Source organism: Nyctibius grandis, chromosome 31, assembly GCF_013368605.1.
Source record: "Nyctibius grandis isolate bNycGra1 chromosome 31, bNycGra1.pri, whole genome shotgun sequence".
Classification (NCBI taxonomy): Eukaryota; Metazoa; Chordata; class Aves; order Nyctibiiformes; family Nyctibiidae; genus Nyctibius; species Nyctibius grandis.
The window spans coordinates 2,771,100-2,872,044 of NC_090688.1; the positions used below are offsets into that span (position 1 = coordinate 2,771,100).

General features: G+C 59.6%; 8 protein-coding genes across 20 annotated transcripts; 2 read left to right on the top strand and 6 right to left on the bottom strand.

Moving 5' to 3' along the window:
- Positions 1 to 1,041: 1,041 nt before the first annotated feature.
- SH3GL1 (SH3 domain containing GRB2 like 1, endophilin A2) lies at positions 1,042 to 29,835 on the bottom strand. Of its 3 annotated transcripts, none has more exons than XM_068420536.1 (10): positions 29,697 to 29,835; positions 10,081 to 10,149; positions 9,896 to 9,968; positions 9,021 to 9,164; positions 7,153 to 7,286; positions 5,782 to 5,940; positions 5,164 to 5,267; positions 3,504 to 3,628; positions 2,982 to 3,035; positions 1,042 to 1,412 (listed from the first exon to the last, which is right to left on the bottom strand). In XM_068420536.1, exons 1-10 carry the CDS (start codon positions 29,739 to 29,741, stop codon positions 1,216 to 1,218), a joined length of 1,104 nt encoding a protein of 367 aa, XP_068276637.1. In that variant the 5' UTR covers positions 29,742 to 29,835; the 3' UTR covers positions 1,042 to 1,215. The 3 variants fall into 3 exon arrangements, with proteins under 3 accessions (XP_068276637.1, XP_068276636.1, XP_068276638.1); XM_068420535.1 differs by having other exon boundaries at positions 2,982 to 3,038; XM_068420537.1 differs by lacking the exon at positions 2,982 to 3,035.
- Positions 29,836 to 30,639: 804 nt separating this feature from the next.
- On the top strand, positions 30,640 to 46,281 carry CHAF1A (chromatin assembly factor 1 subunit A). The gene is made up of 15 exons (XM_068420610.1): positions 30,640 to 30,872; positions 31,297 to 31,347; positions 31,582 to 32,405; positions 34,983 to 35,039; positions 37,150 to 37,391; positions 37,994 to 38,054; positions 38,583 to 38,651; positions 39,071 to 39,291; positions 39,760 to 39,928; positions 40,136 to 40,216; positions 40,302 to 40,391; positions 40,619 to 40,880; positions 41,460 to 41,947; positions 44,214 to 44,307; positions 45,778 to 46,281. Exons 2-15 carry the CDS (start codon positions 31,299 to 31,301, stop codon positions 45,873 to 45,875), a joined length of 2,805 nt encoding a protein of 934 aa, XP_068276711.1. The 5' UTR covers positions 30,640 to 30,872; positions 31,297 to 31,298; the 3' UTR covers positions 45,876 to 46,281.
- Positions 46,282 to 47,317: 1,036 nt separating this feature from the next.
- UBXN6 (UBX domain protein 6) lies at positions 47,318 to 52,054 on the bottom strand. Of its 2 annotated transcripts, none has more exons than XM_068420612.1 (11): positions 51,878 to 52,054; positions 51,255 to 51,409; positions 51,034 to 51,095; positions 50,766 to 50,897; positions 50,089 to 50,186; positions 49,619 to 49,694; positions 49,448 to 49,532; positions 48,967 to 49,186; positions 48,741 to 48,871; positions 47,969 to 48,114; positions 47,318 to 47,467 (listed from the first exon to the last, which is right to left on the bottom strand). In XM_068420612.1, exons 1-11 carry the CDS (start codon positions 51,958 to 51,960, stop codon positions 47,339 to 47,341), a joined length of 1,317 nt encoding a protein of 438 aa, XP_068276713.1. In that variant the 5' UTR covers positions 51,961 to 52,054; the 3' UTR covers positions 47,318 to 47,338. The 2 variants fall into 2 exon arrangements, with proteins under 2 accessions (XP_068276713.1, XP_068276712.1); XM_068420611.1 differs by having other exon boundaries at positions 51,860 to 52,054.
- Positions 52,055 to 54,912: 2,858 nt separating this feature from the next.
- On the top strand, positions 54,913 to 65,789 carry HDGFL2 (HDGF like 2). Of its 3 annotated transcripts, none has more exons than XM_068420484.1 (16): positions 54,913 to 55,041; positions 57,779 to 57,855; positions 57,938 to 58,076; positions 59,792 to 59,971; positions 60,386 to 60,502; positions 60,672 to 60,743; positions 60,972 to 61,119; positions 61,392 to 61,467; positions 61,564 to 61,849; positions 62,431 to 62,525; positions 63,029 to 63,099; positions 63,473 to 63,543; positions 63,970 to 64,071; positions 64,170 to 64,383; positions 65,055 to 65,178; positions 65,368 to 65,789. In XM_068420484.1, exons 1-16 carry the CDS (start codon positions 54,970 to 54,972, stop codon positions 65,471 to 65,473), a joined length of 1,950 nt encoding a protein of 649 aa, XP_068276585.1. In that variant the 5' UTR covers positions 54,913 to 54,969; the 3' UTR covers positions 65,474 to 65,789. The 3 variants fall into 3 exon arrangements, with proteins under 3 accessions (XP_068276585.1, XP_068276586.1, XP_068276588.1); XM_068420485.1 differs by having other exon boundaries at positions 65,371 to 65,789; XM_068420487.1 differs by having other exon boundaries at positions 62,437 to 62,525.
- Positions 65,790 to 67,219: 1,430 nt separating this feature from the next.
- Positions 67,220 to 70,083, bottom strand: LOC137674773 (perilipin-3-like). 2 transcript variants are annotated; one of them, XM_068420489.1, is made up of 8 exons: positions 70,039 to 70,083; positions 69,785 to 69,848; positions 69,452 to 69,647; positions 68,929 to 69,011; positions 68,549 to 68,846; positions 68,211 to 68,401; positions 68,005 to 68,127; positions 67,220 to 67,845 (listed from the first exon to the last, which is right to left on the bottom strand). In XM_068420489.1, the coding sequence occupies exons 2-8, from the start codon at positions 69,839 to 69,841 to the stop codon at positions 67,504 to 67,506; spliced, it is 1,290 nt and encodes a 429-aa protein (XP_068276590.1). In that variant the 5' UTR covers positions 69,842 to 69,848; positions 70,039 to 70,083; the 3' UTR covers positions 67,220 to 67,503. The 2 variants fall into 2 exon arrangements, with proteins under 2 accessions (XP_068276590.1, XP_068276589.1); XM_068420488.1 differs by having other exon boundaries at positions 67,220 to 67,848.
- Positions 70,084 to 70,735: 652 nt separating this feature from the next.
- Positions 70,736 to 93,935, bottom strand: LOC137674774 (perilipin-3-like). 3 transcript variants are annotated; one of them, XM_068420492.1, is made up of 8 exons: positions 93,931 to 93,935; positions 73,755 to 73,813; positions 73,479 to 73,674; positions 73,092 to 73,174; positions 72,771 to 73,002; positions 72,124 to 72,311; positions 71,921 to 72,034; positions 70,736 to 71,433 (listed from the first exon to the last, which is right to left on the bottom strand). In XM_068420492.1, exons 2-8 carry the CDS (start codon positions 73,800 to 73,802, stop codon positions 71,011 to 71,013), a joined length of 1,284 nt encoding a protein of 427 aa, XP_068276593.1. In that variant the 5' UTR covers positions 73,803 to 73,813; positions 93,931 to 93,935; the 3' UTR covers positions 70,736 to 71,010. The 3 variants fall into 3 exon arrangements, with proteins under 3 accessions (XP_068276593.1, XP_068276591.1, XP_068276592.1); XM_068420490.1 differs by having other exon boundaries at positions 73,479 to 73,677; XM_068420491.1 differs by lacking the exon at positions 93,931 to 93,935.
- Positions 76,073 to 77,481, bottom strand: LRG1 (leucine rich alpha-2-glycoprotein 1). Its single transcript, XM_068420493.1, has one exon. It carries the CDS (start codon positions 77,357 to 77,359, stop codon positions 76,343 to 76,345), a length of 1,017 nt encoding a protein of 338 aa, XP_068276594.1. The 5' UTR covers positions 77,360 to 77,481; the 3' UTR covers positions 76,073 to 76,342.
- SEMA6B (semaphorin 6B) lies at positions 78,201 to 97,166 on the bottom strand. 5 transcript variants are annotated; one of them, XM_068420477.1, is made up of 18 exons: positions 90,608 to 90,688; positions 86,543 to 86,691; positions 85,767 to 85,896; positions 85,385 to 85,445; positions 85,233 to 85,295; positions 84,824 to 84,925; positions 84,638 to 84,728; positions 84,441 to 84,560; positions 84,249 to 84,337; positions 83,927 to 84,144; positions 83,670 to 83,801; positions 82,618 to 82,767; positions 81,628 to 81,822; positions 80,705 to 80,845; positions 80,378 to 80,455; positions 80,161 to 80,219; positions 79,866 to 80,065; positions 78,201 to 79,775 (listed from the first exon to the last, which is right to left on the bottom strand). In XM_068420477.1, exons 2-18 carry the CDS (start codon positions 86,655 to 86,657, stop codon positions 79,086 to 79,088), a joined length of 2,634 nt encoding a protein of 877 aa, XP_068276578.1. In that variant the 5' UTR covers positions 86,658 to 86,691; positions 90,608 to 90,688; the 3' UTR covers positions 78,201 to 79,085. The 5 variants fall into 5 exon arrangements, with proteins under 5 accessions (XP_068276578.1, XP_068276575.1, XP_068276574.1 ...); XM_068420474.1 differs by lacking the exon at positions 90,608 to 90,688 and adding an exon at positions 97,082 to 97,166 and having other exon boundaries at positions 78,201 to 80,065; XM_068420473.1 differs by having other exon boundaries at positions 78,201 to 80,065.
- Positions 97,167 to 100,945: the final 3,779 nt, after the last annotated feature.

Here is a 100,945-nt window from a genome sequence, read left to right on the forward strand (position 1 = left end):
GGTGAGGGTGACCGAACACTGGCACAGGCTGCCCAGAGAGGTTGTGGAGTCTCCTTCTCTGGAGACATTCAAAACCCGCCTGGACGCGTTCCTGTGTGATATGGTCTAGGCAATCCTGCTCCGGCAGGGGGTTGGACTAGATGATCTTTCGAGGTCCCCTCCAATCCCAAACATTCTGTGATTCTGTGATTCTGTGAGGGTTACCATGGGGCAGAGGTGGGGGGGTGAAGGGAAGGCACAAGAGGAGCAGCCGAGCTCCAGCCCCGCAGCCACGAGCCCCGGTGCTGCAGCACGGGGTGCCCAGGGGTCCCCGGGGAAGGCAAGCGCAGAGCCCTGGAGGGAGAGGGGCCACGACCTGCTCTGCCCCACAGTGGGTCCGGATCCAACCCCCCCAAATTATCCCCCGGCTCTGACACACTCGGTGGAGTTTGCAGCAGGGAAAGCCCAAGGTCCAAAGCGACGTGGCTTAAAATACTTAAAATCAAGGGCAGAAGGGAGCAGCCACCCCCTTTGGGGTCAAGCTCTGCGGGGAGGGGGCAGAGGGCTGACAGCAGGCAGGGGACATCCCTGCTCTGTCCCTCCGGGGTGGGGAGGGCTGGCACAGAGCCCCAGGCAGGGCTCAGCACCCCAGGCAGGGCTCAGCGCCCACGCCGCGGGGCTGGCTTAGTGTTTGTGGGTGTCGTAGTGTTGCTGTGCCACAGTGTCCCTCCCCTGAGGCCCCCGGGAGCGGGGAGAACCGGGGTCCTGCACTGGAGGAGAAGGGGGGCACCCGTGGGGAGAGGGGTAGTGTTCAATGGGGCGGGGGGGGGAAGGTCGTGCCCCTCAGTGAGGCTGGGGGCTGCTTTGCCCCCCGCCGCTGGGCTGTGCGTGTCCCCGTGCTGATGCTGAGCAGGAAGGATGTATCCCAGCATCTCCCACCTGGCTCATCCGGATGCTTGACCCAAAGGAAAGACAAGAAGTGGAGAGGGAGAATCGTGCAGCCGGGGGGGGCTGGCAGGGCGCGCGAAGTACCGACGTTCAAGCACCAGAAGGACACCCAAAAAAAAGAAAAAAATTAAAATAACCCAATTGAGAGGGGTGGGGGGGCCGTTCGACCCTTCTGGCTTGTTCCCTGGTGGCAATCTCAGCCCGAGGTGACGCAGAGATGACACAGCGTCAGGATGGAGTGGAATGGAGGTCCCGGGCGAGCGGGGCGGGGACGGGAGTGATGCTGTTTCACTGAGGTAGCGGGACCAGCACTTCCACGTAGTTGAGGGGGAAGAAGCCCGACTGGCCGTTGATCATGCCCTCGTACCAGTTTTCGTCGATCTGGTTGGTCAGGGTGATGATGTCGCCTTCCTTGAAGCCCAGCTCGCCGTCGTTCTCAGGTTCGAAGTCGTAGAGAGCCTTGCAGCAGGGCTGGTCCAGGGGGGCTGCGGGGGGAAGGGGAGGGGGGGAGAGGTGAGTGGACCCCCTGCACAGCCCCTTCCCCACGCCCCCGGGGGTTCCTGCCGCTGGACGGCGCAGCTCGTTCCCTCGTGGCTCTGCCCTGCCCGGGACAAGCTGGCCCCTCGCTTTGCCCCACGACAGTAAAGCATTAACTGGGTTTAAACCCCTCACTGGCTTTTAGGTGATGAGTTCCTCTGCCCTCTTGCTCCAACCATTTCCTTCGTGACCTTCACCCAAAGCAGACCCTGCCTCCAGCACCCCGTGCTGCCTGCTCCTGCCTGGATGACCCCGCTCTCACCTAAACCACACTGGAAACGAGGTGGTCAAAAGTCATGTTACTCCTCCAGAGACGAGAGGAGCTGCCGTGCAGTTCGTCAGCGATGGGGTTAGACATCAGCATGTGGTGGGGGAGGACCCCAGGGGTCCTGGCCAGCGCTGAGAGGGGTCACCCCAATTCTGAGGGCGATGGGAGGAAGAGGAGTGCAGCTCCCTGGGCAGAGGGCTTCAAATCAATTAGCAGCTCAGTGATGAATGCGAGGCCGCCCCAAAAAATGGGGAGGAAACCAAAGTCTCTTTCCCACATCCCAGCTCCACGATTTGAGCTTTTGACTGCAAAGGGGATGTTTTCAAGCAGGGAGAGCTGCTGCTCACTCTGCCCGGGCACTGACGTGTTGGGATGGGCAGGCACTCAGCTTCGCAGCTGGAGGGATCCCACCGAGAAGGGACCGAGCAAATCCAGACCACCAGGGTCTGCAGGGCCCCGTTCCCCTCCCTCTGTGCAGGAACTCTTCCGACCAGGGCAGGGGGAATGGCCCGAAGGGCAGCCAGCACATCTGCTCTGCTCACCACCCACAGCAAGAGAGAACTTGGAAAACACCAGAAGCGGCAGCCAAGCAGGGTCATGGGTTTGAAACAACGTCCCACAACACCACGCTGGTCCCACCACCACAGCACTTCCCCTGCACCGGGCTCCTCAAGTCCTCCTGCCCCCTTGGCTGCACCACCACGAGCCTTCCCCACCTCGATGGCCCCGAGCCACACACCCAGCCTGGCCTCGGGACCCCAACAGGACCCCGACGGGTCCCTTCAGCAGGAACGTTGACCCCGCAGTCACAACCCCTTCAAGGCTCCTTGCCACCCAGCTGGGACCACAGGCCACAAACCCTGCTCAGCGTGCCGAGGCTCTACCCGCTCCCCCCAGCCTTCAGCAGTGGGTACAGGGGGAGCAGCACGAGCAGGAGCTGGGGTGCTCGTAACCACAACGGGGTCATCCTTGAGATGTCTGAGACCTTGTGGAAGAGCATCTGATCCCTGCGGTCTCACGCAGGACGTGCCTGTGTGGTGACCGCTGCTACAGCTCCTCCGAGGGAGCAAAGGCCCCAGCTTTGGGGTGGGAAATACCAATATTGGCTGGTTTAATTGGGGCTGTTCTGCTGGCCAGGCTCAGCACGGAGGTATTAGCGGCTTCAAGCAGCAGCGTGATGGAAGCAGGAGCGAGGAGGGGTGGGGAAGAGATGGTCACACATCATGCAGTGCGGAGGGAGGAAACTCACGGATACTCCTGACGGAGGTCCGGGACGGCTTGTCGGATCGGAAAGAGGAGGAAGCTGCTTCCAAACAAAAAGAGACATGCTTAAACCAACGGGAACTGGAGAGAGGGAAAGGGAGGATCTGCTCGGAGAAACAGGACGGTCCACATGCCGTGTTAGAAACCCGCCTGCCTCGCTGGGACCAGGGAGGGACGAATGCAGCGTGATGGAAGGCGGGGAGGGAGCGAGAGATGCTTCATTTTGCCTGTCTGCCACTGCTGGCACTGCCTGGGCACTGCAGGTGAGTGGCCTGGGCTGGAGGCCCCGCTGGGATGTCCCCAAAGCCACTATAATGAAGGCTACTGGGTCCCAAGAGAAAACAGCCCGAGTCTAGAGGCATTTCTGACATTTTTTCACAGCTACCAGCTTGTGCCAGCACATTCAGCCCACCAAAACCACCATTTCCAGGCAGAGGGGTTCCCCTCCATCCCCAGGAGGCTGCTCCAGAGGCACCTGTGCGTGCACACACACACGGGAGGATTTTACCTGGGACTCTGGGGGTAGGATTGAAAGAGAAGCCCCCGTTAGATTGGTCAGTCTCTCCAAAGTCGTACGTCTCCCTGGGTTTGGGCTTGTATTCCCGCTTGGGACGTGAGGAGGCCTCCCTCATTCTGGAAGAAGGAAAAGAAATGTGGATAAATTGAAATATGAAACAGAATATGATGAGATCAACATATTTCATCTCTTGGTGGCTACACAGGGGAGCAGATTGGTTTGTAGACAAGAATCTGCAGAACCCTCTGTGCTGGGGCTGTTTGGAAGCTGGATCTTGCCCAGGGTTTGGGAGCTGGCCCTTGGAGAGGGCCACATGCCCCAGGCTTTGCTAGGGAGCTGTCTCGGGCAACTGAGGCCAGCAGAGGACACTCGTGCTGCAGTTCCAAAGCTCACACTTGGCAGGATCCTCCCAGCTCTTCTTAATTCAAACCAGACACAGGTTCCACTCAGCAGTTTCTTCTACGAGGAAAGAACATCAGGGCAGCATCGCCAAATCGCCCTGAGAGGCTGCCCTGGCTCTGCCCAAGCCACCCTGTGCCAGGTGGAGGAAGGCATGTCCCCAGCTCTGCAGGGAAGCCCCAGATCCAAGGAAGCCGCCTCTCCTTCCTCGGCCAGGCTTTGGGGAGATGCTTGCTCAGGCGAGACAGAGCAGCAGGAAGAGCGACTGTGCAAGTCGCAGCAGTCGTGTGAACCACCTCGCTCGGTGTTTCACCAGCTCCTCTGTGTTTCTTGGCACCTCAGCAGCAACCGCACGTTCCCCGGGGCTGCTGTGGAGGTCAGGCTCTCGAGGAGGGGCTGGAGAGCAGCAAGACCAGGCAGCTCCGCGGCTCTCCCTGCTCCTGCACGCCAGGCACCCGGCTGCCTTTCAGCAGCTCACGTGGCTCAGAGCTCCAGAGCACACGCGGCAGTGCCACATCTGCGGCGGGGTCTGCCCGAACTGCCTCGGACACGGAAGGGAGAGCTGGAAAATGCGGGGTCTGGCGGAGGGCTCCCAGCTGCCTGCCTTCAAGGAGGGGATCTAAGTGCTCTTCCACCCACCACGTTATCCCCACCACGCTGCATTCGCTTCTGGTCTTCAGAGCAACCAGGAGCTCTTGACACGGACCACAACCATAGCCGATGTCCAGGTGCCCTCCTTCCTTAACCACAACTGAAGCTAATGGCACGAAGACTCTATGCTAGGCAGTTCCAGGTGACACAGGGTGACAGGCATGTCCAGCTCGTGACATATGACCCATCTGCTCCATCAGATCCTGGGTCTGGCCTTGGGGGATGCTCCCACAAAGCAAGGAGCTGTGAGCACCGGCACGAAGGGGATTTCACCCTCCTTCTCCACCCCTGCCAAATTCAACTCCAGCCTCGCTGGGAGCTGCACCCCCCGATCCAGGCAGGGCTCAGCCCAGCAGAGACCAGCTGCCCGTGGCACAAGCGCAGAGGTTTTGTTTCAGATGTCAGAATGTGCCCCATCGTTGAAAGCAAGTTGTGCAGCTGGTGCTGCTCCCTCCAACCTGAAGGTCTGGAGTGAAGCTCTAGTGACTGCAAGAAGCAGCTTTAATGCCAGGAGATCAATTTAGAGGGATGACCAGGTATTTATACAGGGAGAGCTTGTGGCTGTGACAACTGAGAGTGCCTACAGCACGCCGAGACTCACCTGCGCTTGAATTTCTCTGCAAGCTCGACCAGGATCTGCACTGCCTGCCTGTGGTAGTCCAGCTGGGCGTCCACCAAGGCCGAGAGCTGGCTCACCTGCTCGATCTGCGAGAATCACACCAAGGTGGGATGAATGGCTCTCCCCAGCTGACAGGAGATGCTCGCATTGCGCATGGGGGCTGAGACCATACTGGGGAACGCATACGAAGGGCAACTTCCCCAGGGGGATGAGAGGAGAAGGTTTGGGACTTCAGACACCAGAGTTCAGGCACTGGCCGAGACTCAGGAGGACAGAGGACATCCCCTACCACTCTCTGGGCTTCGCTAGCTGTTCAATTCCTTCCCAGGTAAGCTGTGTTACCTGCCCAAACTCACTCCCACCAGCACACTGAGAAGAGACTTGTATTGGTACAAGCCACAGCCTCTCCTCTGGCCAAGAGCTGGATCAGGAAGAGGGGCTACAGACAGGATAAGAGGCCCACCAAGCCACTCTGATTTGGGTTTTGAGACAGCAAAACCACGCTTGCAAACACGAGAGTGGAAATTAGCATCTAACTTCTGCGTCCTTTGAGAGCTGCCACCCCCGCGTGCACAGAAACACGCAACCCCACGCACTCACATCGGTTTCTAGGAGGTTGTGCATACTGGTCTCCGCGACTTCCTTGGACTCCTCAAACTTCTCCATGGCCTGTCGAAGTTCCTCATCAGAGATTTTGCCCTGTCGTTTCTTCTTGTAGTCAAAGTCCAAGCGTCTGCCTTCCAGCTTCTTGAGATGGTGCTGGGAACAGGATGGTTATGAACAGTAAAGGAAAAGAAGGAAAAACCAGAGCCTGGGAGCAGCCAAGCTCTCCTGCTGGGAAGGCAGCTCCAGTTACAGGCCAAGTTCACTCAGCTCAGAAACCTGATCTCGGAGCACACGCTTCTGTGGCTCCCACCTTTGTTCAGACTCTAGAGAGGCCTCAGGACATTATGGAGAGCTGCAAAACAGAGCTGCTGCGAGGCGTGGACTGTCCGAACTCAGTTTGGCAGGGATTTTGGTTGTGGGGGCTTTTCACTGAGAAACAACCCTCAACAAACTGGCATGACGATGTGATTTCACCCCCTTCCAGCTGAGAACTGGAGAAAAAGACTGCAGGGAGCAGCCCGGGTCCGTTCCCCATGCAAGGCTTTCAGGAAGATGAAGAGTTGGCCCGCTACTTTCAGGTCCCCAGGAGCAACGGGGATCTCTGGAGATCAGGAATTGGGATGCAGGTGCTGGGCATTGCATCCCCTGACTGCTCAGGGCTGTTTAAATTAGCTCTACGGCAGGGAGTACAGAGCAGAGTTGGAGGACAGATAAGTACTGAAACAGTAGTTGGTGGTTATTTTATCTGGGACACCACCGTAGTGAAAATTCACTCGAGAGAGCTGCCCTGTGGATTACAGGTTAGGATAGCTCCTGTTACAAAGCCTGGCCCTGCTTTGCATGGACTTGTCTCCGTGGTAGCACACGGGAGCTAGCAAGCTCCACGTCTCCCCAGTGAGACACCAAAGGGTCTTCTTGAGATGCTGCGTAAGAGACCTAGAGGGAAGCTTGCTCACGGCTTGAAAGTTGCGTTCTAGGATCCAGGCTACTAACAGAACAGAGCAAACAGCTGTACAGAACATGGTGAAGTTCAATGCCAGGGCTGGGAGCTGACAGCACAAAGAACCAGATTCAGCAAGCCCAGAACACACGTTGGGACGCGCTCCCACAGCATCCTCCCTAAAACATGGTACATGAACCATCCAAATGAGCTGCTCAGGAGCAGTAGCAACAGCGGCGCTGAGCAGGGAGGAAATACTAGGGAGTGTGGGGAGAGAAAGCACACAGAGTGCAGGGGAACAGCCCCGCTACCTGTGCGAGTCCTTGGTTCCCACCACGACAGAGCAAGCGGTTACATGCACTAATAGCCAGGAGAGGCCAGAAACGAGAGAGATGAGGAGAAGAGAAAAACATCGAGGCGTTTACCTGGATCTCTTTCAGGTCTTTGTCACACAGGTTCTGGAGGGGATCAATAAAATTTTGTTTGACTTCAATATCCAGCGAGTCCTTCACTTCAGCCAACCGCTTCATAGATTCGCCAGCGTCAAGCAGCGCATCGCCTTCGAGTGAGAAAGGGAAGGGGAGAGGAAGGGAGAAGGGGCCAGCCAGTTAAACAGAGCCCAGGTCTGTGGCGCCTGCATGCAGAGCCATTCTGCCAAGACACCCAGCGTGTGCAAGCTCCGTCCCCCGTCCAACGCCCCACATTTGTATCTGGAGCAAATCCCCGAGCCCGGCACGGCATCACGGCAGGCAACTGCCTGTTGGTACCGACCCCACACAAGACACTTCACTAACACTCTTCATTTTTTTCCTCTGAAAAACAGGAACAATCTCTACCAACTACACAGAGGAAGGAAAAGGTAAAAATATTTTCCACAGCAGTATTTTTAACCCCGCTGTTAGCTCAGGGAGTTGCTGAGCTGCTAATTGGCCACGCAGCGCTTTAACCTCGCTCTGCTCTTGGCCAGTGCTGGTAAGAGGAGCCCGGGGCAGAGGTGTGTTCGGTCTGATCCAGCCTGGCCACACTTTTCTTCAGACAATTTTAAGCCCAGAGTGCTCTGACCGACTTTTCAAGCTTCCCCAGACGCTGGCAGCAAACCTGCAGCCTTTCATTCCTTTTAGACACTAACCTCTACCGAGCCAACCTTACCCCTTCTCCTCCCCGCTGAATCAGAGAGCTCAAAGTTGCTTACTGAAAACTATTTCATTTCATGCTTTTCAGAGGCTCCTGCCACAACGACAGCTGAGCCAGAGGGACTTGCAGCAAAGCATTTTTACTCTTGGCTTTTTATTCCAGTGGAAACCATTTATAGATTAAATTATTCCTGTGCAGCTTTGGCAAACGAACCGTTTCAGCACCGCGTTAGCACAGGAGAATACACAAGTGAAATAGAGGGTCAAGTGAAAACACCACTCTAGTGTCCAGCTGGAAAAATAAATATACAACAAGAGTTATTTCAATTGTGATAACTCGAGATAACCTGTCCTACGGGGGATGCAGTACTAACACGGACATTTATCAAGTGAAGTGCTCCTTTAAAGAGAGGCTATTAAAGGAAATCAGGTTTGGTGTGTTCTTCTAAAAACTTCCTTCCCCCTTGCTCTCTGTAACAACATGCCAAGAGAGATGCAGGGCTCTGAGCTGGCCACAGACACTCTGGAGAATCCTTCGTCACTCCCAGAAATTAGCCAGAGCTTTTTAATTTTCCTGAGGCCAGGCGGCTCCTCCCTGCGCTGGAAGCCATCGGACAGCTGTGCGCTGCACCAGAGCTGTCACGTGCGTGGGCTGATGTTCCAGCGGATTAAAATCGATGTCACCGAAAGGCTTCGCCCCCCTCCTCCCTGCACGTCCCACGTGGTTATGAGAAACGGCCACGCAAAACGATTTCTTGGCTACAGCCTCCCTACAGCAGAGCTCTGGCTGGAAACTGCACCATAAAACTCCACATCTCGCTCCATCCAGTTTCCACGTCACCATTGTTCAGTTTAGAAGCGAGGAAGCATTTTTTCCTACGTGCAAATTTATCTTCAGTGTTTAATAAGAAAGTATTAAGAGGCGGTTTTGCACATAATGCCATGGATTGGGATCCAGGACACTTGGGCTCTGCTCATCTCTTCCCTGCCACCCTGGGTGGAAGCCTTTGAACCTCTTAAAAGCCCCCAATACTATTAGGGGACGCAGAGGGTCACACAGCCCTTCCAGAATTTACTATAACAGCCTGGAAATCTGGCAGCAGCCTTCGCCATCTCATCCACACTCTCCTAGGGGAGGAGCTGGCCCCAGGGACACTCACCAAAGTTGGAGTCCTCGCCCAGCTCCTTGCCGTAGCGGATCATGCTCTCCCCCAGCAGCCCCTCCGACTGCGGGTAGCCGGGGCTCTTCACCTGCCCGCGGATCTTGGACATCGTGTTGAGCATGGTTAGCTTGGCTCTGGAAGCTGGCACAGAAACAGCCACAGCCGTGTTTGCAATTACTTGGACTTGCCAGCAGCTGCTCGCCGCTGCCAACATATTTTTTTTTTTCCAAGCTACACCCAAAGCCAAGCAGCCCCATTGTCTTCATCTACCAGAAATATCATTTGCTATGAAAAGAGAGATTTCTTTTCCAGGACAGCAAGCAAAAATAGTTCCCCACAGCTCACCAGTGAAGGCCAAAGGAGTTTCCCCAGCCCTCCTGTAGTCCCTGGAGTGCTCTCGGAACGAGCTGGCTGGAAGCACACAGGCTCCAGAGGCAATGCCTACAAAGCCAGCCACCCCTTCCCAGCTGAGACAGCACTTCTTCTGGACAGCCCAAGTAAAAAGGGGTTCCCTTCAGGGCCTCTCTAGGTCCAAGGCTAAAGAGTGTCTGTTCTCTCACTGTTCAACACCAACTGCAGCGTCTTACAGCCCAGGAACACAGCACAGGGCAAGAGGGCTATCGGGATTTTCACCTGAGTCACAAAGCACCAGCAAGCCAAGAGCCAGACCTCGCTAGCCCAGCCAGCAAGGCCACAGGATGACCTCACGTACAAGATGACCCAGCACGCCTCTGATCGAGGCAGGCAGCATGCCTGATCTCAAACCACTATCTCAGGGCCAAAGAAGTTCTCTCTGATGTCTCTCTGCTCCCTTTGCCTCTTTCCCTGGAAAACTGGGGGGCAGAGGGGACAGGGGACATCCAGGGACTCACCCGGGTTCGGCTGGAGGTACTCTATTGTTCTGGTCAATACTTCTGTAACCGCCTTGCTGGTCAGGTCCACTTTCTGTAGGAAAGACAAGATGACCCAGCAGCAGTGAAGTTCAGCTCAGGGCTTTGGCAGGGTCACAGAGGAGTTAGTTGGGCTATTTTAGAGTTTTCTCTTGTTCCCTACTCACCTTTTCCATTTCCTTGAAGTCATCGTCAAGCTTGGTCCCTTCAGCTCCTCCAACCTTCTCGCTGACCAGCTGCAGAAAAAGAACAAGGGAGGAGGAATCAGGCACCAGTAGAAGCTGACAGCTTAAAGCTCCTTATACCTCATGCAGTAAGTCCCTGGCCCAGAAAGGGAAGACAGGTGGTCCAGAGAGCACCTGCAAGACAACGGGAGGTGGTAGGAACAGCCCAATGCACATCAAAAAGACGTGGCGCTTTGCTAACACTGCCCCACTAAAAATCCAAGCATCTCCTACCCGCCCAAAGCACAGCTCAGGATATTCCTCACCCAACAGAAGCTACACAGCTCCTTAAATCACACCACATGGCTCCAACACCAACGCTTGCTGGAAAAAGCAAGCAGCAGAATCGTCTCTCGACTCCATTTGGAGCCAAAGCTTCAGTAAATGCAAGTAAACAGGGAATGAACACAGCAGCCAGCACAAGAACAGAGTCTGGAGAGAGCAGAGAGCTCTTGAAGCCCTAAACCATCGCTCCTAGGGGAAGGAGGAGCTGGAGGAGCTCAGGATGTGGAGCATGAGGGTTTTGAATTCTTTGTACATGGGGGATAAAGAGATGGGCAGAAGCTACAGTGAAGTTTTCAAATCCATTTATCAAAGTGTCTCTGACGCCTGTTCTAAAACTAGTGAAAAGGTGAGATGTTTGACGAGCTGTAAGGACAGGCCTGCTTTTGGCTGGTTGTGTGAAGGGCTTATCAGCTTTCTGATAAAGAAAAGACCCCTCCTCCCTAAACCTCACCACTCAACTGCCCGAGCCGAAAGATAAGTGGTACCTTATTAAATCCACCTAAAAACATCCTTCCCTGCAGCCCAAATGGAGAGGAACATTTCCTTCCCAGCCCCATGCCGCTGTGGCAAGGCAAGGGGGGTGCAGCACATATAAATCGGCCAAAATTAAGTGATTATCTCGCCCCAAACTGATCCAAATGGGCAGCAAATTGCCTACACAGACATCAAAAGCGGTCTAGGAAGCAGGCGCTGACTCCCAAGTGCTCGACGCCCGCCACAGGCCATTGCCAGGGCTTCTCATGTTTGTAGTCAAAACTCCAGCTCTGGAGGAACAATACAGGTTTGTTTACTTCAACATCAAATACTCGATTTTATCGAGTCTTTCTTCCTTTGGAACTCTCCTGCTCCCATGGGGATTCAAAATGCTTCCTTGCTTTTTGAAGGAAGAGGCAGGGAATAAAACCCTTTAGGTAATCATCCAGCTTCAAAAGCACTCGGAGACCCCACACCAGCCACCCTGCCCTGCGTGCCTGTGCCTACCGGGCAGCGCTCAGCCCCCCAAAACCCAGTTACCAAGCAGGACGTGCAGAAGAAATGCTCCTTATTACAAAGAACAAGTCTTCAGTGTTGCAGCAAAATCCCATTTCCAGACCCCAAAACAGGAAGAAGAAGAAAGTAACGCTTGACATTTAGACACCGAGGGAAAGGAAAGGGTTGATACTCTCCTGGAGAAGAGGAGGCTCAGAGGTGACCTTAGTGCAGTCTACAACTACCTGAAGGGAGGTTGTAGCGCAGTGGGAGTCGGCCTCTTCTCCCAGGCAACCAGCGAGAGGACAAGAGGACACAGCCTCAAGCTTCGCCAGGGGAGGTTCAGGTTGGACATTAGGAAGCATTTCTTCTCAGCAAGGGTCATTAGCCATTGGAAGGGGCTGCCCAGGGAGGTGGTGGAGTCACCATCTCTGGAGGGGTTTAAGAAAAGACTGGACGTGGCACTTAGTGCCATGGTCTAGTTGACATGGTGGTGTCAGGGCAATGGTTGGACTCGATGATCCCAGAGGGCTCTTCCAACCTGGTTGATTCTGTGATCCTCTCCTGGCTCGCTCAGCTCAGCTGTGGATTTCATTCTCCTGCTTAACCCTCAGATAAGGTCTTCACAGGTCCACAGGACCCAGCAAGAATGTGCCAGGATGGCCCAGCCCCACACACGAAACAGGCTGGAAAGGGTGGTACCACCCGATAGCTGCTGGCAGATGGGCAACCAATCTCAGCCTGATTTATTGCCTTTTTTTTGGATGCCTGCTCCGTGCTTGGGGTGCCAGCACACACCCCGGCAAGCTGGCTGCCTGCTGGGGAGGTGCACGATCCTCTCTAGACACACTGAGTCGAGAAAAAACCCCACCAAACCACGAAGCAGTTGCTTGCCAGGGCAAGCTCAGCAGAGCGAAGCTCGCTCCCAGCTGCCATCAGCTGACCCCTGCCAAAAGTCCCACAGCCTCCGTGGCCGGGAAGGGGCACAGAGCCTCCGAAAACCTCCTTTACTCATTAATACACCTGGGAAAGGTATAATTATCCCAAGCAATTCCATTCCCACTTTTCTCCACCCACCCATGGATTTAGAGCCCAGAAAGCTGCAAATAAGCCCTTTGGCAGGGAGCTCTGCTGTGACCGGGGACTGCGTGCCATGCCAAAGGTGTCCATCACCACAGGGATTCCGGAGGCTTAACACCCTCCGAGAGAGGGGAAGAGATGGGAAGGAGGGAAAAAACCCCTCACTTCCAGACTAATTTAATCCTCCTTTTGACATCCAAGAAATGCTCCTGGTGCCCTGCCGTGAAGGAATAATAAGGTTGAAGTTCTCTCCCTGCTGGCTCTAATTAAACAGGAGGCTTCATCACGGGAGGAAAGAAGGAGGGACTGTGTATCACCCGCAGTGGCTCCATCCCTGTCCCCATGCTCCCAAATCTGTCAGGCAGGGAGACAAACTAATGCAGATTCCCCCACGGCACCAGCCAAGCCACGAGCCAGGAGAAGCCCTCGCCGGCTCCTCGTTTAACCTAGAGCTTCACGACGCAACTGGGAGCCAAGTTTCCAAGCACCACATCGTGCATCTCGCGGCGTTGCCTGCAAAGAGCCCGCGAAGGCTGGTGAGCAGGCGGCTGACTTTAGCAGGGAAGCATGAAGTTTATCAGGGAAGCATAAAGTTCACCAGGAAGCTCGGCCTTTGCTTGCAGGAGAGGAAGGAAACATCCACGTGCTGCCTGTAGCGTCCAGCTTGGCTTAAGTGAACTGTAAGGTGGTTGGTGAAACGCTGCCGGTGCACGTCCCAGCAGAGCCCCCTCCGGGGAGGGCCTCGGGGGCTTTTTTGAGGATGTGGTGACAATTCTTCTGCACTTCTATTTCTTCAGCAGCCAGGAGAAGACTTGGGATACGTCCATCTTCCCCTGGTTGGGGACCAAACCTCTTGCAAACGCTGTAACCAAGACAGATGCGAACGCAGGGAAGGGACTGGCACGGCAAGACACGCAAATCCAAATCCAGTGGCCCAAATACTCTCTTGCAGACTCATGCTGAAGCGCATCGGCTGGCTTGGTGTGAAAGATGAGAACAAGCCTCTACTCTCTGGTTTCTTTAATCTCCCAGCCCTGCCAGGATGGGCCACACACTAAAAGGTTAAACCTGAAGCAAGGCCAGAGGAGGGAGCAGGGCGCAGTGACAGAGCAGAAGCCCTCAGCTGCATGGCCACAGCAGCCAAAGCCCAATGCTTCCTAGAGCAAATATTAGCACAGGGCGATACAGTTGGGCGTCACGGCCCAGCGAGACAAAAACTGCTTCAAACCAGGACGGCTGTTTACCTGGCACCCCAACCGAACCACGCCGCAGGGCAGGGGAAGGGAGCCGAAGCACCCGGTGCACACAAACTCTGACACAGAAGCCAGGAATCCATCCCTCGCTTCCCATCCATGGTTAATTAAAAGGATAGTGGCAGTTCAAATATGCCCTAAATAGCTCTGACCTGAGATCAGAGAGTGGGGAGGCGCATTTAAACCCAAGGCTGGTGCAAGGCTCCTGGGCCGTGTTGGGGTGCAGTGGCATCAGCAGGAGGACAGCATCCAGCCTATCTAGCGACAGGACAAGAGGACACAGCCTCAAGCTTCGCCAGGGGAGGTTCAGGTTGGACATTAGGAAGCATTTCTTCTCAGAAAGGGTCATTAGACATTGGCAGGGGCTGCCCAGGGAGGTGGTGGAGTCACCATCTCTGGAGGGGTTTAAGAAAAGCCTGGACATGGCACTTAGTGCCATGGTCTAGTTGACATGGTGGTGTCAGGGCAGTGGTTGGACTCGATGATCGCAGAGGGCTCTTCCAACCTCATTGATTCTGTGATTCTGCTTCATCTGCAGGAGAGCTGGTCCAGAGGCACGATACGCGCAATTCTTGCCTGCTCCCGACCAGGCTTTGCGGTTTCTACAGCCTCATTCTAAAGAGCGTCGACTCACGGGGGTTTTCATCGTTTCCTTCGCAGGAGTGTGGGAACTTGAACAATCCCGATTTCCCCTCGCTGTTCAAAACCCACTGGAGGGCTGCACGTGGTGGAAGGTCTTTGGAAATGAAAGACCTATTGTTTAGGCTAACTGCTGCGGCGGGAGGTTGGCTAGGGGAGAGGCAGGAATGGCATGTGTACAGAGGGGGAAGACAGGCGCGAGGAGAGGGCTTCTCTTACAGCTGGGAGGGGGAGAGGAACGTAATGGTAGAACGGCTGCGCAGCCGCTCCCCACTTAGGACACAAAATCCACACACCCCTCCTCAAAACTCACCGTTCCTTCACCTCACCCGCTTCGCGACAATTCGCAGCAAATAACGACATCTGCTTGTCCATCCCTGGCTGTATCACACCGGGCATCCTTATACGAACCAGATGGGTCAGACAGACAGGTACCAGTCTGCCCACGCCGCCACTGAAACCCAACCAGATCCCAAAGGCCTGGAGAAGGACCCGACACACCCGCTCCCACCCCAAAGCCGCATTTCCCTCCTTGCTGGCTGCAGCATCATCCCCATTAACATTCCTGCCAGGAGCATGAGGCTGGGCCTGGCATGTTTCGCCAGGATGCGCCTGGATATATTTAGGAGCACAGAAGATCAGGAGAGGTTTTGTGAGCAGCAGACGAGCCTGCTCCCCAAAAGGAGATGGGCAGTGCCAGAATGGAGCAATGGTGTGGGGTCTCCTGCACGGTGGCCTGGCTGTATCGCTTCCAGGGGCTGCTGTTGGCGGAGGTGTGAGAGATGTGTAGAAAATAAGAAAAAGGAGATTTTTTTTCAACAGCATCATCAGCAAAATTCATTACAGACTGAAAGGGAAGATGCCATCAGCCAAGCTTCCCCCAGCCGAGGAGTGCCTGCAAGGCACCTCGGAACGTGGAGGAGGGCAGGCTCGCAGCACAGCCCACCCCGCAGGCCCTCGACTGCCCAACCCGGGGCTGCAGGAGGCAAAAGTTGGTGCCATTTTCTGCTGATAAGCAGCTTTCCCATGGGCCTTTACAGACCTGATTTTGATATTCCACTTTTTAGCCTTTAGATATTTTAAAACAAATTATCCCTAACTCCCTCCTGCCTCAAACGAGCAAAACACACCACGAGAAACACAAAAACTAATTATTTTTTTAAACTTGCTTTCTTTTTCCACAGCAGTCAGCCCTATTTATAGCACATCAAACATACGCCAGCCTTGCACTCTAAACAGTCACCCACAGTAGAATGAAAACCTTATCCCTCCAGATGCTGGCGTATCAAAGCCTTCCTCTTCCTCCTCGCCACCCTCCACCTCTCAACAGAAAGTTCCCTTCAAGAAATTAAAACAACCCACAGACGAGCAAACAGACAAGCAGCTCTACCCTGGCTCCCCTCACCAGGAAAGGGCAAGTCCAGTGGAAAAAGCCAGCCCATAAAATAATTTTAAAAGGTGCTGTAAATGTTTTGAAACCCAGATAAAGAGGGCTTGAGTATTGATAGAGCCTGACAGAGACAGGTAGAAGCAGTTAAGGAAAACCAGGGCTAACTGGGATCGCCAGTGCCCAGTTTCAATCGTGCCCAGTGGCATGGATATGTGGGATGCTCCGTAAAACCTAAACAAAGCCATGGCCACTGCTCCAGCTCAGCAAGGCGTGACCCCCTGGCATTAAGTGTAATTTTCAGTCATCTTCACCGGCAGCTTTACCATCACAGCGTAACAGGCAGCTGGGCGGTCGCAGCCCCACAGAGCCAACGTGACAATTTACTCTGTTGCTGTGAGTGTATATAAGGTTTAAAATAGATGGGGAGTAAATGGGTTTAGTCACTCGGCTGCAGCCAGCGGGGCTTGGCAATGGCAGGGCTGCAGAGCCCAAAAAAGCCTCCTCGAAACACTCTCCATTTCTAACGGCGTGCCCGGGAGAGGCAGGAGCTCAGCAGTGCCGGAGTTCAGCTGGGAAGCACCCGGGGGTCCTCCCCGAGCACCCCGCACGCCTCTGCCACCGCAGAGGCTCCTTGCAGAACCAGCTTGTACTGGGAGGTGTCTCAAGGCCGATGGCAATCCCCCGCAGATGTCTGAGCTCCGACCTCCTGCCTGTCCTGGGCCCCGACCTCCTGCCTGTCCTGGGCCCCGACCTCCTGCCTGTCCTGGGCCCCGACCTCCTGCCTGTCCTGGGCCCCGACCTCCTGCCTGTCCTGGGCCCCGACCTCCTGCCTGTCCACGCCAACACAAAGCATCTCATTAAAAGTTAATTGTCACCTTCCTGGCGTATTCCTTGGAAATGAGGCAAGACTGGAAGGCGTTGGTCTGACAGCAGACACCAGTCGGGATCCAGAGCACGCACACATCGTGTCGAGGCCTCGTCATTTCGGGTCCATCTCCAGCTCCAGGCCACAAAGGCAGCAAGCGCACGGGGCTGGGAACGGGGAGGACCGGCCAGTTCCCATGGAGCAGCGGCAGCTGATGCCAACCCACCGAGAGCTGTAACGCTGTGCACACCCCTTTTCTCCCCAGCCAGCCTGCAGTTCTGTCTGTTCACGTTAGCTTGGTAGATCTGACTGTTTTCTGCCTCCTTACAAGCTTTTAAGCTTTTTTTTTTTAATTAAAAAAGGAAGGCATCCTTTCTTCAGGAAGGACTCTGCCGAGACGCAGCAGACACCCCAGTTTCAGGAGATGGGCATGCCCACAGCAGAGCGCACGCTAATCCAAGCAACTTCTGACCTACTTTAAGTAGAAGAAAACAGATCTAAGTGTTTACTGTGTGGCACAGGGGATGAACAATCACCGCTGGCCTCATAACGAAGAGGGAGGCACCTTCCCTAGCTAACCCCCATGCTCGAATCGCTGGGGGGTTGGAGGCACCCAGCAGCTCCGTGGTCCTTGCAAGGCTGTTGCACCCGCTGGACTTTCTCACCCTAAAAGCTGCCACTCTACGCAGGGAATCCTGCCAAGTGCTAGAAGAGGAAAGAGCACGAGAGGAAGCGATTTGCCTACTGTCAAGAGCAGGTTAGCAGCAGAGCTAAAAACAGAAGGTGGATGTGACTCCACAGACACCATCTCACATCCCCGTTGGGCTGCGGGGACACCAGAGAAAGAGGAACGGCAGCCAAAGCTCTCGCCCTCCTGCCCCTCCGAGCAAGCCCCTGCTGCTGGCTCCCAACGTCAGCCCCACCACTGATCTAACCTGTCTTGGAGCACCTGACCACTCCACCGGCCACCTAAGTTGTCTGGTCCCCTGTTAAATAGCTCCCAGGAGCATTTTTACACTGTTATCCAGCCCTTGATCTTCTCCTGCACTTTCTTGCCTTTATTTTTCCTGTTCCCACCTTGCACAAAGAGGGCCAGTCCCTTCCGAGACTCGCCACCCAAGCACGAGCGATGTCCTCCTGCAAAGGCACGTAGAGGTGCTGCTGCCTCCAGACATGTGCACCAGGAAAACGTGTCTAGAAACAAACCCAGCTTTCCTCCCCCTCACCATCTGAGACGGGGATCCAGCCACTCTCCACCCAACACCGCAGGAGTTGCCTTGATTTTTGAGCAGGGCAGTCAGCCCAGAACAATGAGGAGCTCCTTCCCTCCCGACAAGGCAGAAAGCCTTCAAAGTGACCTCAGGTTGTAACCTTATCGTACAGGAACCGCAAAGAAAGAGCTGCCGCATGCACAGACAGCGTTTGACGGAGCCAACTGTCAAATCACCTACTCAAAGCGCTATCAAGTGACTCATCTCCATCCCACAGATGGGCTCAGAGGAACGAGGACAGCATGAATTAAAAAAAAAAATGTAACTTAAGCAGCAGCCAGCAGGTCACACTCGCAGAGCTGGGGCCAGAGAAGGGCACGTACACGCACCACAATGCAGCCACTGCCCATTTGCTCAGGGGACTTGTCCTTTCCTTGTCTGTAGCACGACAGTATTTATAATCCTGGTTGTGATCCCTGTTTACGAGGCTCTGTGCTCATCTCCAAGCTAACTCCTCCAGCAGGAGCAAGGCAGCGCATCCCTTCCTCCCTGAGCAGAAGCCGACAGCTCAGCTTGCCCTGGCTAACGCTGGCCAGCCTGCAAAAGGGCACACGCTGCCTTGAAAGCAGACTCACCTCGGAGGAGAAAGGTTTCAATACACAGCTCTCGTGGCAGGGAGACACTGGAAATATTCTTACTGCAGGGAAAGGGGACATCTCCCAACAGTCATTTGCATCATAAATATTTTCTCCTATTATTAGTTACTTCTCGCACGCTCTGTACCAAATGAGACATAATTTCTATTCAGCTGGAAAAAAAAAAATATATATATATAATTGGGTCGAGTTAACAGGGAAAACAAAAACATGTAAGGAAAAAAGTAGCAGCTCTCCTCTCTCCCCCAGCACCTTCTCCTCACCCACTCGCAGTCACTACAGCAACCCAGAGGAAGTCCACTAAACCGAGGGGAAACGTGGAATATTTGCTTTGCATCCAGATTTCCTGCCCAACCTCCCTATTTCCCATCTCGGAAGAGCCTGAGTGAATCACGGCCTGACTTCTGCAAAGCTGCTGAGCCATCATTCCTCAGCAACTCCACCTGACCTTTGTAGACCCAGGGGAAAACAACGAGCAGCTCCTCGCATTTGAGGCTCAGAGCCACTCATTAGATGAGATATAGAAGTACAAAGCACTAGAAGTGCCTCTTAGTAATTGCAGTCGTGGGTTTCCTCTTCTGCAAAGCTTCAATGACAAACTGAGGCAGAGCAGAATCACAGAATCAATCAGGTTGGAAGAGCCCTCTGCGATCATCGAGTCCAACTGTTGCCCTGACACCACCATGGCAACTAGACCAGGGCACTAAGTGCCACGTCCAGTCTTTTCTTAAACCCCTCCAGAGATGGTGACTCCACCACCTCCCTGGGCAGCCCATTCCAATGTCTAATGACCCTTGCTGAGAAGAAATGCTTCCTAATGTCCAACCTGAACCTCCCCTGGCCAAGCTTGAGGCTGTGTCCTCTTGTCCTGTCGCTGGTTGCCCGGGAGAAGAGGCCGACTCCCACTGCACTACAACCTCCCTTCAGGTAGTTGTAGACTGCACTAAGGTCACCTCTGAGCCTCCTCTTCTCCAGGCTAAACACCCCCAGCTCCCTCAGCCGTTCCTCGGAGGTCAGACCCTCCAGACCCTTCACCAGCTTGGTCCTGGTGAACTCACTCAGCACTCAGCAGTGCTGTCCTGCGGTCAGCGCACCGAGGATCAGCCCTGACCGTCCGCCTGCGTGTTGCTCCCTGGGGTTTCACAAAAAGCAAAGAGGGGAGAAAAAGGAACAGGAGGGCTTATGACAGCTGTACGTCCCTGGGGAAACCACCACGGCCACAGGTCAGCTTGCAAAAAAGCAGCAGAGGGGACTTCTGCCTCCCATGCAAACCAAGACAGGTGAAAAAACACCTCCCCGGGGTGCATGACACTAACTGGCATCACCCAGTGAAAAAAAAAACAGCAGTAGAGCTCAGAGACCATCAAGGAACTGGGCAGGAGGCAGAAGAACCTCGGGATGTGCAGCATGACGAGACCAAACCGGGCTGACGGGACACAAAGAGCAGTTACCTAAAAAGTTTGGTCACGGCTGCGTTGAGTTTTGGGTGGCAGAGAGCATTAATGAGCTCAGGGAAGAGCCGAGGTGAGTTCCCAGGCAGGTTTACAGACAGAAAGGAGATCAAAAAAGATGCTGAGCTCAGGCAGGAGCTCAACCCCATCAAAGGGAAGACAAAAAACCCTCTTCCTGGCTCGGAGGGGGCAGAGGGAGCCCCATGCAGAGCACGTTTAACACGGACAGCGTCGGCCAAGTGAAAACCCCAGCACGGACCCAGCGATATCTCAGTGTACACAAACATCAAAGAGGGAGAGAAATACTTGAGAGCACTATAAACACACGTTTTCCTTGTTCATTTGAATACTAGGAAAAGCTTAGTGGCTATCAGGCCAGAGCACAGCGTCCGAAGGAAAAGGAGAGTGGGAAGGAGCAAACTGATGTCCATAGGACGCCGGGAGCAATCCGGCAACGGGTGCTGGACCGGCTCAAACTGCTGCACCAGCCCCTCCAAGAGCTCTGCGTGGGGCCCGTCCCCACATCCAGCCACTCTCTCCTGCTTCCAGCCCGTGCAAGATCACAGAATCACAGAATCGCAGAATCAACCAGGTTGGATGAGACCTCAGGGATCATCGAGTCCAACCGTTGCCCTTACACCACCCTGTCAACTAGACCATGGCACTAAGTGCCATGTCCAGTCACTGAACCCATATTTTCCTTTCTGTGCATCATTAACACTTGCCAATACTCATTTCAGAATGGTTTAAATGTGGAAAAAAATCCCTTCCAGCACTTTGCAGTTTGCTTTTACCCTGCAGATGACACCCTCGATGCATCACCACCCTTTCTGCCCCGCAGCCAGAGCAAGAGGTGCACCAGAAATTCTGGTCGATAACATTTAGATGATGTTATCCCTGTCCAGCACAAAAGCGCAGACTCCCTCGGTCTTTAAAATTCACTCAATACAATCAGGAGGATCTTTCCTACGAGAACAGCTACACCAACATCTGGCGCTCCAGATTTGTGCCTGCCCAACGTCCCCCTAAATCCCCCCAAAAGCACGTGCACAGACACGTGTCAGCAACAAACAAGATGTTTTCTAAATGCTCCACCACGGAGCTTGCAGGGGGGGAAAAACCCAAACCTTGTTGGCAAGAACAGCACCTTTTTATGCAGTGGATTTGCTTCGTACGTCATAATTGTTCACCATTTTCCTGCCTTTTTCATCATGAAGGTGGCAAGATTCAGTGTTAATACAGCTAGTCCTGTAAAGCCAAAATAGATCAGGTCATGAAAGTGGTTAATAAATTATCATTGATGAATGAAGCCTGGGCCAACAAGAAGATACAGCCTGGTTTTCAAGCTCTAGGATGAATTATGAAGCATTTTCTCAATTAGAAAAAGCCCTTCAAAGCTTTAATCATGCAAATTTTATCTTCTGTCTGAAAGACAGAATTTCATTATGGAGATGTGTTGAACCTTTTTTTTTTTTTTTGAGCAGAAAAGCAATCCAATTAGTGACAGTATCATGAACTTTATTAATAGCCAGTTAATATGAGATGGGAAGATTCTAAAATTCCCAGTGGCTTCAAAAGAAAGAAAAAAAGGATGAGTTCTATTAATAAGGTATCGCCAACAGAGCTAATTACACATGCCATGGGCTAGAAGGCTTTTCTTGGAAGCAAGAGCAGCCCAGATGCTGTCTTGATGGACTCTCCACCTGCAAGAGGAGCAGCAGGGCAGGTCCAGGAGCTCAGGGGAATGTGTTCCCCCACCCAGGACATCCCACAGGTCGAAGAGCTCACCAGCAGCCCTGGGTGCTATCGGCAAACCCCCATCCCACAACGAAACCGTGCTGCTGCTGGGGAGGATCCCGAGAGCAGCTTGTTTATCCCTCTGGCCTGGGCCGAACACGGCCCCTTCCTGTCAACAGGAACCCGCTCCTGGAAGCCACGGGATTGTCGAAGGGATGGGGGGGCCGAGGGGAAGAGGAAACCTTTTAAAAAACAACAAAAAAAGTAATTACGGCTTTTATAATGACAGGGAGAGGCCAAGAGGGGTTGAATCTTGCACTAAGTCACGTCACACAGCAGCTTATGGAAAGGGAAGCTAAGCGATGCTCTGGGGTTTTCGCAGCCTGATGAGGCCGGATCCTTCCTCATCCTCTTCGGCTCTGCACAGACTCACCTGCTCCCCGGGGGAAGGCTGGGACACAGCCATGGCAGTGGAGGGGGCACACAGCTCAGGGGGGAGCAGAGCTGCAGGAAAAGTTACCCTCGTTGCCAGGAGCTCCAGCTCCGGGCCCCTGACTCCACAGCTCAGGCTGATGATTTAACCAACGCAATTAAAAAGACGGGAGGGACCACGAGCGCAGCCCTCTGCAACGCGGGAGCCTTATGAAACAGCATCAGCGTCGAGATGCATCACTGCGTTTCCATGTGAATGAGTTCAGCTGGCATTACAAACCCAAGACCTTCTGGATTACAGATTTATTTTATTTCTGGTCTTTTCGGTCGTTTGGCATCCTGCTTGGGAGCAGCGAAAGCCAGCAGCCTTCTCCAGGAGGGACAGCACCATCGATGCAGGCTGCAGCGGGCTCATAACCCCTCACACCCCGCTGCACACAAATTCCCTCCCCGAGGGGCATCGAGCCCGTAGTTTTGACTTTGACATGGGTATTTCTGCAGGCTGGGGCAGGAGGAGCTGCCCTGCTCCCAGCACGGGCTGCCGCCCCTCCGGCTTTACCACCCAGGGCTTGGATGGGGCTGCGAGCCCTGGCAAAAGGCACTGGCATATGTAGGGATGAAGGAGAGAAGGAACAAAAAATGTGCTAAAGAAATGAATCAGCTTTTACAAGCCAGACTGCCTGATCTCATCCCTATTTTGCTCTTTCCCAGGAGGAAAGTATTGGCAGGGAGAAGGGGGAGGAAGGATTTCCTTCCACCGCATCCAGAAACCATCCCCCTCGGCACCGTCCACTTTCAATAGTTCACCCATAACCTGTGAAAACACAGTTAGAGAAATAGATAATTTTAAACAGAAAGCCCCGAGGCAGACGGGCAGGCAGCACCACGCAGAGCGAGATGACGACAAGGAATCAGCACTCCCCACGCCGCACAATCGCCCCTGGCCTCGAGTCACGTATCCTTCCTGCGTCCCAGATTCCCCCAGCTGCAAACGCAGGAGAACACTTTCCCTGTTTGACGTGAGAAACAAGGAGAGGAGCAAACAGAGCAGGGTATGGAGAGCTGGAGTTTTCCACCTCTGTTTTCTGTCTTTGCCTTCCAAGAACCTGAGTTCTCACTACTATTAGAGCCCAATGGCTGTGAAAGCAATCTTAAAAGGAAACTAAAAAGCCAAGTTAAAGTAACCGACGTAGAGACACGAGCTATCCCCTGCCTGCGACTCCAGACAGGCTGAACAACACTGAGAAAAGCCCAAACCTGCTCCATTACAGGGCTGCTCAGCTCAGCTCTGACAATGATTAACCAGCCCAACGTCACCGTGCCAGGCGCTTCCTCGACAAATCACGCAAGAAAAGGAGAGGGAGTTAATATGAAAACACCCTGCACGCCGTCACTTCGGCTAGACGTGAGAGCAGGCATCTCTGCAAGCATTCAGACATCACCACCACCTCGGCTAGGAGCTGAGATCTAGTCCCCGTCACTCAGAGGTTCGCCCGACGCACAGCACGTGTGTCCTCCTCCACTTTCACCTGCCATATGTGGATGTGCAAACACACGTGTCACCAAAACACCCAGCCCCAGCGACAGCAAACTGCTCGGGGTGTCAGGTGAGGATGAGGGCTACTGCTGAATACGACTCCCTCCCAGACAGACCCGGCTGCCAAGCCAAGCAGGAGGGATGTCACACTGTGCTCCAGCAAACCCGGCTTTCCTCCAGCCTCGGGAGCAGATTAATACTGAAAGATAAACTAGGGAGGCTGCAGGGGACTCCAGCCCAGGTTAATATTAATAGAGCAAACACCAGGCGCTGTGGGAGGGAAGGTCAGGCTGGCAGGAATCAGCAAAACCCCTTGACTCCCCAGTCCAAATTCCCATTTATAGATAAGGAACTTAAGAGCCCGACACGGCCAACGAGCTCCCGCAGGAATCACCCGCTCGCCGTGCCGTTGCAGCACCCAGCCTTTGTCACCAAAGCACAGCCACCACCACGGCAAAGCCAAGGAGGGACCCGCTCCCAGCATATCTCCTCCTGCTCCTCAGACCCTGCCGCTGAGGGGTGGCCTGACTCGCTTGCCAGTGACAGGGCACGGGTGTGCAAAATTCAGCAGAACAGCTCAAAAAGAACACACGAGCCCAAAATAGCACCTCAACCCCCCCCTCAGGTGCCTGGGCAACTCTGGGTGCTCTCCTGGGTGAAATCTCAGCCCCAACACACGAGCAAGGGCTCCCCCAGGATTTTACCCATGGATGGGGCAGGCAGCCTGCGCACGCTCGGCACCGCACAGAGCGCCTCGGGTCCACTCTTGGCTTTATTAATTGCTGGAGGATTCAAGACAAGTCAGCACGAAATTCTGATGCCACCACAGAGCAGAGACTGGCCTGCCTCGGCGGGCTGTGCCCCCCTTTAATGTCTCTGGGCTCTGGCACTGTCCTAGGAGCTTCAGCTCACATGCCCTCGCCAAAAAGCTGCAGCAGGAGAACATCTAACAGAGCTAGAAGGTCCTAGATAGAAGGAAGAACTTTTTTATGGTGAGGGTGGTGAGACACTGGCCCAGGTTGCCCAGAGAGGTGGGAGATGCCCCAACCCTAGAAATATTCCAGGCCAGGCTGGACGGGGCTCTGAGCAACCTGATCCAGAGGAAGATGCCCCTGCTCCCTGCAGACGGGTTGGACTAAGTGATCTTTAAAGGTCCCTTCCAACCCAAACCAGTGTGTAATCTCTCTGCCCTGCAGCACGGTCAGCAGCGGGAGCACGACCCTGTGCTCTCCTGGCTCCACAGCTCCTCTCCAGCCCGACACCATCCACGGTTTAAACTCCGACAGCAGCGAGTTGGAGCAGAAAAACGTGCAGATGAACTTGGGGTGTGTCAGGCTTCACCAGAGCGGGAGCGAGCCAGAGCTGGAGGGCAGGCACAATCCAAACCATCTGCAGCAAGACAGGGCACCAACTGACAAGCTCTGGCCAGGGAAAGGGGCCTTGTGGGTTTGGTTGTCCATGTGGAAGGTTATCCTGCATGCTACGCTTCCCTTTTCTCTTCTACCAGGAGATCCTGCTGCTGCACAGCGCATCTGTGATGTCTGGAGAAACCCACTGCCCGTCTGTGCACACAGCAAAGGCGGCGAGCGGAAAGGCAATGAGAGGAAAGGAGAGAAAGCCCCAGAGAGCCAGATGCGAGAAGGCCTGACTTAACCTCAAAAAAAAAGAAAATAAAAGGTAGCTGTTAAAAGGTATCATCTGGGAAAGGGAGGGAGAAAACCACATTGGAAAGCAAAGCGTAGAAGGAACCTCATCCAAACAGAAATAAAGGAAATCCCAATCCGGCACGGTGAGAGCAAACGACCATGAAGGCCAAAAAAAAAAAGGAGAAATGCCATCCCTGCCAGCTGCGCCCTGTCCCCCGTCCCCAAACGGTCCCTGTGCAGCGCAACTAGGAGCGGATTCCTCTGCCTCAGCCTTCCGAGCAGATGCCCCGGCATGGCAGCACCCGGGCGCCAGGCTGCGGGGAAGGGAGCTCTTAGGGCTCGCTAACAGCCGGCTGGAAAGCTCGGGAATCGGTGCTCCGTCCGGGCTGGAACGGCTGTTAGAGGCTACAAGAGCACATCCCGGGCTCTCGGGACAGGCAGAAAGCAAGCAGGAGCTATTCACGTCCAAAAATATCTTCAGGAGCCTTAAGAGCAGTCATCAAACTCAGGAAAAAGTGTGCTCGTCAAGGGCTGGCTAGTTTTAATTAGCGCTCGCCTCTCCCCCTCTCGGAAAATGGCTTTTGTACTTGGCATGCGGAGGAGGAGGCTGCTGGGCTGTGTCTCGGGCCAGGGCTCGCCAGGCACAGCAGGACACGAGCCGCAGCTTGCAACCCCAGTTCCTAAGCCCAGGCAGGCCTAGCAGGGTTTAGGCTCGGACCACACAGGCTTTGGGAGCACGTTAATCCTGTTCGGGGTGACAGCGGCGCCCAGGGCTAATACCAGCCCGGTTTAAAGAAGCGATGCCAGCAGAGCTGCGTCTGCTCCCCAAGTTGAACCAATGGCACACAAAAACATGTCTTCTGTCCCCAAAAAGGCTCTGTTATACCCGAAATGACAGTATTTGGCAAGCTGTGCCTTGGTCACTGGCCGAGCCACAACTGGACCCAAAGGAGCCACGGCGATACCGCACCAATGTGGGCTACGGAGATGGGCACCGCACATGCTCCCCGGCTCAGACCCGTCCCCAGCACACAGGCTGTGCTGCTCCTCCTGCCTCCGTGCTGCTGGGCAGGGTACAACCCCAGGTAGGACAGTCCTGCTGTCATGGAGGGAGGGGACGCGTTTACCACCGCCATATCACAACAGCACCGTCTCCACCCTAGGGCTTGTCACTTCAAACCGGTGGCTGATAAACCTGCCAGTGCCGGGCTGGGCTGGCAGCTCAACACGGAGTGACAAACCCACTTCAAGTAGTGACAAACCCACTTACACCTAATAAAGCATCAGATTCGCCGCGGGACGGCACAGGCAGGCGCCTGCTCATGCCACCTGCCCTATCCAGAGGTTCACGGACACTTCTGCAGGATTTTAGGACTCAACACCAGTCTGTATAAAAAGCAAATGGTGCAAATGGAGCCATTGCTACACCACGAAGATCCTGCGAGTTCCTGAGTGGACGTTGATGGATCAAGGCTGGCCGGTACCCAGGACCGGCTGGTCTTGTACCTGCACGCAGGGACCTCCCACCCTGCTCCCAGCTCGTGATGCTGGAGCTCAAAGCTGCTGCTGTTGTTTCTCCTCCTTCCTTTTGCGAGAAGGTTTTCTACAGGTTGTTTTTTTTTTAATTTTTTAATACAGAACATTTTGCTGTGAACCAGCAAAACCTGTTCTGGACGCACACACAGAGCTGCTCACCATCTGCAGCATTTGCCAGCGTGACATTTTTTTTGTTGCAGGATACTATCTCAGCTCTCTCCTGCGTGTGGGCGCCCGGCTGCCTCACCCAAGGAAGACGTGGGCCCGCAGGAATCAGACAGAAGCCCACAAACCAAGCCCAGCTCCCTTCGGCTACCGAGGAGGCTGAACTGGCCCCCTCGTCGTGCAGGGAGGCAGGGGGGGATCCCAAACCCGCCGCTCCAGCAGTGCTGAGGTCCTTGCAGACCTTGGTGCTGGCTCCGTTTTCTTTCAATTAACAACAGACGTGGAAGGAAACATAACATTTTAGGAAAGATCTTCCACATGTTTAGTTTTGGCAGCGTCCGACAGCTTTAAGGGAGCCAAAAAATAACTAATCCTCCTCTCCCTCAGCCAAGGGGCGGCTGAGGAGTGGGACTGGTGGAGGGAAAGGGAAGGAGGGTGGAAAGGGAAGGGAGAGGAGGAGAAGACAGAAAACCAGCTGAACTGGAACCAGTGACTCCCAGTTAAAGCATCTCTAAAGCGTAGATACCGGTGTCCCCATCACCGGGGCACTACAAAGGGGGTGGCAGCATCTCTGAGAGAGGACTGTGTCCCTTGCGTCCCTGATATTGGTGGAAAACCTCACACCAAACCCAGCTTCTTCGGGTTAAATCAGCTCCTAAAACCCCGCGGCAACAAGAGCCGTGAAGGAACTCACGATGCAGGTGCAAACACACGCGGCGCAATCGCAAATACACCTTAACTCCCACTTTAATACGCCACCGAACGCAGCCTGTAACACAAAAAAAATACCCCAAAGACCACATATGACTTCACTTTACAATAAATCCCCCCCAGAAAGGCTTCATCAGGTGTTTTTAAAATTATGTTTTTAGACTTTAGAAACACGCTGCTCCTGACTCATCGATGAGCTTTCGCCTCTGATTGCCCCGCGACACATCCACGCCAGCAAAACCCTCCTACACCCAGTTCTCAGCACAACCTTCCCCCATGGAAGTCATAAAAAAGAAACCAAACCCATCACGACGCAGGGGTTTGCGAGAAAGGGGGTGGGGGAATGACTTCAGGAATCTGTTATTTTGCTTTGCTGCTTTAAGCAAAATGCTTTTTCGTCAACACGGCCAAGAAAAGAGGCAACGCACGGAGCAAACACGCTTGGGCTGAGCTTAAACTTTGTGCCTGGAAAACCCGGTCGGGTGGTAGATGTGTGCGAAACTCATCTTAAATTTAAAACAGGTGCAGAAAAGCGGCGACCAGGGGAAGCAGAGGAGTATTTTCCAGAATAGTTCTGAAAATACACTAAAAATAAATCCCAACTGTTAATTTCAGCGGCATTTGGGAGCAGCGGGAAGGAGAACTCTGCTCCAGGGGATCGGGAACAGCCACCCCTCACGCAGAGGGTGAGGGACAAGGTGGTTACAAACCCCATTAGAAGCAGATTCCCACGTCCAGGGGCAGAGCTGCAGCCCCCTGAGCTGCGAGGAGCCGCCTTCACCATCTTCGCTTTCGGATGACATAAAACTCACTGTTTCCCACCAAAACAAACGACTACGGGATCGATTTTCGCTCGGCTAAAAGTCGCACATCTGACAAGTTTTTTCCGATGTCCCCCAGCCGTTTCCCGTGCGGGCTCCGGGCTCCCTCGCCCACCCCAAAATCCTGCCGCCAGCGGCTCCCCAGGAAGCGGGGGCTTCCCGAGGTCGGGCTGCAGCTGCCGTCGAGGTTAGCGGGGCCGGTGACTCCCAGCTAACGACCTCGAACCCTGCTTGGCCACCACCTTCCAGGGGCTTTTCTCTTAAAATCCTGCCCTGATTCGAACACCCAAGGGCATCTCGGCCGTTGAGGTGCTTCACCACGATCGCCGTCCCCACCACCATCGCCCGCTGTGGACACGGACCTACTTTGGGTCCCCAGGACACCCACCTAGATCTCGGGCACGGCCGGCACCCAAACCCTGGGACCCTCCAGTCCACAGTGGGTGTGTTTCCCTGCTGGGGTCCCACCAACAGCCCTGGCCCGGAGGGTATGGGACAGTCCCCAAGAACCCCCCAGGCTGCATCCCCAGGACCCCCCATGGTTAGGGAGCACCCAAAGGGGCCACAGGACCCCCCAGGAGCCCCCATGGTTAGGGGAGCACCCAAAGGGGCCACAGCAGGTGCGTTTCTCTGCTGGGGTCCCACAAACAGCTCCGGCCCGGGGGGTACGGGACCATCCCGGGAGGCACGGGATGATCCCCGGGAACCCCCAGGCTGCATCCCCAGGACCCCCCAGTGTTTGGGGAGCACCCAAAGGGGCCACAGCGGGGGCGTCGCGGCACCCCGCTCCCCTCACAGCCCGCACAGGGCTGGCCCTGCCCCGCCACGGCGGGGGGGGAACGGGACACCGAGCGCCAGGATGGGCAATAGCCACCGGGAGGGGAAAGCGGGGGGTGTTGAGGGGCACCTGGAGAACCGGGCGCTGGCAGGGAGGTGCGGGGGGTGCCGAGGTGGAACAGCGGGCATTGGCGAGGGGCCAGCGGGCAGGGGTACCGGGGGGGACAGCCGGCGGACACGGCCGGGCGCCGGGAGGGGATAACGGCGGGTATCAGGGCACCACCGAGCCGGCCCGGGAGGGAGATCACTGAGGCGGAGCGGCGGGCGCTGGCAGGGGAAGGCCGGCCACCCCCAGGCGGCGGTGGCGGGAGGGGGGTCGCGTGTGCCCGGTGCCTCACCTGGCTCGCCTTGTAGAACTGCTTCTTCAGCCCCGCCACCGACATGCTGGTGCCGCCTCTGCCGAGGACGCGTGGGGGCGGCGGGAGCCTCGGCACCAGGAGCCCGGCCCGCCCCGGCCGCTGCCGCCGCTTCCGCCGACCGCCGTCGCCAGGAAGCGCCCGCCCCGCCCCCTGCCGACCCGGCGGAGCCACCGGCAACCACCGAGAAGCGCATGCGCAGGCCGGAGCACCGCCTGGTCCGCCACGTGGTACCCCCGCGCCCCCTGCCGGCGGGGCGACGCCGCCTCACGTGGCGGTAGAGCCGTGAGGGGAGGAGGGACACTGTATCGCGACAGCAGGGACGGGCAGTGCTGCCGCCTCGTGTCTCTGTATCACAGCCACAGCTCTCTCCTGCCGGCCGGCGCCCGGCCAGGCTCGTCCGGCAGCGGGAGGCCCGCCCGCGCCCCCACCAGCACCCGCCATGGCACCGGGAGGGACACGAGGGAGACAACGGCCCCAGCGGGCGCAGCGCCGCCGCCGAACTGCAACTCCCAGGATCCCTCGCGGCTGCCGTCTGCCCCCTCTGCGCCTGCGCGCCGCAGCGGCGGTCGCTCATTGGCCGGCGCCGCCGGCGCCGCCATTTCGTGCCCTGGCTCGGCCCCCTCAGCGGCGCAGTGCGGAGGGCGGCTCCGCCCCTCTGCCCGGTCCCGGGGAAAGGCCGCTCCGACCTCTACCGGAGCTGGCCCCGGGGCCGCGCCGGCGCTGCCCCGGCTCCCGCCCGGCGAGCAGGCAGGCCTAGAGCCCCGGCGTATGGACCCAGCGGCACCCCGCCGGCCCTCACCCCGCTATCCAATCAGCGCCTTCAGCGGTCAGGCTGACAGCTGCCACCGCCAATCAGCGGTGGCCGTCGCACTAGCCAATCGAAAAGCAGCGGCAAGGCCGGGCGCCGAGGTTCCCGCCCACCCTCCTCGCGAGACGCGGGCGGGAAGGGGGCGGAGCGGGCGGAAGGGCGGGTCACGTGGGGCGCGCTCCGCCTATCAGCGCGGCGAGGCGCGGGGTCGCCCCGGCTCCCGCCAAATACGAGCGGGAGCCCCCGGGGCGGGACCGGACCGGGTGGGCCGGGACTAGGCCGGGCTGGACCGGGTCGGCCGCGGCCGCCGGAGTGAGCGGCGGGAGCCGCGGCACCCGCCGTGGCAGGTAGAGCCGATCCGGGGGTGCGGTGGGGCCCGGGCGCAGTGTGTTTCCGGCGGCGGTTGGGCCGCGGGGTGCGCGGGGCCTTCCCGGGGTAACAAAGGAGGCCTGGCAGCCGCCGCCGCGCCCCGGAACCAGGCCCGGGCCTGACCCGGCGGCGCGCCCGCTGCCTCCTTCCTGCCCAGCCTCCTTTCCGTCGGTATGGCCCCAGCGGGGGAACCGGTGTCCTGGGGCCCGGCGAGTGCAAAGATCCCCTCAGCCTGCGGGCTGCCGGCGAGGCTCGCCCCGGCCCCTTTGTCCGGCCTCGCCGTGCCCGCGCTCCGCCCCGGGGAGAGCTGTCCAGCGCTGCCGCGGGTCGGCTGTCTCTAGGAAGCGGGTAGCTCACCAGGAGTGTGTCACTTTATTTATTTATTACGTTTTTCCCTCACAGCCATGGAGTGCAGGGACAAAGCGGCTGTTCCTCCGCGGAAGCTCGTACAAGGTGAGACCGCTGAGGGAGCGTCTGTCACCCGCTGCGGCTTTAGTGCACTAAGGAGGCGTCAGACCTGATTTTGTGAAATATGTTGGCTTTGCAGTAATAAACCAGCCCTAACTGGCTCATCTGTTTAAATTCTTGTGCTTAAGAACTAATAAAATAACTTGCTATTTCATTCCGCCTTCCCCACCCCAGTGACTTGTATGATGTGACTAAAATAATAAAATGTTGCTGTTTCAGCTCGGCTGCCGTTCAAACGCTTGAATCCTGTACCAAAGGAAAAGTATGACGCTGATTCAGAAGTCAAAAAAGTAAAGAGCTCACAAAGTGGTTTTGGTCCAAGTAAGGATTCTTCCCTAGATGCATCTCGTGCGTCCCTGGACAATGTGGAGAATGAAAGCCAGCTGGATTCAGATGTGAATTTTTCTCCGGAACTTGTTAATGGAAAGGGTCCATTAGACCATTTTATACAGAAAAACACAAAAGATGACACAAAAGAAACTGTAATTGTTACTGACCTGACAAAGGACTCTAGCCATAGACTAAGTGATGACGTAGACCATATTGATTTTGATTCAAAAGCGTCTTCATCTGTAACTGTAACTAACAGCATGTTAGGAAAAGAGATAAACCAGTTGAGTTGCCTGAATTCCTCTCAGAGCAGCCAAATGGATGATTTGATGGAGACTGATGCACCATGCGCAGCTGTAGCGGATAAAGGTGAAGATTTGGTAGGTGGAATCCAGTCGCGTTCCGGGTTAACGGAGTGTAACAATGTGGAAAACACGAAGGGAAACCAGAGTGAACTGCAGGATGTCATCTTTGAGGGGAAGATGCCTGTAGTGCTCTTGGAGGATATTATGAGTGTAAAATCTCCCCCAGTCGCTTCTCTGGATGGAAGCATCACGTCGGAAAATGAGACCATGGAATCGTCTCATGAAGGAGACTCTGGACTTACCCACTCCTCGCTAAGCTCTCGCTCTGTGAGCTCACCCGAGGCACAGCCTGCTGCAGAAACAAAGAGAAATATTAGTCCTTTAGCTGCCTCAACGCCTGTTAGGAAGGTTGGTCTCTTTTCTTGGGTGTTTTTAAAAGCTGTTGGGTTGTAGATAGGTTGTATGATTTCCTGCGCCTGTAGTGAACAGGCTGCTCACAAAGCTCGTGAGACGTGTATGGAAGGTGGTGTTAATTTATTAATAACATAAACAAATTATTGTCCTTTTGAATCTTCCTTTAAATCCTCTAGCTGAAAGATTTAAGTATTGCCTAGTTTTGAGCTGCTGGTATATTTGCATTGTGTTAATGTAACTTTGAACTCTGTTACAGGTTCATGTTATATTTTTTTTATGAACTGCTCAGGAAGTGCATGCCCTGGGACTCCGCATTTTGGTAACTGGGATAAGGACAGTGTCCAAAAGCAGTTTTGTCCCTTAGGTGATGTTTTACAACCTCTATTCTATCCTTGACGAAGCTGCTGTAATTACCATGAGGGGACGTTACGCTAGTACCAGTCAGTGCATGTATTTTTCCCTGCTCTGAATTTCTGCAACCGTGGCATAGAAGATGCTGTAAGTTGAAACTACAGCGCATCAGTGGAGCTGCAGATCCGTACGTACGTGAGGATGGAGGATGAGCCAGATGAGCCTCTGCCTCCCCAAACTGGGTGTACAGAGCTTGTGCTTTCAGCCATCTTGTTACAGGCTCTGTCGAGCACAGGGAGCTGCTTCGGGGAAAAGCCACCGCACGTGCAGCAGTCCTGGGGACACGCAATGCTGTTGGGTCAGTGAAGGCTGGAGCACAGGAGGGAACACCTCAAAATTCGCTCTGTATGAGCTGCTTTGTTTGATCTTAGTTCCAGTTTAGTCTCCAGCAAGAGACCCCAAAATGTTGTGTTTTTTGGTGCTGTATTGAAGGGGAAGCTTCCAAGGACAACAGCGTCTGTGCAGGTGGCTGAAACATTCACGGGGCTCAAATGCTTGTTCACTGCTTGACCGTTTTGGGGAAGAGATGAGTGGAGGTGTAAAGTGGGGGTTTCTCTTGGGGGGGCACAGTCGCCCATGGTAAAACCTGTGAAGCAGAACAGTCCTGGTGAACGTGCTTGGGTGTTGTAGCTACGCCTGGCCTACGGTTAGGCTGGACTGTCTGACTGGAGTTTTGCTCAACTACATTATTAGAGGGGGAAAATGAGGAAGGCATTGAGGGGTGGGTTGATGGTGGGCTGCCAGAGGTGGAGGATTGAGTATGTGGCTCAGGGAAATAAGGGTGAAGCAGCTGGTAGCCTTCCTGCTTATGCCATCTTGAGCCTTTTAAGAAAGATTTTCACCAACTATCGCCCCCAGGGTTTAAGGAGAGACTGTCCCACAGGTGAGGAAAAACCTTGCTGGCCTGGAGGAGGTATGGACGAGTTAGCTGGGGCTTGGAGCTCACGGTGTACTGGGTCTTCCATTTCTTCCACTGTGTGCTTATGAAGGAAAATGATCCATTTTTATACTCTAAAATTCATCTCTAAAATAAATACATAAACTCAAGCAGGCATGAAGTATTTCCAGTGTAGCAGAACAAACAAAAAAAGTACTTGACTCCTGATGTAATATGATAACACGAACAAGTTATTGGTTTCCCATGGTGTGAATTAAGGCTGGAACAGCTCACGTACTGCTTGCCAAAATGGGGAGTCGGTGCCTCCAGCTGTACGGTTGTCTGTCCTGGCATGTTTGTTTTCCCAGGTGGAAATGGCTCTGATAAACTAAAGCTCCCAGTTGAAAGAACTCTTATTTTGTGTCAGATAAATATAGAATCCCCTGATGCAACGCTGCAAACTTAAATGTCTGTGAGGACAGAAAATAAAGCAGTCGGTCTGTGTTAGTCTGTTCATCAGTTTAAACATGGTACCTTGTATTGTGGATGGCAGGAGGAGGGGGATACAGGAAACCAAGCCACAGTGTGCTGAAATATGGACAAATTAAGCCTTTGACCAGCCTATGAACAATGCTTTTAAATGTAAAATACCTTTTTTTCCCCTATAAATAACAGCTTTAAGAGACACGAGAAGTGTGACCTGTTGGGAACTTAGGGCTGATGCGCTGGTACTAGTGGAACAGCAAGAGGGCTGTGACTAGGAGAAGAAACAATGTTAAAATATGGATGATAGTCCTTGTATTCAGGAAGTTGTATCTAAATATCGTAGCAAAAGTGGTAGGATACAAAAAAAAAACGCCAACAAACCAAGTTTAACTGGAAGGAAGTGACTTTGCTATAATTAAATGTCCTCTGTAGTGCTCTCATGATTTGGAGCAGCTCTAGCTTCTGTTTGTTTTTCTGCACATGATGTTCCTTTGCAAATGATACTTTAGAACTGAGGAGACTGGAGGGATTTGTTTATGCAAAACGTAGTAACGTGAGGACTTAATGGAAACTGAAGCATTTAGATGGATTCAGTGTTTAAATGTAAATCAGTGAGATTAGATATGCTTGAACTGTGTGCTTGTGTCCTATACTGAAGGAATTCTTAAGTTGCTGAATATACTAATCTGCAAGAACGATGTTAATATAATTCAGACAAAGCTGAAGGTCTTTTAGTTCTAGTGCCTCATGGAAAGGGAACGATGTGGATGTCTAAAACTTGCATTTTGTAATTGCAGGTATCACAGAAATGCCCCAAAAGTTCGGCAGAGAAGGAGAAGCTGAGATTGCAAAGAGTAAGGCATTTTCACTGACCTAGAAAGTTAACCTGCTGTGCTTTTGCATTGAATAGTAAGCAAAGCCCTTTGCCTTTCATCTTAGTCCACTTAGAACATCTGCCTTCCTGGTTTTCCTCACTGATGAATATGGAAGAATCTTAATGCACGCAGTTAAAGTACTTGGCTCGTTCCAAAGCTGCTTAATGCATACATAATGAAGTGTGGGTGGCCTGCACTGCATTGCTGTGCACTTTGGTAAGAGATTAAAAAAACTGTAAAATGTAGCTGACTCCTTGTCAAAATGCTTTCGAGAAGTTTTTTTTCCAAACCCTTCCTCAGAGGGCAGGTGCAGACACAAGTGAAATCTTCAAGAGCCTTCTATTTAGGGCTGGTTCCTGCTTCGTCCTTCTCACCCTTCCCCCTTTGAAGCCACAAAACGTGGGGTCTGTTGTTCATTAATAAGTGAGGCGAATGGGCCACTGCGTTTATGGCTCACTAAAGAAACTGTTGGATGTCACTGCTGGAAACGGTCAAGCTCAGGTCTCTCCTTGCTTGACTGCAGCTGGTAGACAAACTCCATTCCATACCAAAACAGCAGTGTGATAATTTTGCTGTCCGTTCTGCTTTCAGTCCTAAAATGCTAAATATAAAGGAGGCTGATGGATCACGTGGAGTTCTTGAACAGTCAGTGCTGTCTGAGTGGGCTTTGCCTGCTGGAAAACAGGGTGTTATTTTCACTGCAGTCGGGAAGGCCTGTGCTTATGAATTCTTATTGTGTTTCTTAGTAATATAAAGTTGGTAGGGGACTGTTGTGTGTTTTATAGAAGCTAGATGTGGTTGAGCCTGCTCTGGAGATGCTTGCTTTTTGCAGTGCCACATATAGAAGTCCAGTCTGTTGTTTCCTTCCATTCTATACTATGTTAAAATAGCAGTAATGCGAGGGAGAGATGAGAATGGAAGCTTTATTATGCTAAAAATTAAATAGACCTGCTAATCTTGCTGTTAGCTTCACAACATTTTCTAAATTACCCAGTAGATTTTCACTGATTACTATGACTTGGTGCTGACAATATTGGGGTTTTTTTTCGCCATTGGCACCATTTTGTATGTTGGCTGCCTTCTGCAGTTACTTGTGCATTGTGACACCACACAGTAAGTCTTGACGTTGCCAAGAAGAGACGTGAAATAAATAAAACAAAACTGAAAATACACAGGGAGGATATTTGTGTGTCTGAGCACACACTTTACCTGGTTTCCTGGTAAAGTCACCAATGCCTACAACATAGGGAAGCTTGAATTTGTCTTTTTTTTTTTAGTGAGCGTTCCACATTCTCCTTTATGTGTCAGTAGACCCATAATGAGAATTTCAGTTTCCTTGGGAGGAAATACTGTGAACAGCAGCGCTTTCAACATCATCTTCCCCCCATTGTTCCCCTTCAATAAGCTTAGGGCACCTGTTGGTGTCTGATTATCTAAAATGAACTAACACAAGGGACAATTTTTTTGGTGAGCTCCAGGTCTTATAAAGGAGCTGCAAAATCCAGAGTTTGGAGAGTCGTGTTTTACTGCCTGAGATGGCGAAAAACATCGTCAGAAAATCCTTGTGGGTTTATAATCAGATCAAATTCACATTTCAGACTTATACTGTGGTAGCCCTACATTGACATAAAAAAATGAAAGCTTGGCTTCTGAGGTGTGTATTTCCAAAGAAAGCATTTTGGAAACAATCTGAAATCTTAAAATAAATGAAATTTAAAAAGAATGTAAAAAAATTCCCATAGAATTTTTCATAATGCTACATTGGTAATGAAGGTGACTCAAATATAAAGCAAGTAGAATTCAAAGCTTTCTGTGACGTTTAGAAAGTGGAAACGCCTCCATTTGTTGGGAGAAAGGAACAGTTAATACCTTGAGAGCCAGTCTGAGGTAGCTCAGCTGGCTGGTTAATAACCTCGTGTCCTGTGATAACTAGAGACGATGCTGCCACTCAAGCACTGGGTGGGTGCAAGAATTTATTCTGGGATCTCAGCTGAAGAAATAATGTCCTTATTTTACTTGAGGTTTTTGTGCCAGCAGCTATTGCTGTGCACAAAAAGACAACTTGCTTAATGGCTTTTTTCCAAACCAGGACCAGGAGCGCGCAGACAAGCTGCAGAAGTTGCAAGCAGAAAGGGAGGAAAAGGGAAGGCTGAAAGAAGAAGCGAAAGCTGCCAAAGAGCGAGCCAAGGAGGAGGCGAAGAAGAAGAAAGAAGAGGAGAAAGAGTTGAAAGAGAAAGAAAGGAGGGAAAAGAAAGAAAAAGAAGAAAAGGAAAAAGCTGAGAAACTGAGAGTGAAGGAGGAGAAACGCAAGGAGAGGCAGGAAGCTTTGGAGTAAGTGGCTCGGTTTCTGCAGGTCCTGGGGGATAACGTGTGATGATGAGAGCACCTTTCCATACCTGCCTTAACCGTCCCTTCTAGAGGCTGTGCTGGTCAAACAGCACGTGCCTCTTTGTCACAGGGTATATTTTAAATGCCTGAAGGCCTGTGTACACCAGACCCTAGTCTCAGCAGTACTTTTCGCTTGCAACCTGACCTGGGCTTCTGATTTGAAATGGCTGGAAAGAGCTGTCATGCTCCACTGAGTTTTCCCTTCATGACCAGTCTTGCTTGTACTTTTGCAATTTGCTGGCACTGGTGCCCTGTCTGTTGAGGAAGTTGCTTGTAACTTGATAATACCATAAATGCCCTTCCCTGGTATTGAGGGAAACTTGAAGTAGCCTAGCTAGTTTGTGGCTGAAACAGGTCAATGTTTGCTCTAGAAGGAATGAAGAGAGTTTTCTGTAGGCTTAACCAAGTATGGTCCTTGACTGAATTAATAGATTAACTTCTTGCCTAGCACGATGGGGTCTTAGCCAAGGTCTGGGGCTTCTCACCTCTTCCTCAGCACAAACACTTGATGATTTGTGACAATTAAAATGAACTTTGTATTGAAGGGCAAAACTTGAGGAGAAGAGAAAGAAAGAAGAGGAGAAACGGTTAAGAGAGGAGGAAAAGGTAAATGCTTTCTCTAACTTGTCTCTAAATTATTCTACGGTAAAATGATGTTAATGGGCTCTCTGGCACCCTGCTGGCAGCTGCTGAGCCTTTCACAATCCCACAGCTCCTGCGGTTCTCCAGGCAGCACCCTGCCTTGGTGCCATTGGGAGGGGGCACGGCCATTTGGGGTGCAGCCTGCGCAGTCTGATCTGGTGGTGCTGGTCCACCAGTTACAACGTGCAGGTTTCTTGTCTGTTACTTTCGTTGTTGGTGTCTTTGTTGTTACCTGTTAAAGTCTTTTCTGCGTTTGTTTTTTTCAATGCCCATGAGTGAACTTTATCCTGTCTTAGCAATGACACTGGAATCCACATAGCTGTGTTAGAGAAGACAATTAGGTTTTTGTTGACTTACAGGAGCCAGTAAACTACTGAGCTTTGCTTTGTACCTCGCTAGATTTGAAGTTGGGTCATGCATGAGCTCACCTTGAATTCTAAGGCCTTGTCCTACCTTTGTGTTCATAACTTGCATTTTTCATTCTGATTTCAGCGTATTAATGCACAGAAAGCAGAAATTACGAGGTTCTTCCAGAAACCAAAGACTCCACAAGCCCCGAAGGTGAGGTATTGCTTTTCCTGTGTTTTGTTGGTCTTTCATTGGTTGTCTTCTAAAAAATACACTGATTTCCTTCTGATCTGTCCCTTAGAGCTTCTTAAGTAGACGAAGCATTGGTATTTCTTAATTCTGAATTTCAGAAGTGTAAAGGATTTTTAAAAAAGTCTGTGACCAGAGCAGAGACTACAAAATAAATTTGTAGTTGCTTTAGTAGAAATCTCAGTTCTGTCTTTGGCAGCATTGGCTGTAAAGGCCTAGATTCCCTTGAGAAGATCTGTTGGTGTGGCAGATAGGAAGGGCTTAACCTAAATCTTCACTCAAACCTCAGCATCTGGTACTGAGGTTTGTTGTATATCTTGAACATCTCGGTACTGCAGTTTCTCAGGTGTTCAGACCCTAATGATCCTCACTTAATATTTCAGATTCTCGCTGGCTCTTGTGGAAAGTTTGCTCCTTTTGAAATTAAGGAGAACATGGTCTTAGCTCCCCTCTGTCGTATTGCCCTGGATCCAGACTTCTTAGAGCAGCTGGATAAGCTCCTGCATGCACAGAATAGTGATGTCTCTTTCTTGAGGGATCTAAAGTGTCGTAAACCACGTAAAACTGGACCGACTCTTGTCAGTAACAGCACCGACATAAACAGGTTAGTCTGTGTTTTGGGGTTTTCTTCACTTCTTTTATATAATGAACTGCAGAATGGTTTTGAGTCTTATTCTAATATTTGAGATGATGGAAAGATGGAGCTTTTCTTTCAGTGCTCATTTTGGATGAGAATTGTTTCCACGTGGAGCACTACGTTGTGATGTAGACTCCTTTCATTCCATACAATGCTTCTCAAATCCTTCTCTGCAGGAAATCTTGCACTTCAGGCAGCTGCCTTCAGCACTGGACAGTACTGACCCTTACTGGTGTTTGCTTTGGTAGTTTTAAAAAGTAACCATAGTGATAGCTAAACCAGAGCTGCTGTAGGGTTCTAGTTAAGGAGAGAGGTGGCTTGTCCAGAACCTGTGTTCTTGCAAGCCCATTGGGACTGCCTGTTGTATTGTGGCGGAACTGAAGCTTTCTAGATGTTGTCTCCAAGTACTGAAGATGGTGTCTCTTCTTTTAACAGCGACGTGGTGGTAGTGGATAACTGCAAAACAGATGCTGTTCCTGAAAGGGGGAAATATGGTAGAATGAAACTTCTGCAGTTCTGTGAGAATCACCGTCCTGCATACTGGGGCACATGGAACAAGAAAACCACTATGATCCGACCCAGGAATCCTTGGTCAAAGGACAGTGTAAGCACCTCCCAGGCGGTGTCACTGGATTCTTGTCTGTCTTTATGTTCTTGAAGTGAATCCGCGGTTGGCCACGTTCACTTGTTCTCTGGAATTTCTGATCCACTTGCATGTTCCCTCTTGCTACTGAGTTTTGAAACCCTGACTGGGGTCTGGCATCGTGCTCTCCAGTTACTTACAGAAATGGCATGTTGGCATTTCTTCCAGAAACTACTGGACTACGAAGTAGATAGTGATGAAGAATGGGAAGAGGAGGAACCTGGAGAAAGTCTCTCCCATAGTGAAGGGGTAAGGACTCCACGTGCTGAAAAAGAGCTTTCTGAACCAATTGCACTTGTCAGTGTAATTTCTAATAAGCAGAGTTTATTTTTAGGATGATGAAGAGGAGGGAGAGGATGAAGATGATGACGATGGGTTTTTTGTACCCCATGGGTACCTATCTGAAGATGAAGGAGTGACAGAAGTAAGTGAACTGGGTGTCACTGGGTTTCCATTTCTGTTTCAAATGAATCGTGTAATAAATATTGGCAGAGGAAGAAAGCGTGTAGTCTTGGCAGTGTTGTCACTCAGATCTGCAGGGTTCAGGAGCAGACTGCTGTAGCTCAGGGAACATGATAAAAAGCTGGGTTTAAAAAGCTTTTGTTTTTCCTGGAATGGATGTACCGAGTTCTCTCTCTCCTGTGGCTTTAGGAGTGCGATCCCGAGAATCAGAAGGTTCGTCAAAAGCTGAAAGCAAAGGAGTGGGACGAACTGATGGCCAAGGGGAAGAGGTTCCACGTCCTCCAGCCTGTGAAAATCGGCTGCGTCTGGGAAAGTGCAGAAAAGGACAGCAGCACGAGTGCGGACCTAAAGGTTCTCCAGCAGTTCACAGCATGTATCCTGGATTCATCTGTGGCAGAGGAAGAACAGCAGATACAGAAATGTAGTAAAAAAAGAGCAAAAGATCAGCAAAGTAAGACCTAGAGGGCTGAATAGTTGTACTTTGCTTTGGAGAGAATGGATTTTTGTATTGAGTGTCAAATCCAGAATGACCTGTTTGTGACAAGTCTGAAATCCAAGGAGTCTCTGAGAGTCCTTGGAAAGGAGTTTTCCGGCGTTGCGTTCCGGTATGGCCTTAGTTACACTCTCCAAAAACTCTTGCTCTAGATAATCTAGGAAATAAAACCAACAAGATTTCAGTAGACTCAGGTTTAGGGCTGCTTACTGGAAGTGCTGGAGCCCATTGACCTGTTTATTGTTCAGGGGGAGAGGATTTCATTTGTGTGACAAGTTTCAGCACCAAGTATCTCCTGTGCGTGATGATCACAAGGGTATGAATAATGCACATAAAGGCTAGAGCAGGGGTTGAAGCTGTCACTTCAGGGGGTTGATATTATTAGGGGTGACTTTTCTACATCAAATTTAGCTCCTGTTACAATCCTATATCTAAAATTAATCTCAACCTATTTGTCCTCTTTCTGAAGTGTGTGTACTGATAGGTGATGTCAGCCTGGCTTTTCTCGACCTTTAAACAGTTCTTACTTCTCCGCAGTCCTTGGCCAGCTGCTGCCGCTGCTGCATGGCAACGTGAACGGCAGCAAAGTGATCATCCAGGAATTCCAGGAGTGCTGCCGGCAAGGACTGTTCAGTGACGTGACTGCAGCCGCCGACTGCAGCGACACGAGCCCCGCGAGCCCCCACACCTCCCGGCCGCAGACGCCTGTTGGCGAGGACAGCGGTGTCCCTTCCAAAGCCAGGCTAAAGCGAATCATTTCTGAGAACTCTGTCTACGAGAAGAGACCTGAATATAGGATGTGCTGGTACGTGCACTCGGAGGTGCTGAAGAGTTTTGATCAAGAGCATCTCCCTGTCCCTTGTCAATGGAACTACGTCACACAAGTCCCTTCTTCAGGGAAGGAGGAGGGTGGCAGCGTGCCAGGCGTGGCTGTCCTGCAGGCCACCCCCATGTCAGTGAAGAGGAAGTCCACTGGGAGCATGTCCATCACTAAATTCATGAAGAGGCCTCGGGATGCTGAACAGGTGAGTTCCTGTCACAGTGCTCTTCCCCAGGAAGGAACGAGGGGAACGTAGCTGTGTGTCTTCCCTAGGCGAGCGTCCTGGCGTGCTCCCAGATTGGCCTAGATAACCAGAGTGAAAATATTAAACTACAGACACTGCCCTTCACGCTGAAAGACCCTTTTTGTGGGGAAAGGAGTGAAATTATGTGACTCTAAAGAGATGGGTTTCTTTTGTGCCTCTCCAGCTTGGACTGCCTGTTCCATTTGAAATGTTGCTCTCCTGCTGTTCTTCCATTTTCTGCTTTTTGGCAGTGATTGCATCCAAGCTGTGAGCGGTTTCGGAGTGCCTGCTTGGCCTTGGTTTTACAGCTGTGTGTAATTTGTGTGCAGGTTTTTATGTGTGTGTATGGCTGCCAGATGTATAGCCTGAGCTGGTGACTTACAGCAGTTGCATGTGTTCTGCTTAAATGTGGTTCATAAGTGCTGCAACTCGATCTGTAATAGACTGTAAAGTCTCCGGCTTATACATAAAGCTGAATTTCAAGAGCTGCTTTAAAAATATAATAATTCATAGGAACAAAATGAGATGGATTTGGAGGAGCTGCTACTCCAGCTCTAAGCTTTGTTGTGGTCTTCCTGTTGTTTGCTTCTGCTTTTCAGGTTGACCACAGGTAGTGTGGTTAATCATCCAAAAGGATGACTGCAAAGTGTGTGATCGATGCTTCAGCTGTGTGAAGCTCTGTCGTGCATTTAAGACAGTGAGGCTTGAGGTCCTGAAGCTTGGTCTTATCAACTGTTCTCTTCCAAACCTACAGGCTGGACAGGGTTTGCACTGTCAGTGGGTTTATTCCTTATCCCCTGTGGACAAGGGGCTGAGGAAAGAAGCCACAGACGAGGCTTTTTATGCTTTTGCTTCCCACTTTCTTCTTGGCTGCTTTGGCTTTTCTACTGAAAAAGCTCTGCGTTCAGGTATTGATAGGGATCAGAGACTTGTGAGAAGCTGTTCAGCCCCCAAACTCCATCTGCTTGGGTTTTTTTCTTATATACTAAATAAAGGCAGAGATAAAAATCTCTGCTTGGCAGCCGCTGGAAATTCTGCTTGTAACCGACTACTTGAGCAGAAATAGCAAAACAAAGGCTTTGAGTAGAATTACATCACCAGCCTGAATTCTTCCGAGCTCTCAAAAGCACCTTAAAGCTGCCCGTGTCAGGTGTGGTGCCGTGCAGCTCAGAGCAAAGGTGTCAGAGTCCTGAAAGCCTTCCATGCCTCACGTCTAGATCAGCCCTGCTCAGGTATTGAGATCCCATCCTTCCTGGTGAGCAAGGCTGGAGCTTGGGCAGAGCCCAGGAATGATTGGTAGGTCAAGGCTGCCCGGTTCTCTACCCCTGGCACGTGTTACTCTGCCATGAAGCTCCTGCCAGGACTCGTGTAAGCAAAAGGTGCTCTTACATAAGCTGTGGAGAGAGAACTTGGTGTCGCAGTGGGCAGTACCTGCACGCCTGTAGGAGGGGAATACTTAATCTGAGAGCTGTGACTTTAATGAAAGATGTAAATTTAAAATTTCTCTTGGAACAGCTTGTTAGGGGGTGGGGACCAGGTTCTAGGTCTGAGGTTTTCATTCCACAGTTCCAGTTGAGGGGAAAAGAAACCAAAAAACCCTCGCAGCTGTTCAGTGCTGGGCATCTTCGGTTTGTATCACTCCTTGTTTTCATTTTCTCGTTTCAAAATTAGTAGTTTGTGCTGCTCCCATGGCATAAGAAAGGGTCACCACGGGAGAACTGTTGCCCCTCCCTGAATAAGAGCTAATTGGCAAATATGAGGAGGAGTTGAGGGGAAAACGTGCTTAAAACTTGACGAGCAAAAGTCATTTTCCATCTTCAGAAGGAAGAAAGCATCCAAAATAATTAGCAGAGCGGGGAGATATCTCCCCTCCAAAAACCCAACAGAACTCAGTCAGATTTCAATTAAGGTTTGAACTGACTTTTCGGCGTGTGGGCTGTTCAGCGCCTTGTGTAATAGCGGAACATCTTGGAGTAGAAGCTTGGCGGCCTTCCTGCTGTACGTGCCACTGCAGATGAGGCCTTTTATCAAAAGTCAGTGTTTGTTGGAGCCAGGAGTTGCTTATTTTTTCTTCCCTACAAATATGCCCAACAGATCAGGCTGTGCTGTGAGCCCTCCTCGTGCGGAGCGCCCGCTGCGGTCCTTCGCAGCGCTGGCTGTGCTTGGGCTCACACCTTAGCACCAATCACCAGCACACAGCTGGTACCTTTTTTTTTTTCCCCTTCAGGCTGAAGCTGTGGAGATGGATGGATTTCAGGCAGACACCGAGGAAGATGAGGAAGATGATGACTGCATGATTGTGGATATACAGCCAGGCAGAGGTGGGAAAATAAATCGATAGCAGTCTCTTGCAGCCGCTAGCTCCCACAGAGTGGGGACGGTGCGTGGCTAAACCTGCTGCAGTTTTTCTGCCACTTTTTTCACTGAGCCTTGTGCTCTTCTCTCTAGATGTTTTATTCCAGGTACTTCACTGCTTTTTATGCTTTATTCTTGATGCTTTTTTTTGCTATTTATGCTCTTCTCTAACCTGCTCTTGCCCTTTCTTCCCTCCTCCCTCCCATCAACTACGTAGCACAAAGCGCTTGTGACGAGCGCTTGGCTGCCAGTGTCACCTTTTTTTGTTTTCTGGTAAGAAAAGTGAACATTGGGGTCAGTGTCAGCAGATCCACTAACTACTGGTAAATGTTGCTGAGCAGGGCTGGTCTCAGGGGCGTGCATACTTAGGTTCAGAGCCCTTCCAGGACTGACAAGGTCTGGAGCATAACTTGCCTGCTGCTGCCTTCTTGAAGTCTTAGGCGCACACTGAATTGTCTGAGGGGAATTACATCAGGTAATAAGCAAGCTCTCAGGTGTTTGACAGGTGAGGGCTCTGATCAACACTTTGCTCTAGAATCTAAGCAGTTGCTTATATTTGTGTCCCAGTTAGCCCTTGGAGAAGAGCTTTCAAAGCTCCACTGCTGTCGTGTATCCTTTCAGGTTATGGATTCAGAAACAGTGGGATGAGGATGTGGAGCAGCTCCTTTCATCTCAGTGAGCTTTTAACTCTACGTACTTGATCATACGGATCAATGACTCAACACCAACCACATGATGTGCATTCAGCTCCTCTAAACCACTTTCAAAAACCTCCGAGCCCTTTCTTACTGCTCTCACAATAGAGCTCTTTCACAATGCTCCTGGCACAACCTGAATTCAGGAGAGTGGGTTTTTGTGTGGGGCAGCTCCTCTAACGGATAGATAAGGGCTCGTGCATATTCCTGAAGCCTGAAATTCTATAGAGTGACCCGCTCTAGATATATCTGCGTTCTCCTTTCTCTCTCAGCTAGTGCTACATTCCTCTCGCCTTCCCTAACAGACAATATAACTGTTTGACAAGAAGCTTTGCATTTAATCTTAAGCTGCTTTTGCTTCTTACAAGACTGCAGTGAGATGAAAGCCTTGCTTCAGGTTTGTAAACCTCTTCTTCCGAGGACGGGGATGCTGTTCAGGAGCCTGCCTTCCTCAGGCTTTGTTGACACACATGCAGCTGTATTTGGTTAACTCTGCCCAAGACCAAAGCACTGAAGAGATTATGAAGATCCTTTTTGTGGTTGATGTGACTTTATTCTGGATTGATGTTAACCCAATATTAAAATAATTTTTTAAATAGTATTGAAAAGGAGACTTGCAACAGATATGGGTAGACAAGCTGAGAGATAAAGCACATAGTAGTCAAATTCTACTAGATTAATGAGGATATTTAAAAAACAAACAAAAAAAAACCCCAAACCAACAAATTTTCTACTTTGCAGATTCTACGTTGGCAGTTACTGGAACAGCTTCAGAATCCAGTGGCACAGGAGCCGCTCACCAGGACACCAGCACGGTCAGCCCATCTAATACCATGTGAGACTTAAACGCCTACTAACTTCTCTGTATGTATGTAGAATGAGTTAGAGAATTTTAAACCTTGTGTATCTTTGAAGGAAGATACTTGAAAGTATTCCATATTTCTTGTAAAGAGAAGACAGCACTTTGTTCTGCTTCAGACCAGATGGAAGCTTAAATTTTTAGATCTAGTTTTTAGCTTAAAAAAAAAATACTGCATATTAATCTGTCCTTAATAAAGCATTATTGAAATTTTGATACTTCTTTGTAATGGAAGGTATCTAAGTTATCTCTAAAACTAGTGGAGGGATTTTGAAATAAGCTTATTGTGATGCCACTGGGGGAATTACTCTGTTCATAATGTTGTATAGCATGAACTTGGGTTTACATGATGTACAATTATATTTGAATTTATGTTCTCTCTATCATCCTGTTTGTGGTCTTACTTGCTACAGAGAACAGCAGCAGGGCTTTATGTTTGGAAAAGAAAAAAAAAAACCCTGCAACTTGTTTCCCCTATTTTGGGATAGATTGGTATTAATTACACATCAGGCTGCTGATAGATTATTGGTATTAATTACACATTGCTGCAATAGAAGCTGTATACACAAAAGCTGGTCTCTACCCCACAGAACAACTTTAAAATTGAAGTATAAAGCACTGAACTAGGAAGACTGAAGTATAAAGGACTGAACTAGTATCAAACTTGTTTATGTAACACACTTGCTGAGGCTTTTAGCTTTATCTGGCTTGTGAGCTGGTGAGTTAGTTCCCTAAAGTACAGGCTGTAGTTTAAGGTTTAATCTCTGGCCCGTGGGCAGCATGAATAGCTGTTGCCTGTTGTCAGTCTCCTGTTCTGTCTCTAGGGGCCATGAAGTGAAAAGGTGGGTAATGCCACAGCTGTACCAGTAACACCAGTGCCAGCCCCAGCACTGACTGGAGCTTGGCTGCATTACAAACCTGTAAGACAGCAATGCAATTCAAAAAACTTTGAACAGAACTGAGTCTTTAAATATCCCATTTAATCAGACCTAGCATCATTTTATCTAAATATACTCTCTCCAATAGGAGTTACAGTGCACACAGAAGCAAAAGGAAAAGCTGAGTTCTAAGCCCAGCCCAATATCCAGGCTCAATCAACTGGTAATCCAGCCTAGTACTGGCACCTACTCCCTCCTCCAAGGGAGGAGCACGGTGCTTCATCATGGTCTCAGAAATACCCCAGTCACTGCTAGAGCTTGGTGTTTAAAGCCATTCAGAGCAGTCCTGTAAGTGTCTTAGTGGACAAGACTGCCTTGGTGTGTGGCTACTGGAGTTGTGGAGGTGCCCGCAAGGTCGGTGTGCCATGCCACAATCTACACTCCCACTGTGCAGAGCTAAAACAAAGTCATTTCTGAGGTCACGTAGCTGGAAGCCCCAACAGTCTGTCTGGGAAAATAAGGGAACAGTCTAAAACCACCAGCACTGAATCCACTCCCCTTTATTTCATGACAGTGTCTGGACTCTGGAGAGAAGTTCTGGTTTCAGGGGGCTTGCTGGCTGCTCCTCTCCTGACGCCTCAATGTCTGCCATGACTGCTGCGTCCCAGGCGAGAGTCAGGAGGGCCGAGGGCACCTGGGACAGAGAAAGCTGAGTTATTAAGCTGTAGCAGTGTTCTGCTTTGCCCTCGTAACATACTGGGTATGTTCTCAGACCCGGAAAAACTTAGAGCACTTCAACTAAAGAGGACACGGGTGGATTTCTGCAAGAAGCTCCTTAGGGGACGCTGCTTTGGGCTTTCTGGTGGCAGAGCTGCGCTTGCCTCGCAGGTGCTGCCTTCCCTCTTTTCCCAGGGGGGATGCTAAGCCTCTGACAGAGCTGCTGGCAACTACCGCAGCCTGCATTTGCTGCAGGAGGCAGGTCCTGGCAGTTCTTTCCACACAGACCTCCTCGCCTTGAGCTGGAAGCCTTCAAGCAGTTACTTTTTTACTTGTGCTTAAGAAGGAGGGGCCAGAGCACAACTCGTGGCACTGAGAGCAGAGACACAAACTCCTCCCTAAGTTCTGAGCAGCAGCTGACTCTGACAACCTGAAGACTCCTGCAGAAGGTACCAGCTATCTTTTTTTTTTTACTCACCAGCCCACATTCATTGAAGGCCAAGTTCTCATCAGTCAGTTTGAGACCTCCAGGTCCCAACAGCTCAAAGGGCAGCCAGTCATCTCTGAGTGCTTCTCTCACAAAGTTGTAGAGCGCAGATACCGGTTCTCGTGCATAAAAAGTCCCTGCCATGAGAAAACAAGGTGAGAGATTGAGAGAGTCTCTGGCATTTACCAAACCTAACCTTTTGTGGTAGGTTTCGTGGGGCTCACGTACTGATGCTGACTTTATGAACTACTTCAGTGACACAGAAACAGCCTGATTCAGCTGAGAAACACAAAAGCAGAATCCCCAAAGGAAAATATGACTTCCATTCCTGCGAGCCCCTGCCAGCCTGTAACAAAGAGTTGGGAAAGCCTGAAATGATTTCCAGAGTTCTACTGCAAGATTTGAAAAGGGATTTATCCTGTTGTACAGCCTCACACCACACAGGCAACCTCATGCTGGTTACTCTAACAAATGGATCTAATGAGTCCAGCATGCTGGCAGCAGCCTGGGAAGAGCAGGCTTTAATTAACAGCGCCTTGAGATTCCTCCCTCTCCACTCAACCCTGGCTTCCAGTCCCAGCCCGGGGCAGGTGGTGGGCTCGGAGATGGGAAGAGTTCTTAGAGAAATGTTACCCCACTCTGTTTTTTTTTTTGTTGCTTTATTCTACTAGCTGTGTTCAGCACACCTCAAGCCTACTTATTATTCATGCTCTTACGCTCTCAGAAGTTTTGGGGCTGTACAAAGGGTTAAGAAGTCTTTCACCTTGGAGGATGTATCCATCGGGAAAGCGGACTCGCACCAGGGTGTAGTTGTACTTCCTCATTTCCCTTTGCTCTTCTTTCTCTCGCATGGCTCTTGTCCTCAGCATCGAAGCCTTCTCCACGGCTTCTGTCCTTTAGAGAGAGAGCCATTTTTAGCATGAAGGAGAGGTAGAAGACTCTTAGCTGGCACCGTGTGCCACACGTCAGGGCCCTCCAAGCCTACTCACCGGAGCCGTTGCTCTCGTTTGAGCTCTTCTACAGTGAGGTTGTAGAAGTCATTTGGCAGCTCGAACCGAGCAGCTTCGGGTGATGGTTTGAACACACAGAGCTGGCGATCCAGCTGCGCTCGCACAGGCTCCGAGCTTAACAGCTGCTCTTTGTAGTCCTTGAGGGCTTCCAACTTGGTCAGCATTTCTTCCTTCAGTACATAGTACTCCTCTGTGGTCTCTGCAACCCAAAGGACAGGATTTGAGTCTCTTGTTCTTTACACATGTATGAAATATAAGGACAAGGATCTCCAGAAAATGTAATGTCTGAACAGGGAAACTGCAGGGTAAGCGGCTGTTTGTGTCACAGCCTTGGAGGAGCAGCCTTTGGTACAGCCCATGGAGCTCCCTCAGCCACCAAAGCTGCCTTGACAGCCTCCCCTGGGATGTCCCACCACCACTCAAACTCCTGACTCCAGTTTAAGACACTTAGATTTCTTGCCTTGTCCTGGAACAGGCAGTGTTTTTGTCTCAAACCCGATAGCCTGGAAAAATCTGTGTATCCCTTCCAGGCAGCTTATCCTTTCCTGGAAGAAAAGGAAAGAAGTCCAATGTAGTCTGCTCCAGGCAAGGACTCTCCTAGGCAGAGCACCTGCAGCACTCTTGATCTCACCTGAAACACTTTGTTCTGTAGTTTGATTTTCTGGTACTTCTCCTCCTCTGGATGGAGACAGATGTTATCCAGGTACCTGCAGAAAGAGGAATGCACTCCATGGATCAAAGCAGGCACTTCAGGCCATGCTACCCCAAGGTGTAAGGAGAGACTGAGAGACCTCACAGTGTTTCTCACAGATAAAAAGACCTGAAAAACTGAGGAAAGTAAAATAGTGCTTCATGGCCAAGCCAGAGAGAAGAGGGGGGGTGGCTGATCTCAACCAGCAGCTCCCAAACCTCTTGGACTAGTGGATCAACTCTTAAAACATCTCCGATGTGCTGACTTTATTTCTTAACTAACAGTTAAGACTGTTGAAGTGTTTGGCTTTGGTTTTCTTCAGATTTTGCTGAAAATGCACCTGCCTGCTAGCCTGGCAGGGAAAGGACATGCTACCTGCATGCTCCCTCCTTCTACTGCAGCCCACTTACTTGGCCATGGTCTCCACGCCCGCCCGTACTTTCTCCCGGTCCTTATTGAAGGTGTGAATCTCCATGATGGAGGCAGCCACGGGGTCTACGGAGAAATACTGGAGGAGAAGGAGAGGAACTGGTCATGGTGGGGAGCTGATGCTACTGTGCACAAAGGGGGTCTGTTGTGGTTTAACCCTGACCAGCAGGTTGGCACCACGTGGCCACTCACTCGCTCCTCCACAGTGGGATAGGGGAGAGTATTGGAAGGGTAAAAAAAAAAGGCAAAAATTCATTGGTTGAGTTAAAGTCAAGTTTAAGAGGTAAAGCAAAAGCTGTGTGTACGTGCAAAGCAAAGGGATTTATTCACTGCTTCCCAGTTTAGCTGTTCCCAGTGTGTAATCAACCCTGTTTTCATCACAAATCTAAAATTCAGCACTACCCGAGCTGCTATGAAGGAAATGAGCTCCGTCCCAGCCAAAACCAGTACAGGGCCAGAGTTCCCAGTCCCAGCGTTCCAGCAAGCCAAAGGGAGGGTGCTCAGACAGGGCGTTTGTACGGCTCCAGTGGCACAGAGTCGTGCTTTGGGAGATGGTGATTTTACAGGGAGAAGGTGGAGAGGTCCCTGCTGCAGCTCGAGGGGACCCACGCCACAAACCCAGGGGAAGCAGGAGGAGGGGAAGCCGGCGGGCGCTTACCGACTCGATGGCTTCTCGGAGGTGCTTTTCCTTCTCGTTTTTCCTTACAACTGCCCCGGTCAACGGGCAAATGAAGTAGACCCCTGAAACAGAGGGAGCAGCTGCCCCTTCCTTGTCGGGGGAGGCGAGGTCCTAAAGGAGACAAAAGGCGGCGCCGAGCTGAACCCAGGAAGGTTCGGGGGTTGTTTTAAACATCCTGGTGCGTCCGCACGGGACAGGAACCGCCGCGCAGAAGGTGCTGATCAGGGAACAGCGGCGTCTCTCCTACCTTTTCCTCCACGGAGAGCTCCTTCTCGCTCGCGGCCGCCTCGGCCATCAGCTCTTTTCTCACTACGAGAGACAACGGCAGGTCACGGCGGCGGCGAGGGCCGAGGTTCAGCGGATTTCGGCTCGTGGGCTCAGCTACAACCCTCCCAGCCAGCCCCCCCCGTCCCACTGCCCCGTCCCTACGCCGGCGCGGCAGCTCCGCGTCCTCCCGCGAGCCCCTACCCTGGTTCTTGACGGCCTCCTGCGAGGAGGGCGCCTTGCCCTTGGGCTTCAGCTCCAGCCGGGCCAGCGCTGCCGCCGCCGCCATCTGCGCTTCGTCCGTCGGTGCCTGACGAGGCTTCGGCGCCGCTTCGGCTTTCGGCTTCTCCTTGGGCACCCTGGGCAGGACAGAGCGGCACAGCTCAGGAGGAGACGGGCTCTGTCACCGTGCTCGTGCCACCGCGCCGAGGCGACAACTCTGCAACCGCGCTGGCCGTGGCCGCGCAACGGCAATTACCGCCCCGGTGCCCCCGGGGAAGGCTGATGGGGAACCGGCCGCCCCGGTGTGGCAGCATCGTTGCCCGGTGAGTCTCGGCCCTCGCAGGATGGGCGGCTTGGGCACCGCCGTGAGTGTTGGCCACCATGGCCGGCGACATCGGTCCCAGCCCCGTGTCCCCGGGCAGCCTCTGGCCCGGCACCCTGTGCCCCGGTACCGGGGGGCAGCCGCGGGGCCCGTGGACACCAGCAGCTGGGCAGAGCGGGGCCGTCTCCCGCTCCCTCAGCCCCGCTCGCTGCCCGAAGTGCCCGGGAACAACAGCGTCCTCCCCCCGCGCCGGGCCCGCCGTTACCGGAGGGTTCCCCCGTACCGGGACGGCTCCGAGAGCTTCTGACCGGGCCCCGCGGTCTTGAACTTCAGGTCGGCCTTGATCTCCTGGAAGAACTTGCGCATGGCGGCGGGGCCGAGGCGGCGGCGGCACCGGGACCGCGATCGGCACCGCGACGGGGACCGAGGCCGGGAGCGCGAGCGGCACCGGACCCGCCGCGCCCCGCCCGCGTCACTGCCACCGGAAGGGGCGGGGCCATCGCGCTGGCTCCAGCGCCGCTCTAGGCTCCGGCCACTCTATGACCGCCGCGGTCCTCCAGGGCCTGAGGGGATTTGGGGGGGGGCTGCGTGTGAGGGCGGGCGCGGCCCCCCCCGGCCCCCGGGCCTGCACCCATGGACCCCCACAGCACCCAGGCCTGCACCCACGGACCCCCACGGCCCCCGGGCCTGCACCCACGGACCCCCACAGACCCCTACGGCCCCCAGGCCTGCGCCCACAGACCTCCCTGGCTCCCAGGTCTGTGGCCACAGACCCCCACAGCCCCCAGGCCTGCACCCAGGGACCCCATGGACCCCAGGCCTGCACCCACTAACCCCCACAGCACCCAGGCCTGCACCCACGGACACCCGTGGACCCCAGGCCTGCACCCACTAACCCCCACAGAACCCAGGCCTGCACCCACAGACCCCCCCCACGGCCCCTAGGCCTGCATCCACCGATTCCCCCCGCCATGGACCCCAAGCCTGCACCCACGGACCCCCCAGACCCCCAGACCTGCACCCACAGCCCCCCACAGCCCCCAGCTCTGCGCCCACAGCCCCTGCTCCTCAGCCCCCACCCCGGGAGGAACGAGCAGCCCCAGCCTAACCAAACCAGCCCTCCGTGGCACCAGAGCAAACCTCGCCCAGCCCCGGGGCACAGCCTGGGCTCGGGGAGCCTGAAGCACCAGAAGATTTTCTGTTACCTCTGCCCAGGCCCCCTGCCTGCCCCCCGGCATGGGCAGGGCCTCGCTTTCCGCCCTCAAAGCAGGTCTGAGGTCGGCCAACAGGCTCAAAATGTGGGGGCAAACGTGCAGCCCGGCAAGGCAGGCGGCTTCGTGAGGTTTATTTCCACGGCACAACTCCCTCCTCCTCCTCCTCCTCATGGTGACACGGGACAGTCCCTGCCGAGGAAGGGGCTGCCTCGGGGGGAGCACCCGTTAGCCGGATCAGGCAGACGCCCATCCCGAACGGGGGGTCACCCGTGCAGGCGGCAGCTGTGGAAACGGCACCCAGCACCGCACCTTCGGTGGCAGCGACTCAGCCGGCAGCCCAGCATCGGCACCGGGCCCAACGCCTGCGGCACTGAGAGCCAGAAACACGCAGATGTTGGCCAGACCCGTGCGTGCTTCGCCAGCGGGCACTCACACACCGAGCCACGGCCCCACCGGACACCGGGACCCCCGTGCCGTGGCACAGGAGATGCCGCGGAGAGCACACGCTTCCCCGAGACCTGCACAGGGATGTTTTGGCACCAACAAGCAGCCAACGTGCAGCCTGGTGTGCGGCACAGCCCGGGATGTGGCACAGCCTGAGGTACGGCACAGCCCGGGGTATGGCACAGCCCGGGATACGGCACAGCCCGGCAAGAGCGAGCGCTCACTTGCAGGGTGACCTGGAGAAACGCGTCCCCCCCAGGACCCGCCTGCTCCCCGACACCCCCGATTCATGAATTCCCTCCCTCAAGCCCGCAGGAATTCAGCCCCACCGTGCTGCCACCCACACACTGGACACTGCCCGTGGTTCACGGAATCGTCCAGATCGGAAAAGCCTTTTCAGATCATCAAGTTGGTCCCTGCTCGCCTTCCCCCGGGGCCACCATCGCCCTGTAAATCATTTCCCCCCACCCCGAGCGTGGTTTGTGTTTTGTACCCGCCGGGCTCCTGCCGTTTCCACCCCGGCACAGGCAGCCAGCCGTGTCCATTCCCATGACCTCGAGGTGAAGCCAGACTGGGTTAAAACCAGGTTTAACAACTGAGCAAGCTCCAGGCAGGCTCCTACCACCCTTTTACTCCGGCTTAGCTGGACCAAGGTCAAGGTTTAAGAGCACAGGTAGGCAAAGTGGGTCTAACACCGACCCCCACTGCTGCGCCCAGGCGGCTCTCACTGGTGGCCCTGTCCTTGTCCCAGGGACACCCCCCACCCCCCCAAACCAGGCAGGGCCCAGTCCCACCAGGACGACCCCCAGCCCCAGGGGAAGGAGCCCCCGGCTGCGGCACCGGCCGATTCTGGTGGGTTTTCAGCCGAGCCCGTGCAGCGACGGAGCCGCGTCCCCAGGCTGGGCTGGGGTGAGGTGGTGGCAGTGGACGTGGCAGGGTCAGAGCTCACCCTCGGGTGCAAACCCCCCCGAAGGTCCCCCGTGTCCCTACAGCCACTGACCCGGCAGCTCAACCCACCCCACAGCCCTCTCCCTATAGCCCTGTTGCCCTCCCTGTAGCCGTGACCCCCACCCTATAGCCCTGTCCCTCACCCCACAGCCCCTGCCCCCCACCCTATAGCCCTGTCCCCCTCCCCACAGCCCTGTCCCCCTCCCCACAGCCCTGTCCCCCTCCCTATAGCCCTGTCCCCCTCCCTATAGCCTTGACCCCCACCCTATAGCCCTGTTGCCCTCGCTGTAGCTGTGACCCTCACCCTATAGCCCTGACCCCTCCCCATAGCCTTGTCCCCCTCCCTATAGCAGTGTCCCTCTCCCTATAGCCTTGACCCACACCATATAGCCCTGTCCCCCTCCCTATAGCCCTATTGCCCCCCCTGTAGCCCTGTCCCCCTCCCTATACCCCTGTCCCCCTCCCCACAGCCCTGACCCCCCCCGGCCCCAGCCCGTCCCTCGCAGCCCCCCCAGCCCGGGCCCCGCCCCCTCTGGCCCCGCCCCTCAGCGCCCCCTTTTCGGCGCCTCTGGCGGCGCGGTCCAATCCCGTTATCCCGCCGTGCCCTCGTCTCGCTCCTATTGGACGAGGCAGCAGAGCGACGCGGCGCCGAGCCAACGAGAGCTGTCGCCGCGGGCCGGGGCGGGACATCCTGCGGGCCGGGCCGCCGCCGCCCGCCGCCCGGTGCTGCCGCGGCCTGGGCCTCCGCCGCCGCCCGCCCGCGGCCGCCATGCCGCACAGCTTCAAGCCCGGGGACCTGGTCTTCGCCAAGATGAAGGGCTACCCGCACTGGCCGGCCCGGGTGAGCCCGCGGGGCCGCGCCGCGCCGGCGGGGGGGCGCACCGGGGCGGGGGGGCGCATGGCCGAGCCGGGCCGGGCCGGGGTGGGATGGGATGGGATGGGATGGGGATCCTGCACCGGGATGAGGGGCCGGTACCGGGATGGGGGCACATACCGGCTCCTGTCCCGGTGCTGGGGGCCCGTACCGGGATGGAGATGCCATAACGGTACCCATCCCGGGATGGGGACCCGGTACCGGCGTGGGGTGTCCCGTACCGGGATGGGGGACCTGGTACCAGGACCTGTCCCGGGATGGAGGCCCGGTAGCGGCATGAGGGACCTTTACCAGTACCCGTACTGGGATGGGGAGCCCGTAACGGCACCCGTACTGGGATGGGGAGCCCGTAACGGCACCCGTACTGGGATGGGGACCCGGTACTGGCATGGGGTGTCCCATACCGGGATGGGGGACCCATACCAGTATCTGTCCTGGGAAGGGGATGCAGTACCGGCATGAAGGACCTGTCCCAGCACCCATACTGAGATGGGGAGCCCGTAACAGCACCCATAGTGGGATGGGGACCTGGTACTGGTGTGGAGCATCCCATAACGGGATGGGAGGTGCCATACTGGGATGGGGACTCGGTACAGGCATGGGGTGTCCCGTACCAGGATGGGGGACCCATACCGGTATCTGTCCCAGGATGTGGACCTGGTGCTGGCATGAGGGACCTATCCCAGCACCGATACTGGGATGGGACATCCCATACCAGGGTGGGAGCTCTTGCACCGGTACCTGTACCAGGATGGGGACCTGGTACCAGTACAGGCTGCCCTGTCCGGTCCCATTCCAGCACCCATACTGGGATGCGGACCTGGTATGGGAATGGGGTGTCTTGTACTGGAATAGAGGACCCCATGTCAGCAGCCGTACGGGGGTGGAGATCCCCTACGGGCACCCATTCGGGATGGGAGCCCAGTACCGTGATGGGGTCCTGTACTGGGATGGGGGGTCCCACCCCAGCACCCGTACCGGCACTGGGGTTTGATCCGGGAGGGGGGTGCCATGTTGGCACCTCTACCAGGATGGAGAAACCCAGACTGGGACAGGGGTCTGGGACTGGAATTGGAGTCCCATGCTGGCACCTGGACTGGGAGGGGATCCCACACCAGGCTGGGGGTCCCGTACTGGCACCCACACCGAGGGAGAAATGGGGGATCCCACACTGGTGCCTATGCCTGGCCAGGGATGGGGGGGACCTGGGGGACCCCTGGGTTTGACAACCCTGTGCAGGAGGACCCAGGTCCCCAGTGGCACCCTGAGCCCTCCCTTTCCCTGCCCCCAGGGGGGACCCTGACCCCCCTGGGGTAATCGCACGGGGCCTTGGCCCTGCTTCACCCACTGGGACCCCTGCCCTGGGGTCCCTCTCTCCCTCCCCCAGGAGGAGGGGGACCCATGGGGGTGTCCCTTACAGCCCACCCCCTGCCCCAGCACCCCAGAGGAGTCCTGCCCTCCATCCTCATCTTCATCCTCCCACTGCCCAGCAGGACCCTGCCCCTCCGGAGACCTCCATTCCCCTTCCCAACTCCCCACCTGGACGTCATCCACCCTCTGTCCCCCGTTGTGAGGGGACAGAGCAGGGGTCCAGGGCTGTGTCCCTTGGCGGGGAGGGGGACACAGTCGCTGGGGACAGTGCCTGGGTGTGACGCGTGCCGGGGGCTGTGGCTGAGCGCTGGTGAGGTGCAGGGTCAGAAGGTGCTGGTGCAGTTCTGGGGGTGTGGATGGGGTGATGGAGCGTGCGTGGCAGGGGACGGCTGGTCCCGCTGGCCGGGTGACAGCGTTGTGCCGTGGTGGTGCCCGGAGGAGCGGGCAGAGCTGGGGCTGGCGTAGGACTTGCTGGTGAGGGGAGCGTGAGGCGGCTGGGGGGCTCGGACGGGGTCTGCGGTGGTCCCTGGCGGCAGCCGAGGGCGAGGCGGGTTCGTCCGCTCGAAAATGTCCGACGGGAAGAGACTGGCAGGTGGAAACCGTGTGGGATCGGGGCCGGCAGGTACCGGGGAGGCTGAGGGGGCCGGAGACGACGATGCTTGGCTGCACCACGCCGGGAGATCTAGGATGCCATCCCCGCCGTCCCCGCTGCCGGTGGCTGCAGCCCCTCCTGCTTTAGCTCGCTTGCTCTTTTGGGGAAGGCTCCCCCCTGCCCCGAAGACCTCCCCAGCACCCCGAGGCTCCCGCCTGCAGCTCTGCTCGCAGCCCAGACCACGTGGAGCAGACAGACGGGCGCCCGAGCCGGCGCGTGGGAAGAAGACGGGGTGGCTGCCGCGTCCCGCTGGCAGCGGGGCTTGTCCTGCGGCCGGTCTCCAGCCAGGAAGGACCCTCAGGCTGCCCCGTTGGAGCAATCACCCCCCACCCCGGGCTGGAGGGGGCTTCCCTCGGGCGTCCCCCACCCGTGCGATGGGTCTCTGGGGAGTAGCACAAGGCCCGCGTTGCCCCGGGCGTGGAGAGATGACCTCGCGCCGAGCTCTAGCCGTAGAGCGTCCGTGCCGGATCCCTTCTGTTACTCTTCTAGAGATCCCGCCGGGCCCCCGACGCCGCAGTGGGACTCTCGTGCGTAGCGAGGTCCCCGTCTGGGTGCTTCCTTGCCGTGCTTGCCTCCAAGCGGGTGCGGGTGCCGACGCTGCTAGCCGGGGCTGACGTGCCTCGCAGAGGACGTGCTCAAGCCGCTCTCTCTGACCACCTCCTGCTTTGGGTTTCCTTTCAGATCGATGACATCGCGGACGGCGCCGTGAAACCCCCACCGAACAAGTACCCCATCTTCTTCTTCGGCACCCATGAGACGTAAGCGCTGCCTCGCTCCCCTCGCCGCGCTTCGCCCCGCTGCCTTTGCTCCGGGGCTCACCTCTGCTTTGTTTCTCTCCAGCGCCTTCTTGGGCCCTAAAGATCTTTTCCTTTACGAAAAATATAAAGACAAATACGGGAAACCAAACAAGAGGAAAGGCTTCAACGAGGGATTGTGGGAAATCCAGAACAACCCTCACGCCAGTTACAGTGCCCCTGCGGTGAGTGCGGGCCTCGCGTTGGCGGGGGGGCAGCGAGGACGCGGGGCTCCGGCGCCTCCAGCTCTCCTCTCCTCCGAGTCGCTCTCCTCCTTTATTTCTGCTTCTCATTGCTACGGTGCCTACACGCTTCCAGCTCGCACAGCGGCTTTCTCGGGGTTGAAGTGCTTTCCCTTCCCTGCCCTCTCCCTTCCTGAGGGAGTCAGCCCTCCTCCTCCTCTGGAGGAAGATGCCTTTGCCCCATCTTCAAGGGGGAACCAGGATTTCGTTGTCAGAGTGAGAACTTGAGGTTTGCTCGTCCCTGGCTCTTGGAGCTGCGTGTGGGGCGTTGGGCAGTCCCCCTCTTCATCCCATTGCTTGCGTGGGCGTTTCGTAACCGTAGTTGTGTGATACAATTTATTGTATCATGATCTTCAAAGGCGGCGTCCAAAGCAGCTTCATAGGCCATTGGGCTGGAGAGCCAGAGGAAGGTTTTTAAGGTGAGCTACAAGGTGCTCTAGAGGTAGGGAATGAGTCCCCCTGGCTGTGCTGCTGCCAGCGGAGGAGGGAGGATGTGGTTTGAGTAGCTGTGGGAGATGGTCGGACCCAAGACCGCAGATGTAGGGTGAGGTGAGACCACGGAGATGTTTGAAAACCTGGAGAACAACTTCAGCTTGTTGGGCGGGAGGTTGGTGATGGTTTGTCCAGGGACTCCACCGTGAACTCCCAGCGGGGGTAAGAAACCTGTTGGTGAAGGGCCGGCTCTGACTGAGGGACCGAGGTGACGCCAATGGCCCCAGCAGGGCTGAGGGTTCACCAACGCCAGCTGTGTCTTGGGGTCAAAATGCCTGGAGGAGAAGAAGAGACTGAAGGAGAGGTCTTTTTTGGTTTTGTGACCGAAATGAAGGAGGTGCCAGGAGCAGTCAAGGATGATGAGAGGCTTTCCGGCAGGAAGGCTCCAGCAGTGGAAGAATCTCGTCTCTAGGAAACCCCTTGAGTGCAACATCCTTGTGTGAAGAACCTCATGATGGGCTGGTGAGAAGCCAGGAGACCTTCCCTCCGTGGGAGTGAGGGAACAGGACACAGGAGATCCCAGCTGGGAAGAGCGGTGACCACCACACTGGACTCCTCCTGTGGACCTTTCCCATGTGGAAGGTGAAGCCATCTGAGAAGGAAGAGGCCTGACCTGAGTCGAGGGCTGGTGGCCTGTGCACCGAAGGAGAATGGCTGCTCCGTGATGCAGGAGGAGGGGCTGAACCGAACCACCCAGCCCCGCTTGTCTGGCGCCGTTAGAGCAGAGGAGGGCTGGGGTCTGCTCACCCCGGAGGGGCTGTCAGGTCTAGGCTTCTCCGGGGATCTTGGGTAGGGCCTAGGGATGGGGGGAGAGGGGAGTGAGGCGGCAGCAGCGGGTGGAAGCCGAGCTGGGGGACCAGAGGGAAGGTGTTGCTGGTGGTCTCGGGGTGGTGAGTGAGGGGCCTTGGGAAGGGGGTGCAGGGGGATTTAGAAGGGGGTCGACTGAGCGTCCTCGTTGAAGGGCTGGTCGCGTTGTCCTTGTGCCCCAGAGCCGTGCTGAAGGGTTCTGTGCCGGGCTGGGGGCTGCCCACGCTGCTCTGCACGCACGCCTCTGCTCAGCGCTGCTCTCCATCGCTCATCACCCTGTCGTGCCCCTTCTCCCCTCCCCCCAGCGTGCTGCAGGCCCCGCGGGGCAATAACACAACTCTCGTCCCCGCTGTCTTTAGCCCGCGAGCTCCTCGGACAGCGACGTTCCCGAGAACGACCCGATGGGGGGCAGCGACGCAGGTGACGATGAGGAAGATGCTGCCATGGCTGCGGTCGCCACAGAGAAGATGGAGAGCGACGAAGACTCGGATCGAGGCAGTGACCACAGCGGGCTCAAGCGAAAACCGCTGGCTATGAAAGTGAGTGTGGGCTGAGGGGGTCCCACGCAGCGGGGACGGGAGGGTGGCCTGGTCAGGGGGACACTGACACGGTCCTTGGGTCCACCGCTGAGCTGCAGCCTTCATCCACCGTGCAGCGTGACAAACCCAGCGTGGCAGGAGGTGGGGAAGAAACCAACTCCCTCTGGATCCTCCGGTGGGACATGGGGTTCAAGCGCATGTTTGGGGGTCTCGCAGCTGTCTCACGTTGTCTGTGAGATGGTGAGATGGCCAAGCCCTGCTGTGGTTTGCAGCCCGGAGGAGAAGCAGGAGCTGCAGATCGTTTCTGAGGGCATGTGGGAAGAGTTGGGCGAAGCCTCTTCCCAGCAAGCGTTGGGTTTGTTGTGGGCAGAGGGGGAGCGGGCTGCTCTCACCTTGTCACTCCTCGTGTGTCAGATGCCGGTGGCAAAACGGCCTCGGAAATCCTCCAGTGACCTGGATCAGGGCAGCCCCTCCCTGACGGAAGAGGAGAACTCGGAAACGTCTTCTGAGTCGGAAAAAAACAGTGACCAGGTGAGAAGGTTTTGGGATACGTTTGTGTGGAAGCTGGTGGGGGAGGGGGGTAAAGGGCTGCAGGAAGAGCATCGCTATCTGGGGGGGCAGTGGCTTGAGGGGACTTGACAGGCTTCTGAAACCATTGTGAGACTGTTCCTCATTTCTTCCTATCTGTGTTTTCCTCCAGGACTTCACTCCCGAGAAGAAGCCGGTGGCCAGAGCTCCCCGGAGGATGCCGGCAGCGGGGAGGAAGAAGAAGGTAAAAGACCCCTTAGTCTGCAGTGCAGCGGGAGGGAATCCAGAGAGGAGCCTGGGGTCCGTGCTGTGGCAGGGGGAGCAGGGGGTGGCAGGGCTCTGCCAGGGGCTGGGGGTAGGTTCAGTGCTAGGAGGGACTTTGGTGACCTCGTTGTGCCCCGTGCTGCTGCGTTGTGGGGCACGCTGCTGAGCCACTGCCACCCCTCAGTCCAACCCCGCTCTGTGCCCGCAGAAAGTGGAGTCTGGCTCTGACTCGGACTCCAAAGTGGACTCGGATTCGGAGATGGGAAACGCGACTGTGGACATGACCAAGTCGGACTCCAACTCCGATTCGGACTCGGATGTGTCTGTGAAGAAGCCTCCGCGCGGCAGGAAGCCAGGTAACCCCGAGGGAGCTGCTTCTGCTGCTGCTGGGCCACTGCTGGGCCACTGCTGGGCCACTGCTGGGCCACTGCTGGGCCACTGCTGGGCCACTGCTGGGCCACTGCTGGCTTCCTCGGGTTGGAGAGCGCGTGAGGCTGGGGGCTCCTGAGGCTCCGGGGTCTGCTGCGGTGGACACCTTCCAGCCGTATCTGAACAGCCCCGATTTGGGGCTGGTTTAATGAGGGGGACAACCAGGGCTCCTGCTAAACATCTCCCCCTTGTCTTGCAGCTGAAAAACCCCCTCCCAAGCCCCGTGGCAGGAAACCGAAGCCTGAGCGTGTCCCAACCAGCTCCAGCAGTGACAGGTGACATCAGCTGGGACACTGTGACCCTCGGGGCTGGGCTGGAGGGTCGCCCCCCTCCCCTGGACACGGGGTCCGAGCGTGCTCTGTTCCTTGCAGCGATAGTGACAGCGACGTGGACCGCATCAGCGAGTGGAAGAGGCGAGATGAGGAACGACGGCGGGAGCTGGAGGAGAAGAGGAAGAGGGAGCAGGAGGAAGAGATCCGTCGACTCCGAGAGCAGGAGAAGGAGGAGAAAGAGAAGAGGAAGGAGAAAGCGGAGAAGAGCGAGGAGATGCACTCGGACTCAGACAGCAGCGCCGAGGATGAAGTGGCCAAAAAGGGTCGGAAAGGGCGGGCCAAGGCCGCGTCCTCCTCGGACTCCGAGCTGGAGCTGGAGAAAGAGGTGAGTACGGAGCCGTGGGGAGCTGGGGACAAGCAGACAGCCCACCCTCCGGGTCAGGTCAGCAGGGACCTCCGGGAGCGGCAGGGACCCGCTGTCTCTTGTCTTGTGTCACCCTGGGGCAGCCCACGGAGCACGGGGACACGTTGTGTCCATAGGCATGTCCGTGCCTCGTGAACAGGAGCTCGTCCCTGGCCCAGGACACCCCATCCCACTGTGGGTCTCGCATCCCCGTGATGCTCTCCCTCCCCCTGGAGCCTGGGAGGGTGGCAGAGGGCTGTTAGGAGCCACGCTGCCCCAGATCGCCCTGGTAGCCTGGCGAGTCCCAGACCTTGAGGTCTGGAGGGACGTGTGGGTCTGCTGGTTGGGTGCTGCGGGCTGGGTGGGCCGCTTCGGGTACCAGGATATTTCCTTTCGGAGCTGCTGCGCCCCGAGTCCCTTCTTTACCCCGTGCAGGGGATGCCCCTGCACCCACAGCACCCTGCAGCAGCAGTGTGCTGGGTGCTGGCTGTGCCCTGGCACTATCTCCCTCCCGCAGCGGGGAGGGCTCTGCCGCTCTCGCCTGCATTGTTCTCTCCTCCAAGGTAAAGAAGCCGGCGAAGAAGCAGCCCTCGGAGTTGTCAAGGAAACCGAATCAGAAGGAGAAGAGGGGCCGAGCAGAGGAGAAACCACGGAACAAGTCAGCATCTCCCCTCCCCACCTTGGTGCTTTCTTCCTCTGGGGACAGGGCTGTTCCTCTGCTGCTGCCCGGGGTGGGGATGGGGCTCCCGTGGAGGTGCCCCGGGGCCAGCAGTGCCTGTGGAGGGGCTGGGCTCTTTCCTCCCCTCATCTCCTAGAGCTGGAGGGGCTGGAGGAGGTGTTGGGGGGCACCAGCCTGAGCTTCCCTGGTGTTTTCCATCTCGCAGGGGAAGATCTTGGGGTATCGCTGTGGGGCTCTGCCCTCCTGCAGTCCTGGGGAGCGGGGGCATGGGGGAGCTGCTGTCTCAGGGCTCCCGTCTGCCTGCGGGCTGGGAGATGTGTGTGAAGGCGTGGGTGGAGCGTGGCAGGGCTCTGCTGCCTGGCTCCTGCCCTCGGGCAGGCCGGGGAGATGCGCCGACGTGTGCCATCACCCTTCTTGCTAGCCCGGTGACAAGCGTGTGGTTTCACCTGAGCGATCTTACCTCTTCCCTTTTCCTCCCACAGACCTTTGAAAGTGGAACGAGGCCGGAAGAAATCTGACCTGATCCCTGAGAGGAGGATGGAGAAGAAAAAGGGTGAGCGAGCTGTTGCTTGCTGTCAGGGAGGGGAGAAGGGATCCAGGGTTGGTTCCCCCATCCCAGGGAAGGGATGTTTCCCACAGGGATCGCTGTGGTTGTGCTGGGGCCCTTCCCAGCACCTCTGTGGTCCCGGTGTCGTGTCAGTATTTCCAGGGTGTGCAGAGCCAGTGGAGCTTCCCTACGTACATCCCCTCCCCATCTTGGCACACCCCCAACCCATCCTCTTCAGAGAGGCCCCCGGGGCTGTGTGTGACCTTGGAGATGTAGGAGGAAACCAAACCCTCGCTGTGGGGAGAGGCCCCAGGCTCTGGGCAGTGCCGTGCTCTCCGGTGGCCTCATACCTCGCCCTGTCTCTCTTTTGCTGCTCCAGAGCCCACAGTGGAAGAGAAACTTCAGAAACTTCACAGCGAGATCAAGTTTGCCCTGAAGGTGGATAACCCGGTGAGTGCCCGGGAGCGTTGGCCTGGCCTGGGACGTCCCCGCTCGCCGTGGCCTTGGCCAGCTGCGATGGCTGGGGGTGCTCAGCCTGGCTGAGCCTCCTCTTGCCTTTTGGGGTGGCATTAGGGGACCGTGCTCCACGCAGCGCTGCCCTGGCTGCCCGCAGGGAGCTGGCAGAGGGGGTTTCCCCTGTCCCCGTGGCCGGGGGGTGCCTGCCCTCTCACTGGGGCAAGCGTAGCTGAACTGGGCTAGTGGATTTGGGGGTGGAGGGCTGCAGGGCTGGGCTTCTTCCTTGAGACAAGATCCAGAGCTTGACCATAAATCCCACAAAGCTTTGGCAGATGGAGGCACCCCCCCAGACCCCCAGTTTGTCCGCCTTCCCGCAGAGGGACTTGCAGGCAGCTTCTGATCTTGGTGCCATCCTTGCAGGACATCAAGCGGTGTCTGAATGCGCTCGAGGAGCTGGGCACGCTCCAGGTCACCTCTCACATCCTCCAGAAACACACCGATGTGGTGGCTACGCTGAAAAAGGTAGGGCAGAGGGCTGGGTCCCTGCCTGGGGGCGAGCGAGGAGCCGGTGTGGGCCACCCCAGCCCTAAGGGCGTCCCTCCTCCCTCTTCCCGGTGCAGATCCGTCGCTATAAAGCGAACAAGGACGTGATGGAGAAAGCTGCCGAGGTCTACACCCGCTTGAAGTCGCGCGTCCTGGGACCAAAGATGGAGGCGCTCCAGAAAGCCAACAAAGCCGGGCCTGAGAAGGACAAGGGGGAGGCGGAGAAGGGCCAGGAGAAGCTGTCGGGAGGGGACGCGCGGAGTGAGAAGGGGGAAGAGGAGACGAATGCTGGTAACGCTCCTGCGCCTCCCGGGGCGGTTCCCTGCGAGCCCGGGACCCTTCTCGGGGCACGGCGTGTCCTGCTGGGGACACGAATGGGGACACAGCATGTCCCACCAGGGACCAGGGACACGAACAGGGGTGTGGAGGGGCTCGGCAGCCACATGTGGCACCTCCAGTCCCTTGTTTAAGGAGCGCGAAGGGGCTGGGTATCACATGCTGGCGGCAGCGAGGGCAGAGGGCAAACCTCGCCGCCCACGCCCTGGCTTTGGGTGTATCTGGGCTGATTTTGGGGCCAGGACGGCTCCTCGCTGCCAGCCTCTGCGCTGGTCCAAGGCACCGGGGAGACAGAGGAATGCGGAGATGTCCTTGGCCGCTGGCTCCGGCTCTTGCGCAGGCGGCTGGTGACTGGGATCTTCCACCCTCGTAGCCAGGTCCCTGCCTGGGTGATGCTGCAAGAGCCTTCCCCGAGGAGCTGGTGGGGAAAATCCGCTCTGACGCCTGCCCCGGGGCTTGGGGGATGGAGGTTTTGGGGGCAGACCAGACCTGGGCTCCCCTCGGTCTTGGCTGGATGTCCCTTGGCTGGATGGGGACAACCTGTGGCCACAGGTCCTCGGTTTCCCAGCCCCTCATGGGTCAGGGTAGGGGGGACGGGGGTGTCTGAGCCTCTCTCTTCCCTTCAGACTTGTCGGGGCCTGTGAATGGTGAATCCCTGTCCCAAAAAGCGGAGGGCACAGAGGAGAAGGACAAGAGCCAAGGGCTGGATGCCGGGGAGCCGGAGGGGCCCGCCGAGGAGACCCACAACAAGTGAGCGTGCGAGGGGCAGAGCGGGGGGCTCGGCAGCTCCCCTCCATCTGCTGGGCTCTCCTGTGGATGATCTGGGGGGGGGTCTCAGGGCTTGGGAAGGATCCTGGGGGGTGGGAGAGGGGCTGCTGTGGGCAGGGGAGGGCAAAGGGGCAGGGGAAACGCTCGCTGAGCTGCCTGTGCTCCCCCCAGCAGCGTGCAGGACTATGCCAAGGCCGAGCGAGCCGGGCCCGAGCGGGAGAGAGCTCGGGGAGAGGCAGAGGCTGAGGAGGAGGAGGAGGAGGAGGAGGAGAGCTGAGGAAGCAGCTCCCGGCCCGAGGAGGAGATGGAGATGGAGGGGCTGCGAAAGGAGCCTGGCTTCTGCCTCGTGCCCTGCTTGAGTTACTTCACTAAGTCACACAGTAGCTGATGTCCTGGTCTTGTCCTGTGCCCCCAGCCCCGCGAGAGCACCGACGGGGGGGGGCCGTGCTGGTTGTCTGTACTTGTCCCCTCTTTTTTTTTTCTGTTTTGTTTTTTTTCTTTTCGTTATTTTTGGTTTTTCCCTCCCACCTAATTTCTTGTGATTTCAACCGCCATGAAATGAATATAAAGGGTTTTTTTAATGAAAAACACAAGGAGCCCTCGTGTCTGGTTCTTGGGGCGTCGCTGACGGGGACGAGGGCAGGGCAGGAGCAGCCGCCTGCCGCGGGCTGGGCCTGGAAACCCCCCCACTGGTCCCCTCCTTCCTGACGAGCCAGGTTCAGGCACCCATGGGTGTCCCTGTCAGGCCCTGGGGAGAGGAGGGGGACTCTGCCTTGCCCACGGGGGCTTCTCTGAGCCCCCTTCCCCACCATCATCCTCTCTCCGGGCAGAGGCGGCTGCTGGAGCCAGGTCCCTCGGCTCCGGGGGAGACAGCAGGGCTGGGCACCAGCTTTTGGGTTCAAAACAGTAAAAATGATGTCTTCTCTCTCCTCTTGGGGCCAGGGAGGGAGTGGAGCGTGGCAGCACCCTGCCTTGGGCCAGGCAGCACCTTTGGGTGCTCTTCTGCAAAAACCTGAAGCTTTTTGTACGTGTAAAGTAAAGACGTTCCCGGCTCAACCAGCTGCCTTCGTGCTGGGGTGGAGGATGCCCCGACCCCGCTTTGAGGCGGCTGTTGCCGTAACTCTGCCCTTGGGGAGAGGGTTATTTTTTATTTCCAGGGCTGAGTTCACCCGCCAGCTCTCCGTAAACAAAACCCAAATAAAACCCCCCTAAAAAAAGACAAAAAGCCCCGCGTGCCTCTTGCCCGACTGCCGGGAAGCGGGAGGTGGAGGGGGGGGGAGATGGGGGCCTGATGTGGGGCTGGGGGCTCAGCCCCAGCCTGGGGGTGGGGAGAGATGGGGAAGGTGGATGGGGACATGGTGGGGACACGTCACCGTGCCCCAGGAGGGGCTGGTTAAACCCTGCATCACCCCAGCGAGGGGCTTGTGTGAGCCCCCACCTCGGGATGTCACCCTGGGTCCGGGGTGGGGGGTTTAAAGGGGGATTGGGGACCCCCCCAACTCCCCCATTGCCTGGGGCTGTCGCAGATGGGAGCACCAGGGCGGGGGGACACGGAATAAGGCCAAGACACAGACGTGAACGTGAGCAGAGTTTTGTGGTGCCACTGAGGCCCCTCCCGTGGCGCGGGGAGGGGGCGGCTGTGGCTGGTGGAGGTGGGGGCACCCCTAGAGTTCGGGGTGTGGGGGGTTGGTGGGTGCTGGGGCTGGGCCGGCTCCTTCAGCGGCATCCTCCAGCCACGGCACCAGCAGGTGCTGGAGCAGGAATGCCACCAGCACCTGCCACACCTGGGCTACCACCTCACGTCCCTGGACCACCATGGTCCCCAGGAGCTGCTGCGCGGACCCGGCCTGGCTGAGGGCACGGCAGAGCTCGACCGGGCCGCGCTGGGCTCGCCGCAGCCCTGCCAAGGTGTCCCGCAGCCCAGCAGCTCCCCTGAGCCCCTGCTTGGGATAGGACGCAGCCGTGGTGACCCTGATGCCACCTTGGTCCCCTGTTCCCCCCACCCTCCCAGAAGACGCCTCAGTCCAGTGCAAAACTAACCATAGTTTATTGCTTGAAGGCACCGAGGACGAGGGGACAAGGGCTGGAGGTGACCCCAGGAGGCACTTGGGGGAACCAAGGCACTTTGCTGCACGTCCCTGGCGCAGGTGACAAGGGACAGAGCTGCGCGGGGGGCAGGCAGGAGGGGTCCCCACGCAGGCAGGCACGAAGGTTAAGGCAAGGTGGGTCAGGCAGGGGTTAGTAGATGCTCCGAGTTAGGCTTGGGTGGGGGGGGAGGACACCACCATCACCCCACCCCAGAGGATGCTACTTCATCTCCAGGTCCACCAAGCGCTGGCCCGAGGGGGCGAAGGGTCCCACGAGCCAGGTGAGGGGCGTGTTGTGGGCCACGTGCTCCACCAGCTCATCCATGAGCTGGCGAGCTTTGGTGGCGTGGGCACGGGCTTGGGCCAGCACGCTGCCCGTCACGTCCTGGAGGGAGGCGGCGGAGGCGAGGGCAGCCCGGAGCTCCTCCACGTTCTGCCGGACCTGCCCCGCCTTGTCCTGGATGCTGGCGGGGAGGCCCTGGAGGCTGGAGACCAAGGGCTGGCAGGAGCTCTGGAGCTGCTGGGTCAAGCCCTGCAGCATGGCCAGCGTGCCCGACTCCACCTGCTGCGGGGGGACAAGGGGGTGAGGAGGGGTGGGGGGGACACACCAGGTGACCCCAGGGACCCCCTGCTCTCCACCTACCTCTGGTGGCACCAGGGGGTGAGGAGGGGTGGGGGGGACACACCGGGTGACCCCAGGGACCTCCTGCTCTCCACCTACCTCTGGTGGCACCAGGTCCTTGCCCCCGCCCGGTTGCTTCTTGCTCCACTCCAGCCACATCTGCTGCAGCTTCTCCTGCCCTCCCTGCAGCTTCTGGTCCATGCCTTGTTTGAGGTTCTCCACCTGGGAGGAGAGGCAGAGCCTGGGCTGGGTGCTCTGCCGCAGCCTCAGGGTGGCATAGGGGGACACATGGGGACGGGTCCTACCAGGTCGAGGGTGCGCTGGAGCTGGGCCAGCACGTCCTGGCTGCTGCGGCGGGCGCTCTGCAGCTTGCCCAGCGAGTGCTGGAGGGCTCGGTGCCGCAGCTTGGCCGAGAGGGAGCCCAGGCGGACGAAGTAGCTCTGCTGCTGCTTCTGCTGCTCCATCTCGAAGCCCTCCACGGCTGTGGCCAGCTTGGCTGGGGGGAGAGGAGCTGCTGAGGTGGCCCCACCACCACCCAACCCTGGGTAGAGCCAGCAACGCCCTGCCCAGGTTCTACCCACCCCTCTCCAAGGGGACCCCCAGCCCAGGACACATCTCCGGGGGGTTGTGATCAGCTTCTTACCCAGCTCCTCATCCGTCATGGGCAGGTAATGGTCCACCAGCTCCTCCGACTTCTCCAGCATGGAGCCCATCCCACTCACCACCATCTGACCCACGGTGGAGCCCATGACGGTGCTGACGCCGCTGCTCACCGCCGACTTGGTCAGCTCCACGCCGCCCTGCACGGCCCCTTTGGTCATGTCCATCACACCCGTCACCCTGCTGGTCACCGCGTCCTTGGCCCCAGCCACGGTGCTGGTCAGGACATCCCTGGCCCCCGTCACCGTGGAGGTCACCAGCTGCTTGGTGTCCGAGATGAGCTGGTGGGGGGAACAACCCTCTGTTAAGCAGCACTTAGGGGGGACCCCGAATGTGTTTGCCCACCCCACCCCACCTCACTACCTTCTCCGGGGGCTGCTGCAGGATGGGCAGCTTCTCCTCCAGCTTATCCAGCCCTTTGCAGGCGTATTCGTTGGCGGTGGAAACTGAAGAGGAGAAAACAAGTGGGTTTGTTAATATTCTGCTGCCTTGTGAGAGCTCTGCTGGGGCGGCTTTTGGGGTACCCTAAAACTCATGGGGTACTGCCCCCTCCCCAGCTTCTCCTCCAGCTTCTCCAGCCCTTTGCAGGTGTATTTGGTGGTGGTGGAAACCAGAGATGAGAAAAGAGCTTTTCCCCATCCTGCTGCCTTGTGAGAGCTCTGACAGGGCCAGTTTTTGGGGTACCCCAAAATTCATGGGGTGCTGCCCCCTCCAGCTTCTCCTCCAGCTTCTCCAGCCCTTTCCATGCACATTCATTGGCAAAATAAACTTGAGATATGAAACCAGCTCACTCCTACCCTGCTGCCTTGCGAGAGCTCTGCCAGGGCCAGTTTTGTGGCACCCCAAAACTCACGGGGTGCTGCCCCTCCACCCCAGCCCCACTCACTCTGCGGCTCCAGCTTGGTGAGGATGGGCTGGGCCCCACTGACCGCCGCCGCCGTCAGCGTCTTCACCCCCTTCTCGGCGGCGTCGCACACGGACCTGACGTAGGGGTGGCTGTCCTTGGTGGAGGTGTAGGCGGTGGACACCATGCCGTAGGCCGAGCTCACCAGGGGCAGGCTGGCCACCCGCGTCCCGATGCTCTGTGGGTGAGCGTGGGGGGGGTGATGGACCCCCAACCACCCCCGAGGAGGGCTTTGGGGTACTGCAAGGACCCTCCAAGCCCACCCAAGGGCAGGAGAACCCCCAGCAGGGGACACCCCCCCTTGTCCCCACTGACCTGTTGCTGCTGCTCCTCGGCCTTGGGCTGCGCCGCCCCGGGCTCGCTGGTGGCCATGGCGGGGCTGGGGGGGGCAACGGGACCGGGAGGGGTGTCAGAGCCCCCCAACACCCCCCCAGGATGGGGGAACCCCGTTATCCCCCCCCAGCCGGTTGGGACCCCCCAGAACAGGGGAGGACCGGGACCGGGACCGGGACCGGGACCGGGACCGGGACCGGGACCGGGACCGGGACCGGGACCGGGACCGCACTCACCGTAGAACTCTCTCGACTCCGGGCTCGCCCCGCTCCCGCCCCCCCGCCCTTTATAGCCCCGGAGCCCGGCCCCGAGCGCATGTGACCGGGGCCCGCCCCGCCGGGGCCGGCCCGGGGCGGTCCGGGAGCACCGACGTGCCAGGAGCGGCGCGGCCCCGGGCTGCGGCGGCCCCGACCGGGACCCACCCGGGACCGGATCCCCCGGGCCGGGCTGCACCGATCCCACCGGTACAGGACTTAACTGATACCCCCAGAACCGGATCCCCCCCGGGACCCGACCCCCCCCTCCCAGGACCAGGATCCCCCAAGCCAGGCCGCACCGACCCCCCCCAAAACCCACTCTCCCCTCAGTGGGATCCCCCAGTGTCCCCCCTCCCCACCCCAACTTGCCCAGTGGAGGCCAGACTGGTCCCAGTGGGTGCCAGTGGCAGGAGGATGGACCGGTGCCACCCCGCTGGGTGCCGTGGCCACGCTGCGCCCGCAGCGTCGGGGATCCCCCGGGCCCAGCCCCGCTGCCATGACAACCGTGACGAAGTCCGGTGCCACATGGCCGCGGGTCACAGTCCAGCCACCACGGCAACCCGCCGGCACCCTCCACCCCGGCACCCCACCACAAAACCCTCCCCGTGGGGTCACCCCGCACCCCCCGGTGAGCCCCAGTGGCTCCGCTGCAGCCGGCGCTACGGGCTCGGGGTCATTTTAAGGCCTAAAAAGTTGTTTTCTTCCTCTTTAAAGCGCTTTGCAACCGCTAAAACAAGAAACCCCGACACTCGGGGACACCGCGGGGAGCCCCGGGCGGTCAGGCCTGGGCACACGCTGCCGTCCTCCACGTGCCACCGTCCCTCCCTCCCCGAACGAGTCCCCAGCGGCGGCATCAGGGCTCCCACGCCGGGTCACCGAGTCCATCGTCACCTCGTCCCCGCTGAGGATGGGGGTCACCGTGGCGCTCCCCCAGTTTGGTGGCACCGGGGCTCAGCGCTGGCTGCAGAGCCGGGGGGGTGTGGGGCCGTGGTGCGTCCCCCCCACGGTGACACAACCCTCCCACTTGGCCATCTCGATGGGGACGTCCTCGGGGTACTCGACGAGGGCCGGGGCGAAGGGTCCCACGAGCCAGGGCAGGGGCGCGTGCTGCCCCACGTACTCCAGCAGCTCGTCGATGCTGAGCTGCGCCCGCAGCACCTTCTCCCGGCTCTGCGCCAGCACCAGATCCGACAGGTCGTGGAAGGAATGGGCGTGGGAGAGGGAGGCCTGCACGCCCTCCACGCCGTGCCGGATGTGGCCCGCCGTCTCCTGCACGCTGCCGGGGAAGGCTCGGGCACCGGCGGCCAGGCGGGTGCAGGCGGCGTGGAGCTGGCGCAGGAGCCCGCGCAGCATGGCCAGCGTCCGCACCTCCACCTGCAAGGCGGGCAGCGGGCAGCGGCGGCGCTGGGGTGTGATGCTCCCCATGCCCGGCACGGCTCGGACCCCTGGACCTTGGTGTCCTCCATGGACACGGGCCTCTACCCCATACCTTGGTGTCCTCCATGAGCATGGTCCCCCAATCTGTGTCTTGGTGTCCTTCACCCCATACCTTGGTGTCCTCCACGGGCACAGCCTCCCACCCCATACTTTGGTATCTTCCATGACCTGTATCTTGGTGTCCTTCATGGACACGGGCCCCCTACCCCACACCTTGGTGTCCTTCACAGGCATGGTCACCCACCCCATACCTGGGTGTCCTCCATGGGCATGGTTCCTCAACCTGGACCTTGGTGTCCTCCATGGACATGGGCTCCTGTCCCACACCTTGGTGCCCTCCATGGGCATGGTCCCCTACCCCATACCTTGGTGTCCTTCATGGCATGGCCCCCCACCCCATACCTCGGGGCCCCCCACCCCATACCTCACGCTCTTCCATGGGCACAGCATCCTGCTGGCTCCACTCCAGCCACATGCGGTGGAGCCGCTGCCAGGCACCGTTCAGGGACCCGTCCATGCCCCGCCGCCCCTGCTCGATCTGAGGGAAGACACAGCGAGGTGGCAGCACACCGTGGGGGTGGGTGCCAGGCTGGCACAGGACTGGCACGGTCCCCACCACATCCTTACCAGCTCGAAGACGTGGTGGAGCTGGGCCAGGAGGCGCTGGGCGCTGAGCCATGCCCGCCGCAGCTCCCCCAGCGAGTGCCGCAGGGCCCGGTGCCGCAGCTTGGCTGAGAGCGAGCCCACGCGCACGAAGTAGCTCTGCCGCCGTCCCTGCCGATCCGGCGTGGCCACCTCCGCGCCCGCTGCCACCGCTGCGGGGACAGGGGGGTGACACCTGGACCACCCCGGTGCCAGCGCCGGGATGAGCCCCCCCTCCACCCCGAGCTCCGCGCCCCGTCACGGGGACACCCGGTTGCAGGATGCTTGGCCACCGGGTCACGTGGAGGGGTCACCAAAAAGCCAGGTGGCCTCTCCGGTCACCTCTGCGGTGACACGGGGCCAGCTCTGCCCGCCGCCACCCCATGCCGTGCTATAAATACCCGGCGCGGGCGGCACGGGCTATATTTGCCTCCCAGTTTCCAGGTGAGAGTTCACCCACCGCCGCGTCCCCCGGCTTTGGCTTCCCACTGGGCAGGGATTGTCCCCTGTGCGGTGGCACGGTGGCCCCGGGCACAGGGCTCGGTGGTGCCCTGGCATGGCAAAGCCACCCAGGCACCACGGTGAGGGGCTGAGCAGGGGCAGTGGGTGCAAGCGATGAAGTGGGCACTCACCCAGCTCTTCGTCCGTCCCGGGCAGGTATCGCTCCACCAGCTCCTCCGATGTCCCCAGCACTGCGTCCATCCCCGTGGCCACGAGCCGGCCCACGCGGGAGCCCACCACGGTGCTGACGCCGGTGCTCAGCACCGAGCGCGTCCTCTCCACGCCGCCCCGCACCGCGCCGCGGGCCAGGCCCACCGCCCCGCTCACCGTGGACGACACCAGCTCCCTGGTCCCTGCCACCACCTGGGAGGGGACAGCAGAGGGACGCCTTGTCCCAGCTCCTCGCCCAGCACTGGACCCCCCCACCCTGTGTCCCCCAGGGGTGATATTACGTTCTCCGGGGGCTGCTGCAGGATGGGCAGCTTCTCCTCCAGCTTCTCCAGCCCTTTGCAGGCGTATTCGTTGGCGGTGGAAACTGGAGAGGAGAAAACAAGTGGTTTGTTAATATCCTGCTGCCTTGTGAGAGCTCTGCTAGGGGTGGTTTTTGGGGTACCCCAAAACTTATGGGGTGCTGCCCCCTCCAGCTTCTCCTCCAGCTTCTCCTCCAGCTTCTCCTCCAGCTCCTCCAGCCCTTTCCATGAACATTCATTGGCAAAATAAACTCGAGATATGAAACCAGCTCACTCCTACCCCGCTGCCTTGCGAGAGCTCTGCCAGGGGCAGTTTTGTGGCACCCCAAAACTCACGGGGTGCTGCCCCCCTGCCCCAGCCCCACTCACTCTGCGGCTCCAGCTTGGTGAGGATGGGCTGGGCCCCACTGACCGCTGCCGCCGTCAGCGTCTTCACCCCCTTCTCGGCAGCGTCGCACACGGACCTGACGTAGGGGTGGCTGTCCTTGGTGGAGGTGTAGGCGGTGGACACCATGCCGTAGGCCGAGCTCACCAGGGCCAGGCTGGCCACCCGGCTCACCACGCTCTGCTGGGGGGTGACGGCGGTGAGCCGGGGGTCCCCAGCGATGCCCACACCCCCCCCCACAGCCCTCCTTGCACCCCTACCTTCAGCTCCGGCCGGTCCTCTGCCGGCGCCGTGCTTTCAGCTGACATGGCCGTGGCGGCTGCAGCGGGAACAGGAAGATTTTGGGGTGCTATGGGTGGCCAAGCCCCATGGCCACCCCTCACCGTGCCGAGGCGGTGGGGTTGAGCCCCCCAGCATGCCCCTCCGCAGCCCCCACCCCTCCGAGGGCTGAGACCCACCAACTCATGACACGAGTGGGAGGCAGCTGGCAGCCTCCGAGGGGGTGTCGTGGGGGGTCTGGAAGGGGTTTGGGGTCAGGGGTGACCTCCTGCCCTGTCGGGGTGCGGTGGGGTTGGGCCCCCCCTCCCTGCTGGGGTCCCCCCATCCCCGTTTGGGGCCTGGGAGGGTTTTGGGTGATTCAGCAGAAGCCGGGCGGGATTCGCCTTTCGCAAGCCCGTGGTGGGGACATGGGGACGTGCCACCCGTCACCTCGGCCGGGGCACCCCCAGGGCCCGCCGCAGGGAGCGGAGCAGCCGGCAGCCCCCCACCCCGACAGCGTCCCTGCCCCTTGGGGTGTCCCGCTGCCACCCTGCTGGGTCCTGGGTCCCCCGGGGGGCACAGGGCAGCGTCCCTGCCCCGCTGCCCCCCCCCAGCCTGGCCCTGTGCACCCCGGGGGCCAAGTCCTGGGGGAACCTGGGGGGGGGGCCCTGAAGGCAGGTCCCGGGGGGGAGCGCAGGTCCCCTTGGGGACCCTGGGGGGTGTGCCCTTGGGTCTCTGGGGGGCAGGTCCCGGGGGGGGGCAGGACCCGGGGGGGGCAGGTCCCCTTGGTGACCCTGGGGGTGTCCCCTTGGGTACCTGGGGGGCAGGTCCCGGGGGGGCAGGTCCCGGGGGGGCAGGTCCCCTTCGGGGTCCCTGGGGTGCTCCGGGGCACCCATCACGGTGGGGGGGACCGGCAGGGGACCCCCCTGGGACTGCCCCCCGTAGCCCCTGCTGTCCGGACACCCCCCAGGCCCTGCGGGGCCCGATCCGGGGACCCTCGGACCCCCCCCGGGACCCCCCCGTAGCCCCCTCGGGGATCCCCCCCGGGCACCCCCGGGGACCCCCCAAGGGACCCCCCAGACTCCGCCCCGCTTCCACCCTCCAACTACCGCGAAGTCCCGCTGACGGTACTTACTGGGGGGGGGGTGTGGGGGGGTCTGTCGCGACCCCCGGCCACGATCGCGATCCCCGGTCGCGATCCCTGGCCCCCGCCCAGCGCTGGTTCATAGTCGGCGGCGGGAGCCAATCAGAGAAGGGGAGGGACGCGCCGCCACCAATCAGAAGCGAGGGGCGGGGCGGAGGGGCGGGCTCTGGGAGAGGCGGTGCCGCCACGTGGGGCGCGGGGCCCGATCCTGCGGCGGGGGCTCCGCAACGGCCCGGGGACACCGGCGGGGACACCCCGACCCGCGTGGGCCCCGAGCCGCCGCCCCACTCCGCGTGTCCCCGCACCAGGTGTCCCCATACCAAGTGTCCCCATGCCAGGTGTCCTCACACCAAGAGACCCAATGTCAGGTGTCCCTGTGCCAAACGTCTCCATACCAACTGTCCCCTTGACAAGTGTCCCCATACCGAGTGTCCCCATACCAGGCGTCCCCGTGCCAAACACCTCCTTACCGAGTGTCCCTTGACATATGTCCCCATACCAGGCATCTTCATGCCAAGCGTCCCCACACCAGGTGCCCCCCTGCCAAATGTCTCCATACCAAGTGTCCCCTTGCCCTGTGTCCCCATACTAAGTGTCCCCGTGCCAGGTGTCCCTATGCCAGGTGTCCCCCTGCCAAACATCTCCATACCAAGTATCCCCTTGACGTGCGTCCCCTACCAGCTGTCCCCTTGCCAAGCGTCTCCACACCAAGTGTCCCCACCCCAGGTGTCCCCATACCAAGTGACCCAATGCCCAGGTGCCCCCATACCACGTATCTCCCTACCAAGTGTCCCCTTGCCCTGTGTCCCTATACCAAGCGACCCAACACCAGATGTCCCCATACCAAGCATCTCCATACCAAATGTCCCCAAGCCGGGTGTCCCCAAGCTGAGCAGAGCCTCGCAGGGTCCCAGGCCACCCCCAGCCCCTGTGGGTGCTCAGGCCAGGGGACAGCAGTGTCACCCAGTGGTGAGCAATGCCAGGGAGGGTGGTGGGCAATCCCGGGGGTGGCCCCATGGGCGAGCAGGCTGGCTTGGACGAGGATGGGCACGAGCAGGGGACACGGTGGGTATGGGACAGCTGGGGGACACGGTGCCTGTCACTGCCTTATCCCCAGGGACTTCACTGGATGACACACAGGAGAAAGTGTGCGGTGGCACCAAGTGACCGTATTTAATGTGCTCTGGTGGGGTGGGGACAGGGACATGTGCCAGGTGGGATGGGGACAAGGATGTGGGACAGCCTGAGCCAGGTGGGATGGGGCTGGGAGCCGCTGGGATGGGGACAGGGGCCATTGGGATGGGGACAGAGACCAGTGGGATGGGGACAGCTGCACCCCTGTCTCCCTGCCTCAGTTTCCCCAGGAGAGCTCGTCTCAGCTGGGGACAGCGTGGCAGGGAGGGAGGTGACACGCACAAGCACCTGGGGTGACACCAACCCCCTTGCCTAGGGGCCCGGCGGGCGCTGCCCGTCCCCCTCGGGCTCGCAGCCCGTGTCCCCAGCCCAGCTCACGGCGGCCACCTCCTGTCCCCGGTAGCGCGGGGGGCTGTCGCAGCGGGTGTCGCGGGTGGCGGCGAGGCGGGGGGCCGCGTGCCGCAGCAGGGCCAGCAGCGGGCACTCGCAGGACCAGGGGTTGCCCGAGATGTCGAGGTCCAGCGCGGGGCCAGGGCGCGGGGGCGGCAGCTCCAGCGCCCGCAGCCGGTTGTGCGCCAGGTCGAGGACGCGGAGGTGGCACAGGGGGACGAAGACGCCGTCGGGCAGCGCCCGCAGCTCGTTGTCCTGGAGGAAGAGGAGGCGCAGGGCGGGCGCGGGCGCAAAGGTGGCGGGTGCCAGTGTGCCCAGCCCGTTCCCCTCCAGGTCCAGCCTCTCCAGCGCCCGCAGCCCGGCCAGCGCCGCTGGCGCCAGCGATGCCACGCGGTTGTGGGACAGATCCAGGCTCTTGAGGGACCGCAACGGGTGGAAAACCTGCGGTGGCACCTCCGCCAAGGCGTTGGCAGCCACGTCGAGCCACTGCAGGTCCAGAAGGTGCCGGAACCAGGCGGGTCGCAGCGCCCGCAGCCGGTTGCCCCGCAGGACCAGGTGCTGGAGGTGGCGGGCGGTGGCGAAGATGCCGTCGGGGAGGTCGGTGAGGAGGTTGTCGGTGAGGTCGAGGACGCGGAGGGCGGGCACGGGGCGCAGGAGGGGCTCGGGGAGGGCGGCGAGGCGGTTGGAGGCGAGATGGAGCTCCCGGAGGCGCGGCAGCCCGGCCAGCGCGGCGGCGGGGAGCCCGGCCAGCGCCGTGAACTCCACCGAGACGGCCACGGTGGTCGGGGGCAGCCCCGCGGGGAAGGCGCTCAGGGTGGGCTCGGTGCAGACGAAGCGGGTGGCGTTGGGCCGGGGGGGGCACGGCGCGGCGGGGCACGGCGGTGGCACCAGCAGCGCCAGCAGCAGCAGCAGCAGGGGCAGGATGTGGCCCGGTGCCATCGCGGTGCGGGGCTGCAGGCGGGCGGGCGGCGTCACCCCAGGGTTGGGCAAGGCCTGATGCCACCGTCCCGCTGCCACTCGTCACCCCGGGGGGGGCCAGGCCATGGCTGCAGGCAGGGACGTGTCCTGACCCCCATGTCCGCCCCTCCCCGACGCCGCTCTGAGCCCCCCAGCCCTGCCCTCACCTTCCCAACCAGCCTACGAGGCTCCTTGGGGACAGTCCGGGCTCCTCGGTGGCCGTCCTGGCTCCTCGGTGGCCGGCCGGGCTCCTCAGTGACCGTCCCTCCAGGAAGGAGGCTGGTGCCTCACGTGCCGGTTGGGAAATCGCCGCCGTCGCTGCCAGCTCGCAGGGTGCTGGCATCCGGGGCAGGGTGAGGGCACTGGCGTCCCCACATCCCCTTTGTCCCCCCCCTCGGCTCTCAGGGGACACGACATTGACACCCCCCTTCCACCCTCACCCCCCCAGCACCCACCGGGTGCACCCTCATGGGGGAAACTGAGGCACGGTGTGTCGCGGGTGCTGGGGAGCGGTGGGACCCCCCCTGGTTGCACCCGCTGGGAGTGAGTGGGGGTGCTGGGGTGGGGGTGAGCACATGGGGGTGGGCAGAGGGGTGTGGGTGCAGGGGGTGGGGGAATGAACATGGGTGGGTGGGTGCCCGGGGGCAGTGGGAGCACAGGGGTGTGGGTGCAGGGCAGCTGCACCCCTTTTCCCCCCCCAAACCCTGTGTCACCCCATCACCTGCCATCAGGACCCTTGTGCCCAGCCCCACCCGGTGCCACCCCCCTCCCAAGGCTCCTGGGGGGGGTCCCGGGGGGGGGTAAGAAGGTGCCGAGGCGGCGGTGGGGGAGTCGCCTCCGGTAAAGGGGCTTTTATTGGGGCCGCGGGGTACAGACCGCGGGCGGCCGCATGCATGGCCGCGGGGTGGGGGGGCACCCGCTGCCCCCCACCCTATTTACAGCCTGCCACCCCTCTGGGGACCTGCCACCTGCCACCCCGGGGGCTGGGTGGCACCGAAAGGGCACCCTTTGCCAGCAGAGAGTGGGTTCGGTGGGGACCCCCCCGGCCCCCGTGGTGCCCCCACGCCCCGGCTGTGCTTTCCAGGAGGGGGGTGCCGGGGTGGGGGGGATGGATGAGCCCCCCCCCCCACCAAGCTGGCACTGGGCAGGGGTTGACCGCAGGCCGAGGGGGGGGTGAGTGTGCCCTGTCCCCCGCTAACACACACATTTGGGGCCCCCCCACCCCCCTAATATTCGCCGCATCCCATCACCGCAACCAACATGCCCCGGCAGCACCCCTGGGTGGGGGTCCCCAGGGTGCTGGTAGCACCCACACCCCCCCCCCCGGGTGCCGGGGTGCAGCCGCTGGGGCCGAGGGGCTGCGGGGTGGGGGGCACAGCCCTGCTCTGCATCCCCGCATCCATCCTGCTGCCCCCCAGGGATCTCCCTCCCAGGGTGCCGCAGTCCCTGGGTCCAGCCTGGGGAGGGGACGGACGGACCCCCCCGGGGCAGCTGGAGCACGGGGCACTGCCCCACGCCAACCATGGACACCCCACACCCTATCCGGGGGCACCCAGGGGGTCCCTGTCCCCCCCCACCCCAACCCATGCAGCATCCCACCCCACGTCCCCAGCTCCTCCCTCGTGTCCCCACGGAGCTGGGGGACCCCAGCGGTGTCCTGGGGTGGGTTGGGGACACACACACACACACACACACACACGGTGGGCCCCTATTGTCCCGAGGGAGTCCGCTCCACGCCGTAGCGCAGGAGGTGGTGCAGGTCCGTGAGCGCCCGCGGGTGCCCGGTGCCGGGGGCTCGGGGTGCCGTGGCGACGCGACGCCCGTAACCCCCCGCCGGCGCCTCGCCGCTGTTGAACGTGTGGTTCCTCTTGAGGTGGGCGCCGGGGCGGCCCGTGCCGTTGTTGGCGTTGAAGTTCAGCTGCTCGGGGTGCCAAGGTGGCCCCTCGGTAAAGTCTCCCACTTCCCCGCTGGGTGCCGAAACCACCCGCCGGCGCTCGGGGCTGGGGCGCGGCGTGCCGGCGAAGTCGCCGTAGGAGCTCCGGGGCGGGCGGCGGGTGCCGGCGGGGGGGTGTTGGCGGGTGCGGGGACCCTCCTGGGGGTCCCGACCCCAATGGCCATCACCCGAGGAGTCGCTGAGTTCAGCCTCCAGCTCCTGGTCCACCAGGATGGCGTGGCAGGAGAGGGGGATGCCGCGCGCCGGGCGCCCAGAGCCGGCGTGGAGCCGCCCGGCGGTACCGGATCCCCCGGGGTCCCGCAACGCGGCGTTGATGATGTTGTGACTCTGCTCCCAGGTGCAGTTTTGGAGGGCTCCGGGACACCGTTTCTGCTGTAACGGGGTCTGCTCCGGTGTGGGCAGGACCCCCGAGTCCAGGTCGTGTTGGGTGACCTTCGCCAAGTCCTTGGGCCAACCGTTGGGCATGAGCGGGGCCAGCAAGGCGCCGGGTTGGCCACCGCGGGCCCGCCGCTCGCCCAGCCGGCTCACGCTCACCACGGACTCGCTGTGCGCCAGGATGGTCTCCTTGTCCTTGCGCCGCGCCAGCTCCTTGCGGTCCCGGTGGCCGATGAACCAGCAGACGCTGAAGCCGGAGATGACGGCGCCGATGACGAAGGCGGCCACCGAGGAGATCACCAGGAGGTTCACTGACACCAGCCCGTCCGGCTCGTCCACGAAGCTCTCCGTCACCAGCCCTGGGGGATGGTGGGGACATCAGGGGACGGCCGCCGTGGGGACCTGGCAGTGCCACCGCCGCGGCCCCGAGCCCCCGTCCCTGCCCCGCACTCACCCTCGCACTCGCCCAGGTGGGACGTGCTGCCGCCGGCGATGTCCTGCTCGAAGGCCACCCTGGGGGGGACAAAGAGCCTGGCACGGGGCTCCCAGCTGATGAGTTTGCTGGGTCTCAGCAATAAGGGGGGTTGCAGGAGCTGATGCCCTCTGGGGAGCCCCCGCTGTCCCCCTCCCGTGTCCCCCAGTGTCCCCCCTCGGGGCTGTGGCAGCGTTACCTGGGGCTGGGCTCCAGGAAGACGCAGGAGCCCTCAGGCGTCCAGCCGCAGTAGGGGTCCCGGCTGCCCAGGCAGGTCCTGGCAGGGAGCAGAGACACCAGGATCAACCCCAACATGGCGGGGACGACACCCCGGCCCCCCCCAGGCACCCCGGCCCCGCACCACACCGTGCCTCAGTTTCCCCTGGCCGTGCTCCCAGCCACGCTGAGCCCTCCCCAGGCGGATCCCGGCGCAGGGTGTGAGGGGAGCCCCGTCCGTGCTCCTCGCGTGCCCCCTCCCCACCCAGCCCTGCCCACCCCGGGGGGCGGCTGAGCCCGGCGCACTCACTTCATACAGCCCGAGTGCTGCTGGCAGCGAGCCACAGGCACCCTGGCCACGCAGGGCGGGAAGGCCAGCAGCAGGGCCCCCGCCGCCTTGTCCAGCTCCAGCCCCAGGAGCCGCCGCTCGTCCTCCGTGTCCCGGCCACACCTGGGGACGGGGCAGAGCTCAGCGGGGCTCCGGCGCTGGGCCCCCCCTGCCCTCCACGGAGCCAGCCCCAGCACAGGCTGGCTCAGAGGAGGGCATTTCACCCGTCCTCCCCATCTCATGCATCCACCAGCCACCCCTTGCACCCCTCTCACCTGTCCCCTCCAACCATCCATCCATCTCACCCACCCGTCGCCAACCACCTCGTTCATCCTCCCCTGTCACCTTGCAACCATCAATCAATCCCTCCCTAAACATCTCATCCATCCACCCGCCCGTCAATCCAACCACTCCCCATCCATCCAGATCTCCAACCAATCAATCAACCACACACCCACCCATCCATCCATCCACCTACCCACCCAACCTTCCAACCACTTGCCCACCCATCCGTCCATCCATCCATCCAACCACTCACCCATCCACCCACCCACCCACCCATCCATCCATCCACCCATCCAACCAGTCACCCATCCACCCAACCACTCACCCAACCATCCATCCAACCACTTACCCGTCCATCCATCCATCCACCCACCCACCCATCCATCTATCCAACCACTCACTCAATCATCCAACCACCCAAACATCCATCCAGCCACTTACCCATCCAACCACTCATCCATCCATCCATCCATCAATCCACCCAACCATCCAACCATCCATCCAACCACTTATTCACCCGTCTACACACCCACCCATTGATCCATCCATCCATCCACCCACCCCTCCATCTGACCACTCCCACCCACCCCTCCCCTCCCTCCCAGCACCCCAGCATCCACCTCCCAGGGTGGTAGGTCTCAAACTCCTCCAGGAAGACGCTCTGGCTGCCGGGAGGAGCGGGCACGGGGCTGGTGCTGGCGTTGGGCTGGATGAGGAACTTGAGGACGGTGCCCGTGTTGGAGCCCAGGAAGACCACGGTGTGGTTGCCCCACGGCCCTGCTGCATTGTCCACCACGATCTTGCGGAGCTGGTACCTGCACGGTGCGAACGGAGCCGGGTGTTGGGGAGTGTGGGAGCTCACGTGTCTCTGGGGGGGAAACTGAGGCAGGGTGGGAGGCCAGGACCCCTCTGGGGAGGGACAGGCTGCAGCTGGCCCAGCGCTGGGAGTCCCCAGGGAGCATGAGGGACCGTGCAGATCTCAAAGGGAAACTAGTCCAGATCCCACCCAGGACCCAGCTGGATCCCACCGGGATCCCAGATGGTCCCCAGCCCCATAACCCCATCCCCAGCCTCATGTCCCTGTCTCCAGCCCCACATGCTTAGCCGTAACCTTGTGTCCCTGTCCCCAGCCCTGTGTCCCCATCCCTAACCTCATGTCCCTGTCCCCAGCCCCACATGCTCATCCCCAGCCCCACGTCCCCACCTCCAGCCTCGTGTCCCCATCCCCATCCCCACACTCCCGTCCCCAGCCCCGCGTCCCCATCCCCAGCCCCACAGGCGCCCCGGCTGCCCCGCCGGCGGGAGGCTACGGCCCGACAGCACCGCTTCATTAATTCCCCATCAAGCAGCAATTAAGGCAGATTTAATTAGGACGAGACAATCTCGACTGCAAAGTTTATGAGATTTATCAGGTCTCCTGGTGCTCTCCCGACGCTGGCACGCACAGGCAAGGGCAGCACGAGGGGCTCCGGCCAGCACCCAGCAGCCCCCAGTAGCCCCCAGCAGCACCCAGTAGCCCCCAGCAGCCCCCAGCAGCACCCAGCAGCCCCCAGTAGCCCCCAGCAGCCCCTCCACCCCTCTCCGGGCTGCCTCCTGCCCCGGGCGCTCACCGGCTCATGGTGCGCAGGATCCAGGGCGCGTTGCCCAGGGACGGCACCGCCTCGTCCATCAGCGGGTGCGTCTTGACGAAGTTGAGGATCTCGTCCGGGAAGGTGCTGGAGGAGTTGTAGCGCATCCCCGGGGACGCGCAGCACCCCGGCCTGCGCCCGCGGCACGGCTCAGCGGCCCCACGGCCACGCTGGTACCGGCCCTGGCTGTCCCCAGCCCTGTCCCCATCCCCATCTCCAACCATCACCATCCCCATCCCCATCTCCATCTCCATCCATCACCATCCCCATCTCCATCCCCACCACCCGCCCTGTGGGTACCAGCCCTCATCATTTCTGTCCCCATCCCTGTCCCTGTCCCTATCCATCCCCATCTCCATCTCCATCCATCCCCATCTCCATCCCCATCCACCCCCATCTCCATCTCCATCCATCCCCATCTCCACCTCCAACCCCACCACCCTCCCTGTGGGTACCAGCCCTCATCATTCCTGTCGCCATCCCTGTCCCTGTCCCCATCCATCCCCATCTCCATCCCCATCCCCATCTCCATCTCCATCATCCATCCTGTGTGTACCAGCCCTCATCATTTCTGTCCCTATCCCTGTCCCTGTCCCCGCTGTCCATCCCATCTCCAGCTCCATCCATCTCCATCTCCATCCATCCCCATCCCCATCCCCATCCCCATCCATCCCCATCCCCATCTCTATCCATCCCCATCCATCCCCATCCCCATCTCTATCCATCCCCATCTCCATCTCCATCCATCCCCATCCCCATCCCCATCCATCCCCATCCCCATCTCCATCCATTCCCATCTCCATCTCCATCCATCCCCATCTCCATCCATCCCCATCTCCATCTCCATCCATCCCCATCCCCATCTCCATCCCCACCACCCTCCCTGGAGGTACCAGCCCTCGTCATTCCTGTCCCCATCCCTGTCCTTGTCCCTGTCCTTGTCTCCATCCCTGTCCCTACCTCCACCCCCATGCCCCTCCCTGCCGGTCCCAGCCTGGTTGTCCCCATCCCTGTCCCCGTGGCCCGTCACTCACCGGGGCTTTGGCACCATGTCCTCGGGTACGGGCGTCCAGATGGATTCGGGTGATTTCTGCTCCCGGAAACGTCCCTCGAAGACGGCAGCCACTTGGGTCATGTCGAAGGCGCACACGGCCGAGCCGGGGATGCTGGGGGGACGTGGGCATGGGGTGAACACCTCAACCCATCCCCCATGCCCCCCATGGGCACTGGGGCACACGGAGGGGTCCCAGCCCAGCCTTGGGGGTCTTGGCAGGGCACAAGAGGGTCCGACCTGTTGGCAGGTGTGGAGAAGACGGCCAGCACCACGGGGCGCCCGTCCAGCTCCAGGATGTCCGTCACGGCTTGGATGACGTTGAAGTAGAAATGCGAGTCACCCGGCACGGAGCAGTTGAGCCGGGCCTTGAGGAAGGAGGTCCACTGCTTCTCCAGCACCCGCTGCGAGCCCCCCATGTCGTTCTTGCACACCCTGGCCACCCGGGACACCACCACCTACGAGATGGACACCCATCACCACCTGCTACCCAACCCTGCTGACTGTCCCCTTGTCCCTGTCCCCACCCTGGTGTCTCAGGCCACCGCGGGATGCCTCCCACCTTCTCCAGGTAGTTGAACTCCATGGCGATCTCCCGGAAGAAGAAGTAGACGTGGCTCCTCCACTCCACGGCGTGCACAAAGTAGGGCTCTGCGGGGACAGCGGCAGGGTCAGGGACATCCCAGGGTAGTGTCAAAGGGGATGGGGACAGGTGCCACATGGCACACGGTGGCCACCACGCCATGGGAGGCACCTTTGAACCATTTGGAGTCGTGTTTGACGGTGCGGAGGGTCGGGCTGTCCCCCAGGCTGCGGTAGATGACGGCGTCGATGGCCAGGAAATCCGTGACCGTGGCGGTGAAGAGCATCCCCCCTGCGCGGCAGAGGGGCGTCAGGCGGGCACGGGGACGGGGGGACAGCGGGCACAGCACCCAGGGCGGTGCCACTGACCTGTGAAGAGGGCCACGTTGGCGTGCTTGGGGTCGTAGGGACACCGCGCCATGCCGCTGACGTTGTCCCCGACGGGCTCCAGCGTGTCCATCTACAACAGGCGAGACGGGGCCGTGAGCGATGCCACGGGGGCAGCGGGGTGACATCCCCGGTGTCCCCGTCCCGGCTGGGGTGGGGGTGACTCACGCTGTAGTTGGCGCAGACGGGGTTGAAGGCGTTGGTGCCACAGACGAAGAGCAGGCTCTCGTTCCGCACCAGCAGCACCTTGACGAAGTTCCGGCACTCTGCCTGCGCCGGCGAGAGGGGACCGTCACCCTGTGCCACCCACCCAGCCCTGGCTGCCCCCACCCAGGCCCCCAGCACCGCGAGGGTGTGGGTTGGGGGGGGTTTCCACCCCCAAAATGGCATTTATGGGACGTGGAAATGATGCACCGCTCCCAGAATAATTAATTACAAACCTAATTATCCAAGTGGCCAATAAATCATGGAGGGTGACACCAGCGGGGGGGACATGGGGTGGCTTTGTGTGACACGGGGTGCAGAGGGTGCCTCACCCAGGGGGGGTTTCACAGGGTGCAGACCCCCCACCCCGTACCTCGTGTTTCCCCTTCATCCGGCAGATGCTGATGTCGTGCTGGTTCGAGCGCCACGTCAGCTTCTGGGGGGGGACAAAAGTCATCATGGGGCTGGGGACAAGCCACCAGCACCCCCCAGGACACCCCCAGTCCCCCCTCCCCGGGCACTTACCCGGTGGTACCGCATCTCACCGGCACCGCTGGGCTCCAGGCTCACGCGGTAGACGTTGTCCCTGGGGAGGGGGACACGGGTGTCACCACCCCGTGGGGCTCCCGGCTGCGGTGTTGGGGGGCACCTCGGGGATGTGTCCCCCAAAAGGGATGTTGGGGGGTGCGGGATCTGCTGCCACCCCCCTGCCAGGGAAGGTTTGGGGTGCTGGGGTGGGTGATGAGCATCACCAGGGCAGGAGCACCCCCAAGGTGTCCAACCTGCTGGGGTGCCCCAGGGCGTCCCCAGGGCAGATTTTGGGGTCCCTCCCCAGCAAAGAGGGCTGGGGTGGGTGTAGGGTGCCCACCCCCATGGCACAGAGGGTTTGGGGTGCCGAGGGTCGGACCTGTCCCCGATGAAGAGGGTCCGGTTGACCTTGAGGATGCGCTGGATGTTGAGGCGCTGGGTCACCCCACCCTCGGGGCTGGCCGGGCGGCTCGGCCCGTGGCCCACGAAGACGGCGTAGTGCTTCACGTCTGGGGGGGACACAGGGGGGGTCACACGCTGCCGGGGCACCCCCACCCACCCCCCTTGCCCCAGCCAGCCAGGGCGACCACCCTCACCCAGCCCTGCCCATGGGTGCCCCCTCCTGCCTACACCCCAAAACTTCTTTCCTATGGGTGGCCCCTCCTGCCTTCACCTCAAAGCACCCCAAAACCCCACCCATGGGTGCCACCCTCCTGCCTTCACCCCCAAACTCCTTCCCATAGGTGCCCCCCTTCTGCCTTCACCCTAAAATCCCCTTCCATGGGTGCCCCCTTCCAGCTTTCACCCCAAAACCCCTTTCCTATGGGTGCCCCCTTCCAGGTTTCACTCTAAAACCCCCACCCATGGGTGCCCCCTTCCTGCCTTCACCCCAAAACCCCCACCCATGGGTGCCCCCTCCTGCCTTCACCCCAAAACCCCCACCCATGGGTGCCCCCCTCTTGCCTTCACCCCAAAACCCCTGCCCATGGGTGCCACCCTCCTGCCTTCACCCCAAACCCCCACCCATGGGTGCCCCCCTCCTGCCTTCACCCCAAAGCACCCCAAACCCCGTCCCCTCTCCATACCAAGCCATGTCCCCCATTGTGTGTCGATGCAGCACCCCGACCCCCCCCGCCCCCCTGGGTGGGCACTCACAGTCCTCGGGGGCCACGGCGATGGGGCCGGGCTCCTCGGGGAAGGTGCCCCGGGCCGTCCTCTGCGCCGCCAGCAGGAGCAGCAGGACGAGGGGGACGCGGCGGGGTGGCCCCATGGTGTCCCCCGGCACGGGTGGGCACCCACCGCACCTGCGGGCACGGGGAGAGCTGGGAGGGGGGGGCAGCACCCACCCGGAGCCCTGGGTACCCTCCCCACTGGGTGCTGCTGAACCCCCCAACCCCACAGCACCCGCACCCCAAACCCATCACTGGTGCTGGGGTCCAGGATGCCACCGCCGCTGTCCCCACCCTGCCACCCGTCCCCGTGGGGGCATGGAGCTGGGTAATTAGCAGCCAGGGCGAGATTTAATTGATTATCAATTCCGTGAGAGCGGGTTTGATCGAACTGTCACCCTCTGCCACCGCGTCCCCTGCGGGGAGGCAGGGGGGTGACATTGCATGACGCTGGGGGTCACGGTGCCTGGATGCCAGCGGTGCCAGCGGGGACACTCAACCTTGTCCCCTCTGCGGTGTCACCCGCCCTGCGTGAGACCCGGCACTGTCCCCATCCTGGTCCCCTCTGCGGTGTCACAGCCTTCGGGGACATCTGACCCTGACACCGCTCTGTCACAGCCCCCGGGTAGGATGTGACCCCAGTAGGACCTGACCCTGGTGTCACAGCCCCTGGGGACAACTGACCCCATCCCCACGGTGTCACAGCCCCAGGGACACCCAACTCTGTCCCCACGTTGTCATGGACCCCAGCGACATCCAACAACATCCCCACCATGTCACAGCTCCTGGGGACAACTGACCCCACAGTGTCACAGCCCCCAGGACCATCCAACGATGTCCCCAGGGTGGGGACATTCTCCTTTAGGGGCTGCTGGGGGCACCTTGCTCAGCCTCGTTACCCAAACAAGCCACCCCCCTTGGGCAATGATGTCCCCGTGCCACAACCCCCCCGCCCTGACACCGGCAGCACCCAAAAGTCACCAAATTTAAGTGTCCCCGTGGTGTCCCCCCGGTGCCAGAGGGAGAGGGGACCCCAAAGGGCAGCGCAAGGGCTCAGCATCTATCAGCCACCTGAGCACCCCCCCACGCCGGGTGGGAGCTGGGGAGCAGGGAGGTCGTGTCACAGCCTCGGGCGCCTGTAACCCCAAGCTGGGGGTCCGGTGTCACCGTTCCCCCCAGCCCGCGCGGTGACAGCGAGCGGGGACGGGGTAACCGGAGCCTCCGGCGACATAAATGCCTGCGATTGTGCGGGCGAAGAAAAGGCAGCGGGAAGGAGGGGGACATGGCAGGGAGAGTGGGGGGACATGGTGGGGACAGGGGGGACAAACAGGGACCCATTCACGGCAGTGGTGGAGGAGAGGGGACAGTCATCGTGTGTGTCCCCAGTAGGGCTGGGGGGAAACTGAGGCAGCGGGTGGGGACAGGGGGGCTGTGCTGGGTGGTCTGGGGGGTGTGGGGGGGGTCTCCAGCCCGAGTGTCCCCGACACCGAGCGGCTGAACGGCCTCGGGCGCTTCCCTTGTCCTTGTCCCTGCTGGAGCCCACTGCTCCGTGCCTCAGTTTCCCCATCCGGAAGCACCCTCAGCCCCCGCCTCTGCACACAAAGCTTGGGGGGGGGGGTGCCGCTCACCCTGTGCTTCCCCCCCCCCAGCAGCATCCCCCCGACCCCCAGCACAGGGCTGATGGGCAGGAAGGGGGGGCAGTCCCCCAGTTTTGCCCCCCCCCTCGCCCCATGCCATAATTCCCAGGGGCTGATAGAGGGGGACGAAGCGCGGTGGCGTCCCTGTCACCCCAAAGAGGGGGCTGCCAGCCCCCCCCCCATCTCCTGTCCCCATTCCCCCGTGGGAGCCCATCCCCGTGGCATCTGGGCACGGCTCCTTCCCCACCTCCCCCAACACCCCTCTCTGCCCACCTGAGCTCCGCCGGCCGCCTCCGCCGCTGGCCCTATGGCACGGCCACTGCTGTCCCCAGAGCTCGCAGAGGGGGTCCCACAGCTGGGGGTGGGTGTCCCCCCCCCCTCACAGGACACCCCGATGGCACCGGGGGCTCCGGCGGCCCGAAAGCCACTCAGCTGTCGTGCCCCTCCCCCTCCAGAGACCCCCAGGGGAGGGGGCCCGCGCCCCCCACCCGCGCCAGGTGGGAAGGTGGGGTGATGTCACCGTAACCGGAGCCACCAAACCCCCCCCCTGGCAGCTGTCACCGCAGCCGGGGACCCGGGGGGGGACACCCGGGGGGCGGGGGGGACCCATGGGACACCCCGAGCTGCACCGCGGGAAACCATGGTGTGTGTCCCCCCCCATCGTCACCGGCCATTGCCACCCCCGGAGCCCGTGGGACCCCCGAGTCCGTCCACGCTGGGTCAAAGGCACTGGGAAATGGGGGGGGATACTGGGAAAGGGGATGAGGGGACACTGGAAAATGGGGGGGACACTGGGGAAGGGGTGGGGGGACACTGGGAAGTGGGGGGACACTGGGAAAGGGGGGGTGACACCAATCCTAAAATCCCTTAAAATCCAACTTTTTGGGGGATAAAAGCAGCAGCAGCGCCCAGCACGAGCCGCCCCCAGCCCCTAATTAATGAGGGTTCATTAGGAGGCACCTGAGGAGGGGCACGGTCCCCAACCCCCCCATACCGGGCCGAGGGGGGGGGGGGCACAGTGTCCCCTCCATCCCTTTCCCAGGATTTTATTTGCTCTTCACACAGCCCCCGGCGCCAATAAGCGACCAGCAATTAAATATGCTAATGAGGCCCTTAGAAGCAGCATAACGGAAAATGCCCCCCCCTCCAAACCCCCCCAACACCCCCCAGCCCCCCCCAACACGCAGCACCCGGGTCCCCAGAGCCCCCCTCGCTCGGCAGGGTCACCCCCCAGTTGCCACAGGGAGGGGTTGGGGGTCACCAGCAGTAGTCCCCCCCCCCTTTAAGTTGCCATGGGGGACCCCCCCCCCTTAACTTGCCCTGGGGGGCCCTCCCCCACCCCAGCTGCCGGGCTGGGGGGCTCAGCACCCCCCCGGGTTTCCGTTGCGGGAGCCAGGAAGCAGCTGTCCCCACGGCGGGGACCGAGCAAATGTCACTCCGGCCACCTGGCACCGCGGGCTGGCCCGGTCCCCCCCCCTCGCCACGTCGTGTCCCCCCCCCCCAGACAAGCAGCACCCCCCAAGCAGCACCCCCAGAGCTGGGGGGGGGTGCCAAGAGGATGGGGGGGACCCCAGCGTCAGTGGGGTCCCCGTGCGGGTGACAGGGCTGGGAGGCCACCGGCGTGGTGGCACGGGGGGGGACACACACACGACACCCACCTTGGCGCTTCCGCGGCCCCGGCGGCGGCTCAAATGTCCCCCCCGGGCTCCCCGCTCCGGTTACCGGCTCCCCTTACAGCTGCCGTTTATAGCCCCGGTCCCTGTCCCCGGCGCTGTCCCCTCCCCATCGCCCACCACCCCCCCCCGGGTGGGCACCCAGGACATCCCCCGACACCCCCCGACACGGGCTCTGGGGACCCCGGCGGTCACCGGGGGTGGCTTTGTCCCCGCGGGTGCCCGGGGTGACACTGGGTGCTGCCAGCACCTTCGACACCCGCCGGGTGACACCCGTGGGTGCCCCCAGCGTGTCCCTTCCGCCACGCCAGGGCGGTGCTGGTGGCCGGCCAGAGCTGTGTGGTAATTTGCATATTAAATACATACTCATCTGCATATTAAGGATGGTTTGCTAGCGAGGGGGTGTCATGCTTCACGCCAGAATAAACCCCGCGGAGGGGACAGCGGAGGTGGCAGGTGTCCCCCCCAGTTCACACCCCTTGTCCCCTGTCCCCCCAGGGCACACGGATCCTCCTGTCCTGTGGGTCCCCCCAAGGCACTTGTCCCTACAGGGACACATCCCCCCATGTCCCTCCTGTCCCCCCCAAGACTGTCACCCTCCTTGTCCCCAAGGGCACTCGTTCCCTGTCCCCAAAAGCTGGCATCCCCCCTTGTCCCTCCCGTGCTCCCCAAGACAGCCATCCTCCTTGTCTCCCTTGTCCCCAAAGTCACCCATACCCCCTTGTCCCCTAAGGCACTCACCCCCCTCGTCCTCCCCGCTCTCCTGTGCCCCCCCAGGGGCTCTGCACCCTCGCCAGGTCCCCGTGCGCTGCCAGCCCTCGCCGTGGCACCCCGCTCTGGCACCCGCATGCCCGTGGGTGGCTGCAGACAGGTCCCGCCGGTAGCAGCAGGTCCGGCCGCTCTGAGGCACCGCCTCCAGCCTCGTGCCTCAGTTTCCCCTCGGCGTGGGAAGGGGGAACCCCCTGCTGCCACCCCCACCCGGCCACCGCTCCCGGGAGCCCCCACCCAAGGCCCTGCCGGCCCCATGGCCCGCACCCTCCCCGTGCACCCCAGGGTGCCCCAGCCCCAGGGAGCCCATGGCCCCAAGGTGCCCTGTCCTCAGGGGGTCCCATCTCCATGGAGCCCCCATCCTCAGCGTGCCTCGTCCCCAGGGTGCCCCCATCCCCCGGGAGCCCCTGTCCCCAAGGTGCCCTGTCCCCAGGGACCCCCAGCCCCAGGTTTTTAATGAACTTGAACTTGCCAGCGCTTCGAGTTCACCTGTCCCCGAGGTCATGGTGGCCCCGGAGCTGCCACCCGGGGTGGCACCTGCTCTGTGAAGTCCCCTCGCCCTCCTCCCAGCCACCCATCTCCTGGGGACACCACGGGATGGGGACACCCGTGGGGACAGGAGCCACGCCTGGTGTGCCAGCAGGGCGGGGTGCCGGCGCGTGGGCTGTGACACGCGAGGCCACCCTTCGCCCCATGGCCTCCTCCTCCTCCTCCTCCTCGTGCGAGGCTGCAGGCTTGTGGTGTGACCCAGCTCCGTCCCACTCAAAGGCTTCGGTGGTGGCACCCGCCCCACACGCTGCCACATCCCGCGATGGCCGGGGACAGATGGGAGCCACAGCGGGTGACACCCAACCCCAGCACCCCGGCACGGGGCACCCCGAGGTGCCAGCGGGCTGTGGGATGCACCGGAGCCGGGCCAGCGTGGGTGTTGGCACTGCCGGGGTGCGGGGTGGGATGCGGGATACGGGGTGCGGGGTGGGTTGTGGGATGCAGAGTGGGATGAAGGATGGGATACGGGTTATGGGATACAGGATGGGATGCGGGATGGGGTGCGGGATGGGATGCGGGATGGGGTGCGGGATGGGGTGCGGGCTGGGATGTGGGATGGGATGTGGGATGGGGTGCGGGATGGGGTGTGGGATGGGATGTGGGATGGGGTGTGGGATGCCAGCGGTGGCACGGAACAAAGGGCATTGTTCACGGGTGCGTGCCCAGCGCCGCCACCTCCGCGCCCGCCAGAAGGTCGGGTGTCCCCTCGCTGCCCTCGGAGCAGCTCCCCGTGCTCCCGCCAGCGCCCGCAGAGCCCACCCAGCCACGGGCACCCGCCACGGCCCCGGCCCCCTCCCCCCACCGGCACCGCAAAGCTCACAGCAGGGCGGGTGACAAAGGTCCCTGTCCCCTGGGTGGCCCTGCCAGATGTGCTGGGTGTCAACTGTGTGCGGGGGGGTGTGCACCAGCTGTCACGTGTGTGTGTGTCAGTGTGTGTGCACCAGCTGCCACGTGTGTGCAGATGTCGGTGTGCGCTGGTGTTGGTGTGTGCAGCAGCTGTCACACATCTGGCACGAGTGTGTGCAGGTGTGTGTGCACCAAGTGTCACGTGTGTGCACTGAGCGTCGTCTGTGTGCAGGTATGTGTGCACCACATGTCACACGTGTGTGCTGGTGCACGTGCACCAGCTGTCATGTGTGTGCAGGTGCCAGGCTGTGCACGAGCTGACACATGTGTGCAGGCGTGTGGGCACCACGTGTCGTGCATGTAGATGTTGGTGCCCGCACACAGGGTATCACATGTGTGCAGGTGCCCGTGCCCCGGCTGTCACGCATGTGAGGGGCGTGCAGGGATGGGTGTGCGTGGGGGGGTGCGCGCGGGGGCCGTGCACGCGTGGGGGTGCGCACGCGCCTGTCACGTGCGCGTCTATTTGCAGCTCCCCGCTCTGTACCCGCTGCCCTGGGCAGGATCCGGCCCCGCAGCTGCCACCACCCTGTCCTTGTCCCCAGCAAAGCCGCGTGCTGTCCCCCGCTCCGTGCCTCAGTTTCCCCACCCGGTGCCCAAGCGCCCCGCGGGCACTCGCAGCCCCGTATCGCCCCGACGAGGACGCGCCCGCAGCCACCGCTCCCCCAGGGCCACCACGTGTGTCCCCCCCCCCCAGATCCATCCGGCACCAAACCCCTCACCGAGCTCCGCCGCGGCGCTGCCGGGTGTGATGAGATTATCCCGGCAGGCAGGATCACACCGGGGAGAGCCGGGGATTAGCCACGGCACATTGCTGCCACAACCACGGCTGGGGCCAAACTGGGCTGAACTGGGAGGAACTGGAACCAAGGTGTGACCGCCAAGCCCTGGGACTGGGGTCCCCTGGCACCTCCTCTAGGGACCGGTGGCTTCACCAGCCGCTGTTTAATTAACCAGCTGCCGGGAACCGGCACAAAGAGACAAGAGGGATCGTTTTTTTCCCCTCTTATTTTTTTTTTAATTTGACAAAATTGTAATTAAATAGGGAGTAAAATCCCGTCAGCGCCCGGCGGCCCCGCGGGATCTCCTCCGCGCCAGCCCATCGCTCTTCCTCTCCCTCCTGCCTTCGCGACGGGAACCGAAACCTCCCTCACCCCTTTGGGGGGGCACAACCGAAGCCCGACGGTCCCTGGGGACGAGACGGGGGGTCACCGGGTCCCCTCTGCGGTGGGGTTTGGGTCCCACACTGGGGCATCTGCCTCCATCACCATCCTGGGGCTGGAGAGAGCCCGGAGCTCCCGGGATGCAGCACCCACGATGCCAGTGCCCATGGGGTGATGCCGGTGCCCATGGGGTGATGCTGGTGCCCATGGGGTGATGCCGGTGCCCATGGGGTGATGCCGGTGCCCATGGGTGCCAGTGGGTCAAGCAGGCGCAGCGGCACAACCCAGACAGAACCGGGCTCGCTCTGGGGTTTCTTTACCACTATTTATGTCACCGAACGCACACCGGATGCCACCGCGCCGGCACCACCACGGAACCATCCCACCCACAGCGGTGGCACCCCGAGAGATGCCGGTGTGGGGAGAGCCGTGGGTCTGCGCCCGGTAAGGAAACCTCACCGACGGCCACGCCGGGAAATAGGGCCAGGAGCTGCCGCGAGCGGCCGGCGCAGCTCAGCCCACTGCAAAATTAAATCGCATCCAAACTGGCAGCTTTAATTAAAAATATTCCAGCTCGTCTAAGGATACGACCCGCGGCCGGCGCTGCAGCAGGGACCCGCACCCAGCGCCCGCACGGGCCCCACGCCGGGCTGAGCCCCCCAGCACCCGCACGGCAGAGCTGGGGGGGAGGGAAGGGCCCTCCCGGGAGGCACTGGTTTAACTGGAAGGGCTCCCAGGAGGCACTGGTTTAACTGGAAGGGCTCCCAGGAGGCACTAGTTGAACTGGGAGCCCTCCCAGGAGGCACTGTTTTAACTGGGAGGGCTCCCAGGAGGCACTGGTTGAACTGGGAGCCCTCCCAGGAGGCACTGGTTGAACTGGGAGGGCTCCCGGGAGGCACTGGTTGAACTGGGAGGGCTACCGGGAGGCACTGGTTGAACTGGGAGAGCTCCCGGGAGGCACTGGTTGAACTGGGAGCCAAACCATCACGTGGCACGTGCAGAGCAAGTGGCAAGGGACGCCGGCTGCGAGGGCCGAGGGGGATGGTGACACCCGCGTCACCACCCTGCCCAGTGACTTCGGGCGACTGGCAGGGCTCGGAGGGCGGCGAAGGCACCGAAAACCTCCCGGTTTAGGGGGAGCCCCGGGGTCCCCACAGCCCCCCGCAGCCGGGGCAGCCAGGCCACGGGGAGCGTCGCACCCACACGTGTGCCCACGCGTGTTCACGGCCACCCCCAGCCCGGTTTGCCGGTGGCTTCGCCGCTGCCAGGGGTTGAATTTGGTGATTTCTCTTTGTTTATGGTAACGGCGGCGAAAACATCTCGGGAAGAGGCTGCCAGGGAGGGGGGAAGGAGCCGTGTCCCCCGCGGTCGAAACACCGGTGGCACCGTCACCGGCTGAGCTGCCCCCCAGCACCCTCAGAGCCTGAATCCCACCCCCCCAGGGATCACATCCACCCCCCCCCGCCCCGCACCAAACCCGCCGGCGCAGCCACGTGCCCCGGTGACAGCGGTGACCCAATTCCCGTGTCACCCCGAGGATGCTGCAAAAGGGACGTCGCCGCCCGCGCTCGCCTCAGCACCCGCCTGGATCCGGCCCCCAGCACCCAGCGGGGACACGCACCTGCAAACCCCCCCCCGCCATGGCCTCAGGGGGGGCACCAGGGCCCCATCCTGCACCGGCAGGGCAGGGAGCTGCCCTCTGGTGTCACCAGTTCAGGCCCTGGCTAAAATAGCTGGGGGGGGACACAGAGGGGCCCCCCAAGCCAATGCATCCCCCCCACGGTCAGTCTCGGTGGGATGGGGGGCTCAGCATCCCCCCCCCAGTGCATCCCAGGAGCAGGATCCGGCCCCACTGGGGCCAACCTGGTCCTGAAGAGATCGGGGTGTGGGGACCTGGTGTGGGGACAGTGGTGCCACATGTGCCACTATCATCCCCACCTCTCCCCAGTGCTGGGGACACGCAGAGGTGGGGGTCCCCAAGGGGGGGGTTGCTCATGGCAGGTCCCCCCCACCTCACTCCCCAGGGTGGGTGGAGGGGTTGGGTGCAGCACCCAGCACTGGGGGGGTGGGGGTTCCCCTCTGCACCCCCTCACGGCCTCATTTGGTGGAGGGGAAACTGAGGCACGGCAGGAGGCAGCGCTCACCCAAGGTCACCCCGAGCCGATGGCACAGCCCTGAGGGGGGGGGGTTTAGGCCCCCTCAAAGCCCCCGTGCAGGGACAGGGCTCCCCACCCCATGGGGGGGTCCGGAGGGGCTGGCTGGGGCTTGGAGGGACCCCAGCCCCCCGACTGCTCTGGGTTATGTGGCAGCGATGGAGGTCAGGCCTGGGAGGGTCCGGGGGGGGGACACGGGGGTCAGGGGGTGCCCGGGGCACCCCGTGGTGAGGCAGACATGGCAGGATTGAGGCCAGGCTCAGCACCCCCCACCCCACGTTATTTTAGGGTTACCCCCCCCCTCCCCAAATCTGCAGACAGTGAGATGGTGCCGAGCCCCAAAAGGGGGGACGGGGCCCCCCCAGCCCTACAGATGCTTCCTGCATGGGGCTCCCTGGCCCTGCCCTGAGGCTGGGGGGGTGCCAGCCCCCTCCCCCCCATACACAGGGTGTCCCCCCCCATCCCTTGTCCCCACCATGGGAAAAGTTACGGCTCCTGTGAGACAGAGCCGGGCACCCCCCCAATTTGTGGGGGTTCTGCCCCCCCCCAGCCCTGCCGGGTTATTTCAGGGGGGGCCTATTGCCAACCCCCCCCCCCAGGCTGAGCCCTCACCGCTCCCCCCCCGCCCTTTCAGAGGCTGCGTTGGCCAGCGCCCCTCCGTTCAGCCCCTCCGGCCCCCCCAGCCCAGCCGGGGCTGCACGGGGCAGGGGGGCACACACCAGCCCCCCCCCAAAAACAACAAGCCCTGGCTGCTCCCTAAAGAAGCGGCAGAACAGAGCCCCATGAAGCAAGGCGCCCCCCCCCTCCTCCAAATCTCCATCCTCCCAGCTTGGGGGGGGCCCCCCCGGCCCCTCAGCAGCTCGTGCCCATCACCGTGTCCCAGGGCTGGGGAGGGGGGGGCGGTCAGGGTTGGGATGGGGGCGTGGGAGGAGATGGGGGGGGACACACTGGATGCTGGGTGGAGGGGATGGGGGGGGCAGGTGCGGGATTGAGGTGCTGGGGGGGGGTCAGTGTGCGGGGGGGGGAGATGAGGGTGCTGGGCAGGGAGAGGGGTGCGGGATCGGGGTGCTGGGGGGAGGGGGGGGTGCGGGATCGGGGTATCGGGATGCTGCGGGAGGAGCAGGGTGCTGGGGGGGGGGAGATAAAGGTGCTGGGGGGGGAGATAAGGGTGCTGGGGGGGGGAGATAAGGGTGCTGGGGGGACACAGTGGTGCAGGATTAGGGTGCGGGGAGGGTGTCGGGGTGCCGGGGTGGGCTGGGGGTGCGGGAGGGTGCTCAGGGTGCCGAAGGGGGCCGGGGGGGGGGGGCAGGATCGGGGTGCCGGGGTGGGGATGGGGATGCAGAATGGAGGTGCTGAGAGGGGGGGGCGGTGCGGGAGGCGGGGGGGGGCTGCAGGGTGCAGGGAGGGGGGACAGACGGGTGCGGGCTGGGGGTGCGGGGGGGCCCCTCCAGCCCGTGACCCTTCAAGGTTCCGCCCGGAGCCGCTAACAAAGCGCCGCTTCCCAATGCAGCAGCCGGCGGCGGCGGGAGGGGGAGGGCTGGGGGGGGGGGGCACCCCCCGTTCCCCCCCAACGCCACCCCCCCGGGAGGGGGCAACCGATGGGGAGGGGGGGGATAAACCGGGGGGGGACCGGACCGCATCGCCGGGGGGGCGGGAGGGGGCACCGGCCGCGCTCTTACCTCCACCGTGCCGGGGGGGTCCCGGGGGGGGCCGGGGGGGTTTGGTCCGGGGCACCGCGCACCTGCGCTCGCCGGTAGCTCGGCCCGGCCCCGCTCCGCTCCGCTCCGCCGCGGCGGGAGGCACCGGGGCACCGGAGCCCGGGCGGGGCGGGGCCGCGGGCGGCGCGGGGGGGGGGGGGGGGCGGCGGTGGAGCAGGGAGGGGGGGGGCCCGGGGCCGGAGCTGGGCCCACCCGGTGGCTGCGGCAGGCACCGGGGCCGCTCCGGTAACGGCGGCGCTGGAGGAGCCGCTGCCGCCGCCGCCGCCGCTCCCGGAGCGGCTGCGCCCCCCGCCCTGCCCCCGCCCCGGGGAGGCGGCCCGGCCCGGCCTCGGGCCCCCCCGCCCCCGGCGCCGAGGGGAGGGGAGAGGCGGGGGGAGCCGGTCCCGCCTGCCGCGGCCCCCCCGGCGAAAGGGCATCCCCCCCCCCGCCTGCCCCGCGACCGGGAGGGGCTGCGACCGACCCCCCCCCACCCCGTGCCTCAGTTTCCCCCCGCTTCCCGGCACGGAGAGGCGATGGGACCCCATCCCCTTGCCCTGCTTCACCCTCGCACCCCCCCCCCGAGGAGGTACTTCCCCCTCCTTTGCTGCTGAGCACGTCCCTGCCCCCCCTGCCTCAGTTTCCCCCCTGCGAAAGGAGCTTCCCCCCCTCCTCTCCCCCCAGCACCGCCAGCCGGTGCGATACCCCCACCCCGTGCCTCAGTTTCCCCTCGCCCCGAGGGCTCAGAGCTGCTCTATGCCGAAACGCCCCCACCCAAGGGTGCTGAGGGTGCCAGGGTGGGTGCCCCGGGGGGGGCCGATGCGTGGGGGGGGGCCCAGCGGTGCTTTGCTTTCACCGTGTCCCCGCTGTACCACCGGCCCCCCGCCGCCATCCGCTTCCCGGACCCCCGAGGTGCCAGGGTGCGCCACGGGCGATGCCACCGACCTCCGCCATCGGTGCGCTGAGTTGTGCCCAGGGCTCAGCCTGGACGGTTCTCACGCCGCCGGTGATTCACCTCTTCCTGCCGCTCCTCCGGTCCCTCCCGGTCCCCACGGTGGCAAAGGGGACAGCCAAGGGCACAGCCACCCCCCGGGGGGGTCACACTGGGCTGCCCGTGCCGGAAAGGGGGTCCCCAGGGGAAGGGAACCGCGGCCGTGACTCAGCGCCTGAGTCACCGTCCCCGGGGGGACACCGAGGGGACAGCGCGGAGCCCCTTGGCCTGTCCTCACCCCCCCCCCCCGGCCCTCAGCTCCCCACGCTGGCCAAACTCGGGCTAATTAAGGCCAATTAACACTCCTCGGAATTAATTCCTCCCGGATTCCCGCGCCTCCTCCAAGCATCGCCGAGACGCTGTTTGCTGAGTGCTGCCAACATCCCGCGGCACCCCGACGGCCCACGGCACCCTAATACCCTGTGGCACCCTAATATCCTAATATCCCACAGCACCCTAATATCCTGTGGCGCCCTAATACCCCACAGCACCCTAATACCCCACAGCAACCTAATATCCCACAGCACCCTAATATCCCGCGGCACCCCGATGTCCCACGGCACCCTAATACCCTGCAGCACCCTAATATCCCTCAGCACCCTAATATCCTGTGGCGCCCTCATATCCCACAGCACCCTAATACCCTGCAGCATCCTAATACCCTGCAGCACCCTAATATCCCACAGCACCCTAATATCCCGTGGCACCCCGATGTCCCACGGCACCCTAATACCCTGCAGCACCCTAATAACCCACAGCACCTTAATAACCAATGGCACCCTAATATCCTGTGGCACCCTGATATCCCACAGCACCCTGATATCCCACTGCACCCCTATGTCCCACAGCACCCTAATATCCTGTGACACCCTAATATCCAATGGCACCCTAATATCCTGCAGCATCCTAATATACCGCGTCACCCTAATACCCCACAGCACCCTAATATCCCGTGGCACCCCGACGTCCCACGGCACCCTAATACCTTTCAGCACCCTAATAATCTGACCCTAATATCTGACCTTTCAGGTTGCCCAGGAGCTGACCGGCTCGCCGTGAACCCCGCAGCCACACATGTGCCGAGCGGTGCCGTTCTCTGCTGCGGGGTGGCGGGGGGCCGGGAGGGGAGGGTGCCCCCCACGTGCGTGCGCCCCGCCGGCCTCGTGCATGCCGAGCACGCGGGGCAGTGCGGGGGGCAGCTGCGGCCCCCAGGCCTGTCCCGGCACGCCTGCCGCGTCTGGCATGGCACGGCACGGCACGAGATCCCATGGCACCCCCCACCCAGTCCCCCATCCCTGCTGGGGCCCAGGTGGGGGTTTCGGGGAGCGGTGCCTTCGCAGCAGCCCCTGTCCTCACTGGTGGACCCCCCCCATGGATCAGGACCCCAGTGGGGGTCCCCTTGCCAGGACAGGGACCCCCCCCCACATGGTGACGTACTCCCAGCTCCTCGCAGGGACCCACGGGTGCTGCACGCGGAGTGAGGTGGGGGGGTCCCAGGGTGTCGTGGCTGAGGTGGGGAAACTGAGGCACGGGGGGACCCAGGGACAGGAGCGTGGGGATGGGGGAGACTGGAGCAGGGCTGAGGGCTGCGTGTGTGTGCGTGTCTGTGTGTGTGCACATGCATGTGTGCATGTGTATGTGTGTGTACACATGTGTGTGCATATGTGTGTGTGCATGAATATACACGTGTGTGTAAATGTGCGTGCATACGTGCACGTCTGCAAGCCTGTGTGTGCACGTACGTGCATGTGCGTGCATGTCTGTGTGGTCATGCATCCATATGTGTGCATGTGTGTGTGGGCATGCATCCATGGGCACGTGTGTATGCACACATGTGGGCACGTGTGTGCCTATGTGCAGGTGTGTGCTGCCTCCATGTGAATACATATGTGTGCATGCCCCACAGCACAGGGAGTGCGTCTCCCCTGCCCCCCCAGCTGGCAGCCGGCTGGCAGCCCCACGCGTGGGCAGGGTGCCCGCACCCAGGCCGGCCTCCAGCCGCCCGCGCCGTGCCAACGCCGCCCACCTGGCCCGGGAGAGCTGGGCACCGCGCACAGGGCCCCTTTGTGCCACCAGCGAGCGGGCACGGGTGCGTGCACACATGTCTGTGTGTGTGTGCGTGTGTGCGCACGCGTGTCTGTGTGTGCACACGCGTGTCTGTGCCCGCTCTCTGCTGGGAGCCCTGTGATCCCCCCCACCCCCCCACCGGCCCCGGCTCTGCCCGGCCCCGCTCCGCGGCTCTCAGGGAGGAAGAGCGGTAATTAAGTTAATTTGCACATGCAAATCATCCTCGGGTGGAATCTGTTAATTTTATAATTCGATGTTTAACGTACGCACCCGCCGTGTTTGCCCAGCCGGGAACCCAACATTTTCTGGGTGCTAATGACGGGGGCTGCGCTCGGGGGGGGGTGACAGGGACCCCCCCGTGCCCGCACGGATGCGGGTGATGCCGCAGGGATCGATCCCCACCCGCCATGGGGGCACCCAGCCCCGTGGGTGATGGGGGCACCCAGCCCCGTGGGTGATGGGGGCACCCTGCCCCGTGGGTGCCCAGCGATGGGGACACCCCGCCGTGTGGTGCCAGACAGAGGGACACAGCGGCCACCGGAGGGTCCCCACCCCACGGGGTCACCGGTGACATTCACCGCAGCACCCGGCTCCCTGCGGAGCTCAGCACCCGCCCCGGCGCCTCGGGCTGCAGGGCCCGCGGAGGCCATGGTGTCCTCACCCCCGAGAGCTCCAGCGCCTTGTCCACAGCCCCAAAAGTCCTGCCTGAAGGTGGGGACGGCAAAACGTGGGGCTGGGCGCTGGGGCTGAGCGTCACCCCGAGGCCAACTGTTGCCCCGAGGCCGAGCATG

Excerpts from the sequence above, each read along its gene's own strand:
- SH3GL1 (XM_068420535.1), bottom strand. The coding sequence starts at position 29,741 with ATGTCGGTGGCGGGGCTGAAGAAGCAGTTCTACAAGGCGAGCCAG. Across the intron at positions 5,941-7,152 it reads AAGACCTGAAAGAGATCCAG|CACCATCTCAAGAAGCTGGA; the intron begins GTAAACGCCTCG and ends TCCTGTTCCCAG. Across the intron at positions 3,629-5,163 it reads GCAGAGAAATTCAAGCGCAG|AATGAGGGAGGCCTCCTCAC; the intron begins GTGAGTCTCGGC and ends TCCTTCTTCCAG.
- CHAF1A (XM_068420610.1), top strand. The coding sequence starts at position 31,299 with ATGGAGTGCAGGGACAAAGCGGCTGTTCCTCCGCGGAAGCTCGTACAA. Across the intron at positions 38,055-38,582 it reads GGTTAAGAGAGGAGGAAAAG|CGTATTAATGCACAGAAAGC; the intron begins GTAAATGCTTTC and ends TTCTGATTTCAG. Across the intron at positions 40,217-40,301 it reads GTCTCTCCCATAGTGAAGGG|GATGATGAAGAGGAGGGAGA; the intron begins GTAAGGACTCCA and ends GTTTATTTTTAG.
- UBXN6 (XM_068420611.1), bottom strand. The coding sequence starts at position 51,960 with ATGCGCAAGTTCTTCCAGGAGATCAAGGCCGACCTGAAGTTCAAGACC. Across the intron at positions 51,096-51,254 it reads GGAGGCCGTCAAGAACCAGG|TGAGAAAAGAGCTGATGGCC; the intron begins GTAGGGGCTCGC and ends TGTCTCTCGTAG. Across the intron at positions 50,187-50,765 it reads TCCGAGAAGCCATCGAGTCG|TATTTCTCCGTAGACCCCGT; the intron begins GTAAGCGCCCGC and ends CTTCTCCTCCAG.
- HDGFL2 (XM_068420484.1), top strand. The coding sequence starts at position 54,970 with ATGCCGCACAGCTTCAAGCCCGGGGACCTGGTCTTCGCCAAGATGAAG. Across the intron at positions 57,856-57,937 it reads TTCTTCGGCACCCATGAGAC|CGCCTTCTTGGGCCCTAAAG; the intron begins GTAAGCGCTGCC and ends GTTTCTCTCCAG. Across the intron at positions 60,503-60,671 it reads CGGAAAAAAACAGTGACCAG|GACTTCACTCCCGAGAAGAA; the intron begins GTGAGAAGGTTT and ends GTTTTCCTCCAG.
- LOC137674773 (XM_068420488.1), bottom strand. The coding sequence starts at position 69,841 with ATGGCCACCAGCGAGCCCGGGGCGGCGCAGCCCAAGGCCGAGGAGCAG. Across the intron at positions 68,402-68,548 it reads CATGACGGATGAGGAGCTGG|CCAAGCTGGCCACAGCCGTG; the intron begins GTAAGAAGCTGA and ends CTCTCCCCCCAG. Across the intron at positions 67,849-68,004 it reads AGGACCTGGTGCCACCAGAG|CAGGTGGAGTCGGGCACGCT; the intron begins GTAGGTGGAGAG and ends GTCCCCCCGCAG.
- LOC137674774 (XM_068420490.1), bottom strand. The coding sequence starts at position 73,802 with ATGTCAGCTGAAAGCACGGCGCCGGCAGAGGACCGGCCGGAGCTGAAG. Across the intron at positions 73,678-73,754 it reads AGGACCGGCCGGAGCTGAAG|CAGAGCGTGGTGAGCCGGGT; the intron begins GTAGGGGTGCAA and ends GTCACCCCCCAG. Across the intron at positions 73,003-73,091 it reads TGCAGCAGCCCCCGGAGAAC|GTGGTGGCAGGGACCAGGGA; the intron begins GTAATATCACCC and ends GTCCCCTCCCAG.
- LRG1 (XM_068420493.1), bottom strand. The coding sequence starts at position 77,359 with ATGGCACCGGGCCACATCCTGCCCCTGCTGCTGCTGCTGCTGGCGCTG.
- SEMA6B (XM_068420474.1), bottom strand. The coding sequence starts at position 86,657 with ATGGGGCCACCCCGCCGCGTCCCCCTCGTCCTGCTGCTCCTGCTGGCG. Across the intron at positions 85,296-85,384 it reads GTGAGATGCGGTACCACCGG|AAGCTGACGTGGCGCTCGAA; the intron begins GTAAGTGCCCGG and ends GTCCCCCCCCAG. Across the intron at positions 82,768-83,669 it reads GACATGGTGCCAAAGCCCCG|GCCGGGGTGCTGCGCGTCCC; the intron begins GTGAGTGACGGG and ends CCGCGGGCGCAG.